Source organism: Candoia aspera, chromosome 1 (genome assembly GCF_035149785.1).
Source record: "Candoia aspera isolate rCanAsp1 chromosome 1, rCanAsp1.hap2, whole genome shotgun sequence".
In the NCBI taxonomy this organism is placed as follows: domain Eukaryota; kingdom Metazoa; phylum Chordata; class Lepidosauria; order Squamata; family Boidae; genus Candoia; species Candoia aspera.
Window position 1 is genome coordinate 303,798,065 of NC_086153.1, and position 101,449 is coordinate 303,899,513.

At 40.0% G+C, this 101,449-nt stretch overlaps 1 protein-coding gene across 1 annotated transcript; it reads right to left on the reverse strand.

Moving 5' to 3' along the window:
• Window positions 1-2,351: 2,351 nt before the first annotated feature.
• KCNK10 (potassium two pore domain channel subfamily K member 10) lies at window positions 2,352-69,439 on the reverse strand. The gene is made up of 7 exons (XM_063290194.1): window positions 68,282-69,439; window positions 36,282-36,619; window positions 22,967-23,084; window positions 16,069-16,229; window positions 15,476-15,662; window positions 5,156-5,295; window positions 2,352-3,001 (listed from the first exon to the last, which is right to left on the reverse strand). Exons 1-7 carry the CDS (start codon window positions 68,331-68,333, stop codon window positions 2,357-2,359), a joined length of 1,641 nt encoding a protein of 546 aa, XP_063146264.1. The 5' UTR covers window positions 68,334-69,439; the 3' UTR covers window positions 2,352-2,356.
• Between the last annotated feature and the right edge of the window lie 32,010 nt (window positions 69,440-101,449).

Consider the following 101,449-nt stretch of genomic DNA (forward strand, 5'->3'; position numbering starts at 1 on the left):
AAGATTTATACAAAGCCAATTTGAAATTATGTGTAGTGTGGCTCTGGGGTAATTTAAAAGCATTTCTTCCTCCTTTAGCAGCAATTCTGGTTTTCTTACAGTTCTCTTCTTAGCTCCAAGTGTTCTTTCTCAATGTGAGCCAAGATGCAGGCACAGCATGAGCATTCTTTGGAGGAATTGATGGTGGAAGCTCTGTTCCATTATTTATTAATTGCAGATTTTCTTAACCTGGAACCCTCATGGAACACAATGTCCAACACCCACATACCAGAAGTTCATTCTAGCTTGAGACGATGGGACTTTTATTTCAACCTATCAGATGGGCAATACATTAAAGTAGAATCTGTCACATCTTTTCCCTAAGGTGATCAAAATGGTACATATGTGTCTCTCTCAATCTAATTTTTTTCTGATAATCATTGTGCAACCTTGGAAATCGAGAATTATATTCCCAAAGCAATCAGAAAGCTCTGTAGCTGAACAAGGATCTGATCCAAGATCTACATCTTCATGGTTTTATGGATTAGACATGAGCAGCAAAGAAAGAAGGAGTTAAGGATTTCTTTAACTGTAATCTGGTGCAAACAACTGAGATGCATGAAACGATGGCATTACCAATATACTCTCCATAAATTATGTTTGGCTGATCATATGAAAGCAGGGAAATTAAAAAGTGCAGAAATGGCTTTGGCATCCTTTAAAAACATTACAAATAGTATTTGGGGAACTCTATAGTATTTACAGATGTTCTCTGAATGGTATCTGAAGGATGCTATTATATGTCAATCTGCATGTGTATTCCAAGCAAATTTCCATTCAAACCCTCATGAAGAGCTCATTTCTTTTTGTCTTTCCTCATCCCACATACAGACATACACAGAAAGAGTGAGAGATCCAAGCATTGTAGGTAATTCTAACTAATCAACTCTCTCCTATCATCTTCATTTAACATCTGTTTTGAAATCTGAAACTATTTGTGCTTTCCATATTTATTCATGGAAAGGACAACAAACATGTAAGCAATAGTGTTCTTCTTGTTTGCTCTAACACCAAAAGTGAATTTGCTTAATTTTTGTGGAAAGAAGAAAGGAACGAAAACTAAATCAAATGAAAAAAAAAAGCTTGAACTTTAAAGGAAGGTATTTGAAAAATAGGTGATTAAAGACTTCACAATATGAAGTTATTAATCGCACTTAAAGCTCTAAGCACTTAAAATAGTTAATCAAATATTACCACCACCATAGAATTTTGGACAGCTGTCTGTCTCTTACCTTAAGCTTAGCCACCAATAGGGACACAAAGCCCTGAGGCTTGGAAGTTGCCCCGCCCTTTACTATACATCATATATGCACATGTCTGTCTTAATGAATTTCTGCTACCGAGAATAGCAAACTGTTGACATCATGCAAAGGTTTCACTTTCTATTTTTAGTGTATTACAGTGTTAAACCTGAAGCCCCTTCAGGGATAGAAAGTATGATCGCATTTTCTTTTTAAAAGTTCACTGCTTATTGACCCAAGCATAAGATTACATTTTCCTTCCTAAATCACTGGTTGTTCAAATTTTGAGGGTTTTTTTTCCCCAGCATAGTATTAGTTTACAAGATGAATTTCTTCCAAAGGCAGCAGTTTTTCTTCACTTTTCCCTTTACAATTTTTCATTTTTCATGAGAAATATTCACAATGAGCTGTTTTTATGAGTTTTCTTTTCTTGTTTCTGAAAAAGGCTTTCTGCTGTCTTTACTGATATCTCCCCAGCATCCAGATGCCTTTCTTGTGCATAAAAACATTTTACTTTGGGGAGCAGGGATCACTGAAGGCTCATTGATTTGTCAAAACTTCAAATGAGGGAACACTCATATTTGGATCCTATGCCAAAACAAAAACACTGCCTTAAAGTTGACAGTTCAGCCTCTTATTTTACTTTTCAATGAAAAGTATTCAACAGTGAGAGAAGGAACTTGCGATCCACTGGAAAGACTCATGCCAGCTCTATTTCCTGCTTTCCCCAAAAGATCTTCTAACGTGTCTGCCTTTGCTCTCACACATTCCTACCATGCTGTTCACCTTTCCAGCTGCATTACCATCATCCTTTTGAATTCCCCCCCTTGTAAGCATATGTGGGCTGACGCTATCAATATTCCACCTTCAGATGCCATTCTCCAGGGTCTAATCTGTGTTTTCTTTTGGCAGAGCAAGCTTCGGTCATTATGGCACAGTGAAATATTCTAGGATGCTATGTAATTCAGACTGAACTTGGTCTGTATAAGGCACGTGTCTTGATACATATATCTATATATCATGTACATATATAAAAGACTAACACTGGCTCATCAGAGTCAAAGAATGGTCTACATTTAATTTCTGTCTTCAAGTAATGATTTATTTTCATGTTCCCTTTCTTTGGTTTCAGTGGGGAGCATGCCATTCTCCAGGTCCATGTGTTGTTCAATACAGTTGGTAAGAATGGCAGTACTAGAATGCGCCGAGTGACACACCTTCTCCAAGTCCTCCTCCTCCTCCTCCTCCTCCTCCTCCTTCTTCTCCTCCTCATCCAAGGAGTAGTGCCGCAAGGTCTCATATATTTTTCGCACATCTTCCGGGATACTTTTTTTCAGGTCTTTGTTTTTCCTTTTGGTCAGCTTGGATGAAGAACCAAACTTGTTGATGATGTTGTCCTCAGAAGCCCCCTGCCCATGTTTGCTCAATTGCTCTGACCCTTTAAGGCGCAGGTTGTTAGGCTTGTTGTTGATGCTTTCCTGAGAAGAAGCCTTGAAATGGCTGTTGCCCAAGGCAGCAAAGACACAGCGTTTCTCTGGAGAGAGCATATCCAGGGAGTGGGCTCTCTGGTCCAGGCCTAGACGCCTGCGCTCCATGCTCCGAATGGTGGCTGCCCTCTGAAGTTTGTCATGGATCTCCACACTCAGCCGCCGCCGTGTTTCCCTGAACTCTGCAGTCACGTTGGCTTTCCACTCCGCCGCATGGGCTTTTATTTCACCAACCTGTCACAGAAAACCAAAGTCAAGAAAAATAGCAGAATAAATTCAAAAACACAATTAATTAAACAGCTGTTTATGGAGAGCATCCCCCCCCCTGAGATTTGGATGGCCCCAACCCTGTTGACCTTCTGAAGGGCCTTGAGAACCTGGGTCTTTCCCCAGGCCTTGGGCCTTGAGAAGTGTCAGGTAAACCTTGTCTGTATTGCTTGGGACCATAATTGTGTTGGCCTCGTTTGTATTATATTCTTTGCTGCTTTTAGTCCTGTTGGTTATTTTTCCTTTTTTTCTGTTTTAATCCTATATTAGCTGCTCAGAGACAGTTTGAAAGTTGGGCAGCCATATAAACTGATTAAGTAAATAAGGAAACAATTGCTCCCCCAATTGCAGATTGAATCAAGAAAACAATTAGCAGAGTCAGGAATTCATTTAATTTCTAAGGTGGCCTATTTTTATGTGTTTGTTATTCAGTTTTCTGAATAATGTGTTTCTGTCTGTATAAACACTCATTTCCTATCTAATATTTCTATATTGCATTCATAGCATGTAAAATAATAGGGGGAAAATGAAAAACAAAACTAAGAGCACCCAAACAAAACTAAAAACCTCCTTATATCTCCCCACCTAAACTGTATTTAATATTAAGTGTGTGTGTGTGTGTGTATGCCTATTAAGAATGAATATATCTCAACTACGAATAGGGAGACTCAGGTTCTAATCCTCCCTTAGTGACAGAAGCTGACTTTGGGCCAGTCACTCTCTCTCAGCCCTAGACTGGGATGTCAACAAACATCTAGCCACAAGGCTGCAGTAGACCTGTATGGTAGATTATAGCACATAATCATCAATGAAGAAGCCTTCTTCCTGCAGTGGGTTGATTTGGGCCGATACTATTCATTTACACACACGCGTGTATGTATTCCTTTTTTAAAAATTATGATTCAATTAAACCTAGACCATACCGAATCATATCGTCCATCTTGGCTCTCCTTGGTACAGAGCTGATTCAAAGTCTAAGAATTAACTAATTTTGTTAAGCCAATTTGGAGTTTGGGACACCAGCATTTTCCATGAGTACATAATCACTTTTTCACAACAGTCCATGCTCAATATATGCTAAGTTCTTTAGACTGTAAAAATTCAGAATTATAGGGTATAATTTAACAAAACATTAACATTTTTAATCTTTAACTGCCTTAGAAGAACTTGGTTCACCATAGTAATATTGCCTAGCCATAAAGAATTCCAAGCAGATATACCCATAACATATGTACCAAAGTCCCTTCAATTTTATTACATCATTAACATAGAAAGAATCCAAGCCAACTTTTTTACAAAGATGGTCTCCAAGAGACCATAAAGAGAATTTTTGCTGAGTTTTAGATCATAACAAACACATCTAACACCTCTTAAAACCTGAAGCCATTGATCAGGCAATATAGAATCATCCAACTTTCTATTCCAAAATTCTTGTATATTCTCCAAATTTAGTTTTCCTTTTATTTTTTTACATTAGTAATATAAAATTATGGGTTTTGATCCAACAAAGATCATCTTTTACACAAGTAATTCTTCTGAAGCTTCAGAATCTGCAAGGGCATCAGGGCCAAACAATGAATATAACTAGTGTTTTAATTCTAAGCATTGCCACTCAGCCTTTCTAGGTGAATTGCAGTCCTTTTGTAATATCTCAAAAATTTTAAAGATATCATTACTTAATAGTTGGTTGAGAGTTATAATATCCTTATAGGCTCATGGTTGGTTGGTTGGTTCTTTAAAATATTATCAGCTTTCTAAAATAAGAATTACTCCATGGTGCCAATTTCTCATGAGATGAAAAATCAATTTGAATTTTTCTACCTAATAAATGCCAGTTTCTGAGTGCAGCCTTTAGCATGCCATTCCAAATTAGATGCGACCCTCAGCTCATAATCTACTTCTTTATAAAGTAGTAGTACACATCTAATTGTTTTTAATGTTGTTTTTAAATCTCTTGGTACTGTCTCTGTTTTATTCTCTTCTTTCAGCTACAGGATATTTTTTCTTCAAATTTGTTATGAGCTATATTGAGTACTGGTTTGGCAGGGTAAAATGCAAATGGAAGGCAGCCTTAACGTGATATGAAAAATCCTGCAATATAAGCTACTTGCCAACAGTTACCTCCTCTTTAGTCTTCTTTGAAAGAACCCGCAGCCAATCTCCAATCATACTGAGGACAGCAGCAAAATATGCAAGGCCCACAAGGATCCAGAACCATACCAAGGGTTTATACCACTCCCGGTAAGGGATTTCTGCATTTCCTCCTAAGGTGGTAAGATGGTGATGACAATAATGATGACAATAGCAACAATCACAATAGCACAATTAGAAATATAGATGCAACATATATCTCAGGCTGAAACTACACTTCATCATTTTCATGTTCTCCACATAAACATGAACACTATTTTCAATATTTGAGCAAGACTATTGGCTAACTTGCCTCAGTATGCATATTCACAATGATATGTTTATATTGACCTGTCATGTACGTAGAGATATTTAGCATATAAAATTTGCATAGCTCCCATCTGGTTGATATTCCAGAAGTCTTTTAGAACTTGACTGTCCTTCCAGACCTTGGAATAGGTGCTTGTGGAGCTCCTGTCGGTTGTGTTTTATGGTATATGAAGTGCAGTCTGTCTGGGCGCATATGATTTTTTAATTGTTTTCTGTTTTTTAAGTGGAAGCTGCCCAGGTGGCCTCTAAATCTATTTCTTAAATGATGATGATGATGATGATGATGATGATGGTGATGATGCAGTTTTGAACTTGCATACTGTTGCATGTATGTGGGGGAGCAATTCTATGGCAGAACCATCACCACATTCAGAACTTCGTCAAGAAAAAGATTGATGCGTGGAACTTCTCCATGCTTCACAGAAACATAGTATATGCTTTAATTTTACAAACCCACAGCTGGCTTCTAATGACACTTCCTCTGATCAATTGTAGCATTGTCTGTTTTGTCATATTTTGCTTTGTTTGTTATAGTTGTTATTATTATTGGAGCACTTAATCAGGGTCCCCAAACTTTTGAAACTGGTAGTGTCATGAGTAAGGATGGCGAGCAGGGGGCTCCCTTCCAGACTGTTAAGCGCATGCATAGCACTGAGGAATTGGTGAGCCATTCCAAGAGGCACAGATTGGGACCGCCTTAACCTGCGGGGTTTATATGGCTGGGTTTTCCCACGTTTGTTCAGTTTGTTAGGAGTACTGTTATGTATTAGCAATAAAACATTAGAGACCAGTTCCATGTCTCAGAGTGTTTCCTGGGAGTCAGGACAGGTAGCATGTTCATAATTTTAAGTACTTGTTGTGAGTGTTCTTGTACACTGACTGCCTTGTAGGGGCTTGTCCATTCACAACTGTGATAATTTTTGAAGATAGGAGGCAGATGCTATTAAATCCATTACATTCTATTAAATCATTACAGAACAATGATTTAATGGAATGTAACCTGCCATCCCGACGCTACTCTACAAAGTGCTCCCTGCTACCCCTGCTTCCTTCTGTCCTGTTTCTGTGCAGGTGGCATGCTTCCAAACTAAGCTCTGGCCAGCAGTTCCCAAATTTCAATTTTCTGTGATGCCCATTTGGACCCCAGATACATTTTTAGATGTTGGAAGCTGGCATTTTTTATTGCTTCATGTCAACTTTTCATTTTCTAAAAATAAAATAGGAGTTTCTTTAAATATAAAAGTCAAGCAGGATAGGAAGTCTGGCAAGCTCCAAGAGAAGTATCAACAGACATACTGGTGCAATGGGTGCCACTGAGCATCCAAGACAGGAGACTGGGTTGGCACAAAAACAGAAAGGCATTTCTGTTCAAAACGAAAGAGAAAATCAAGGCTCTGATCCATTGACTACATTATATAAGAAACTTTCCGCTCCACTCCTTATCAGCTATGTACAGTATATCTCCACCCTTTTACAAATCCCAAATCTATTCTACAGGTTCTCCTATCTTCAAAAATTAATAGAGGTTATGATCTCAATTATGACCAAGATTATGTTCAGGGGTGTTATCTAGCCAGTTCAGTCCAGTTCATGTGGACTACTTGTTAAAACTTCTCACACAGGGAAAGCTGTACTGTGGGCTTAGCTAAGCTCAGCATTCACATTTTTCCTGCTCTGCCTGGACAAACCAACAGCTGTCTTGTCCGGGCAAAATGGGAGGAAAGCCCACAGAACAGTTTGACAGGGATTGGGCTTTGCGTGCAGAGGCAAAGCCAGAGCTCTGACAGGGCTGCACTTATTCTATTGTTTGTTGGTTTGTCCATCCAATTCATATGGCCACCCACCTCAGTGACTGTTCCTCTCCAAACTGATAGCTGGATTGCCAAGGCAGAGCCAGAAAAACATGAATTTTTTGCTTAGCTATAGTGAAGCATTTAACCTCTACAGATTCCTTTTTAATAAAATGATGTGCATAATTGTCATCTATGAATTTTCTCCCAGTATATATGTGTTCACATACCTATTTAGTTGCAGCATTCTGGGTACAAAATAAAATTACTTGAACCCAGTTCTGTGCAGAAATATGACCAGTAAGTTTATGACTGCAGCTGATGCCTTTTAAATTGTACAGGTTTCTAAATTGTTCCAGTTATCTAACTATGAAGTATGTCAAGCCACATACAGGAGGAGTATCAAACTATTTATCAGTTTGCTTGTTTTATAGAGTCCAATCACAGCCAACTCTGAGTAGTGTACAATTCTCTCTCTGCGACTGAAATTAAGACAAGGCAAAGACAAGAGCTATTTCTCCTTATGTCTTTAAACCTCTGGGTAAAGCAACCAACTTTTTAAAATCTTTTACTATCAAAAAATAATTTATGGAAGATTTTTTTTCTGTCACTCTTACATTCCAAAACTACTGCATCTCTCTGGGTTTCAAGTTGTATTATTTAATGCAGAAAGAAAGGTCAATCCCATTTCAAATTTTAGGGGGTCATAGCCCTGGAAAGCTTGACCAAAACACCTGTCTTGGTGTTGTAATTCCTCATGAAGTTTGTGTTTGTTCAGCCAAATTACACTCTACATATTTGGCAAGTTCTTTTTTAACCACTTTTAAATAATTCTTGTATTTCAGTACAGCATGAAACTTTCCAAACAGCTCAGCTTAAAAGCCTATGGCAAGAAGAACTGCAAAGAAGAAAACAGCAATGTGAATCATGAAGAAAATACAGTCACAAAAAATGATGAGGTAGCCTGTGTTAGTTCCTGTTCAGCATTTTGTGAGATAGCATGATTGACCACAGGAACCAGAACGGTGTAAATATTTCAATAACTAATATTCTTGTCTAGAAATATGTAATGGTTTATTATGCTGCAAAGCGTTTGCAAAAATAGATTCTAATCTTTGCCCAGAAAGAGAAGAACATACAAAATGGTCAATAGAATGGAAAAAATACAGTTGAAACAAAGGTAGTAAAACAGGCAGTGTTGTAAAAAATAAAATTAAGGAGTGTGATGATAGACACAATCTCCATAAATCTGTGTGGTTATTGGAATTTGCTAAATTAAATGAGCTTTCCAAAGCTGTTAGGTATCTACCCATTCCACTAGGAAGATAGGGCGGGCACGCTCCAGGTCCTGTCCCTTAAGCATCACCATCTAGCGGCACCTAGGAAGTGTGCCTTTTTTTTAAATCATTATCATTATTAGATTTTTTATCCCGCCTTTATTGTTTTTATAAACAACTCAAGGTGGGGAACATACCTAATACTCCTTCCTCCTCCTATTTTCCCCACAACAGCAACCCTGTGAGGTGAGCTGGGCTGAGAGAGAGTGCCTGGCCAAAGGTCACCCAGCTGGTTTTTCATGCCTAAGGTGGGACTAAAACTCTCAGTCTCCTGGATTCTAGCCTGGTGCCTTAACCACTAGACCAGCTTTTCCATAGCAGCCCCTGCCCTATGAAGCACACTTCCACCTAGGATCCAGCAGGCCCCCATTCTTTTAGCCCTCCAGAAAGCCATAAAGGGCTGGCTTTTTCCCCCAGATCCTGGGATAAGGTAAGGTTGGAGCATGAGGACTGTGTAGATCAGTGTTTCTCAAACTTGGCAACTTTAAGAGGTATGGACTTCAGTTCTGGTTTTCTTGTTTTTATGGTTTTTGGTTTTATGATTGTTGTGAGCCACCCAGGGTTGTGTTCTACAAGATGGGCATATCACTCTTTAAAGAAATAAATAATGAATGAATGAATGAATCATCACAATCAGTTGTTGACTATTTTCTGTAACACTCCTGATTATGATAAAGCTTTTTGCTCATGAATACATACTCAGATGCAAGTTTTCAGTTATGAATATTTTCATTTTATTTATAGCCTAAATGTTAAGGTTCATTAACCTGCAATATAAATTCCCCCTTTTCTGTGATAATTTTTATTTTTGATATAAGACAAGCTAGCTATCAGCACAATATTTTGCAGAATGCGTTCTCTCTAAAGCCATGTCCAAATAAATGCTATTGCAGTAGAGTCCTATATATGTTTAAGAACAGGAAGTTTTACTCACAAGTAAGGTGTGCATTATAGTGTTGCATTTATTCATCAGGGAGCAAATCCCTTTCAACTCAGTGGGCCTAACTGCTACACAGACATATATATAACTGTACTGTTCATGTCATTTATTTAAATACGGCTGCACAGAGAACTCATTTTTTAATTTCTGTAATGTTGTTCAGTCTTCCCTCTTCCACTTCCCTGACCTTGTGCACTTTTATAGCCTGTCAGTAATCTGAAACATTGCAATGAATCTTTAAGGTGCATTCTAAGCAGCTTGTATATGGGCAAGCTTATAATGATTGAAGATTCATATACAAATCAAAGCACAGAAATGTTGGCAAAGACTCAGATATTGCTTCTGATTTCAATTATCTTTCAACAGATGTATTGTTATGGCTTTACAGCTGTCAAGGTATAATAAAGGGCAAGCAGCTATGTCCTTGTTTCTATGAATTGGTGATGTTCTTCTGATCACATATCACAGGTCCCAGGGGGGAATCATTATAAACAGGTAGCAGTGATCTGTTGCACGGAATAAGCAGGCACTATAAAATAAATGCTGCTACTTTCCAGCTAAACCAGTGAAATATTTTTGTATTTGACTCTCATTTTTCTTCCCTGCTCTGCACAAATTAACAGGACAAATTCCTTTCCAGACTGATAAATATAAATAAGTTGACTCAGGTATAATTTTGCAAATGTCAATGATCTACTGCAGAAATGCACAACCCAAGGCTCAAAGGCTACGTCCAATCCCTGAAAGCTTTAGATGAGATCCTTCAAAAGCTGTTATACTGTACTTATGAGTAAGACAGAAGGGGAAAACCATAAAATACATGTCTGGAAAACAATCATATTAACTAGTTATTTTAATTACACTTAAATGTAAATGAAATGAAATCAAATTTAGTTTTTGTTCTGCCCTGTCCCATTGTGCCATTAAGATAGCCAATATTTCACATTTTATAAACAGTGTTTTTAAAGGAAAGGTGGAACTATCTTCGTTATTTTCTGAATCATTAATTTAATTATTTATATCATCAGTAATTAGATTATTTTGCCATCAGCCGATATTATTCTTTTTCTGAGACAGCAGGGTAATTTCCACTAATTTCAGATCACCATAAATACATGGGTATCACATCAATTCTATGTCTCCTTTAGAATCCTACAAATGAGATGTATAAAGATATTCTGCAATTGATTTATATCTTCAGATGTTTGTTCCTTCACTTGCTCTGAAACCCTAATCCTATATATGTTTACGAGGTAGTAGCATTTATTGCATACCTGACTTTTTTGGATATTTGCTTAGAACAGTAGATGGAGCTTTCTTCCTGGTTTTCTAAATATAAATGTATAGCATCTTGTTGGGGAAGTGGAAAGAAGCACCTTCAAAGTCCATAGCTTTAAAGAGAAACATTGCAACTGAAAAATAATTCTACTAATGAGCTTGCTTATTTTATGGTTTTTGCAGTTGATTGCCTTCACTCCTGTCACATTTAGCCCAAACATTCACTTAAATTCATTGCCTTGACTGGCCTTAGTAGACAAGGAGAAAGGAAATGCCTACAAATCTCTCATGTGGAATCGTTCATCTAATAAGTTCTAGAGATCATAAAGAGATATATTTGTGAGCAGCACAAAAAAAAATGTGATCAATTTGATAAATCAGCATGGAGTTGTCAGAAACAAATCTTGCCAGATCAATCTTTTCTCAGTTTTTGATTGGGTTTCTGGGACAGGACACTCCTTAAATGAAGAGGAATAGCTGTTGTCATCCATGAGTCGCTGCTGGCATCAACAGGTACTATCCACAGAAACCAGATGAGGGACCTTGTTGATGCAGCTGGGCCAAAGAGGCCAGTACCTGAAGGATCCTGCTAGTTTCCAGAGTTTGGGGAGTTTCCCAAGGATCTTGTTTGCAGTTCATCCAAGATTTTGATCATACACTGGAATAAAGGGGCATCCAGAATAAAGGTGCTGGATTTGATTGTACTGGAGTGGCGTTTGCTGTCTGCATACTCACTGATGCTCCATGGTTTACTGAATTCAGGGAGATGAAGTGGCAGAGGAGACACCCAGAGCATTGCTGATCAGCTCGAGTCTAATCAGACACTGGTACAAGTTCACATTCCAGCCTACTCAGTGGTGATTCAAACAGTAAAAAGGAGTTATTTTGCCAGTCTTTTGTGTCTGCTGAATGCCACCCAATGGCCTTTTTAAGGCAACCTGCTCCCTTCTAGGGAAGGAAGTTGGCTAAAACCATATGAGGGCCACTGTGAAGAATCTCATCATCCCTGCTCAGAGGTGGCTCACAATTTGCAGGTTCTCTAGATTCATAGCTGCTACTTGCTGAGCAGGTAGCAGCTGTGACTAGAAGGCCTTTTGCTCAGCTACAACTGCAACCATTCCTAGATTGTAAAGACTTGCTCACAGTCATTCATGCTGTAGTCACCTCCATCTGGAGTATTCTAACATCCTCTCCTCAAGGCTGCCCTTGAAGAACACTTAGAAGTTACAGTTGGTACAGAACGTGGCAGGCCAGGCAACGTTATTTATGAGCCAATCTGAATCTGTAGTTACAGGAATGGCTAAATCTCTATGTGAACTTATTATTTCTTGAAGGTCTAGGTTCTTTGATCATTGAGGACAATTATAAATCAACCTAGTAAAGAACATCCCTACAAAACCTGCAACAGGGTTCTGATTATGGCCTATGATGAAGCACTTACTGCACCCAAGCAACGTGCTAGAGATTTGGAAACCTAAATATATCAATCTGCCCAACCCAGGAATGTGTTCCTGAATAATCAAGTCCCCTTTTTCAGGCCATCAAGGTACTTAAACCACATAACTGTCTCGAAACCGCAAAGAGCACCAACATTAGCATATTTTATTGTCCTCCCAACAGCTGTCCTTAAGGGCAAATATTAAAAAAAAAATCCCTGACAAGCTAAAATTGTGTCCTTGTGGAGAAGGATCTTTGGAACCCATCATATCCTGTTATATTGTGCCTTCTATGAGGACACAAGGGCCTGTTTTAACTCCCTACTGGCAAAGTAACCAGATAATTATGATTTATTTTATGTACATTACCTTTATCAGACTGGTATGATTTTGTTTCCCTTAATATGTCTGTATTTGGTTATACTGTCTGTAAAACTAGATACACCCTGGCTGCCTCAGTGACCCAGTTATAATTTTATGGTGATTTTATTTTATTTGAAATAGAAACTGTGTAATTATTTTAATTATTATTTTGTTAACTTGCAGAATTCTGGTCAGTGACCGTTAAAGACTACTACTGCTTCTGAAGTCTCTGATATAAGAGTGGAAGAAGGAGGGAAGAAAAAAGAATAGTGATGTCTTCCCTTCCCTTATTCTGCCATTCATTCTACTCCTTGAATTTTTCATACAGACTTAAGCAGACCTGGATTAATGCTGACACTCTATGGGGTGTCCTGAATGATAGACTTAGTCCAATATTTCATCTGATAGTCCTTCTTTATACTAGTCAATCAAGCCTCTTTCATTTCAACCACATCCTGAGCTACAAGTAAGAATCAGTTGCATACACTTGTGTAAAATACTTATCCTGTCAGAGGTGATAGATCACCTATTGAACAGGATCACAGAACATAGTCCTCAGGATTATCACAAAATTGTATAGCTATCCAAGTCCAAACTGTTGTGCTATATTTGAAGAGGGACTGCCCATCTTGCAACTTCTTCAATTATCAGGTCAGTTATAACCCTATACAAGAACAATCAATGGGAATCTTTAGGTCTTAGCTCACACTGAGTGAGGATGGTTGTGCATCTGTCCAGATTCCTATCTTATGTTTCAAACAGGGCAGCAGGTGATTGATATCAAACATCAATAGCGACAAGGTCTTGGGTGAGGATTTGTATGGGACCACCAGTTATGTTAGCCTACCTGTTGGGCTAGCTGATCTGTGCTAACTAATCAGACATTGGCTTTCCAGGCAGAACACAAGATTAATCTCCTTATTGCAGACAGGAGTGAAGCCATATACACAGAGATGTGCTCCTTGCAGTACACAGAAATCAACCCCTTTATATAGCTGTATACTCCAGAGTTTATGTTCTCCTGCCTTTCCTAGTCCATGGAAATTGGCCTTTATTTTGACGGCCTTGGAAGGCACCTGTTCTCTAGCATGAGACCTCCTGGTTCCTGTCTTACCAGCCTTATTTCTTACAGCAGATATGGACATTTGCTTCTTGAAAAGTCTTAATAATTGGAATCTCACTCATAACAAGTAGTCTAGCCAATGTTTAGTGGCATTTCACTGGCAAAAATGGGATAACTTGCATGTGTACAGTGCCCCCAGTACAGTGGTCAAATGTCCAAGGGTATTTGTTAACCTTTCTTAATATTTCCCACCTTCAATGCTGGGAGAATAACAGAAAGGACAGTTTTCAAGCTTTGTGGCACTCATGGGCAACCCAGCGAAAGAAATAGAAACTAAATGGCAATAGAAATAAGAGGAGACACCAAAAACAACAAGAGTATCAGAAGAACCTCTGTTTCATATCACAACTGAATCACATCACCATTTTGTCCAATATGTTGTTTTCAGTACTGAAGCCTGCAAGGGCACAAATGTTCGGACAAACTCTTTGGCTTGAAACGGAGATGAGCACTGCCCCCTAGAGTTGGACACGACTGGACTTAATGTCAAGGGAAACCTTTACCTTTACCTATGAGTTGTTCTACTCATACTTGTGTTCATTCTTCCACTTCTGAATGTATTTTTTTCTGAAATAATATTTCAACTGTTCTTTGAAAACCTGTTACTATTAGAGCATAACATGCATCAAGCTTTCACTCATAAATGTTAAGCTGACCATAGTAGAAAATCTTTTTCAACTAGAACTTTAACAGCATGCTGTATGCCATAGCAAAACAATGACTACCACAGGTAATTTGCCTATCATGAAGTTGATGCCAGGTTGGGTATGACTTGTCAAAAAAGACCTACTTATCAAAAGACATATAGATGAAACTGCCCCATATAACCTCCAGGATGCTTTCTACTGACTTGGCTTATCTTTATCATTGCCCCTCACCCCCTTCCCCCGTGGCTCCCACAGCTTCCCAAATTCAATTAAAAATTAAAAACAGCAAATCTTGGACCCAATTTCATGTGATTATGGTGATCTTACATGGGAATGCCAAAAGCTCATGAGAATGCTGAATCTTGCACAAGGATTTACTACAGTTTTGTAGTTCTTGTGACAACTGAGTGAGATCGCTGAAATCTCATAAGGTTTAGTGATCTTCCATGTTTTGGAACATTTTATGTAGGTCTCTGGGCATTGTGTAAAATTATCTGATAGTGCTTGAGATCTGAATAGATGGCCAATTTCTGACCTAACCCACCATACCCTCACTCAGATGTGTCAAAATTGAACTCCATTGGCAGACTATCTCATAGCTCTGACATGGATTGACACCCATGCAAAAAGAACATTATGTGAGCACAGCTCTTTTACAGTATTTCTGTGGAAGCCATTTTTGAATACTCTGCCCTCTTAACTAACTCATATTATAAATTATACTTGTCAAGCACAACAAAAGGTTTGAAGTTAATCTATTTGGAAGTATCATTTGCTCTGTAACTTTCCAACTTGGTCTGTTTTCCACTTTCTCAGAATGGATCATCTAGCATTTGCTATCAGTTTGCTCAGGCAAGATTAGTCCTACTCTACTATAGGGCCACTGCCACCAACAACTTGGTGGGAAGGATCTCCAAAAGAGGGAAGATTCCGCTGTTAGAAGAAAGAAGGAAATATTAAGTTACTTAACATGCTACTTGTAAACCAAGCTGGTAAGGTTTTTTCTTGATAAACGGAATGTACAGTAGTTCGCTACAATAAATAAATAAATTGGTGGGATGTCTCACCTGCCACGAAATCCCCAAAGCCAACTGTGGTCAGAGTGACAACAACAAAATAAAAAGAGTCCAGGGCTGACCATTCTTCAATATATTTGAAACTGACAGCTGGAATGGTGACAAAAACAATGCATCCAGCCAGGATGAAAAGAATGGTAGAGATCACCCGAATCTTTGTCTGACTCACTTGTTTCTTCTGCAAAAGAAAATGATAATCATTTGTGGTTTTCAGTACACTGTCTCCAGAAATTGAAACAAAATAAATTGCTGCCTGGCAATATTAAATTAAAAATCATCCATTCATTATGAATTACAGTTGGACTGTAAACATGAAAAATACACAATACAGGTATTAGTCTTATATCAAATCACAAATATTGGCCCCTTATACATTATTTCCCCCACTGTCCAGCTTCCTACTGGCAAAGTTCATAATACTCCTTCTGGGGGAAGACTGAGTGGCTACTAATGTTGAGTTTTACAAAAATGTGACAATTGCTGTTTAAATAGGAATAGAAGCAGAAATAGAAAAATAAAGAATGGGAATGGGAATGGAAATGGAAATGGAAATGGAAATGGAAATGGTAGTGGTTCAGTCTTACTCGAAAGACCTTTTCGACTCGTGCAATGCCCTTCCCAAAGATGGTTCCAAGCTGGTCACCTATTCCAGCTAGCAGAAAGCCAAAAAGTGGGATCCCAAAGATGGCATACAAAATACAGAAAATTTTTCCACCTTCTGTGCTTGGGGCAATATTTCCATAACCTGTTGAGAAAAAAGAGGAAGTTTGTTGTGAGCAATCACTTCTGAGGATTCAAGGAGGAGAAAGGAATGAAGCTCTTTTCCATTTGCCAAAGACCCACATTTTCTTAAAGCAGGGTGGGCACCCTATAATCTGCATATGCCCCCATCCCCTTTTCTGAAGACTCCCATGCCACTCCCTTTGAACATGCTGCCGTAATTCAGCAGCAGATTGCCTAAACACGATGGCACAACATCTTGCTGAGTTCTAACAGAAAACCAAATACATAAAATGTGCTAATACAAAATGTCTGGAGACCCTCAGTGTACCATATAACACTATAATCAAATGTTTTTTTTCAAATTTGGCAACTTTAAGATGTGTGGACTTCAACTCCCAGAATTCCCTAGCTGGTTGAAGTCCACACAACTTAAAGTTTGAAAAACACTGCTCTAACCCTACAACCAACATGTGCCATTAAAAACAGGGGGGCGGGGAAGTGATTTTGTAATGCACTGCTGTCCACTTCTATGATTTCATAATACACTGCTCGGGCCACCATTTTTTTAAAGTAAAACCTCATGAAACTAGCCTAACTCTGTCTTAGGACACTATGAAATGGAAATTTAAGCATCTCCTTGCCTTGTGATACTAGGAACCAAGATTAAACATGCAATGAGGATTGTCTATCAACTGTTTCATATTTTCCCCTTACTAAGTATTCCCCTTATTCAGCCCAGGAATTCAACTTTTTAGAATTATGAGTGTGTGTGTTTTATTCATTTATTTATTGCCACTATCTTAAGCAAAATATATTGCCAGCATGATTTTAAACCTTGTATCTTCTTTCATTTCATTTTCATATATTTTCAGTTTATCTTTACTGAGAAGCTTTTAAACACATTTACATTGCACAATGTACCTATACAAACCACAAGACTAAATGAAGGAAAAAAGGGAGTAGAGATTGAATCCCTGCTGACCAAATAAAACAGATAGGGGTTGTATGTTCCTGGAATACAGATACCTGTATCTGTGGTTAATGAGCTACATGGCAAGACTTCTAGCACTTCATAATGATATACTTATAATGATATAAATGTTTAATATCACTTGGAACTTCAACAGAAATGGAACTGGGTTTGCTATAAAGTATCAGTAATGACTGGTAGCTTTTTAAAATTCATATTCAAAAAACAAAACCAAAGCAAATCATTCATAGCAAACTGTACGCTAAACAGGTGGTACAACTAAAACTGTTAACACTGAGACAGTACATGTTTTTAAATTCAAGATCTGGATTTAATATGCTTGGTTGTACCCTTAAAAAAAAGTATAAGCTTGCACCTAAAATATATATTGCAAGTTGTAAAGAGTCCCCTATTATAAAAGGTCAGTTGCCTACATCTGGTTTGGGAATATAAGGGAACTTTAACATGCAAATGTTTTAACAATACCCAGAAATGATTTTGCAGCTGTAACATCCAGCCCTCATTATTCTCTGGGAGAAAAGGTATTGTAGCATTTTTTTAAAGTGGGAGTAATGGTGATGTGCATAAAAATTAGACTTACTGTATCTGGATTTCAAAAATTCTAGATAACCAGGAGATGGTAGCAAGTAATACAAAAAAGTGACTCTTTTCTCCCACCTATGGTCAACTAGATGTTTGAAACCCAGGTACAGTATGCCTAACAAAGCTCAACATCTGTCTTCTGCACACAAATAACATACCAGAACAATTAAGAATGGCTCACTTCTATACTACATGTCACTCAACAAGGCAAACTCAGACACTGACAGTTTTTAAGGGGAAAATAATTAACATTAAGATAGCAATTAGAAGCAGTTTCAGTGTTTATAAATATTTTGATGCAATCACCAGTCAGGAGGGATTTTAGAACTATGTTAGTTATTTCTTGAGATAATATAATAAACCTAGTCCTATCCATTTACTTTAATTAATTAATTAATTAATTATAACTCTGGTGATAATTGTGAATTCTATGTTTATTTACTGATATTTAATTCTTTATCCACATTGTCTCTATCTTCTTTTTTTCCTTCTTTTATATAGCCATTTATTCAGTTTCTTAAAAGTTTTAAGAAATACATTATTAATTTATGAGAGAGAGAGGGAGATAAAGAAGGAAGGAAGGAAGGAAGGAAGGAAGGAAGGAAGGAAGGAAGGAGAGGGAGGGAGGGAGGGAGGGAGGGAGGGAGGGAGGAATACCAAAACAACAGTATTAACAATTGGAACCTTTTATTGCAGCACACTGCCATTGTTCTGCAACACAATGGCTGTAAAGCAGCAATTAGCATGTTGTGCAGGGATATCACCCATACCTGAAGAATACTGACCTGTGTGGCAGTCCTACATTTGGGGATGGCTGAGGCATCTCTTAGCTTAACTGGGGTCCAAGGAACGCTCCAGTGAATTGAACTGGGCAAACGGGAGCGGGCCCACTCCCAACATTAGTGAATCCATCCCTTCAGCACTTTTGTTCAGCCCCCACTTTTTTCCCTTTCAATCTGAGCCTGTCTAATGGTGATTTTTCCTTTTTATATGAAGTTTATTATTATTAACCCCTTACAGTTATAGTTAGTCTACTTAAGTGTTACCCAATCTTATTCTTAAATAAAAATCATGTTTAAATCTAACTTAAATACTCAGTCACATAATTGAGACTACCATCCAATGCATGCTAACACAGCTGCATAACTATTTTAAATTAAAATCAGCACTCATCACAGCCTAGTGAAATTTCCATCTTTTTTTTTTTATAGTTCAGCTTATATGAATCTTTGACAAAGTCTTGCACCATTTAATCTTTTTAGGACGTATTTATATGCAATGCTAATGGACTTTGGAATTTCTCCCCACCCCACCCCAACACACACAATCTGGGGCTCTCTTCTCTTACCGAAGAAAGACCCAAATCTGCAGCCATGACAGACAGGACTGATGGTTGCATGCTGCACAGATAATTCAGCAAGCTTTGCTTCAATAAGGATTGAAGTCATTAATTTATAAATTCTTCTATAACTAAAGAAGTATGTGAATAACTTTGCTGCTATGCTGGGTACAGCTGGTTGATCACTGTGGGGAACCAGATGTTCAGCTTGATAGACCTTTGCTCCAACCCAGCTGAGTGCTTCTTACACTTACTTGTTTAGTAAGCCTGCAGCTCCAAATCTGGGATGTTAATTCATCCTGAAATCTGTCGGTTAGGCAAACGCCTCCCCTGCATTTGAAATGCAGTCCTCGTTCACTGGCAGATCCGCCTTTGCCTTTGCATGCTACTTACTTGAAAGAAGGGTGTGCCTGCATGTACTTTTTTTTAAGAGATGAATTTTCTTCTACCACTTAAGTGTAGCTATTTTGAAATTTCAAATCTGCCAGTGAACAAGGCTCTAATTCAAGTGAGAGCCTGAAGCCATCTTGTCTGACAGATCTGATATTCCAGAACATCACATTCCTGATATTCCAGACCTGATATTCCGGAATATCAGATTTTACACAGAGATGAAGCTGAATTCATATATTGCACTAAGCAGGGATTTGTCAAATAAGTCATAGTAGCCAAGATCATTCACAATGTTAAGTTTTGAACCACGGTTTCAAAATTATGATCATATCAAGGCAAAACCAACAGACCACATTCCTGGCTTAACAGAAGGATGAATAACAGGAAGCATGACAGTGACATGGCAACATCACTGGCAGAGGTCTATTTGTGGGAGGGACTGAGGGAGGGTTAACCAAAACAGTCAGCCCTACAAGAGCTACTTCAGGGGTTAGTTTTACAAAGAATAGTGAAAAATCTTCCTGCTCTTTATATACCTGGTTGGCCATATCACCAGTTCAAATATAAATGCTTGCTGCAAGCTAGCTGGAATGGGTGAGATAGCTGCAGACAGAAAAGCCTGGCAAACATGTATTTCTAACAGGTAAATAATATACAAAATGTGAATGCCTCCTAAGTCACAGTGTTAATTAAATAAAAGAGGCAATAGTATGAAATGTTGGGTGCCTAAGAAAAAAATATTTGTACACTATAAGGTAACTAAAAAAAAAGATGTGGCAGATTTTCCGTATCTTTTCTATATCTTAAAAGTCCAAGCCATCCATATATTCCTTCATAAACAGATACATCGCTTTATTTTTTTTTTATCTCAAACTTGATATTGATTTTTATATGAGGTATGTTGCATATAAGATATTCAAAGGTTGCCAATAATGCTAGAAATATAGAAGTATAATGATTTTAATATTAGTTAATTTTATTGTTAATAACTAGATTGCATATTTTGGTTAAAGAGGACCTTGCTGAGTAGAAAGTAGTTGGTGTTCATCACCACCTTTGTTTTTTGTTTTATTGCACTAAGCACCACACTTCTGGGAGAACTGCAATGGATTCCTGCCCATCCTATGGCAACAAACCAATTCTGTTCCAGCTGCAGCTGTTTGCAGGGGTGGTGACCATTTAAGCAATCTACCATTGGTGCTTGGCTGCCACTGGCAAACTGACACCAAGAGTGACCCCAAAGGTCCCTGGAAGTTGCTCCTTTGGGGAGTGAAAAGGTCAATAGTCCACCCCTTTTGGTTCTTGAACCTAATGGGTAGATTATTTGGAAGAATGGTGGGCCATCAACAGGTTTGATTAGTTTCTCTAGGTTGAAGCTGTCTGACCCTGGTCCCCACTGAATCATGCAGGACTTTTTTCAGGTAATGGCCAGTTCCTCAATAGCCTATTGTGATAAGTTTGCAATGCATTTTAAAAGTAATGTTGTTTACATCCACTCCAAATTAAACAACCACAACATTGTAGATTCTAGAGAGTTATTGGGGGTACTGTCTGATCAAATTCTAGCAGGGTGGATCCTGGGAACATGTCCACCACCTTGAAGGAAGTGGTGGTGTGCCCTCTGTTGAAAAGGCCCTCCTAGACTCTTTTGGACAAACATTGCAGAGTTGCACACTTTCTTGGGCAAAATGCTCCATAGGGTGATTGCTATCCAGCTACAACTCTTCCAGGAAACAGTTGATCATTTAAACCCATTTCATTCTCTCTCCAGGCCTGGATATAGCACAGAAGAAGTCTTAGTTGTTTTGATTAATGACATTTACTGGGTGAGACACTTAGGGAATGCTACCTGGCTGATTTTCCTGGATCTTTGAGTAGCTTTTAACGCCATTGATCATGGGATATATTGCTGGACAAGCTCAGTAAGTTGGGGATTCAAGGCACAGTTATGGCAATTCCAGTCCTACCAGAGAGAGACAGTTTGGCCCCATCATGCTTGAATTTATTTATTTTATTTATATGGCTGCCCATCTTGTGAATGTGACTCTCCGTAGCTGTTTTAACATGTAAAACAATATTAGCAAAGAATAAGGAACCAGTTGTAGTGAAAAAGTGTTCTTCTTTCCCCTGGTGGAAGTACACTGATAACACTTAACTCTTTCTCTCCTTCAAGCTTGAATCAGGAGGGGTTATGGAGATGTTTGGCTGTTGCTTGGAGGCTGTGATGGATTCCTAAAGAGGGCCAAGAAGTGAAGCTGAATCCAGATAAAACAGAAGTACTTTGGTTATTGTTTCTCAGGCCTAAGAATTAGAAAAGTGACCTGTATAGAATGAGGTAGCACTTCCTCCAAAGGAAAAAGCTTGGAGTTCTCTGGTTATTCTAGTACAATAAGCCTCAGTGACAAGGAAGACCTGTGATCTGCTTCAACTGGTGTACTAGCTATGACGCTAAACCAGCGTTTCTCAACCTTGCAACTTGAAGATGTGTGGACTTCAACTCCCAGAATTCCCCAGACAGCAAGGCTGACTAGGGAATTCTAAGAGTTGAAGTCCCACACATCTTCAAGCTGCCAAGGTTGAGAAACACTGCCCTAAACCAAGATAGTCTTCAGTGATCCATACCCTAATAACCCATCAAATGGATTATTATAGAGCGTTCTGTGTGGGACAACCCTTGAACATTGGTCCAGAAACTGCAACTGGTGAGGAACATAGAAGAAAACAGTTATCGAATGAGATGGCTAAATTGCATCACACAACATCAGCCCTGCCGTATCTCAAATGAACAACAGTTCTGTTCTATTTCCAGAACAATCACTTCTCAGTCTTAGATAGTATGGGCTGAATTATAAGAGCCAGTTCATCGGAAAATGCTAGCATTTTTTTCAGTTTAATAAGCAGAGCAAATAGAAGTCAGCTTTTCCTTTCTATGAAGATGGTGCTTTTTACTATTTCCAAAGGTGAAGGGCGATATGGATGTGTGTGCACACTTATGCACACAGCAGAATGAAGGCTTGCAGTAACCTCTGCTGACCGTTTTGATTCTATTTGAAGAAATACAGCAAAGGTAACAACTAAAGTAGCTGACATTCAAATAAACCTGCTTTAAATCTGGCTTTTTTTCATTGTTGGCAGAGTCACTCCCATTATTCTGTCAAGCCATGTGTTGTGTCATGCCATGTCCTTGGGAATCTTCTTTCTTTGCCCACTTTGGCCACAGGCTATTATTCAATGTTGGTTGACACATCTGTTAGAATATTCTATAGCTTTATTCTCTGATGAATTCATCTTATTTGGGGTGGTGCCTTTTATTAATTTATTTAGGCTCAAGGGTTCAGAGCCCCTCTGAAAGTAGTAGTTGATAGGATACATAGAGCCCTCTTTCCCCACATCTGGTCATTCCAAGACAGAACCATTCAGAAATATAAATTTATATAAATGCATAAATAGGTACCTATAGTGGTAATGACGGTTCCTGCGAAGAAAAAGGCACTTCCAAGGTCCCAGTGGCTGCTGCTATTAGAAGAATCTCCAACAGGGTTGACGCCTGCATTGGTAGCATTAATAACCCGCTACAAAGAAATTAAAAGCAAAATGAGAGCATAATAGATTGAGCTGAACAAAATATCTTGTCTTCCAAATCCAAGACTGACAGTGCTTACTGCCAATGCCGCTCTCTAAGGTTTCAGGCAGTGAAAAGAATTACCCATTGTCTACTACCTGACTCTCTAATACAAGATGCCTGGGAATTAATCTCTTAATTTCTACATGCAAAGCTGTGTTCTTCTATCACTGAGTTAAGGCTCCTCCCAAGGTCCATCAGAGTTGGATGGCTGTAATACTTTTAAAAAATAATATAATAAAATAATAAAATAAAATAGTCTCCTTCACACATCATGGCTACTCTGCAGTACATTGATTTACATGGATTCATCTCAGAGAGATGCAAGATGCTGCATTTTGCAGGATACAGCAATTTGCAGGCCACAGGAAAATAACTTAACCTGTGTAAGTATTTTAAGGTGTGCACTACCCTGTTTAAATAATCTTCTTAGGCCATTGTTCCTATTCAAGCCTTCTCCAATATGGCGACCTTCACCTTTGTTAGGATTATAAACCCTAGTATTCCTAGCTGGCTCTGAACTGACAGACCATGCTGGAAGGAATTTGGGAATTTGTAATTCCTGTGCTCCTGGAAGGCATCAATTTGGGGAAGATTCTTTGAGCTGCTTGCCTGTTATTTATTAATTACAACATAATAAAAGAAAGGCTTAAAGGTAGCTCAAAATCAAATAGGAAAGTAAATGAAGCATCAAAAATAAATACTTCGTTTTCCACAAACATCAAAATTAACAGCCTGGCTTTTAATTAATACATGCAGAATTCTATAACACTTATTCCATCCATTTTTCAACAGTTCAATAATTTCCTATGGGCTAGAAAAAATTATTAGATTCTTTAAGCTTTAGTAAGCTATCATACAAATAATAACATAAATAATAAATAATAAATAAATATAAATATAAATATAATTTTTTTGCATCACAGAGAAGGCCATCAAAGAATGAGCAAACCATTGCACAGCCATGGAGAAGCTTCTCTTTGGTTTTCCAACCAAGCATAAATCAAGTATTGATAGGACAAGGAGGAGACCCTGTCCAGCAGATTTCTGGAAGTTTCAGTAAAGCTTATCTAGGAGAACTAAGCATTCAGTGGCATATCCTGTATCTCAGAGGTAGTCAATCTTTTGGTGGCCATACTGAATGGTTTACTGGAAGGATGACAGCTGAGTAAGGTGATAAAGATGCAAGTATGAATGGGGCCATGCCATGCATCTAAGTGGGACTGTGCGTCTTCTCTCTCACAATGCATCCCCCAGAGAACTCTGTGGCCCCTACCTGGCCTTAAACAGTCCTTAAACCATGGCTTTCCCTGCAGGCCTTAGGCTAGGTGGGTGGCAGGCCTCTTATGGGTTAGTTTGGATGTTTTATTGTTCTTTCTCTTTGGTCATTATTTTTGGATGATTTTTATTATTGTAAGCCAGCTGAAGTTGTATAGAGTGAGGTGGCTTTATAAAACTGACAACCAACCAGTGATATTCTAAAGTTTCTTTCTAGATTTTTGTGGGACAGCTTATATTTTTCTTTCATTTTCATGTTTACAATTCTGTTTCATCTCTTATCCCATGACAGGAAATCAAAATTTGGCCATGAAGTCTAAGAGAGCTGTAGGCCTCCCTACTTTGTTGGAGAAGCTATCAAAGAGCAGGCCGTTGTTGGAAGAGATTCTGTTTGAAGGGCTCCAATTCTAGAAGGGCTTGGATGGGAAGTTTAGAAAGGGAATCATGAATCCATCCATCAAAAGCAGACTGAGCAGACATATATTTTCTCCAACTACTCTTCCCCATTATGATTTCTGTTCTGTTTCTATTTAAATTATAGTAATTATGTTTAAATTTGTATCTGTTGCTATAAACAAATACATGGGCAATTTATAGAAAGCATTATCTACCTTTGTCCTCTTTATTTGGGCAAGAAGGAGAAGGTGCGCCTCTAAGTTGAGGTAAGGCGCTTACTGGTCTCAGATAAAAGGGAATTACAACTCACACCATTCTTCACCTTTAGTTCTGCTCATTGAGGCTGCTGAGATTTGTAGTTCAGCAACACCTCAGGGCCATGGAGTGATTATCATTACTTTAAATACTCAGCCTCATATTTGGATCATTTAATTTTTCTGAAGTCTAGAGAATTTAAGTGAAATGGGGCAGGAAAATGGGCATCCACAGGGCCTGGGGTGGGTGATGCCACATGCATCATGACATCATGGTATAAGTGACACAAATTATGTAATTTGCATCAGTTGCATCATATGTCATGCTGCATGATGAACGTGATATCAATGGCTTGCACTAGATACCTCTGGAGAGGAAAAGATGGGATGGAAACCATGACAACAGCAGAGCTGATTTGTAGAATTCCAAGATGCATTACCCCTATGTTTTTAGTTCAATATTAAAGAAAACATTTGTTTATTTACCCAGCAGACCATACATCAACTGAATTGACAACTAGATGAGCCAAAGAAAATCATGACATGCTCTCAACTAGACCTCTGTCTTATGCTAAGAGACATATTCTACCTCTTCCAGAAGCAACATACTGGCATGACACACAATGATATAAATGCATCCACAGCTAACAAGTTTGCTCAGCCAAAGGTGCACAGTGCACTTCTGGGAATGCATTACCAGCTGGAAGTATCCCTCAGTAACAGGTTCCGAGGGCTTTTCTCTGATGATTTTATCTATGCATCTTTGATGGCATTTTGTTCTGTTTATGGACTTAGATGAGTTTCATTTCTCCCTCTCAGGACCAATTCCCTTATAATTTAAAACCAGGTACAAAAGAATCTCTTTAATCAAGGGTTAAAAAAATACAAACTCCCATTTAAAAACATGAGCATCAAAATTGGAGAAAACCTAATATTTTGCCTGATTAAAAACAACTGAGATTTAATTAGTAGCACCAAAAAAAAAAAATGGGGGGACAGAAAACTGCTGTATTCCAAGCCAGATCTTTGGCCCATCTCGCTTAGTGTTGCCTATACACTAAGGAATGGAGAGCTGTATCCTGTCCAGAAGCAGGCTGAATGACATTACAGACAGGACATTAAGAAAGGGAACCCCTCTCTCATGTACCATTTGAGAGTCAATTTCTGACTATGGTAGTATATAAATATAATAAACAAACAATCCCTCTGTTGAGATGCAAGCTAGGAGTGATTACTCCAGCCTTCATTTGTGTGAAGAAGAGTGGTCATCCTTCCGCAGAGAGGGAGGAAAGGATCCATCAGTTCTCTCCTTCCTCTGCAAAGACCTTTCTCCATGCTTAAGGAGAACAGGAATGAGATTCTCTTCATTCTTTAACTCAGAACAACAGAATGGACAAAGGTAGGTGTAAAGGCAATAAGGTCCCAATCGTCTGTACATACATGACCTTCCTCTCAACCAGTTCATTCTTCCTTCTTATATCTGTTTTCCAACTGGATCCTCATTCCTTCTCTCTATACAATAAAACCACCTCAATATTATTCTTTGTACTGGTCGTTCACTTTTGTAGTCAGTTCTTTTATTCATCACCCATTCATATTTGACTCTAGCTCTTTTTTTAAAACCAATGTTATGTTCCTTCTAACATAATTAACTCTCACTTCTATATAATAGTGGGCAGAGGCATGCTTTTATGCATGGCTATTTTTGCTTCTTTTGACAAACATTCATTCCACACAACATATCACACATTACCTTTCTACCAGCATTTGCACCAACTGCACTAAGATACACAGATTAATTCTGGTCTAACCTTTTACCATTTCCAGTATATACAATACACAATTGTTTGCTCCATTTTCTTTCTCAAATGTAGCTACTTAGATACCTTAATTTTCACTCCTCAGTTCATCATGTGATCTAACATTCACTGTAAATCATTCAATTTCAGTACACAACATAGCTTCATGAAAATACATGTGCACTTATATCCCCAATCAACACACGTCTACCATCACTACAAGCATTCTTATACTTTTATCCATAACTACAATAAAAAATGACACATTCTTGTCTTACTCCTTGTTCAGCATTGAACCATTTACTATGCATTCAGCATAGACATGCAAAACATTCCATAATTCAAATCTATTTGCTCATCATACAATTCTTCTAAATTGACAAGTGTACAATAAGCTTTCTTTCTCATGTTCATACATTTCTCAGTAACTTGAAGAACAAAAAATCTGCACTTTCCAAATTTTGCTCACTGCCACCTCTCATATCCTTTCAATCAGAATTCTGCCAAACAACTTTCTCAGTATACTTAACAAATTAATATAATTTTGCATTCACTCTTGCTCCCTTTCCATGTGTATAGGAAGACAATCTAGATAATCTAGAGACTACCTTGCAAGTCAACATATTGTTGGCTGCTTCCCAACAAGTATATGCAATATTCTAATATGTATTCAGGAATCTGGGTTTCCAGAGAGATTTTTTTTTCCATTTGAATGTGGAAATGGAACAGATTAAGTCTTGTACTGTGTGCATGTCAGTTATATATTCTCTCTGGTGATAACTTGAACTTCCAAATTGACATTTTTCAGGCAGATCAGAGCATTTCCCCTAGTTACTCTTGCTTACCCAAAAGGAGTCTCCACAATCTCAAAATGGAGGGTTCAACAGGACAATTGAAAACCCACCTCTTTTTAACATGCATAACATGCATCATGTGCCCCCCAGAAAAGAGGCAGAGCTTCAAGCATGCACTTGTGCCCCCCATTTTGACATCGTCAACCACGCCTCTGGATGCCCCTGCTGTCCAGGCTTTTCTCCTTTGAGACTCTGATTTATAAGTCATTTTCTTCTACATGGTCCTCAGTAATCTAGAAGACTAAGATTCTCAAAAGCATTTTTCCAAGCAAATGAAACAAAGCATGAAGAGTGCATGATCTGCTTAAGGTCTTCTTTCTTCCAATAGAAGAGAGTATCTGTAGCTCAGGGTTGAACTGTGGAGTCCTTGGTGCTCTCTGAGCTTGGATGTTTGCTTGCAGATGCTTCATTACCCGATTAGGTAACATCATCAGTGTGAGTGAGCGTAGTCAGGTAATGAAATGTGTAGTCAGGTAATGAAATGTCTGCAAGCAAACAACCAAGCTCAGAGAGCACCAAGGACTCCATAGTCTTCTTTCTTTTCTTTTCTTTTCTTTTCTTTTCTTTTCTTTTCTATGTAGGATGTTGATGTTGCTTCAATGCAGAATTCCAGGCCATCCAGTTCCCCTCCTTTGGAAAATAAATACAATGCAAAAGTCCTCATTTTAATTGCCATTTTGTACTCAGCAATCACCTTTTTCATTACCCACACACACACACACACACACACTGGAGACTCACTTTGTACAAGCATGTTTATAAAAGTGAAAATAACAAACCAGACCTGTAAAAACCTGGGACAACAGTTGTCAGATGACATATTCAACGAAGAAAATTATCTTCCTTTGTGACCAATTAATTGCCACATTACTTCTGTTGGTGTGAAAACAAGTAAACAAGTAGTGACCTATTAAAGCTGTGTACAGTTTAATAACATACTGCACTTCGTTATCATCAAGTGACATTTATGAGAGTATTTGACTGGCTGGTATAAAAATTTCGTTAATAAATACATAATAGAAAATGCTTTAGATCTTCTTTGGAAGGACTCCTGTAGATGCTTCCAACATCTGAATTAAGACAAGAGGCCACCAGAGAGAAGGCCTTTTTAGCTGTAGTCTAGGAAACTTCCTCCCTAAAGTTTACCTGGCACATATACTAATAGCTCTGAAGGATCCAGGTAAAGAGGCTTTTGTTTTCCCTGGTTTTTAAGTATCTGATATAATTTTATTTCTTCTATTATAAGGTTTAGTGTTTCAAAAATCAGTACAATTACAGCTATCAAAATAGTCTTAAGAAGAAAAAGAGCTAGCATGCTTTTGAAACACAGCATAGTACAAACCAGCAGAAGCATCACATGATCTATCAAGTAATCCCAATCAATAAGCTATCAGATCTATTTTGAACCAACAGAAGTTCCTCCGTTGTCTTCAAATGTAGTTCCACATGCAACGTATTTCAGTAATCTAGGCAAGAGTTTATGATTGGCATTACCTCATCCCTGCCCAGACAGAGCTGCAACATATAGTTAGGCACATAAAATACATTTTATTTTAGAAATTTATAAGGCTGCCCAACTCCACAATGACTCAGAAGAACATTTCTGTGAATTAAACAAGCTGTCCCTAAAAACGCACTGAAATTTGTAACAACTGTATCAAGAGTTACACCATTAATCCATCAATTCTCTTTCAAAATGCTTGTGCAACAGACCTTTCAGGTTGTGCCCTTAACATTTACTTTCCTACTACATTAGTAATACAATTTATTTTATATCTTGTTTTTTCTTTTGCTGAGGAGCTGACATAAAACCCATCTTGAGTTCCTGGGCCAGCAACTCTGTGCTTTTAGTTGTTCTTGCTAAATGTTTTTTGTATTCATTTCACAAATGGATTTTCATGCATGAAATGAACAAGGAGTCCAGCTAGCAATTGCAGTGCCCTGCTAGGATGAATTGGCAACTGCACACATGTCTTGCACAGCAAAGATAACCTAATCCCACCAGAAAAGATAGCACATTGGTAGATTTATTAAGGGCTCCTAATAAGTGCATGCTTCTGGCAGGTTATTAGCAACAGACCATCAAAACTACAAATTGGCCTTGGGAAGTAAATAAACTAAGGGAATCAAAAGATTGGTCCAGGCAAATGTAATCTTTGGATAGCTATTGTTCCATCCCATGTTACTGACAGGAAGCTGTTGATGCAGCACATCAAAACTTCAAATAATACTAAAACATATGCATATGGATGAAACGTTTACATTTTTATAAACTGAAGCATTGAAGTTTTCAGATACTGGAGAAAATCATGGAATTCAAGCCTGTCCTGTGTAGAATTTCACTGTTACCTGCTATGAATGGTTAAAATATGCAAACAGCTCAACAAGTGTAGGGAAGACTTGCTAATTAGTAAAAGCCCAGCATTACCACAAATTAGAATTTATTCTGAGCACATATTTCTCAATACAAATGACAGAACAAATCCGTGCTGGAATATTTTCTTTCTTGGTGGGAAGTTCTTGGTTCATCTTTACCGTACCAAAGAGGACTATGCTAAAATCTGACCTGCTACATATTGGAACTGTTCAATGTATGTTCATTTGTAGATTCAAAGAACTTTTATACTGCCATTCTGAGGACCATTAAACAAGTAGAACTGAACACTGCAAGCAAAATTCAGAGTGTTAGGAAACTCTTGCTTAAATGGAGCAATGAATGCATGATCTAGGGCATCATCGTTTGAGGAAAACCTTCTGTTTCTTGACTTAATTCTTCTAAACCTTAGTTCTTCTTAGGCAGACAGCACCTGGTGCAATGGAGATTGTTGCTGTGTCCATTGCATGGAGACCCTAATTTTAAAAATCCACATTGATATAAATAGCAAAGTGATTAATTCTTTATAACACTGTTCTTTCCACTCAGTTCACCCAAAAGCCCAGTTTTGGGGATAGTTTATATGTGGAATCTCTGTCTCTGGAAGATACACTTACCCATTTTTAGCACCTCATCTCCAACCATTCCCCTCTCTAGTTGTCTATAATCCATTCCAGAACTGTACACTTTCTGGCTGCCAGCCATTTTATGTGATAAGCAGCCAAACCTATTTTACTTTTCAGAAACAATTCCCATGAGGGCCCATAAAAAGCCTAAGGACAAAAGTGAATTCCTCTGAGCCAAAGCTTGTTAGAATACCTGGCTCCTATAATGAAACAGCCTGCCTTGTCATTAGCAAAAGACCATTCTTTGACAGACTGAGGTGAAAGGACAGGACAAAATGCCCCATGCTTGGCAAAAAGCAGAATCACAATATACAGCTCAGGCTACAATAATGGATGGGGGAATACCAGGAATAATTATCCAAAACAGTTATCCCTTAGCTGGATATGTTCAAGCTGAGCCTGGCTAGACATTTGTTGTGGCTTTAATTGGATTCCTACTGTATGACTGAGCTGTTATGCTCAGGAAAAATGTCTTGGGTATCTACATTAAGGATACATCCTTCCCTGGCTCATCATGTTTAGTCAGTTTCTATCTCCTGAGTTGGTATAAGCAGGCAATTCTCTTGGGAGATGACTGATAACCACAGGGACATCAATATAAGGCAATAGTTTAGTAGCAGTAGTAGCAGCACCAGTAGTATTTTCTAGCCTAGAAACTCCCAATCGCTATATAAGAAATACTTTCAAATTACCGTATCTCCAAGACTTCCTGGAGATGTCCAGTTTATAGCCTCTTTTGGTCAGGAATAGAAAATGAGCTAAAATATTCAGGGTGTCTTATTTGCTTTTAATGGGGCTTTTAATGGGGCTGGAACAGTCTCCGGGCAGTCTCGCCTTACCACATCCCCCAAACTCCTCCTTCTTTCTGTGCCTTTCTATGCCTTTGTGACATCCTCCACTCTCCCAATTCTCTATTATTTTATCTCTTTCCATGCTTCAGTTATTTTTGTTACTCTCCATCTTCTCTTTCGTTCAGGGGATAAAATGAAGGGAGATGTCCACGTAAGCCTTCTTAAGCTCTAAGAGAAAGGCAAAATATGACCACACAAATAGATTCCCACATACATTACTAATGCACACACATGCATTAGATCAGGGTTCCTCAACCTTGGCAACTCTAAGCTGTGTGGACTTCAGCTCCCAGAATTCCCTAGTCAGCAAAGCTTTGCTGACTAGGGAATTCTGGGAGCTGAAGTCCTCACAGCTTAGAGTTGCCAAGGTTGAGGAACCCTGCGTTAGATCACACAACCCATTCCCCTCCCCGTAGGGGAGAGATGGGCGGTGAATAAATTTATTAAATAAGTAAGTAAGTAAGTAAGTAAGTAAAATGTATGTTCCTCCTTTGCCTGGAAAGAAAAATTAAGCATACATATCATTTTCAAACTGAATGTACAACAGACTTACGTAAAAAATTTTATAGATTGCCTTTAACAGAAAAAGATAAAACATGTATTTCAGGCAGCTGCAATGTACATTACTCAGTATGATGTCATTTTTCATGCTTTCTTTCCTAATATAAGCATCAATAGAGGTAACTAAAATGCTGACACATAATAACCACACTTATAGTAAGCCATTGTAAGGGTTACATCATCTTTCTTCCTCTTTTGACAGGAAACTCAGGTCTGAGATTCTCGATTTCTCTCAGAAGACCATATGCTACTCAGAGGACCAATTAAATAACAATCCTGACTGCAGCATTGTTTAGTACAGAGTATTGGGAACAACAAATAAACAAATCAACACTGGGAGAATTTCTTCTTCACAATTTAAAATAGTGTGAACTGCATATGTAGTGGAGCATTATTTAAGGTGGGATGGGTGATAAATTATAGCAATCTTTTCTACTGATTTACTTTAAAAGGTTCCTAGTTCTGATCCTTTATTGTAAAAGGATTCTAGAGTGATTGCTGCATGTAAGAAAAATCTACATAAAACTAGTATTTCTACTATGTTGTTAGATGCAACTTATATGTCTGTCTTATATTACCTTTTTTCACTAAAACAACTACAATTTAGGAAAGTTAATATTAAACAACATCAGGTGCTTGAAAGGAAGAATCAAATTGTGACCCCACACAGAAAGCATTTCTGTCTTGTCTGAATTCAGCTTCAATTTATTGTCTCTCACCCAATTTATGATCTCCTGAAGGCAGAGGTGCCACAGAGTCACATATATGAGATGGGCAGCTATATAAATAAAATTATTATTATTATTATTTAACTGGTGAGATTTCAGCCATGTGTCTTTGTGCACATGCATGCGGGTAGGTGCGTGTGTGTATATAGCAGTATCCTTGGGGTGGGAGTGAAAAAGTCAAGATGGCAGTCACAACTATATGGTCAAAGCCTTGTTCTTTGTGCACATGAACTGATGTCAGATGCGCATACAAAGGGGTAAGGTTTCAATTGCATGGTTGCAACTGCCATCCTTTTTTTTTAACCACCCTATGTGTATATCAAAAAATGGAGGTTCTGTGGGAAACATTTACGAGAGCTGAGACACAGTACTGCCAAAACCTGCAGATGTTCTGTACTGTTTGGATTACTGTTCCATGTGCAGATCGGCATTTTCTAAAGCCTTATTCTTTGCATAAACTCCCAACATCTTACAAATACTTTCTCAAACTCACTGCCCAGCCAACAGAGAAGATGGGAGGAGGAAAGTGATGAAAAACAGTCCCGGAAGGAATAGCAAGTAAAATATCAATGATTCTTTTAGTTTCCTCTTTTAAAAAGCACAGTGATTTTTGATTGCCCCAACATTAACCCAGAATTACAAAGTCGTTTATAAAATATATTCAAGGTACATAATGTTTTTCATCCTTCTTTCCTCTGGATTAGTATAATATTCATTTTAATTAATATGTTTTGTTTTCATCAACATGTATTTGAGAGGGTTTGTGTGTGTGAGTGTGAGTGTGTGTTGTCAGTTGTACTGGCCTAATGAGCAGTAACTGCAATCAACATTTGCTGTTTTAAAGAGCAACATACTAGGAATGAAAGTGTCAGGTTAAAAGTGCCAAGTCAAGTTCTTTGTTTACTAACAGCACACACACAGTATGATTAGCCAGAGGAAAGCATTTGTCCTCCTCACCACCCCATTAATAATAAGGGGAAAAGCTCACTGTAAGGTATAGAGTAAAAGCAGATAATTATACTCTGGCCCTCTGCCTGGCGTCACAAGGAAAGTCCAGAAATTAAAGTCACCATAGCAAGATGATGAAATATATCTTATAATGATCTGCATGCCACTGCCAGATCGTAACTGCCTTAGATTGCTTCTTGTGTGCTGAATTCAGATCAAGAGATTAAGCTGTAAGTTTTCATCAGCTGAGCCTCCGTAGACTTTTTAATCCCTTTTTAAGAGTTGCCTAAAAAGTTGGCTGCAAAGGGACGACTCATGTATTTCTTGACACATTAAGCTGGTTATATTCAGAGTGGATCCTGTGATCTATTTGCTTCAGAGCCTCAGAAGCGTAAGTATTCTTTTGTTTATTAGTAATATACAGCCATTCTGTAACCCTTTTCCTTTTCTTTTTCCTTTTAGCTTCAAATTTACATCCATGAAAGTCAGCTAGCTCATAGAGCTGTATGCATAAAATAGTTATTTACTTATATTTTTGTGAGAAAAGTCCCTCACTGAATATATTTGACAAAGTCTTGAGAAGCAGCAAAAAGTTTTATTAACATTCTTGCATGGACGGATGCCCAGCCAAAATAGGCACACCCCTTTACCCAAAGCATGCAGTTTTATTCCCTATCCCGGCCGTTAGAAGCCCCCCTCCTGTTCCCCATTGGATAGGTACTTAGGAGTTAACAGCCTATCCGAAACACCTAAAATACTGTAGGAAGTCCCACCTCTGTTTATATCTCCCATTCCTCACTTTTTACCTCCCCCAGTCCCTTATTTACTTCTTCCCTTATAAGGCAGCTAACCCCCTTGGAGCAAGTAGGTCAGGGTCTTGTCTGACCACAAAGTTCACTAGAACTGGTTTTGAGCATATTTTCAGCATTGGTTAGGCAGCTTATTTCCTTTACACCTGCTAATATGGAGGCACAGTCTCCTGTTCCCCTAACCACACATCCCACATCCTCAATATACTGACAAGCAAGCCTAGTTCTGTGATTTACTAGAAAGCAAGCTTTGTTTGGCAATTTACTGAAAAGGCAAGTTCTCTTCTATTGGAGAAATAACTGTTGCAAAAACTACATCGTTATCCCCTTTTCCCACATTTTTTATCATATTTATATAGCCACCCATCTCACAGAATGTGACTCTGGGTGGCTTACATTTAGGCACTCCTAGTCAGATTATGTTTCAATGAATTCCTAAGTGAAACAAAGCTGACACAACCTGTACATGGTACAAAACTAAGCACAAACTATTTCTGCAAATTTGAATACATGCTATTTAGGTGCAGTTGTTTGCAGATTCAGAATTAGAAAACTACAAACATGACAGGTGCCGAAGTTTGGACACCTTCACAGTAACACCTCCTTTGTCAAAAATAACAATTTCCTAACATTTCCTGTAGCCAGCTAAGAGTCTTTCTGTTCTTGGTTCTGGATTTTTTTCCCCATCTGCAGAAATTTTCTAACCCAAAAATATTCTCAGACCTCCCTGCATGTCTGAGATCTCCCCACAGACTTTCAAGATATTTCACAGATATTCAAGTCTAGGGACTATGAAAACCATTCCAAAGTTTTTATTTTTCTTTTCTGTAAGCACTTAACTGTTAATCTGGAGGTATGTTTCATACTGGTGTCTTGCTGAAAAACAATTTGGCCAGAGGTGGCTAATTTATGCACACAGCTGCAACGCCAAAGGCTTGCGACGTTTTAGGAACCTCCCGACAAAGCAGTTCAACAGAGCAATCAGGCGGAGTCTTGAATAGCACTATAATTTCACCGTACTCGTCACAGTGTAGTCAGCATGTATGCAATTTCTAGTGTTCTCCTCCTCGGCCAGATCATTCAGGCTATTTCTTTTTAATTCAGCAGCTGTTTAGTTGCTCATTCCAAAAACTTGCTCTGTCTATCACTGCAGGAGAGAACAGGATTCTGCCAGTTGTAGGGAGAAGATCTACCCTGCATGCCTTTTTGCATCTCAGGACATCCTGATGCAGATCATTTTCCAAGCCATAATTGCTACTCTCAGAGTAAACAGAACAATACAATGTCTGCTGCAATTAGAATGGGAGCATGAGGCATACACAGTTAGTGCGTAAGAAGCAGAAAGTGACAACGAAACCTGTGGACTTAGCATCCAAGAGGATTTTCTGATTGCCTTTTCCACACCCTCTCTCTCTGCCAGCTCCATGTGCAGCTCGTAACACAGGGCTTCAATCTCAAATGGTTATGCACCCCTATTTAAACAACATTTACTGTAGACAACAGCACTTCTCTTAAAATCAAAAGCAGATATTTTTGAGCTCCTTCTCACATCAACAAAACAGAAGGGAGAGACGAACATACAGAATAGGAAACAATGTTCTGTTATACCTCACCTAGATTTATTAGAAGCAAATTTCCCAGCGTGTGGTATCTGATCTGGTGCTCTCACCTTAATCAGTGCCTCCAACTCCTGCTGGGATACACAGTTGTTCTCCTGGAGGAATTCTGCTTTATCATTGGCTATTCTGGTTTTCTGACTGCTTTCTTCTGGCTGTTCCAAAGCACGAAACACAAGACCCCCTGTGACCAGGTAGGCCACCACCACAAAGAAGATGGCTACCACTGTTTTCCACTTCATGACTGTCTGCAAACCCTGTGAGGGGGTTTCCATACTGGCAATCACAGTTGTCCGAGGAGAGGAAATCGAGAGTCGTCGTGCTGGCTGGGGTATATTAGCCTTATTGATCTCAGGCACACAGCCTGGGGGAACAGCTGCCGGCACAATCACTGAAATAGAAAACGAAACTGCTATGTTAAATCTGTGTATGGTATCCTAGCTTTTCCTTTTAGACATATAGGAATCTGCCTTACACCATCACAGTACTGGTTGATTGCCAACATTGGCTAGCAGCACTATCCAAATTTGGAGAAGTTTTCTAGCCTAACTAAAGACTGAACATGCTACTTTCTATATATAAATAATAAGTTCTGTCACAAAATTACAGCCTTTTTATATTTTCAGCTGTTGTTATGTACTCAGAGTTATTGCTAATGATAATAGTTTTTCCACAGTTTATGAAAACACTCCATTTTAATTCCCACACAATAAGGAGCAGACCAGGTGGCCTCGATACCTCCATAATAAATCCTTGGTGATGATAATGCATATAGTCTGGCATTTGAGAATTAATTAACATTTTGGGGAGAAAGAATAACTGGATGCAACTTTTTAAATTGGGAATTAGACTAGAGAAAATACACCCACACACAGATACTGTTTCTCTGATTGAAATTCCACCTCCTGGGAAGTAGCAATTAGTCCCGAAGAATGGGAGTGGCCATGGCTCAAACTGTTTTTCCCACAAATTAAGAGAAAATTTTCTAATTAATCGTTGGCTGAAAAATAATGCAAAGTGCCAATAAGGCCATGTGGTTTCTATCACAGACTTGGAATAAATGTCCTAGATCTGAAGCCAAAATTCTTAGAGCTGCTCTTCTTCTGCCCTCAAGAGCTACCATAGTACAATCGTTGCAAGAGTGAGCTATGAGTAAGCAAACTGTTTGCAAGCAGCTGCCTTCTCAACTTCAGCCTGCTCTCAAGTGAAAATACAGGAGCACTGATGTTTTAAGGACTCTGCAAAATGTAAATACTAGTACTATTGTAGTTGGTTCTTCAACTATAATTCAACAAGATATACAACAGCAGGGGTCTACAAACTATTTTGAATTTGAACTATTCTGAATTCTAAACATCCCATTTCAAGCTCAAAATACTTCCAAAATCATCCAAACAAACCACTCCACACAAATAACAGCTGTTATGGACTTTCCAATCTCAAAATGAGGTGTTTTGAATGTGAAATGGCATGAATTTGAAAGATTTGTATACCCCTAATTTAGATTTGTGAGGCGTAATATTTTGCCTCTGCTTATTGCCCTATTTTTCAGAAAGACTGAAAGAGCATGCACAGAAATATAGAGGGTAATGAAATGGGGATTAAGGAGCAACCTAGTTCTCTTACTGAATGGAGGGTCTGTTATTCTTTTCAAAGAGAAAATGGATTACATGAAAAATATCAATTTCAATAAAAATTAAATAATTTTTCTCAGTATGTTGGGGCAGAAACTATGATCACCTACAGTCTGAATAATGATATTCCTTCAGAACTAGGAATAAAATAGTGTCAAAATTCCAAGTTTAATTTTGTGTATGTTGGATCACATTTCTAATCCATTGCAGATTACAACTCCTTGACCTGAGATATCACCTCTCAGTAAGTCTTCCTCGGTTACTTGTAGTGAAGGAAGAAAAGTATTTGTTATCCTTGAACTGCATTTAAGTCTTTGTGCTTTATATCTTGAAAACAAATAGATGAAATCAGCTTTGGTAGTTATTTATATACCATATACAGTAGGTCTGTCTTCTTCAAAGAGTGATTGCTATTGTTTGTTGTTGTTTATTCGTTTAGTCGCTTCCGACTCTTCGTGACTTCATGGACCAGCCCACGCCAGAGCTTCCTGTCAGTCGTCAACACCCCCAGCTCCCCCAGGGATGAGTCCGTCACCTCTAGAATATCATCCATCCATCTTGCCCTTGGTCGGCCCCTCTTCCTTTTGCCTTCCACTCTCCCTAGCATCAGCATCTTCTCCAGGGTGTCCTGTCTTCTCATTATGTGGCCAAAGTATTTCAGTTTTGCCTTTCATATCATTCCCTCAAGTGAGCAGTCTGGCTTTATTTCCTGGAGGATGGACTGGTTTGATCTTCTTGCAGTCCAAGGCACTCTCAGAATTTTCCTCCAACACCACAGTTCAAAAGCATTGATCTTCCTTCTCTCAGCCTTCCTTATGGTCCAGCTCTCGCAGCCATATGTTACTACAGGGAATACCATTGCTTTAACGATGCGGGCCTTTGTTGTCAGTGTGATGTCTCTGCTCTTAACTATTTTATCGAGATTTGTCATTGCTCTTCTCCCAAGGATTAAGCGTCTTCTGATTTCCTGACTGCAGTCAGCATCTGCAGTAATCTTTGCACCTAGGAATACAAAGTCTTTCACTGCTTCTACATTTTCTCCCTCGATTTGCCAGTTATCAATCAAGCTGGTTGCCATAATCTTGGTTTTTTTGAGGTTTAGCTGCAAACCAGCTTTTGCACTTTCTTCTTTCACCTTCATCATAAGGCTCCTCAGTTCCTCTTCGCTTTCAGCCATCAAAGTGGTATCATCTGCATATCTGAGATTGTTAATGTTTCTTCCAGCAATTTTAACTCCAGCCTTGGATTCCTCAAGGCCAGCTTGTCGCATGATGTGTTCTGCATACAAGTTGAATAGGTAGGGTGAGAGTATACAGCCCTGCCGTACTCCTTTCCCAATCTTAAACCAGTCCGTTGTTCCGTGGTCTGTTCTTACTGTTGCTACTTGGTCGTTATACAGATTCTTCAGGAGGCAGACAAGATGACTTGGTATCCCCATACCACTAAGAACTTGCCACAATTTGTTATGGTCCACACAGTCAAAGGCTTTAGAATAGTCAAGAAAACAGAAATAGATGTTTTTCTGAAACTCCCTGGCTTTTTCCATTATCCAGCGGATATTGGCAATTTGGTCCCTAGTTCCTCTGCCTTTTCTAAACCCAGCTTGTACATCTGGCATTTCTCGTTCCATGAACTGCTGAAGTCTACCTTGCAGGATCTTGAGCATTACCTTACTGGCATGTGAAATTAGTGCCACTGTTCAATAGTTTGAACAGTCTTTAGTGTTTCCCTTTTTTGGTATGGGGATATAAGTTGATTTTTTCCAATCTGATGGCCATTCTTGTGTTTTCCAAATTTGCTGGCATATAGCATGCATTACCTTGACAGCATCATCTTGCAAGATTTTGAACAGTTCAGCTGGGATGCCGTCGTCTCCTGCTGCCTTGTTATTAGCAATGCTTCTTAAGGCTCATTCAACCTCACTCTTCAGGATGTCTGGCTCTAGCTCACTGACCACACCGTCAAAGCTATCCCCGATATTGTTATCCTTCCTATACAGGTCTTCTGTATATTCTTGCCACCTTTTCTTGATCTCTTCTTCTTCTGTTAGGTCCTTGCCATCTTTGTTTTTGATTATGCCCATTTTTGCCTGGAATTTACCTCCAATGTTTCTAATTTTCTGGAAGAAGTCTCTTGTCCTTCCTATTCTATTGTCTTCTTCCACTTCCATGCATTGCTTGTTTAAAAATAATTCCTTATCTCTTCTGGCTAACCTCTGGAATTTTGCATTTAATTGGGCATATCTCCCCCTATCACTGTTGCCTTTTGCTTTCCTTCTTTCTTGGGCTACTTCTAGTGTCTCAGCAGACAGCCCTTTTGCCTTCTTGGTTTTCTCTTTCTTTGGGATGTATTTTGTTGCCGCCTCCTGAACAATGCTGCGAACTTCTGTCCAGAGTTCTTCCGGGACCCTATCTACTAAGTCCAGTCCCTTAAATCGATTATTCACCTCCACTGCATATTCCTTAGGAATATTAGTGAGCTCATATCTAGCTGATCTGTGGGTCTTCCTGAATCTCTTTAGTCTGATCCTAAATTGTGCAAGAAGAAGTTCGTGATCTGAACTACAGTCAGCTCCAGGCCTTGTTTTTACCGACTGTACAGATGTCCGCCACCTTTGGCTGCAAAGGATGTAATCAATCTGATTTCGGTGTTGTCCATCTGGTGAAGTCCATGTATAAAGCCGTCTTTTTTTTTTTTTTGGACACATCATAGCAAAAACTGGCAATTTGAACATTACCATTTCATTAGTAACATAAGGAATTCTTTTCAGCCATAGAAGGCTGCAACCAACTGTAAGCAACATGTCGTCCCAACAAGAATGGAAGCAGAGAACAATAGTTGGAGGAATCGTCAAATATTAACCCTGCCTATAAAATATCCCTGTTGGAGGAAAATTCTGAGAGTGCCTTGGACTGCAAGAAGATCAAACCAGTCCATCCTCCAGGAAATAAAGCCAGACTGCTCACTTGAGGGAATGATATGAAAGGCAAAACTGAAATACTTTGGCCACATAATGAGAAGACAGGACACCCTGGAGAAGATGCTGATGCTGGGGAGAGTGGAGGGCAAAAGGAAGAGGGGCCAACCAAGGGCAAGGTGGATGGATGATATTCTAGAGGTGACAGACTCGTCCCTGGGGGAGCTGGGGGTGTTGACAACCGACAGGAAGCTCTGTCGTGGGCTGGTCCATGAAGTCACGAAGAGTCGGAAGCGACTAAACGAATAAACAACAACAATAAAATATCCCTCTTCAGATGGAAAGGTTTACATTTGCATACATAATAGATGGATGCACATGCAAAGCTGTCTACAGCAGGGCCCCTCAGTGGTGGACCTTTACCTTTGGTCTGTCCTCTCCAATGATACATACCTGCTGGCACAGGCTTGGTTGTTTTTCTGGCAGACAAGAATATTTTTATTTTCCCATGCATTTTAAGTGATGTACTAAAATTATGAGTATGTTAATAACATTTATACTGCAATTCCAACTTTTTATCCACATTTATTTTTGCTCACTCTGTTTTATATTATTTATTTTCTGTATCTAAAGTTTCTGTCATCATAAAATCACAGAATATAAGGGTTGGAAGGGGTCTAAGTTATCAACAGCCCTGTGCCCGTGTACAAATCCACCAGCACAGCATCCCTGAGAGATCTCCATCCAGCCTCTGTTTAAATGTTTAAAGCAGTGTTTCTCAACCTCAGCCTCAACCTCATGCTGGCTGGGGAATTCTGGGAGTTGGAGTCCACATGTCTTAAAGTTGCTGAGGTTGAGAAACACTGGTTTAAAGTCTCTGTATAATGATGACATTAAACTGTTGCTAATTTTGTAGGACAATATATACATTTCTAGAATAAATATAATCATGAATAACGAAAGAAATGCAAAGGACAGTATCTAAAATTTTACATGCAGTTCTTTTATTTATAAGAGTAGTAATACCTTTCCATTTAAAAAAAAGGCTGCCGATGGCAGCTAACAGTACAGCATTAAAGGAAAATAAACACTATTATTAGAGTTAGAAACCCATTAGTGTTTACTGGAAGAATTACTAATTATTTAAAATATTTAAATATAAAAATAAGATAGTGTTAGGAGTAATTGTTAGGGATAAAATCAAATAATTCATTAATTATATAGCTCCAGGTGGGAGGAATGAAAATAATAATATAACAAAACAACTAACGTGTATAATGTAGTGACAATTCGCACTTCAGGGTTTATTTTTAACCATGAAAAGCAGATTCAAAATTTGCTGAATAAATAAAAAATATATACAAATTAAAAGTAAACCAAAAAAAGCACACATCCATACTCCAACAGCCCAACTGATCAAGTTAAATAAATACCACTTGATTCCAGGATCAGTCATAAGGAGGAAAACAATTTCATCCAAAAGTAGAAGGTCAACAAAGCAGGAGGTGAAACAAATCTTGTAGGAGTCTGGGAGCTTAAGTGCTTAAACAATGCCACACGTCCTGTCAAATATGACATTCCAGAAATTTAGCTGGAATTCTGTTTCATTAGTGTGCTTTAAACTTTTGGTTGGAAAAATATTTATATTAAACAAAAAATTGTCCCAAGGAAATGTGAAAAGAATCCCTCTCCAGCTAGAAATGAATAGTAACTATAGCAAGCTTGAGTGGGAAGACTTGGTTCATTTTATAAGACAGGGCCACAACTCAATTACAATGAACCAAATTTCATCCAAAGGTTTCTAAATTCTGCCCTTGGCATCTTCAGGTCGGGCTCTAAAAAGAATTTTGCCAGTCAGTGTCAACAATATTGAACTAGATGGCTCAACAGTTTCACTCAGTCTAAACTCTAAAGCAACTTCCTAGGCAGTAATATCAAGTAGCAGAATGTTCTCCACTGGAGATTCGCTATCAGATATGCTTGGATAGATTTACAAGTAACCAAGTATCCAACTTAGTTAGAGGTATTGGGAGCGGGATAACCATCATAAATAGCAGGTTCAGCCTCCACTCTGCTTATCATAAGATCTACATGCAGTTCACATGGGCACAGCTTCATGCCCAAAGAGCTTTCTGAATATGTTATATGCAGATATATTTTTTTCCTCTGTATTATTCTCTTATGGTCTGTCTTTCTTTCCTTCTTTCTTTCGCTTAAGAAAATGCAAGGGTGATGAAGCCTCCAGAGCACGTTTGCCTTCACGGAAAATTGCTACCACTTACAGCAGTTGTCTTCAATCTGGGCTCTCTAGACTGACTGGTATGATCCCAAGAAATGATTTATTTATTTATTTATTTATTTATTTATTTACTTAAAGTTATTGGCTGCCTAAGTCCAGTAGACTCTTATTTAAGGAGCTTCCAAGGGGTGATACCTAGACATCCATGTGACTTTTTCCTCTTCTAATTCAGATTATGCATAGCCCTAATTGGCACGCAGGACTTGTGCTTTCAACCTGTCTCTGAGTCCAAAAAATAGATTTTTATCAACCTGATTTCCTGGAAAAAGTCTCTTTTTCTTTTTCTGATCTGCTTTTCCAGTACAGCTTTCCCCTACTTTGAGTGTGTTTGTTAACTCATCATGAAGTAGGTTTTAAACACTCTCATTAAACATGGTAACAAATCTCAGTTTACGCAACACACAGTTTAAATTGGTAGATCATCATGCCTCAAAGGGGACTTTGCCAGGTGTTGTGCCACAGATGATGTCACTAGGGAGAGGTGAGTTCCTGTTTGTTTGGAGAGGATACTGTATTGAAACACTCAGGAGCTAGTAGCAAGCTATTTTAAATTTCAGCTTCTATAGCCTTATCAGTTTAGTTCATTTTAGTTTTGGTGTTTAGGAATCACTTCCCCGCATAAAGTTAAAGTAGGTAAAATAATGCAGTCATGAAAATAATCATACCTTAAAACAATAAAAATGCACAAGCTGCTACTAAAGGCAGAGATATTAAAACTAAGACACCAGCAGTGATTAAAAATCACTTAAGTACTGGTCCCAGTGAAAAGCAGTAAAATATAACTGAAGCTTAAGCAAATACAAATCAGGCCAATTCTTTAGATGGGGCACCTTTACAAAAGCCATGTAATACAAGAGTGAGTTACTATGACAAATGTGGAACAGAATCACAGAATTGTGCAGCAGGACAATTGAACCCAAGCCCCGGTTCAGTGCAGGAATCTAAACATCAGGTGGCTGCCCAGCTTCTGTTTGAAAATGTCAGCAGTCTCTGAGAACAGAAGGGAGTCAAAATCAGCAAGATGGTGGATGTAGTTTTACGATGCCAGCCTGCCCCTTTTGTATGTGCATCAATGTATGCATATACAGAGGAGGTGGGGCTTGCATCACGACACTCCTTCCACCATCTTGCCCATTTTGACCCCACCCTGCAGATGTATCCAGAGAAGGGGGAACTTACCAGCTCTGTCACTGGTTCCAAATTATTACTACTGTTAGTAAATGTTTCTTGGCATACAATTGGAATCGGCCTTCCTGTAACTTGAGACCATTCTTCCATGTCTTCTAGGATGATACCAAACAGGTTTTGACTTTCTTCTAAGTGACATCCCCTCAGACACCTCAAAAGAGGTCTTAAATTTTCCTTCATTGTTTCCTCTCAAAGTTAAAAATCTCATTTCTTCAGTCTCTCCTTTTAAGACCAAGTTTCCAGCCCCCTGATCACCTGAACTTAACTTAAATGTGCAATGCCCCAAACCAGACATAGTAACTGGAACTACCACAGTCCTCAAGGTGAGGTCTGATCAATGCAGGCTATAGTGGAACTATTATTTTCCATATATTGGAAACTATACATCTATTGCTGGAGCCCAAAATTACATTTCCCTTTTTAGCTGGAACTGATGTTACTGATACATATTCAGCTTGTGACCAACTACAATTTCAAATTCCTTTTCACACATATTTTTATCAGACCTAATATTCCCTATCTTATATCTGGGTATTTTATTTTTCTTGTGTATACAGTATATCTCTGTAAAATTTAATTCTGTTCTTTTCAGCTGATTTTTCTAACCAATCATTATGAGTTTTACTTCTAGATTATTTACCATTCTGTTCAATTTTGTCACACCTGAAAATCTGATACACATTCCCTCCACTGCTTTATCTAAGTAATTAATGAAAATATTGAAAAATATTTAAGAACTTGGGGCCCAGGACCGCACCATGTGGCATTCCACCTAATACCCCACACCAGTTTACTAGGAACCACAGATAAGTATTCTTGGTGAGCCTCATAACAAGGCTTCAGGGCCACATACAGTCCTGGTACTGCACACTGCCTGCTTTTGCTATAGGGGGGCATCGTTATTCTTCCAAATAAAGTTGATGCTGGAGACTAGTGCTTGGTTTACTAACTTCTCATTTAAAACTAAAATGAAACAAGGAGCTATGGTGTTCACACACACCATATTGGAGACCTTGGGATTAACTGTAAAAAGCATTTGTCTAAAACAGGTATTCTAATCCAACTTTATTCCAGAAAAGGTATTAAGATCCCCACCCCCATGGACAAAAGTTAAGGTAGGAGCATTGCAGGAAACATTGTAGAAAGGATCAGGTAGTCTACACGTACTTCCATTCTAATTCAATTTCTGCCATTCTTTTAAAAAGATAATTTAATTTGAAAGAAAGCTCTGAATATGAAATATTCCAAATCAAACCTCCCGTAAGAACAGATTTCAACAAGGCATGCACTGTGAGTGCACCCCACATCTCTGTTGTTCTGAATAAGAAGGCATCACGGCAGCACTTTGCTTTTAGTACACCACAGCAACTGCTGCCTTTTATTGCTCAACCAATGATTAAAAATATATTCGGGAATTCTTTTCACGGTTCTGTTGCTTCTTGAAAAGAATGTGGTGATTGGCCACAGTAACGAACAATAAAACATCACAATTGGATACTCTCATTTAATGAGGACAAGTTATTTACTCCTAATACTCTGGACATACAATCACAACGTGTTTAACTATGCATTTTGCATTCCTGGCAGTTTGCTCTCTGCTCCCAAGCTGGGAACCTGGTGCACCTCTGAGAAGTAGTGTCAGTAATTGTTACTTATAGTTGTAAAATATTTAACAGATATGTTAATCAGCCTAGCATAACTATCCAGGAAAAAAGTACTCGTTGAAGAGACAAATGTGCAAACTGTCCACCTGCATACTTTAGTCTGAACTAGCAACTGAGAGTAGCCCTGATTTTGTATATTAGTCCATATATAGGTAGTAAGCCACAAGAGCTTTATGTTTTCATATTTCCTTAGATTTGATTAAGTTAGACCAGTGTACTCCAGGATGTGTTGTTACTAGTTCCCAGAATTCATAATTAGCACATCCATATCAACTGGAATTGATATGGGAGGCGCTCCCAATGAATCTGGAGGGCACCAGATTGTGGGAGATTATCCTAGTGAATAAAGCTTTCTCAAGTATTGGCATGATTCTGCTCACCCAGACTGGCCATTGTAAAGGCTTTGTAAGCAGGCTGAGATATTGCTGGAACTACTATGCCTCTTCTGGCTGTGATTTTTTTTTACCTACAGAGACCTGATATAGGTTGACATGATGGTTCTCTCTAACTTGAGAATTGCTGATTCCTGCCTCACCAGCTTTATTCCTAAAACAATCTATCCCACTGGGTTGCTGTATGGACCAAATAAAAAGAAACTCCATATACACTATCTGGAACTCTCAGGAGAATGTTGGGATAGAAATGTAATACATAAAATAAAAAATGAACCATACCACCGAAAACGTAAAGGGGTGCAATTTGGTTAGCTTAGCTTTTTAATTGATGCTGAAAAAGAAAGGTGCTAATGTTCAGGAAATGCCCTTTTGCCTTAACTCCATTTCCACTCTTTCATTATATTTGCAAATTGATAGTTAATGGTCCAATTAAGGTGCCCACTACAGAATCATATATACTTTTTTTAAAAAATACTGAATTGTGGCAATAGGAGATGTCACAAGTTATCTCATGTAGAATTTCCTGACTCTAGAATAATTGCACTGCAGACCAAGGTATACCTGAAGGCAGTGGGGGGGGGGAACCTTCTCCTTGTGCCATGATGAGATCATTTGCACTTTAATAGGCACATAACAGTGAGAAGATGCAGTTCATCTAGATAGACTAAAAGAACAGCTGCTGCATTTCCCTAAAGTGGATTCTCTAATGCAGTGTTAGCGCTGCTAAGTTCAGTAATCTGCCAGCACTCTGCAACAAATACTGCTATTAGTACCAATCAATTTGGTTACTTTCTCTCTGAAAATAACCAGTCCTGCACCCCAAATGTACAAATTGCGTTTTATTACTAGTCCATCTGGACAAGGAATTGAAGTCCCCAGTGACAGAAAACTCGGATTTTAAATGCCAGAGTCCTCTACATACTTTCTGCCACAAGCACCTTGTACAAAATGATCAGGAGTCATTTGTTTTTTCCAGGCAGCACTGAAACTGGGACTTGAGACTTCAGCTTAGTGGATCTGAGCCCTGTTAAACACAATTCTTGTTATTTTGCATGGAAGCAAACTTAACCAGCTTATAGCTTGAAACAATAGCTTTTCAGAGCCCAGAAACCATCCACAAATCATGGAACTGTATGTCAACACATACACTGGATTTATGCATCTTGCTAACCATGGTTGATTAATCATGGTTTGTCAAATAAACCATAATTGGCTGAATTTGTCCATCACACTATGTCATACTCAAATACACCAGGCACAGGATACTGTACAAGAGAACTTTATCTGAATGAGATGGCAGCAACCAACGATCTTCACAGTGTTACTGTCTCTTTCTTTCTCTGTCACATGTTCGCTTAGCAACCATTTTGCTTCCAATTTAAGGAATGGATTGTGGTCTCTAAACAAGGAGAGGGTACAAAATATCTATTGAAAGCAGGGGAAGGCAGAAGAGAAACTTCTCCAGGGAGATTTGAATACCAATAATTCAAGATAACAATTCAAGTTTTATGACACAGCCTCCTTTCTTTATCCATGCATTTAGCTTTTTTTTTTTTTCTCCAACACACTCAGTGACTCTACGGCTGTCTAACTATTTCCTAATAATTTTATCCTTTCAATACTATCATTTTCACTTCCCGAAAGACAGTATCACGTAAGGTCTGGATAGACTCATGTAAAAAAGAATATTTTTGTTCTATGAATCTCTTCTTTGGGGTCAAGAGATCCATGTGGAAATAAAGCTTAAATGTCACTTCAGCCAAGAGTTATTTCAAAAGAGTACTCTAAACTGTCACATTAAAACAATCCTTCAGTGTATATTATCTAGTGTCTGATAACATACTTTTGGTTAGTTTTTGGAAAACTGGCATAGCTATCACTGAAACCCCAGTAATTAGTATTTCTTAGACTAAACCAGGCCCTAACTAGCTTGAAGTAAAATATAAAGAGTAAATAAAAACCCATATTTTGCAGATGTTTTGTTCACTGCTTTTGTGGAAAACAGTAGTCCAACAATAACGTTACATGAGGAAACTGCACATCAGAGAGAAACACAGGCTGATTCATAACCACACATTTGTCTAAAGTGTGAAGTATCATGCATAAGAAGATAAGCATTACTGACAGAACTTTCAGGCCACTCAGTTTGGGTCAAAATCATCACCAGTCTCAATGGAGATACTCAAATTAGAAGAGCCCAAATAATATATGTGCATGTTCCAGCCTTTAGTCTTCTAAATCAAGTTTAGGTTTTAGGCCTATGCTGCTCTTACTCAGCAGAACAGCTCCCAGTTATTTGAGAATCTAAGAACAGCAAGAATTCCAAAAAAACACCTCTTCCATCTGTCAGTTGCCAAAAGCAGCTACTCGAATGTCTCTGTAAATGCACAAACAGGACATGAAGCTGATACCCCCTCCAATGCACAGCAGCTGGTACTCAGTAGGCCTAAAGGTGCATCGAATGAAGTGATTATACCAAATAATCATTAAATTCTGACTCCATGTCATCCATACACAATATATGTTATTTAGTTATTTAGTTATTTATATTTCAAATTTCTGTCACTGCCCATCTCCCCCCAAAGGGGGACTCTGGGTGGTTTACAACAGAATAAACAAATTAAAACCATAAAACCTAATTTACAATGCAAACTATCATATCTATCTATTTATAATTGTGGCAAATAACATCCATTGTGGCAAAAAGCTCTATTTCAATAGGGAGAGCACTACAGTGCCAACCACCCCCAGGAAAAGCTGTTGCCCTTCCCATCCCTAGCAAGGCAGCAGAACCAGGTTTTCAAATTCTTCCGGAAGGCCAGGAGCAAAGGTACCTGCCTCACCTTGGGTGGCAGAATAAACTTATAAACATATGTGCTTAATATGGACTATACTTGTCCATTAGAGGCAAGTTGTTTCCTTGTCAACAGTGGTTCTATCAACATTCATGACTGATCAATCAGTTGGTTGGATCTGTATGCACTATATAGAATAAAAGAGGATATATACTTTTTAAAAGCAATATAGCTTGGTGCTATTAATAACAGTACTATGAAAACACAGTTCTGGAGATAGAATTCCCAAAATATATTTCTAAAGAGCAAGTTAGCAGACTTTTTAATATAACGACAAATCAACAATAAGGAGATGCACAAATTTAGAATCACAGCAAAGTCGTAGCAGCCTTCCTGAAACTAAGCAGAACAGGTTGAATAAGGTTCAAGAAAGGCGACTGTATACAGCAGAGTTTCTCAACCAGGGTTCCATGGGACCCTAGGGTCTCATGAGAGGTCACTCGGGGTTCCCAGGGGTTCCCAGGGAGATCACAATTTATTTTAAAAATTATTTCAAATTTGGGCAACTTCGCATAAGAGGTAAGTTTCATTATTTTTAGTTTAAGAACTCTGTTAATGCTTATACTGTATACAGGCCTACACATGAGACGAATATAATAATTTTGTAACTTGTGACCTATATTTAAGCCTGTATGTGGAGGGGTTCCCCAAGGCCTGAAAAATATTTCAAGGGTTCGTCCAAGGTCAAAAGGCTGAGAAAGGCTGATATACAGTACTGAATGTCATGATGGAAGAAACCAGGATATTAATGGATTCCATATATACTGTAAATGCATGTAAGTTTTCAGCAAAGTTATCATTGTTTGCTCTTCTGAGAACATTAACTAATTGTCAGCTCCTTGCTTTTTAATCAGTTTTTTTAGGAAAAAAAGAAAACATTCCATCTCTTTCTCATCTATTTTTGATACACGCTACTCTGTACTGATCAGACCTGGCCTCAAAAACTATGTCAAATTCTGGGCACTACGTTTTTAAGAAAGTTTAGCATAAATTGAAACAGCTTCAGAGAAGATCAGCATGGATAATCAAAGAACTGAAAATTAAGCCCTACAAGGAGAGAGATTTAGCCTTGAGAAAAAGTGACCTAAGAGAATTTAATAGCACACTTTAAATAATTGAAAAAGTGCCATACAAAAAAAAGACAATGACCTGTTCTCTCTCACCCCAATATAGACAAAAAATAATTGTTTTAAGTAACAGAGAGACAGATTCTAGTTGAATGTTAGCGAAACCTTTGTAAGAACAAATTGGAACCAGTTACCAATGGATGTTCTTTACTGGACATCTTCCAGGCCAGAGAGGACAGCTATCTGTCAAAGATGCTTTAATTTGGATTCAAATGCACTGAACAGGGAATTGGACTTAATGGCTTAACTACCCATTTCTATAATTCCTTCTAGCTCTGCCTATAAAAGCTTGATATTGGTCAACAATAGGCAATACACTCCTGCAATCCAGAAATAGTATTTTGATAATGGGTGACATAATGACTTCCATAAATTTTGCTAGTTGAAAGCACTCAGATTAAGAGCCTTCCACAAACTTGTCATAGTCAAATGTGTAACAATGAGTTGCCAAGGACAACTTCCTTCCTTCCTTCACTTTATATGGCCACCCACTTGCCAAACAACTCTGGGTGGCTAACAGAGTTAAAATTTTATAATATAAATGCAACAATAAAAAATAAAGTACACCACATTGGGAATAAAACATGATATTCACATTCAAATTCACACAAACACACACATACACACCAGGTCTTCAAGGCTTTTTAAAGGCTGGTGGCAGGCTCGGGACCAGCCAAATCTTGAGGGGGGGTGGGGAATAGAGCACACACTGCAATAGAGAAGGCATGTTTTGGAGTCCCATCAGATGACACTGTTGAATTGATGGAACCTGGAGCATGTCAACCACCTCAGATCTTGTAGGGTGGACAGAGTTAACTGGAGAGAGACAATCTCTCAAACATCCTTACTGCAAGTGATATAAGGAATATAAATCTTGCCCAGGTGGGCTTTTTACAAGTATCACTCAAGAGAGCAACAACTGCTGAGAAAGCTACAAGGCAGACTTTACAAAATAGCACAAATTGCTACCAAATGTCTCCATTCTGAAAGTCTGAGGCATGAACTGCTTCTCTTTCTCCCTTTTCTTACACTGTACACTTTACTGAGCTGGCAGATCCTGCCACCCTAGAGAAAGACTACAGCACCCTGGAGAGCACTTTCTGAAAGTCTAAAGTGCTGCTGGGTGAGCACAGGAACCATACTGCACAGAACCCAGAAAAATGATGGCCATCCACATTATGGGAAGTTGCTGTTCTCCAGATTCTCAGGCTGTTGCAATACCCTTCTATGAGTGGCTATAGGCCAACTGCATGTTACATTAAATGCACAGTAGCATTTGGGTTAGAGTCTTTATATATATCTTGGTCTGTCAGGAGGGGGAAGGAGGTACAATCCAGGTTACAGCTGCTAATCCAGACCAAGATTTACAATCTTGAGAAAAACCACCATATGCCAGTGACTGCAATGGTCTTATTAGGCACCAATGGGAAAGTAAATGTATTTTTGAAGGGAACCAAAATAGGGAAGTTTAACTTCTTTCTTACACTGCAATTCCAATCTGTGGTGGCACTGCGGGTTAAACCGCTGGGCTGCCGATCGGAAGGTCGGCGGTTCGAAACCGCGCAGCGGGGTGAGCTCCCGTTGCTCATCCCAGCTCCTGCTCACCTAGCAGTTCGAAAACATGCAAATGTGAGTAGATCAATAGGTACCGCTTCGGCGGGAAGGTAACGGCGTTCCGAGTCGTCGTGCTGGCCACATGACCCGGAAGTGTCTATGACAACGCCGGCTCCAAGGCTTAGAAACGGAGATGAGCACCGCCCCCTAGAGTCGGACACGACTGGACTTTACGTCAAGGGAAACCTTTACCTTTACCTTTAACCCTAACCTCATGTCCTGAAACGTATTTTTGCACACACTTTGACTTCTATGGCTTGAGATAATGTTCTTAAAATGTTCATTTTAGCTCAACATAATCTTTGTGGACCAATTAACTTTTGCAAGCCTCCAAGCAGAGTTTCTTCTAAAGCAATTAATGGTATCTGCTTGTGGTCTTTGCAGCTTCAAAATCTTCTCATCGCTTGCCATCCCAGATATGATGCCTCTAATCCTGGTGGTAAAGTACAGCCATAAAGACTGAAATGAAAGGAATCCTTTGCACATGTTAAAAAATGTTAGCCATGTATGGCATCTTTTACCCCAGTGATTGTTTGTTTTTAATTCTAAAGTATTATTGGTTTCTTTGCAACTTAAATTGGTCTAATTTTTGAGAGGTTTTTTTCTTTTTGGAGATTCCTGTTCAGTATGTAGTCTCAACAGGTGGCTGTACTGTCATGTTCACATTCTAATGTCTGGTTAACATTGTAACGGTTCACATGTCATTCTCTGTTCCGTATCCCTTCACCCGGGGTTTTTCCATTCTGTTGCCCTCCCTTGTTTTGAGGGCTTGGAATGCATGTTTGGGTTTGCGCTCCTGTTCAAGGTTACTTTCCCAGGCGCGTCTAACGGCATTCAGCACCTGGGAGGGGGAGCGTCCTGACGGGCGACGGGGCGGGACCTGCCCACAAGCAAGGCTTTTAAGTTTGTATTTGGCGCGCTTTTGCTCATTCTCAGCTTTCTCTGTATTTGCATACTATTCCTTTAATAAATCAGTTATCTTTAAGCCCGAGCTTGTGAGACTGAGTATTTGGGTTTAGGCAATCGTTACATAAAGCTGAGAATCATTTTTTCCATTTTCCGCTGGCCCCATCCAATCCTTGGATAAGAGGGAACGCTAGCGATGACAGAACCTCAACTTCGCGTAAGTGAGGGAGGCGAAGAAGAGCGGGAGGTGGTCAAAAGCCGACCAGCGCTAACCTCGAGAGCGCAAAGAGCAGCACGTCGGGAGTTGCGAGATACCCAATTGGACGAGCTGTTGACATCCATACAGGAGAGTCTCAGGAGTGAACAGAGATCTGTTATGGAAAGAACCACGGGGAGGGGGTCTCCCCAATTGGCCTGGGAGCACGAAGTCCCTCTGTCACCGAAGGTGGTGATAACCAACCAACCCCAGGAGGAGCCGGTCACTCCGGCCCGTATGAGGGCATTGGAAGATAAAATGGATTTAATAGTAACGATCCTCAAGGATCTACCCAGAGAGGATCAGCCCAGAGAGGCAGAGCCCACCCCGGAGGATTGGGAGGAAGAGCCGTCACAGTACCCCAGGCACAGCACCCTGTCGACCCGGGGGAGAAGTAAGACTCGATCAGCCCATCAAAGGGGAGAGCGAGAGGCAAGACCTCCTAGGGATCGACCACTTGTGGGGGCTCGGCGTACGCTGTCATTCGCGGCACCGCCACAGCCAGCTGAGCCGGCAAGAACCTTCCCACCATTTGGAGTGAAGTTTGATGGGGATCCCGCAACGCTCTCCTTCTTTATTACGAATGCCAAGCATTATATGGAAGATTGGGGTCGGAACTTTCGGTCTGAACACGGCAAGGTCAATTTCATTGCCAACAAGCTGAGAGGAAGGGCAGCGGATTGGTATGTGCAACTATGCCAAGCTGAGGCAACTGAGTTAGAGGACTTCGATGAATTTTTGTGGGCACTAAAAGAGCATTTCGAAGACCCCCTAGCTCAAGAAACGGCTAAAAATGACCTGCGGAAACTTTATCAAGGGTCCCTCTCAGTTGCCAAATATGCGTTGGAGTTTAAAGCCTTGGCAGGAAAAGTGGAAGACTGGTCTGAGCCAACAATCATCGAATTGTTCAAGCAGGGGCTTGAACCCGAAATCCTTCGATGGGCTCTGGGCAGAGATGATCCCAAAACGCTATATGGGTGGATTCAGTTGGCGGGAAGCGCAGAAAATGCCCTACGAACCTATGCCCATACCAAAGAGCTTAGACAAACACGTCTCGCTAGAGGAGCGCGCGCATCTGGACTTGCCAGCCGCCCCAAACCGAAAACCTGGGAAGAAGAGAGGGAGCAACGGTTCTCCAAGGGTCAGTGCCTCCGATGTGGAAAAGAAGGGCATCGAGCCACGTCGTGCCCGAGACGTCGTCCAGAGGAACGACAGACGAAACCCGCGATTAAGACGCCTGCTCCTGCTCCACCGCGAAAACTGAAGGCAGCCCTCGCGGAACTGGACCCCCCCGACCTACCCTTCGGAGAAGAGGAGGAAGAGTTGCAATTCGAGCAGCCGGCGGGAAAAGCCTACCACCTGCCCTGAAGGGCGCCCTAGGGCAGGTGGAAGAAACCGGGCGTAACCATGATTCGGTGAGTGGAAACTTTCCCACACTGACTGTTAAACTTAAGCTGGGCTCACAAACCAAGACGGTGGAAGTGTGGGCCATGCTAGACTCGGGTTGCTCCCGTTCTCTAATGCACCCTGATGTCGTAGCGGCTCTAGAACTGCCCACGTTCCCTTTGCCAAGACCCATGATTTTCACCCAGTTGGATGGAACTATGGCGGGAGGGAAAGCAGTTAATCTTTCCACGGGACTGGTCGCCTTGCAGATGGGCTCCCATCAGGAAAAGCTGCCATTTGTGGTAGCTCCAGTGGGGGGTCCTCTGGTAATTTTGGGGATGCCTTGGTTTGTGCAACAAAACCCTTTCATCAACTGGCTGCATAGAACTGTGACGTTTGCGGATGGATTTTACAAAGTGCCCGAAAAGGACCTATTGGAGGACATGGAGGGTGGAGGGGTAGCGTATACCACTGTACAAACGCTTCAACCTCTTGAGGGGCTACCCAATCAGTACCAAGATTTTGCTGAAGTATTTGGGGAAAAGGAAGCAGATCGCTTGCCACCCCATCGAAAAACGGACTGTGCCATTGAGTTTTTACCAAATGTAAAATTGCCTCACCCAAAAATATACCCCATGTCTCCCAAAGAGCTTACCACGCTAAGGGAGTTCATTGACAAAAATCTGGCTAGGGGTTTCATTGAGCCTGCTAATTCCCCGGTAGGAGCTCCTGTCCTATTCCGGCCAAAAAAGGATGGGTCATTAAGGCTTTGTACCGATTTCCGCGGGCTCAATGCGGTCTCAATATTAAATAAATATCCTTTGCCCCTGATCAAAGATATGTTATCACATCTGGCCAGAGGTAAAATTTTCTCAAAACTGGATTTGAGAGAAGCTTACTTTCGCATTCGCATAAGAGAGGGGGATGAGTGGAAAACAGCGTTCAACTGTCCTCTTGGGGCTTTCCAATATAAAGTTTTACCATTCGGTTTATCTGGGGCACCCGGGGTTTTTATGCAGTTAATCAATGAGGTCTTGCATGACCACCTATTTAAGGGAGTACTAGTATATTTGGATGATGTATTGATTTATACTGAAACCATGTCAGAACATATCCTTTTGGTGCGTCAGGTACTGGCTAAATTGGAAAAAGCAGAGTTGTACGCAAAACTGTCAAAATGTGCGTTTCATCAATCGCAAATTGATTACCTAGGCTACCGAATTTCAGCTCAGGGCATTGAAATGGACCCTGCAAAAGTAGAGGCTATTGTAGCATGGGAGCCTCCCCGTACCAGGAGACAATTACAAAGTTTCCTTGGATTCTCTAATTTCTATCGGGCATTCGCCCAAAATTTTGCAGAAATCGCCCTCCCCCTTACTGAACTGTTAAAAACTAAAGGACAGGGGGATACGCGACGTTCGAAGAACCCAGGCGCGCTCCTTAAATGGACTCCAGCCTGTCAGCAAGCGTTCCAAACGCTCAAACAACTTTTTACCACCGAACCAATCTTACAGCATCCAAACCCCTCTCAACCCTTCGTTGTACAAGTCGATGCTTCGGATTTTTCCATAGGAGCAATTTTGTTACAATCTGACCAATCGGGTGCTTTAAAACCCTGTGCCTACCTCTCTCGCAAATTCACTGAAACAGAGAGACGTTGGCACGTTTGGGAAAAGGAGGCTTTTGCTGTAAAAACGGCTTTAGAGACGTGGCGACACCTACTGGAAGGTACTTCCAACCCTTTTGAAGTCTGGACTGACCATAAAAACCTGGAAGCTCTAAGCACCAGCCGAAAACTCAGTCCCAAACAGCTGCGCTGGGCTGAGTTCTTCAGCCGCTTTGACTTCACTCTTAAATTTATACCAGGCAAGAAAAACTTTTTGGCTGATGCACTCTCGCGCAGACCCCAAGATGATGGCCCAGGGCCAACGGTCCAAGGCACCGTCTGGACCGACAAACAATTAAGTCTGGCAGCAGTGACTCGCAGCCAGACTCGAGCACAACCCACTCCGCCTCCAGTCGCTCCGCCTTCCAGCAGCTCACCTCCCTTGTCAATTCCCTCCGATTTGCAACAACAGTTGCTCTCCCACCTTAAAACGGATACTTGGTTGCAAGCCAACCGACACATGTTAGCTTTCACCGATGATCTTGCCTGGCGCAACGATCGTCTCTATGTACCCGCAGCTATGCGGAAAACCATACTACAACGTTGCCACGATGACAAGCTAGCTGGGCATTTCGGCTACGTGAAAACTTTGCACCTCGTTCGCCGACAATTCTGGTGGCCAACTTTACTCAAGGACTTAAAAGAATATGTCACTGCGTGCCCTGTATGTGCGGCGATAAAGCGCAAACCGGGCAAACCCCAGGGTCTCCTTCAACCCGTAGCCACTCCGTCGGTCCCTTGGCAGGATATCTCCATGGATTTTATCGTTGATCTACCCCCTAGTCAACGCAAAACTGTCATTTGGGTCGTCAAAGACTTTTTCTCCAAACAAGCCCACTTTATCCCCTGCGCTTCTATCCCTACCGCGCAACAGCTGGCACGCCTCTTCCTCATCCACGTGTACCGTCTCCACGGTATCCCCGCCCGTTTGGTGAGTGACAGAGGCACACAATTTACGTCACAATTTTGGCGCGCATTTTTAAAACTTCTGGGTACGCAACAATCACTTTCTACTGCTTGGCATCCGGAAACGGACGGATCTACAGAGGCTGTTAATTCTACCTTAGAACAATACCTCAGAGCTTTTGTTAACTACCAACAAGACAACTGGGTAGATCTACTCCCATTTGCTGAGGTCGCCTACAACAATTCCATTCATCAAACCACTGGTCAAGTTCCCTTTAAAACAGTTTTTGGACGCGAATTTGTTCCCATTCCTGAACTTCCTCATCCTCAACCGCTCCCAGCCACCCTCGCTGGATGGGCGGACTCTCTCAAGGACTCATGGTCTAATATTCTACTTGCCCTTCAACATGCCCAAGCTGCCTATAAACGCCATGCTGATGCAAAGCGTTCCCCAGAACCATCCTTTGCAGTCGGGGATAAAGTCTACTTATCAACTAAGTTTATCAAGTCCCCACAACCCTCTAAGAAACTTGGTCCTAAATTTGTCGGTCCTTTTTCAATTGTTGCGCAGCTCAACCCTGTTACGTTTAAACTCGATTTACCTCACAACCTTAAACGTTTACATCCTGTTTTCCATTGCAGCTTACTCAAACCCTGCCTGTCATCGGACCGTTGGCATCCACAACCCACTCCTCCACCTCCTCTCATGATCGACAACCAGCAACACTTCGAGGTGGCATCTATTCTCGATTCCAGACGCCAGCGCTCTACTCTACAATACCTCGTCCGCTGGAAACATTTCCCTCATCCTCAATGGGTTGCTGCTCCAGACGTGCATTCTCCTCGTCTCGTAGCCCAATTTCACTCTGCCTATCCTGACAAACCGGCTCCCTAATGTCTTTTGGGGGGGCAATATGTCATGTTCACATTCTAATGTCTGGTTAACATTGTAACGGTTCACATGTCATTCTCTGTTCCGTATCCCTTCACCCGGGGTTTTTCCATTCTGTTGCCCTCCCTTGTTTTGAGGGCTTGGAATGCATGTTTGGGTTTGCGCTCCTGTTCAAGGTTACTTTCCCAGGCGCGTCTAACGGCATTCAGCACCTGGGAGGGGGAGCGTCCTGACGGGCGACGGGGCGGGACCTGCCCACAAGCAAGGCTTTTAAGTTTGTATTTGGCGCGCTTTTGCTCATTCTCAGCTTTCTCTGTATTTGCATACTATTCCTTTAATAAATCAGTTATCTTTAAGCCCGAGCTTGTGAGACTGAGTATTTGGGTTTAGGCAATCGTTACATGTACCTAGCCAATCTTGGCTGATCTTGAAAGACACTAAGCAGCATCAGACCTGGTTAATACTTGCATGGGAAACCATCAAGAAATCCCCCAGCTAAAGACTTGACCAGGATGTTGAAGAAACAACCCCAAAGAAAGCAGTGACACTTCCATTCTGTGACCAAGAAGACAACATGGATGGGTCCATGTAATCATGAAGAGTTGAGCCTGACTTGGAGAAGACTTTAATTAAGGATGAAAAAATATTTGTATAAGCTCTTTAAACCAATAACAAAGAACTAGCTTTGACAACACAGTAGGTAGTATTAGCTGGAAGCAATTGAAAACAACATTTGGTCCACTGCTGATATCATCAAATTATACTAATTTAAAAGCGATTATTCCACTGTCTCCCTGATATCAGCTTAATCTAGGAAATACACTGAGAATTTAGCATTCTGAGTAACTCTGTGATTTACATGACTATTTCCTCTTCCATGCATGCAATTTACAGTACATGTTACTCAATTATTTTTGCAATCTTTGGCCCATGGAAGCTGATCCATTTTTCCCACCTATTCAGTGAGCTGGTAGATAACAAATTACAAGATTCCTACTGCCAATAACACTAGAATACCAACAATTTTCAGCAGAATCACTGGGAAACACCAGAGTCCAAGAGACTCTGCTCAAAATTGCTGTGGGGAAACCAACAATCATTAAAGAGATTCTCTGGGAAGAAGCTTCATTTGTTTCTTCTTTCCTCTCAATGACCCTGTTCAAGAACACTAAGAGGGAGGTAGAGATGAGAAGAGGAATTAAGGGGGGTGAACTTGTAGGAGGAAAGCTATGTTAGTCTATGGTAGCAAAAAATCAGAAAGAGTCTGGTAGCACTTTTTCCAACTACCAGTTTTATTAAAAAGCATCAGCCTTTGTGAGCTACAGTTCAAAAACGTGCTACCAGACTCCTGTTGGGCAATCAAGTACATGTGCATGTATACACAATATCTGACCCAGCAAGCTAGGTGGCTCTCAGGGCCAACAAGGTTGCCATCTTTTGAAATGCTTAATAGTATGGTGCATATATACATAAAGATTGCATGCTGGTAACAAATAAAATAAGGCTCCCCCCAAAAGTACTGTTTTCTCACACAGATGGAAAAGGTAACACATTGTGCTAGTTAGGGAACTAGAAACACATGAAATATCCTTTGAGGACATTTTCATGTGTATCAGAAAAGGTTCAAAACAAGAAGAGAGACAGAGAGCAAGCGAGTGCCAGGTTCGTGTAGTGGTTAAGGTGCTAGTCTGGAACCTGGGAGCCCATGAGTTTTAGCCCTCCTTAGGCATGAAAAGTAGCTAGGTGGCTTTGGGCCAGTCACTCTCTCCCAGCCATCACACAAGGTGGTTGTTGTGGGGAAAATAAAGGCAAGAGCATTGTGTGCACCACCTTGAGTTGTACAACAAAAGGCAGGATATAAATATCATCATCATCATCTTGAGACCAATTTCATTTGCCTAGCCAGTTTACTTAATAGAGCTGTGTAGCACTACAGAATAAATTCAAAAAAAGCGCTTCAAGCTGCATACTCTCTGGAAAAGGCATGGCTGCATTAAAGATTGCAGAAAGAGGATACATTCATGCTCTTGTGCATTTAGGGAGCTCAATCCAAAGCAACGTACAGCCTACTAGTTAAGCATAATGTTCAAACAGCCACATTTTAGATGAAACAATGCATTGCATTTTGTATCCTTTTTCCCTTTCTGAAATTTCAAAATGGGTATTTGCATTTTGAATTGCAGAATTATATGATAAAGACACATATCAAGCTTTGATATTCCAACATCCAAATTAGATATTTGGGTGTCGGGTATCATACAAGATGATGATGATGATGATGATGATGATGATGATGATGATGATGATGATGCATATAATGTTATATGTTTCCAGTATCTTCAGAAACTGGCAAGACCTGACTTATGTTCAAACACAAACCACAGACTTGCACGCTGTACATGAATGCTAAATACCCTTGCAACATCTCAATCTTCAGAAATATACCGGGTCCCAAGGAAAGAATTTTTTTTCTTTCTATTTGGGGAGACTTTTCAGTAGAGCCTTTTGTTCTTTTCCTGTATTGATGCTGGTGTCATAGTTTCTGCCAGTTCACATCCACAGAGCAACAATGCTAAATAAGCTGAGCTGCAACATCTTGAAATCTGAATAAAGTAGGGACTGCTATAGATGTTGAGCTGCTTGCCAAGTAGATCTACCAATTTTTCTACATCAGCACAAGCCATCAGAGAACATATTTTGCAGCCATCCAGTGAATCCAGTTCCTCTGCTCCATGCAAGAGAACAAACAGTTCAGCACGTACAACCAGCTTCCGTGGGATTTTAGTTTCAAGAACAGGAACTTTGTGCAACTACTTGTTCATACTGTGGGCTGCAGATGCCAGCCATTGCAGTACGAATACCTCACAACATTTTATAAGCTGATTAAATGCATCCACCTTAGCAATGACAATAAAATGTTGCTGACTCAAACAATAAGTGAATGAAATCAGTAGCTTTCTTTTCCTTTCTAATTGCTTTTTAAAAAAACAATCTATAACAGCTTTCCCCAAGATAGCTTTTTCCAGAAAGATTGTGACTACCCTTAGCACTGGCTATACTGATTTGGAATTTGGGATGTTTTAGACTCAGCTTAGCTGGAGGGCATCAGTTGGGGAAAGCAAGTTTGGAAAGATGGTGCAATTGTTTCTGAATCCTTCTTACAAATTAATCTAAAGAGAGATGTATGAGCCCTCCTCACATGAAACATATTGTAGCTCCATTCTGTTATTTTTACTGGAATAACATTGGGAGCCTTCAAGGAATGTTAGGGGGAAATTAGTAAATAGCACTTTTAAGAAGTATTTCAGATATCTCTTTATAAGAATTGCACAGTTTTCCGCTTACCTTCCCAGAAGAGAAGAAGTCTGAGTCAGTTCTTCTGGGATATGAGCTCTACAGCTCCAATAAATCACAGTGTTTTATACCGATGGCATAGAAGGTTCCTGTGGGATGGCATCACTATAGTAGTGCCACTTGTTGCTTCATGACAACACTTTTTTTTTTATTCCAAGATTCCCTCCTCCAAACTTCGCTTTTATCCAAATGTAGAAAAAGGGTTGACAGAACAGAATAATGTCCAGCCCTGTGACTATTAAATGGGCAACTTGATAGAGTTATTCACTACTCTTGTATGGAAAGAAATTTCAAGGCGAGGGAATGATGAGCGATTACTCTGCAGTTGCTTCATTTAAAAGAGGGCAACAGCCAAAACACCAGATTGATTTATTGATTTCAAGAAATTGTTCCATTCTATACAAACCCAGACTTCTGAATATTCTGGGATTTATGCATATCATTAAATCCTTAGCCTCACTGCTACAGAAGAGGCACAAGGGCAAAACATGTCCCCAGTTGCAGAAAATAAATAATAGAAGATTTTATAGAAGGCCATAATATCTATGGCAGTTAGACTAGTTGCTGCTTTACTCTGATTACGAAGGAGTCTTGCTTAGCATCCACCACCAATTCTATACTTCAATTTCCATCCCCAAAATGGAACTGCTGACCAAGGATCAGTGTAATTCTTTGTAATCATTAGGTTAATTGCATGGTTATTGTGACATGATTAATCTGTAATTTCTCTCATTTATTTCTGCGACTTGAGGCCTCATGAGTAAAAAAAGAAACATAAAAAAAATTGGCATGCTCCTTTTGGCATGGCAACAAATATGTGAGATCTGGTCCTTTGCTGTGTTATAATCTCCCTTAAGAGCAACATAGGCATCGTGAGTCATGATGTGAAAAAAAGTGAAGAAATCTAACTTTGAGCTCACCAGCAGTCCCACTGACCATGCTGGGGTCCTGGGCATTTGTTCAGGTTGCCCTGATTTTTATGCTGGGCCTTATCAAAGGCAAAGTGCTCATAATGAACACTCTACGGTACAATCCTCAGGCCAAACTGATGTGCTCAGAGTAATGCTGAAGGCCTACTAGGTTGCTTGCTGTTGCTCACAACCAGGCATATCTGATTTCTGTTGGGACCTGTTCAAGTTGTAGCCTTAGAGTTATAAAACTAAATTAAGAACAATATTACATGGCACACGACAGTGAATATAGTGCAGAAGAATATATGCATACCCTGTAAAAGAAAGTGAGTATATGATAGGGTATCTTCCAATTCATAATAATGCAGTTCTCGTTCAAGTGTGTACCTCCTTGTCCACTTTCTTGCCCTTCTTTGCAGAAAAAAGTAATCTGTATAGATTTCAGATACTATATGGGATTGGTTAAAAATCAGTGACCAGCATGGATCACTCACATCCAAATGTGGTAGCCATATAAAGGGAGGTATTTATCATTTCAACAACAGTTGAGGATTAACTTAACTACCATCAATTCTTCCGAGTTTTTCTCTGTCAGGTAGTCTCACTATCAACTACAACTTATGTTTCTCTCTATCTTAGCTCTATGTCAAATGTAATAATTCTGCAGTTTGACTAAAGTTCACAATTTTCTTACTATTCCTGATGCTATGGAATCTTATTTTTTTCTTAGTGACACTTAAACCTGAACTACTTGTTATTAAAGCCAAAGTAGGCAACATATGATTCTCCGATTGTTCTTGGGTGGTAATACCCAGTGTCCCTCATCATTGGTTAAGCTGGCTAAGACTGATGGAACTGTACTCAATCAACATCTGGAAGGCCATAATTGTTAATCCCAGAGTCACTGAGCTTTGGGTAGCATACAAGTTTAAATTATTATTGTTAGTTGCACAGTCAGCCAGATGTTTAGACTTGATTTGATTTGTTATTATTATTATTATTATGGCAATAGATTATTTACAGTTTTCTCTTTCACCTGTAACATTAGCAGACATCTGCAAGCAGAAAAGGAATAACTATCTCTTTGTAGGTAAATTCTCCATAAGCGTCCCAAGCCATATTTACAATGTCCTGGAGAGCATCCAATTGAGAATCAACGATTACTGAAACAATATGCAGTTCTATTACTGCAACATCAGAAGTACAGCTCTAGTGCACTCAGCACTATGAATAATGGCATGATGTTTAAAAACCAGGTTCTCCATAGCGCCGAATGACCTAGCAATAACACTGCTTCCCAAACCATGCTGCGGTTAGATATTTTCACCATACCCCAGATGAGTCCATTGTGTCCACCGCGCAGCTCCCATAGCTGGTGCACAAGTCTGTATCTTATCCACTCAGGAGCTGTTCAAATCCTGTCCATCAGATGTGTATCAGCTTGTAACTGATCACCACTGCAGCCCTCCTCTTTTTCTCAAATCTTCCTTATTGGTTATCCTATCAACTTTTTTATTTTTATCTAGTGTGGGCATCCTGTTCAAGTTTTTGGTAAGCTTCCTAGGATGTAAGGAGAGGTTAATGACAATAGGTAAGTTCTGAGGTGATTTCCTAGCAAATGCAACTATAACTTGAGAGTGTCAATTAATTATGGTGGCAAAAGAGAAAATATCACTAACACTATAGCCACATTCCTGCCATATAAGGGCATGATTCTACCAAGAAAGGAGGGATTGGAGGCTAGTGAATGTAGTGTGGCTCCCTGATTCACATAACTTCTCTTTACCGTACTTCACTGGACCAGCTGCAGTATCTTTATCATCTCAAAGTCTTCATATCATGTAATTCTATGGCATCTTCAGGCAGGATTAGAAAATCTCCTGCCTGAAATTCAGGAGTGAGGCTTCATGGGCCAATGATCTGATCCAGTATAAGGCAGTTTCTTTTGTTCTGATATATGCAGCTGATGGTATCACTGATTTCAGTAGAATGTAAGAGTATGTTGGGCTTACTCTCTATATAAAATCTATCATAGACTAGTTTTCTGTGAAGAAGTTAATGCTGTCTAGATAAATGTGTGTCCAGTCCTGTAGTAAGGCTTCCCAAAAACAAAAGGAAATATTTAATAATGAACTATTGTACTTGGTGAATGGGTAGACAGGTGCTTCAATCTCAAAAACTTCTTTTTAAGGCTGAAGACTCATTCTCCCCACCAAAGACAGGCCCAAATAACTGGTGTTACCATAGCAACCATACATATCTTATATTCTCAGGGTATACAACCATAACCTTTTACAGAAATCTAAAACGTCAAACCAGGGATGAAGAATTCTAAAATTAATTAGAAAAAAAATTGTCTGCATTTCTGTCACTTCATCTAAGGATTTTTCCTCCATTACCTTGTCTTTCTTTTACAGCACATGTAACATCCTTGTCTATTCATGTCAATTGTGTAAAAGTGTAACTGTCATGAGCTAACATTTTATATGTCGTGCTTGGAGGGCCATTCCCAATATTACACTGAGACAAAGTCAGATTTGCTACTGAATATATGCTCATTCTGGAACTCAACAAAAATTGCGTGGTTACATTTAATGAATATCAAATTTACCCTTACATATGTCCCTGGGCAAAAAAAAATCTATTAATTATTTGATATGATAACATCTCTCTCAATTACTGAGCATAAAAGCTTAACATATCTTAAATGCTTTGTGTAATTATTGAACTATGATTTGCCATATTAAAATAGTAATCAGAGTCCATCCAGTGAGTTAGACACATCTAGCTGCATCTTGCAGAAATTTCATAACACACATATTCAGAAAACTAATGTAACTGAGTCTGTAAAACAATCAGCATTCAAAGTTGTTCATCATATCAGAAATGAAATGTGGTTTGCATTGTTCCATCCATCCAGGGGCACCAAATCAGATTAACAGATGATAATTATACTTAACATTATCCCAACATATCTGATATGATTTATTATCCCATAACTGTGAATATCTAAATGCACGAAACATAGACAAATAAAACAATTTGGCACATTCTTTGAATCAGAGACTCAATAGTCTTTCTTTAAGAAAACTCATGTAATAGCTCACATTCAAACGATTTGTGAAGTTTGAGATTTTGAGTACACATTAATTAGAGCACAAAATTATTACTCCAATTATGAAACCATTTTCAAAATTAAATGTATGCTATTGTCAATATATCATATTAAAATACATGGGGTTGGACCCAAATATACTCATACATGGAACAAACCCACTATTTAATTAGGACTTAAGTCATATTGATTTCAAGTTGAAACCTCAGAGTAGAAACTTCTGAGCTGGCTAGTAATCCAAGCATCTTCATTTTTAAACATTCAAAATAATTTTGTATGAAATGTTTTAACTTTTTTCTCATCTCATGGGTTAAATCCAGCATTCTTTTACAAATGGAACATTTACTTCCTTTTGACAAGAGACTGAGATCCAACAGAAGCTGCCATTGAAAATGGGAAGTGCCCTCTCCTGATCCCTGGCAGTTTTGATAAATTTCCCCAGTTGTCTAGAACAGTTTTCCAGAGGCTGCAGAGAAAAGGAGGAATTAGCAAGAATTGTTTCTGCTATTCCACCAAAGATTCCCTGTGAACAAAATATTCTCTTAGTTATATAACAGATGTTTCATTCGTGCAGTAAAAAAATAAAATCAGATCTCTTCCTTGAACTCAAGCTACAATCTGGTGCCCATGAGGGTTTGGCCCCAGCATCTGCCAGTATAAGAAGCAAGGTCCAAAGCATTTTTGTGAGATAGACATGTTAGTCTGAACTGACCCATTCTTTTATCTCAGAACATTTGGTCTCCTAGGAATCCCCACCACAGAAGGCAATGGGCATAACTCAATGCTATTTATTTTATTTTTATTTTTTTTATTTTTATCCTGCCTTTATTATTTTTATAAATAACTCAAGGCAGCAAACATACCTAATACTCCTTCCTCCTCCTATTTTCCCCACAAAAACCACCCTGTGAGGTGGGTTGGGCTGAGAGAGAGTGACTGGCCCAAGGTCACCCAGCCAGTTTTCATGCCTAAGGAGGGACTAGAACTCACAGACTCCTGGTTTCTAAAAGGTAGCACCATGAATGGTTTTCAAGACAAAGAACTACTCCTTACATTTTTTTTTTCATAATGTTATTTAAGGTACAGTCTGACAGATATGGCTGAGATCACTGGTGACAACTGGCTACAGATCTATATAATTGGTTCTGTTCTCATATGACAGACATTTAAATCTTACAGAAAAGCTGTCAGGTGAACTGACAGAAAAGTGGTGAACATACCACTGCTCCTACATTGAAAGGGAACCTAAAGTTGTTCCGGTTTTGTGTTAGCAGAAGAGCTTCATTTAGGTGGCCTGCTTTTTTTCTTTTCTTTTTCTGGTTGGAATTACTTCGTAACTAAATATATGATATCAGCATAAATATGGGAATTGACTCAGCAGCACATTAGGGAAATAATCACATCATAGAAATAATTACTTACTAACTGAACTTTGTAATGCAGCTGGAGTCCACCACTTGTTGATCTTGAGAAACCCTACTATTCAAAACAGATTAATTGGGCTTTGGCTGCACAGAGGACATCACTACCACCATCAATGTTTAGGGATTATTTATTTCATTTTATTTATTTTGCAACAACAAAATTTAGCAAATAAAAGCACAAATTCCCCAGTCTCCATTTTCCCCCAATAAAGATGTTAGAACCAGCATCAGTTTCATCATCTCTTGAGGTGAAAATAAGTTACTATGAAACATAGAATCAAGAGCACTTCCTTTGTCCATTTCAAATTCAAGTATCTGGGATATTTTTATAATTCAGTTCTTGTGCTATTAAATCCCTTGCTATGTCTGAAGACAACACAAAATTGGGTATTTTGTCCATTTCAGAGCACTGACAGGTTAAACAAAGAGTGAAAAAGGAATGGTAAAAGAGGGAGCCAAACCCAGTCCTTCAGAAAACATATAAATCTGTCAGTCTTCCTGGGACTGCAAAAATATTAGCATCTGCTGTTGCTGTTTATAGGTTAAAAGCCTAGATGTTCAGCCTAGTCTGAATCATGAAGTGATCCTTACACATCCACAGAGATAATCTCTACCACTTCCCCCAAAAAACGAGAACCAAAATATACATTTAAGCTAAAAGCTAGCATTTATGTAAGTGTGCATGCACAGGCATGCGAACTCATGTGTTTTTAACAACTCCAACTGTTTTGCAGAACCGAACACAGGAGAGATGCACACATCAGCCCCCTCCTATGCATTCCCCCTCTCCTGTCTTTCTACAACCTCGCCTCCTCTTAAGCCCAGAGTTAAGCCACTCACCCACCGAGCTTGGAGTGCTACTCCATTGTTAATAGGTAAGAAAAACATCTGAATGTCTAGCCTCCCCTAAGCATTGTTTTTAACCAGGGCACCCCAATGGGAGTCCACTGCAGTAAGATTTCATCCCAGCTAGCTGCCAAGAGACATTTGACATTGAGGAGGCAGGAGTGGATCTTCTCTCCGTGTCTCTACTGCTCTGTTTACTGGAGACAAAGATCACCAGAAGTGACAAAGGAAGCCAGCATCCAGATAAAAGAATCTCCCTCCCACAAGACCTATTATCCCAAGACAGGTCTGTATCAGAAAGACTAAAAATAGTGTGTGGGGGGAGAAGTGAAGTGATGTCACATTTTTGTTCTCTGTTTTGGTTTGCTTTTTTTCAGTTAGACAAGTTTCTCCTTCCTCACCTCCCCACCCCTCACCCTGCAGTCCCCAAGGCTGTAGTAACACTGACCATCTTCTAAGGCAAGAAAGTCAACAGGGAGAGAAGAGCAGAGCTGCAATTAACAACAAAGCTTCCCCCCCTCCCGCCATCCCTGCCAAATCTCAGCCAAATCCTCTTCTTTCTCTCAAGCATCAGATGGGTGGGATAGTAACAAGCACAAATACACTTGCGAAAGCGGACAGCGGGAAACATTGCACTTATGTCCTTATTTATTTATTTATTTATTTATTTACTGAAAAAGTGAAAAAGCAACACCAACCTTGAGGATCCCAGTTCACCTGTTTTCTTGGAGTCTCGATTGGAAATTTCATTGCTTCCTTTGCACAAGGAGAAGGGAAGGATTAAATGAATTCCTTTTTTTTTTTTTCTGCCTCAGTGCTGCAATCAACAAACAAATTAATTTCGGGTCAGAGGGAAGACGGCGCCTTTCAAGAGAGGAAGGGGAGAATAAACTAGTGGTTGCCAGGCAAAGATAAAATACACGTGAAAACGGGGAAGGGAAGAAGGGAGTGTAGTTCTGAAGAGCAAGTGGGAACGGTGGCAAATGCCAAAGTGAGCTTTGGAATAATTGAGAAGGGCAAAAATAGCCCGGGAGAGAAAGAGGGCAGTCTGATTCAAGGCGCTTCCTGGTTTTATATGGGCTCCAAGAGCAGTTGCTGGGTCCCCCTGTCCTTTTGCAGATGCTCCTCGGTTGCCCACTGCAGCATTACACATTGGGCTGGCGGTGCACACGTGAACGCGTCGCTCAGCCAGATGCAGAGCTGAGAGTGCCAGGGAATCGCGCCAGTCAGCCACTCAGGCAAGCCTCGCCTGCCAGCCAGGCTGCTGTGGGCTGCTAATACATCTGGGGAGTGCATTGAACAAGCTCATCTCCGCCCCACCGTAAGGCAACCCCGCAGTCGTCGGAGTGGACCAAGAGCCTTGCTCGAGACCTACGCCTGGCGCGCGAGAAGGGGAGAGAACAGGCAGAGCTTGGAACGGGGAAAAAGAAAAGTCATCCGCTCGCTGGAGGGAGTTGCAGCCTCGTGGCTTGTGGGAGGGCGCGGGAGATCATCCTATCTGAATGCAGAGGCGGCTGCAAGCGGCGGCGGCGGCGGCGGCGGGCATAGGCGCAAGCTAGGCGGCGGAGGAGAGACGGACTCGCCGCCCCGGCTTTCGTCCAGCTGCTCTCAGAGTTCCGCGCGAACACCTGGCTTGGCAGAGACCGGAGGCTGCAAAGGAGGGCCAGAGCGTCAGTGGCCTTGGAAGCAAAAGGGGAAGGGGGTGGCGCTCCGATTGCATTATTGGAGTGGGGGCGCTGATGGTGGCTGGCTACTTACTGGCTCCCTTTCTCGCCTGGAGGAGGAGATTGCATTGCAGTGTTGTTAGGTGGAGTTTTGCAGCGGAGACGCGCTTGGCTGGGCAGGAGAAGCGGTCGTAGCAGCGGTACTGCTAGGCGGGGGGGCGGGGAGGCAGACCTCAGCGCTCGGAGGGATCTCCTGCACAAATAATAATAATAATAATAATAATAACAACAACAACAATAATAATCGTTAATTCTGCCTTTTTCCTCCCGCACTGGGACTGGCTTCCGGTCAAAGACAGATCGGCACCAAGGGATCCCAAGGGTGGATCAGCTGGTACTAGAGTCACAACAGTCTTCTGGGGCTACATTTGCCAGACAGAAAAGTGAGACAGTCTTGAGTTCCTTTGAGACTTGAGCTAGTTGTGTACTTGCTTAGTCCTGTCAGCAATTTATGTCGTTTTCCTTCTTTGCACAGACTGAATATGCACATGTAAACTGGGAACCACAAAAGCAAATCGTGTGAGTGTTCGAAGTATACAAGTGGGAACTGCAATAAAATGTTGCTGTGCAGCATTCTTTTATGACTGGTTGGCTGCTCTCTTGATTACCCCATTGTATTCTCCATTCACCCATGTTTTCCATTTCTCCCTCCATCAGCATTTGTTAGGCATAGTCCTCATTGGACTGCCTTTTAGGAGACAGGACAGAGATCCTACCTGAAGAGGATTTTCCCCTATTTTTTAACGTTTGCCTTGTACCTTTGCAAATATTCCATGAACCATGCTGATATTTCCTTCTTGTAATGGATGGGGTTGTTTTAGTTATGTAAGAAGAAGCACTCAGGAGAATTGATTTATATAAACAGAGTACTACTTGTTCAGTGCTATCTGGATAGCTGGTTCATGCATAAGAAAGGGACAAAATAAATTGCATATACTGTATATGCTAAGTAAGTCCAGGAAGAGGTCATAAAAATATACCTTTATATTTTCACCTTATTCATAAACCATTGTTGCCTACATTGAATGTTTTAATGACAGCTGAGGTGTTCATCCTGAATATAAATTACTATTTGGTAAACCACGGTGCAATTCATATTAGAAATATTTGTGATATGCAGAATTTTCAGTGAAATATTTGGATCACAAAATGACCTTTGTCTAGTGCAGCCTAACCAGGATAGATGGTGATGGTGTAGACCCCTATTTTGAATGCGTTGGGTAACTAATTAGCTAATTCTCCTTTGCCTTATTTCTGCAAGTTTCTTTGGTTTCTATCTGTTTTCCTTCAGTGTGTTTTAACTAATTAGTGTACTAAGATGTTTTATATGATGTGTGAGCATGTTAAAATAAAAGCTTATATCCTTTGAATCATTGTATGAGTTGATGTTTTCTAGAGTTAATAGCAGTTATTCCACACTTACTGTAAGTGTAATAGAGTACCTAGACTGTTCTGTACATATTGATCTTTGCTAAAAGATCTCTACATTCTTACACGTGTCTTAGCAAATATGCACATATGAATTTAGGTATGCATATAGAGAGGCACATATACCAATAGAAGGACACAAGGATGGAAGTACAAGCAAAAATCTTTTAATGTATCAGCTTGTTGATGTTAATTAATTAACCAAGTTATAAGTATAAATCCCAGAGTGTATGGCTGATGTTTCATTTGAATCAGACACTTGACAGTTCAGACTTAGGACTAGGCATGATATGGAATGACCAGTTCACGAAGCCTTCGGATTTCAGCCTCTGCACTGAAGCGTTATTTCAAACCAGGGGATGCTATCTTTAAAGGCAAAGGACACAAGAAGAAACAATCCCCCCCCTCAGTTTATATTACCCAGAAGTTTTTGGAATCTTCCCAAATTTTGTATACTGGTAAGATGATGATGGTGATGGTGATGATGGATGATAGCACCATTTAAATTGGCATGGTGTTGATTTTGCGAAGTGAAAAGACACTCCTGGAATTACAGTTGTATTGTAGAAAGACCCATACAAGTTTATCAATATGTGTTTCTCCCCTCTAATTCTGGCCTCCACATTAGGCCTGTTTGGTATACAATTCGAAAAGGAGTTGCTGGGTGCAGACACTGAATTGCCATGCTGGCAGTAATGTAGGGAGCAATGACGTATGGAAGGAATGACCTATGAGTGTGTCCTGTAAGACTTGAATATAACATTACGGTTCCAGGGCAAAGAGTGTTTTCTTCTGAATAGAGAAAAATGCCACTGAAATCTAAAGAGGCTCTTGACTTTGCAGTCACACAAGTTCAGTAAACTGGAATGGAAAACGTATTTATATTAGACTTTGCAGTCATAGTGCAATAACTTTGACTGCAGCTGGAAAAGTTAGGAGAGTTCAAGCTTATCCTTTCCTAAAACTAAACTGAGGGTATAATATTCCAAACCTAGGCCCATTTAGCAATGGCTCCTCAAAAGATTTCTTATAAATCATCATCTCTGATTGCACAATATTCATGGAAGTTATCATACTGATATTTCTAGAGGGTCATTTCTTGTAGCAGCATTCTGCTTGAGCAGTAGAGCAGCTTTTCATGGGAAGCAAGTCCAAAATACATCATGCAAAGTGGTCTCTACATTACTGCCAGCAAGACAATTCAGGCATACAGACCTAGAAATAAAATAGGAACATGGGAAGCCATCATACAGGGAGTCAGATCCAATTCAGGTTTACTCCTTAGGCACATAATCTGTGGCCCTAGGGCTGAATATGGTCCCCAGAACCCTCGGGTATGTCCTTCAGAGAGTTCCAAAACTTGTTAGTAAATTGTAATTTTCAATAGTAAAGAAGAAGTATACATGACTAAATCAAATCAATTTTAATTTTAATTTTATTTAAATGTAGATATAGAATTGATAGAATCTCTTTCAAGTTGAGTTCAGCTCCTGTTAATGTGATAGACATTCGCTTCATGAGCTTCTTCTGGACTTTTTTTTTCAACTTCCCAGTCTAGTCTATAATTCTGGCCTTTCCTGGTAGTATCCCTTCCAAGTAAAAACCAGGTCTAATCCTGTTTAACTTTTTGAGATCAGCTGGGTACTTCTGTGTGCTGGAGCAAATAATGTGTGTATTCTCATTTTATATAATGAAATCAAATTTAGATTTTATCACCTTTTGGAGTGCAGCCCCCAGCACACAACTCACCTTGCCCAAGCTGGCTGCTGCTTTCCAGGGTTTCAGACAAAAATGTATTTGTCTGAATGTATTTGCAGATGCCAAATACAGAATTTGGCACTATCTGTAAAAGAAAAACACATGTTCTATCACTAAGTTATGATGCTTTCTCCAATGAGAGACATTTTTATGGCATTCTAGCCTTCTTCAGATGTTCTGAAACTGACATACAAACCTATGTGAATATGCATGAGTGTATGTGCTCTGCACATGAGCTTCTTGAAGCCCCTTCCCAGTGCCCTCTTCATTTTTAGGGCAATTTCTGAAGTAGGAAGTCTTCTCTCTACAGCAGTGTTTCTCAACCTCATCAACTTGAAGATGTACAGACTTCAACTCCCAGAATTCTGTGAATTGAAGTCCACGCATCTTCAAGTTGCCAAGGTTGAGGAACACTGCTCTACAGAGTTTCTTCATATGAACTCAGAATCGATGGCCGGTTCAGAGCCTAAGTTGTTTCTATTGGTGTCAACTGCTGTAGAGGAAAAATAAACTTGGAAAAAGAAGGGAGGGAGGGAGGGAGGGAAGGGAAGGGAAGGGAGAGGAGAGGAGAGGAGAGGAGAGGAGAGAAGAGGAGAGGAGATACCACATGGAGCCTGCCCTTCCCTCTGGCATGTGCAGAGCCATTACCACCAATTGCCCCAAATTTTCAAGAAAAGGGGAAAGAGGGAGGGAAAACTTCAGCTCTAACTTCCATCTCAGAATCAGATTCTGGGAACTGTAATCCCAAGGCTCTAAACTGTGGAAGACTGTCTTGTTATGTGAAACAACAAAACCCAAATATTCAGAAAACCAACTGTATATGTTGTGACTAAGCCATAAGAGAAGTATGCCAATGCATCTGTAATAATGCTCTTGGAGGTGAAGGTGCATTTTCCCCCTACAGAAAAAAACTATAGACAGCCTGCATCTCTATATATGTGTATACACACACACACACACACACACACACCTCAGCTAGCTATAGTTCCCCAAATTAGATGGATAGATAGGGTAGGTAGATAGATCGGGATAAAAATATTTTTTTAAAGTATTAATTTTTATTTATTACTGTATATCCTTTTTTTTTTCTTGGAGCTTAAGGCAGCATACATGGGATGGCTCTCCTAATTCTAATCTTACAACTGAAATTCGTTGGGAGGAAAGAAATTAACTGGCTGAAAGTCACCTAGTGAGCTTCATGGTCAAGTGAGGTTTTGAATCTGGGTTTCTCTGATCCAAGTTCAGCAACTTAACCACTATACTACACTACAGTGTAAATTTCCAGCCATTAATCAAGTGCATATTTAATACTGCCACAATTTTCTCAACAGATAGGAGGCAATTAGTTTTCACTAAATATGCAGACATGAGATTCAGAATTACTCCTTGACTGATACATTCAACAATGAAATTGTACACTTGCTACAAATTTGGTTATAGAGAATTTTACAATTAATATTACTTAAGTTAACCAGAAATCATTTATTCATATTATTCAAAGCTCCAGAAGAATAATGCTTGTAGCTGTCCGAGGTACTGAAACAATCCAATAGCTTGTATTTATTTATTGTGGACAGCTTTCATAATGCAAATTAACTAGGAAAAAAGCCACAAGATTCTCTACAGAATAAGATCTGGGTGGAGTACCTTTTCACCAAGCATAAAGCCAATATATACCTAGTGATAAATACTCAGGTAATTATGAATTATTATATTATCAAGAATATTGAAAAGTTTACCTTCTGAAATGTATCAGTAAAGTTAAAGTTTAATATTCGTGAAGTGCCCACACATGCAAACAGCCATAATATTGCTGCAGTTAATTAAATTGTATATTAGTAGAAGCAGAGCTTGGAGGAAGCAGAGTGTGTGCATCACTCACCCTCATAATACATTTTATTTTCATTTTATTAGTGGAAATTAAAATGCCTATGATCTGGTGCATCCCACTACTGAAGTAAGAACATAATAAGAATTTTTCAGAATCACTTTCAAGATCTGTCTGTTCTAGATCTTGCTATGCAGCATGTCAACCAAATACCAGCAGTCAGACCTTCTATCATGGTTTTCTCCATCTTAGCAAGTGGTATTTAGTTGAGTATCTGCTTCTGAACCCATTTCATTATGAATAATAACAACCAGATAAACTATATTTTATGAATCTGTCTAATCTTATTTTAAGGCCATCTAAATTTCTGGCCACAAACATATCTCATGGCAATAAATACTATAAAACTGTTTGTTCAATATATGATGAAATCCCAAGAAGGAACATTACATCAATTTGATTATTTATTCTCCTCACAGTTGGCTGATTGTGCAAACAAATCATTTGACATTTTCACCACAAACCAAAGAAGAAACTTTGCAAGATTTTGCACATCACATCTGGCAATATGACAAGATATGTGATCAGAAAGTGCATTAGAATGTATTTGCATTTTAGAGACATTTCTGATGGATGAAAGTTGGAGTCCAAACCTTGGAAAGCAACATTTTACCCAACTCTGTTTTAATGAATCAACTAGATTTGTGTAGTTCTTTTATGTTACTGACAAAAGAGAGAAAACGTGGCACTAAATATATTAAATTTTCCTCCCAAAGCCCAGACCAGACCAGTATAAAACCTGGCAGCACCAATGATAGAAGAAGTGCTGGTGGTATTTACTTTCTGAGTGGAATAGTAATTGCATCTGAAGAATGTAAATGGAATTGTAGGACTTTGTACCTTGTTTATTACTGCAAATGAAAGCAGCTGTCATGCTTACGTAAACATTGCAAGCAGTGACCAGCTGATAAGTCACCCAACAAAATTCTGATACAAATTGCTAGGGAAGATGTACCATAAGTTAGTAAACAGAAATAATTTATCAGGGGATCATCTAGAAAATATAGAACAATGCCATCATCCCCAACATGATATCCACCAAATGAGTGGGAATACAGCTGCCACAGTTCTCAGCCAAGGAAGTACAGTCCTGATGTATTTAAAGATATTCTAGGACATCTTGAAAGACTGCATGTAACAAATCAGCAGGTTCTGATGGCATCCACTTAAGTCCTTAAAGAACTCAAATGTGACATTCCTGACCCTCTAGCAAAACTACTGAATTTGTCACTTAGAGGACTGGAAGGTAGCCAGTGTGACACCATTTTTTTAAACAAAGAATGGGGAGATAACAGGAAACTATCAGCCAGTAAGCTTTATGTTGGTTCTTGGGAAATTTGTAAACATTAATGGAAGAAAAATGACTAAGGACATAGAAGAACAGGCCTTGTTGAATAAAAATCAGCATGGATTGCTCAAAAATAAATCCTGCTTCACCAGCATTTTAGTTTTTTTTAGTAGCAATAAGCATGTAAATGGCTGTACATTCATGTAGAGGCTTCAACATGCAATAGTACTTTCAGCTTCTGCTCCCAATATACATGCATCCTTGTTTATTTGATTATAATGAAAGAATGTAACACTAAGTAATGAAAGGCAATTTATAATTTATTTAAATTGTACAAAACCAGCTTTTCACCTTGCAGAGCTTTATTTGTAGAAATAGCTATCATCACATCTCTCTTAAAACACAATTGGCACTCTTCTTTGTATTGTCATTCCACTATCACCAGTAGGAAACAGGTGTGGGGAAAATGATTTCTGGGTCAGTGTGTGTGTGTATACCTGCATGTCCATGCACATGTTTTTTTTATATATAATTTTTTATTAAAAGTTTTACAAAGCACATAAAAACTAACACAAATGAATAAAGAATAGAAGAAGGGAAGGGAAGGGAAGGGAGGAGAAAGAAAAATTAAAAAGAAAAAATAGAAAGAAGCTTCCAGTTTCCTTTGCAGGAAATATAAGTACAATTACAAAATTATCTCTTACTCTATGATTACCAAAAAACACTCATTTTTTTCTATTATCCAGTCTTTTTTTCCTAATCAACAAAACCACATTAGCCCATTTTATCATACATTCTTTCCCTTGTTCTTCTTCTGTCTCATACTTCAGCAAAAGTTTATACATTTTAGCAATAACATGTTCATCATTAGTATATAATTCTATTTCAAACCCAGTCATACCTTGTTCAAAACCAAAAATCTTTTATCCACTTTAAAACTTTGTTAATAAGAAAACCATTGACAAGAATATCCCTCTGTTATCAAATCTTCCCTAGATTTCATTTTACAATCCTCTTGAGAAAATTCTAGTACATCTCTGAAGGTTAACCATTTATGTTTATTTATCATTTCTCATCTGTAAAATGCTTCTTGCCCTGAAAGCCTTAAAGATGTTTTTGGGTAAAACCTGAGTTTATATTTATTCCATACTCTAAGAATAGCTTGTCTAAGATAATGATTTTTAAAGTCTACATTCACTTTAGTTTTATAATACCATAGATATCCATGCCACCCAAACCTCAAATCATGACCTTCTAAATCCAGTAACCTCATGTCCATGCACATGTAACAGACTGCTCACCACTCCTAAAGCCCAGCCAAATCATGGTGAGCTTTGCTGGGCTTTTCATCACAGGAGACCATTCTTAATTGCAATCCCTTCCCACTGGGAATCAGTAAAGAGAACATAACTATGCCAGTAAATTGGCTGGGATAGCCTAAGATTCCAGTTCTGGTTTGCTTAAGGTGCTGGACAACTTTCTCTGAGCACAAAAGATATACAGTTGATAGAATCATCAGGAATCAGGTTCAAAATGCAGGCACTTTTTATGAGAATGCAAGGGCTTTGCAGCCAGTCAATCCAAATCCACCTCTACCGTTGCCTTGACTCAGAATGTCCCATTTGAAGCTTACCAAAACTGAAAGCACTGATCGCAGTGATTTACACCTAGACAGCATTATGTGGGCACAGGAAGACTTCCTGGGGCATATGGTTTCCAGCCACTTCATGCAAAGGGCTTTAAAATAATAAGGTTTTAAAAATCATAGAATCATCAGGTTCCACTTCTTCATAAACATGTGAATTATAAGCCATTTTCCTGTATCTCTCTTTTAAAATAGAAAACTGTATTTACTCTTGTCTTATCAAGGTGTTTTTCCCAACAGATGTCTTTCTTAGTTCCTGTCATACTGTGCTGAAATTTTGTCTGCATATTCAGGATAGCACTGGAATATGTTAATGCAGTTACAGCAAGTATAACATACTGATAAATGCCCCCTTGCCCAATCTGGTATCCTCATATATGTTGGAACTACAATTCTCAGGAATTCCTACCAGCATGACACACCCTGGCTGAGAATTCTGAGAGCTGCATTCCCAATAAATCTGGAGGATGTCACTTTGGGTTGGTTACAGTGGGCTCGATAAAGCTAGCTCAGTATATCAAGTTAGGGCTAGACTAAATTAGATTGTTGGATTAGGTGACTCAGGCTCTAGTCCCATCCAACCATGAAAGTCACTGGGCAATTTTGACAGTCATCACCTCTTGTATCCTTCCTTACTATAGGAGGGAACACAATATGTGCTGCCTTCTTAGGGGAAAATTAGGTACAATTGCAAGACAGGCAGGCAAGCTGTTGGGTTATATTATCTTTCAAACCTCATTATCAGTTCACCCTCATGCACTCCCTGAGGTCCAAAGAAGCACTTGGTAAAACTAGACTAAATTTAAATCTACCTTTCCCAATTTAGAACCCTTCCTTCTAGATAGTTAGGACTGTAACTTCATGCAATATCTAGCTGCATAGGCAATGGACCATATGGCTGGGAATTCTGGGAGCTGTAATCACCCAACAAATATGGTGGCACCAGGTTTTGGGACTGGTATATATTCTAGGAAAAATACATCATAACTTGCTATCTAGTTTTTGTTTTATCATTATCATTAATCAGGGGTAAGTACTAGAAATCACTGTCTCCTGTTGTTAGTTTCCTAGTCATGAGCAAGAGGAGGAAAACCAGCTGTTGCAAACATTAGGCTCATAACAGTGTGTCTACTGCAGTTTTACAGCTGCAAATGCTACCATGGGACCTGACTCTTATGGGTTTTTTTTTCCTATTTATGTTGTTGTTTATTCGTTTAGTCGCTTCCGACTCTTCGTGACTTCATGGACCAGCCCACGCCAGAGCTTCCTGTCGGTCGTCAACACCCCCAGCTCCCCCAGGGACAAGTCCGTCACCTCTAGAATATCATCCATCCATCTTGCCCTTGGTCGGCCCCTCTTCCTTTTGCCCTCCACTCTCCCCAACATCAGCATCTTCTCCAGGGTGTCCTGTCTTCTCATGATGTGGCCAAAGTATTTCAGTTTGGCCTTTAATATCATTCCCTCAAGTGAGCAGTCTGGCTTGATTTCCTGGAGGATGGACTGGTTGGATCTTCTTGCAGTCCAAGGCACTCTCAGAATTTTCCTCCAACACCACAGTTCAAAAGCATCGATCTTCCTTCGCTCAGCCTTCCTTATGGTCCAGCTCTCGCAGCCATATGTTACCACAGGGAACACCATTGCTTTAACTATGCGGGCCTTTGTTGTCAGTGTGATGTCTCTGCTCTTAACTATTTTATCGAGATTTGTCATTGCTCTTCTTCCAAGGATTAAGCGTCTTCTGATTTCCTGACTGCAGTCAGCATCTGCAGTAATCTTTGCACCTAGAAATAAAAAGTCTTTCACTGCTTCTACATTTTCTCCCTCTATTTGCCAGTTATCAATCAAGCTGGTTGCCATAATCTTGGTTTTTTTGAGGTTTAGCTGCAAACCAGCTTTTGCACTTTCTTCTTTCACCTTCATCATAAGGCTCCTCAGTTCCTCTTCACTTTCAGCCATCAAAGTGGTATCATCTGCATATCTGAGATTGTTAATGTTTCTTCCAGAGATTTTAACTCCAGCCTTGGATTCCTCAAGGCCAGCTTGTCGCATGATGTGTTCTGCATACAAGTTGAATAGGTAGGGTGAGAGTATACAGCCCTGCCGTACTCCTTTCCCAATCTTAAACCAGTCTGTTGTTCCGTGGTCTGTTCTTACTGTTGCTACTTGGTCATTATACAGATTCTTCAGGAGGCAGACAAGATGACTTGGTATCCCCATACCTCTAAGAACTTGCCACAATTTGTTATGGTCCACACAGTCAAAGGCTTTAGAATAGTCAAGAAAACAGAAATAGATGTTTTTCTGAAACTCCCTGGCTTTTTCCATTATCCAGCGGATATTGGCAATTTGGTCTCTAGTTCCTCTGCCTTTTCTAAACCCAGCTTGTACGTCTGGCAATTCTCGCTCCATGAACTGCTGAAGTCTACCTTGCAGGATCTTGAGCATTACCTTACTGGCATGTGAAATGAGTGCCACTGTTCGATAGTTTGAACATTCTTTAGTGTTTCCCTTTTTTGGTATGGGGATATAAGTTGATTTTTTCCAGTCTGATGGCCATTCTTGTGTTTTCCAAATTTGCTGGCATATAGCATGCATTACCTTGACAGCATCATCTTGCAAGATTTTGAACAGTTCAGCTGGGATGCCGTCGTCTCCTGTTGCCTTGTTATTAGCAATGCTTCTTAAGGCCCATTCAACCTCACTCTTCAGGATGTCTGGCTCTAGCTCACTGACCACACTGTCAAAGCTATCCCCGATATTGTTATCCTTCCTATACAGGTCTTCTGTATATTCTTGCCACCTTTTCTTGATCTCTTCGTCTTCTGTTAGGTCCTTGCCATCTTTGTTTTTGATCATACCCATTTTTGCCTGGAATTTACCTCCAATGTTTCTAATTTTCTGGAAGAGGTCTCTTGTCCTTCCTATTCTATTGTCTTCTTCCACTTCCGCGCATTGCTTGTTTAAAAATAATTCCTTATCTCTTCTGGCTAACCTCTGGAATTTTGCATTTAATTGGGCATATCTCCCCCTATCACTGTTGCCTTTTGCTTTCCTTCTTTCTTGGGCTACTTCTAGTGTCTCAGCAGACAGCCATTTTGCCTTCTTGGTTTTCTCTTTCTTTGGGATGTATTTTGTTGCCGCCTCCTGAACAATGCTGCCAACTTCTGTCCAGAGTTCTTCCGGGACCCTATCTACTAAGTCCAGTCCCTTAAATCTATTCTTCACCTCCACTGCATATTCCTTAGGAATATTAGTGAGCTCATATCTAGCTGATCTGTGGGTCTTCCCTAATCTCTTTAGTCTGATCCTAAATTGTGCAAGAAGAAGTTCGTGATCTGAACTACAGTCAGCTCCAGGCCTTGTTTTTACCGACTGTACAGATGTCCGCCACCTTTGGCTGCAAAGGATGTAATCAATCTGATTTCGGTGTTGTCCATCTGGTGAAGTCCATGTATAAAGCCGTCTCTTAGGTTGTTGGAAGAGAGTGTTTGTTATGCAGAGTGAATTGTCTTGGCAAAATTCTATCAGCCTATGTCCTGGTTCGTTTTGTTCTCCCAGGCCATACTTACCTGTAATTCCAGGTGTCATTTGACTGCCCACCTTAGCATTCCAGTCTCCTGTGATGAAAATAACATCTCTTTTAGGCGTGTTGTCCAGTAGGTGCTGCAGATCCTCATAGAACTGCTCTACTTCAGCTTCTTCAGCATTTGTGGTTGGGGCGTATATTTGGATCACTGTGATGTTAGATGGCTTGCCCTGAATTCGAATTGAGATCATTCTGTCGTTTTTTGGGTTGTATCCAAGCACTGCTTTAGCCACTGTACTATTAATTATGAAGGCTACTCCATTTCTTCTGTGGTCCTCTTGTCCGCAGTAGTAGATCTGGTGGTCATTTGATGTGAAGTGGCCCATTCCAGTCCATTTCAGTTCACTGACGCCCAGAATGTCTATCTTTAATCTTGACATCTCACCAATAACCACATCCAATTTGCCCTGGCTCATAGATCTTACATTCCAGGTTCCGATGGTGTGTTGATCCTTAGAACATCGGATTCGCCGTTCACCACCAGCACCGTCGGCCGCTAGCCGTCCTTCCGGCTTTGAGCTAGCTGCGTCATCACGTCTGGGGCTAGTTGAGCTCATCCTCTGTTCCTCCCCAGTAGCATTTTGACCATCTTCCGACCTGGGGGTCTCATCTTCCGATGGTATACCGACATATCTCTGGTTGTACTGATCCATTTAGTTTTCACGGCAAGAATACTGAGGTGGGTTGCCATTACCTTCCCCAGGGATCGCATTTAGTCTGACCTCTCTGTCATAACCTTCCCGTCTTGGGTGGCCCTTCACGGTTTAGCTCATGGCATCATTGAGGTGCTCAAGCTCCAGCACCACGACAAGGTAACGATCCTTTGCTGAAGTTCCTATTTATAATAACCTGCTATATATTGACACTCAAGAACATCAGTTTTTTAATAGTGCAAGCAACCCCAAATTCACCAAAATACTTCCTAACAGCTATATTTCTGTTATGCTGAGTGAACTTGTAAATTGTCACTAACCCTAGAACTACAGCAGTCAAATTATTTACAGATTTAATTGGGGGCTTTGGCGATCAAATATCCATACAGATGGAAGATTTCACAGAACATGGATTTTAATCTTTGTTTCAATATGACCATTACTTCAAAAAGACTGAAGCAAGTTTCTAGCCCACATACAGTAATAGTAGAGAAAGTCCTGAAGTTACAACAGATCTGCCTAAATTAAGGGATGGAAATTGCACTCAGACAATCTAACAACTATTTCTCAATCTCACCTGAATCAATATATTCCTGCCCCTGCAAAACCTACCATCTTCAGACAAGTATTCCTTTAAAAAAAATCCAACTTTAGACCCCAGCCCTGAACAAAACACTGAAAAAATAAAGCAGACCAACCCTAAAACTCCAACTCGATCAGAAGTGATCTTATTGTGATGGGTACCACACTTGTAATTTATATTTTCTGGTGGTCAAGGCTCACAGGGGGCAGAGCAGTGACACACTGATATCTTCAGAGGATGGGGCTAGAATTTTCAGTTTGCCATTATAGGATGGGAAATACTACTTGTGTAGAGGCTAATCTACCTATTTCTCTATTGTACTTTGTTTCCTACAAAAAAAAGTTTGATGGTACCATACAAGGACTTTGGGTCTACATGAGTCAGGATCTTCATAGCTTCTGCATAGAAGAGGGGTATCACCTTCACCTTCATGTTTATGAGCTTCCTGAAAACACCTACATTTGGCTACAGTGGAACACCGAAAGAGGACAGCAGGCACTGAAATAAACAAGGGAGATAGGGAGGAACACATTTTGGAAGATGTATTCCTTTTTCAAGGCATCTCTGGAATGTTCATGAATACAGGCATATACACCTGTATTTGGTCCCTGTGGAACAGAAAATGCTGGATGAGATCTTATTCTTTAGAAGTCTTCTTAATGCTCTTTTTCAGTTCAGTCCCATCTCTTCACAAGATAAATGCTGAGCAAAAGGACTGTAGAATAAAAAAGCCTAAATAAACAGATTGACTTTTTTATATAGACTGGCTGAAAGTTTGAGACCAACAGATCAGGGATGCAGTATCCTGGCATAATTTCCATACTCTATGGTATGTAACTGTTATTAAATATTAATAAATTCATTCTATCCTAAGCTTTCAGGACCTCTATCTACTTTTGTCAATGATGTTCATGTCCATAAAAACTTATGTCAAAATGAATATGCTAGTCTTTAATGCTCATGGATGCTTTGGTGTGTTTGTTGCAATAATGACTTCCTCTGGAGATTTTCCACAGAGTAATTGCCTGTTCTTTAAATTATGTCCTTTAATAACATAACTTATCCTAAAGTCTGCTTGGGTGATACTTCAGGAAGTTAGATCTTTTTATGATGCATCTACATGCCATTTGCCCACATAGTACCTTAAAGCATTTATTTATCTAGGTCCTATTTGAATTTGCAACAAAGTTGTTGTTGTTTATTCATTTAGTCGCTTCCGACTCTTCGTGACTTCATGGACCAGCCCACGCCAGAGCTTTCTGTCGGTCGTCAACACCTCCAGCAACCCCAGGGACGAGTCCGTCACCTCTAGAATATCATCCATCCATCTTGTCCTTGGTCGGCCCCTCTTCCTTTTGCCTTCCACTCTCCCTAGCATCAGCATCTTCTCCAGGGTGTCCTGTCTTCTCATTATGTGGCCAAAGTATTTCAGTTTTGCCTTTAATATCATTCCCTCAATTGAGCAGTCTGGCTTTATTTCCTGGAGTATGGACTGGTTTGATCTTCTTGTAGTCCAAGGCACTCTCAGAATTTTCCTCCAACACCACAGTTGGAGCAAAGGATCATTACCTTGTCGTGGTGCTGGAGCTTGAGCACCTCAATGATGCCATGAGCTATACCGTGAAGGGCCACCCAAGACGGGAAGGTCATGACAGAGAGGTCAGACTAAATGAGATCCCTGGGGAAGGTAATGGCAACCCACCCCAGTATTCTTGCTGTGAAAACTAAATGGATCAGTACAATCAGAGATATGTCGGTATACCATCGGAAGATGAGACCCCCAGGTCGGAAGATGGTCAAAATGCTACTGGGGAGGAACAGAGGATGAGCTCAACTAGCCCCAGACGTGATGACGCAGCTAGCTCAAAGCCGAAAGGACGGCTAGCGGCTGACGGTGCTGGTGGTGAACAGTGAATCCGATGTTCTAAGGATCAACACACCATTGGAAACTGGAATGTAAGATCTATGAGCCAGAGCAAATTGGATGTGGTTATTGGTGAGATGTCAGGATTAAAGATAGACATTTTGGGCATCAGTGAACTGAAATGGACTGGAATGGGCCACTTCACATCAGATGACCACCAGATCTACTACTGTGGACAAGAGGACCACAAAAGAAATGGAGTAGCCTTCGTAATTAATAGTAAAGTGGGTAAAGCAGTGCTTGGATACAATCCAAAAAACGATAGAATCATCTCAATTTGAATTCAGGGCAAGCCATCTAACATCACAGTGATCCAAATATATGCCCCAATCACAGATGCTGAAGAAGCTGAAGTAGAGCAGTTCTATGAGGATCTGCAGCACCTACTGGACAACACACCTAAAAGAGATGTTATTTTCATCACAGGAGACTGGAATGCTAAGGTAGGCAGTCAGATGACACCTGGAATTACAGGTAAGCATGGCCTGGGAGAACAAAACGAACCAGGACATAGGCTGATAGAATTTTGCCAAGACAACTCACTCTGCATAACAAACACTCTCTTCCAACAGCCTAAGAGAAGGCTTTATGCATGGACTTCACCAGATGGACAACACCGAAATCAGATTGATTACATCCTTTGCAGCCAAAGGTGGCGGACATCTATACAGTCGGTAAAAACAAGACCTGGAGCTGACTGTGGTTCAGATCACGAACTTCTTCTTGCACAATTTAGGATCAGACTAAAGAGATTAGGGAAGACCCACAGATCAACTAGATATGAGCTCACTAATTTGTTGTTGTTTATTCGTTTAGTCGCTTCCAACTCTTCATGACTTCATGGACCAGCCCACGCCAGAGCTTCCTGTCAGTCATCAACACCCCCAGCTCCCCCAGGGACAAGTCCGTCACCTCTAGAATATGAGCTCACTAATATCCCTAAGGAATATGCAGTGGAGGTGAAGAATAGATTTAAGGGACTGGACTTAGTAGATAGGGTCCCGGAAGAACTCTGGACAGAAGTTCGCAACATTGTTCAGGAGGAAGCAACAAAATAAATCCCAAAGAAAGAGAAAATCAAGAAGGCAAAATGGCTGTCTGCCGAGACACTAGAAGTAGCCCAAGAAAGAAGGAAAGCAAAAGGCAGCAGTGATAGGGGGAGATATGCCCAATTAAATGCAAAATTCCAGAGGTTAGCCAGAAGAGATAAGGAATTATTTTTAACCAAGCAATGCGCAGAAGTGGAAGAAGACAATAGAATAGGAAGGAAAGAGACCTCTTCCAGAAAATTAGAAACATCGGAGGTAAATTCCAGGCAAAAATGGGTATGATCAAAAACAAAGATGGCAAGGACCTAACAGAAGACGAAGAGATCAAGAAAAGGTGGCAAGAATATACGGAAGACCTGTACAGGAAGGATAACAATATCGGGGATAGCTTTGACGGTGTGGTCAGTGAGCTAGAGCCAGACATCCTGAAGAGTGAGGTTGAGTGGGCCTTAAGAAGCATTGCTAATAACAAGGCAGCAGGAGACGACGGCATCCCAGCTGAACTGTTCAAAATCTTGCAAGATGATGCTGTCAAGGTAATGCATGCTATATGCCAGCAAATTTGGAAAACAAGAATGGCCATCAGACTGGAAAAAATCAACTTATATCCCCATACCAAAAAAGGGAAACACTAAAGAATGTTCAAACTATCGAACAGTGGCACTCCTTTCACATGCCAGTAAGGTAATGCCCAAGATCCTGCAAGGTAGACTTCAGCAATTCATGGAGCGAGAATTGCCAGATGCACAAGCTGGGTTTAGAAAAGGCAGAGGAACTAGAGACCAAATTGCCAATATCCGCTGGATAATGGAAAAAGCCAGGGAGTTTCAGAAAAACATCTATATCTGTTTTCTTGACTATTCTAAAGCCTTTGACTGTGTGGACCATAACAAATTGTGGCAAGTTCTTAGTGGTATGGGGATACCAAGTCATCTTGTATGCCTCCTGAAGAATCTGTATAACGACCAAGCAGCAACAGTAAGAACAGACCACGGAACAACGGACTGGTTTAAGATTGGGAAAGGAGTACGGCAGGGCTGTATACTCTCACCCTACCTATTCAGCTTGTACACAGAACACATCATGCAACATGCTGGGCTTGAGGAATCCAAGGCTGGAGTTAAAATCGCTGGAAGAAACATTAACAATCTCAGATATGCAGATGATACCACTTTGATGGCTGAAAGCGAAGAGGAACTGAGGAGCCTTATGATGAAGGTGAAAGAAGAAAGTGCAAAAGCTGGCTTGCAGCTAAACCTCAAAAAAACCAAGATTATGGCAACCAGCTTGATTGACAACTGGCAAATAGAGGGAGAAAATGTAGAAGCAGTGAAAGACTTTTTATTTCTAGGTGCAAAGATTACTGCAGATGCTGACTGCAGTTAGGAAATCAGAAGACGCTTAATCCTTGGGAGAAGAGCAATGACAAATCTCGATAAAATAGTTAAGAGCAGAGACATCACACTGACAACAAAGGTCCGCATAGTTAAAGCAATGGTGTTCCCCGTAGTAACATATGGCTGTGAGAGCTGGACCATAAGGAAGGCTGAGAGAAGGAAGATTGATGCTTTGGAACTGTGGTGTTGTAACAAAGAGTATCCTGTAAACTAGACTTTCAAGTAGAAAAAGTACAGACTGAATCTTAGCAATGTTTCCCAAGCCATTGGTCTTAGGAGGGTTTTTCCCTCCTCTCTCAGGATCTTTTTCCCCAGTGGGCACAATCACTAGAGAAAATAACAGTACATAATACAATTGTACAGGTTAATCAAAGCTTGAATACAGCAATTTTTTTGTTATAGGATGAGAGCTCTGTTAGTCTGGCCAAAACTCAGAGGGAATCTGGTAGCACCTTTTCAGACTCACAAATTGTCACAGCCAGAAGAGTCTGGGACAAAGGAGCCTGCTCCAGGAGCGCCAGTTGGATCTCACCTGAGGAAACTCTGACCACTCAGTCACCTGAGGTTGATCCACCAGGAGCAGCTGCCTCCATTCTCAGTGGATGAGGAACTGGAGCTGGAAAGACTGCCCAGCCCCAGAGCGGGCCATGTGCAATGGAGAGCAGAGCAGTGGCATTCAGAACATCTGAACACACCAGGAGCATTCCCAGCTTTGACTGGATTCACTGGCATGGACTCTATTTAGGAGCAACCACTAACCTGGCTCCCTTCATTGGGAACGGCTGCTCTGTTTACCAGAACCCCTGCTGTCCTAAACTCTTGCCCATGGAAAATCTGGTCTTTTGGAACCTGGTCATCAGAGCTGATGACTACCAACACTATTGACCCCTGAACTGTGCCCTAACAAAGCTTCTGCCCACTACTTGGATTTGCTTATTGGGAACTTGCCTGTAAGTTTTCTAAGAGATTTGTGACTGTATGCTTGAGACTGTATGTGCGTCTACGTACATGCCTTGGCTACTGTTGCTGTAATTGCTGAACCAGAGGAAAGCCTTTGAACTCTTATTCTTTGAGTGTGTGTGTGAGATGGGCCTGGCACAGGACACAAATTTTGTTAAGAGGCATAAGCTTTTGTGAGCTACAGCCCCCTTCATCAAATGCAGAGTGGCTAGACTGATGTAGGATTTAAATCATGGTGTGTTGGCAAGGGGAGAGGGAGGGGAAGATAGGTTGGTTAGGCTGATTCAGGTTACATGTGAGACAGATTACAAGTACCTTATCAATTAATAATTATAATGGGTTAAAAAAAACATTGTTTGTTGAGACCACCTGAGATTGCCTGAAAGCTTTTGATATACTGTATGTATCAGCAATATGTATATCAGCAATTTCTCAGTTGATGGTGCTTTTAAAGTCCCTTTTCCAAAACAGTCACTTTGAGGTCTGCCATAGAGTGTCCTTCTCAGAGAAAACCTATCTATGTGATCGCTAAGACTCGATATTGACTCGATGGCACATAATAAATCAATCATTAGAATGTCCTGCGAGGTTGAAATTCTCTGATATTACTTTGTCCTTGTTTCAAGGCCTAATGTCAAACTTGTGTCCACTAATTATTTTGTGCAGTTTGTCTGGCTTGTCCTACATCGAATCCAAAGGGTTATTGTCCTAACAGTCAGGAACCACGCTGACATGAGGAATAGGTCTCTAGTGTTTATTACTGCTACCTTAGACAGAAAATCCTAACAAACTGAAGAGGCGTGGGAAAACCCAGACAGATAAACCCTAAAAGTCAAGGCGGGTCTGTTCTGTGTCTCTTTGAATGGCTGCTCAACTCCTCACTACTATGCATGCATTTTCCCCGCTGGATAGGGGCCCCCTCCTACTCACCATCAGTGCTCATGACAGTTATTGTTGGAAAATGGCCCATATCACATTGGAGGAAGAATATGTAAAGATGCCTCTAAGCTTTCGCATGTACTTATTGGGACCTGTAGTGGTGCTGTTGGTGTAGATGTGGGGGCAAAATAGAGATGTTGATTTGTTGCAAAGTCTGATTCCCATGTTAACATCATTGCCCTGTTGTTTCTTGAGAGAATCTGCTTAAGGTTGGGTGGTTGTCTGTATGTAAGTACTGTATAGGCCTACCACCCAGTATCTGAGAAAGTGCAGTGTCATTGTCAGGTATGGCCTGTAACTTATTAAGAATGCATTTGAGAGCTGTGAGATGTGACAACCAGTTGTGTTCTGTTATTCTGCTTTTGGGATCTTTTAATAGGTCCTCCTTGGGAATTGATTTGTTTCAGCTGATTTGTCAATTGATCTTGTTGGGTGGGTAGTTCAGTCTCCTGAATGCCTAAGTTTAATTCCATCAGTTGACCATCTCTGTCAAGTGGGTTAGAACAAATGCAGTTGCAGCATAGAACCTGGCTGTAGGAACCTACAGATCTTCATACATATCTACTTACTTCTAGCTTCCACCTAGACACACTACCAAATCTAACATCTATAGCCAGGCATTCATGGAAGTTCCTGTCCTGATACTTGGTACTTTTATTCATGAATCATACTTAAATACTCTCCTGGTCTTTGGCACATGGTTGTTTTAGTCAGTCTTAGCATGCTATTGCACTTTCATATCTCTGTACATTCAGATGGATTGTAAGGTACTTCATTATACAGAGTATTCATCACATTGTTCATATCCATATCCATATCCATATCCATATGCTCACTATAAAAGATTATTTGCTAGGCAAGCCTGCAAAGGCTACATTCCATTCAATCATGGATTCTCTCTGGTTCAACTAACCTTTGGTTTCTCTATGTCCAAAGTACCTAGAATATTACAAAATGTGCTGTATGTACATCTACATTTTGACCTCTCTGTTTACAGGTTTCCCCCTGTCTTTGAAGAAGAATGCTTAGATATATCAAAACATACTACAATTAAGACTGTGTTCACTTGCAGTGAGAAATCAGAGGAATTTATTTTTAAATTCAAGTGCATGCAGATAGATCACACCATAAATCTACTGATCTTGTCGTGCCACAAAGGTCTCTATTTTTACAAATCCAGGCTATTACTATGTGATTTAAAACATTAAAACATGCAACCATTCCTTGGGGGCATACATTTTCTTAATGGTTAATTAGCAAATAAGCTTTTGTATATGGAACATAAGGCTGGAATCATATTGCAGAAGACAAACTCAGAATTTTTGGCTTGGATGACTAAAATCAGATTCACAACTTCTTGATTTGTTCTGTTAATGCTGCTAATTAGTATTGAGGTTCTTTAATGCCTGGCATTTCAAATCAAAATAAAATATAGCTGCAATTTCTCATGTCCTTAATTCCACTCTGAAAAGCTTATATGAAATCGCAAAAGAAAATGGAAAAATGGTGTACTTCAAAGGGAAATCCAGAGGTGAATAGAGGTTTTTACATGCCAATCACTGAAGTATCTATCTATCTCCATTCAATCATGCCTCATTCTCGGAGACTGCTTGCAGTTTTCTTGGCAAGGATTTTCAGAAGTGGTTTGCCATTGCCTTCTTCCTAGGATCAAAAGAGAGCAACAGCCCAAGGTCACCCAGCTGGCTTTGTGCCTAAGGCGGGAATAGAAATCATGGTCTCCTGGTTCCTAGCTTGATGCCTTAACCACTACACCAAACTGGCTCATATTAAATTACTGCCATTTTAATTCCACTTACAGATTCTGGGACATCAGATTCTTCCAAATAATTTTTAAATCTGATTATCTCCATATATTAGAAAAGTTAAGTCAATTTTCTGGTAAATAATTGGCTTCCTTGATCTTGTGTATTATTTGTAGGAATGCATATGCAACATAAAATATACAATTCAATTAATTTGTACAATAAAGATTCCAGTACAGTATTCGTGGTAGGATTATAATGAGTTAATTGACTAGCTTTTGAGCAAATAAAATGGCTAACACATTCAAATGTCCATTTCTTCCATAAGTTAACTACGATTAATCTAAAAGCCATTCTGTGCATGTATGCATTGACTTTAAAGGGGGTCTAAAAGGTAAAGAACCTATTCAAGCTGCTGTCATTCTGCTGAAAAGCAGTAAGTGTGAGTGGGCCAGAATTCTAGAACAAGAACAATTCTAATGAATGGTGGCTATTGGCAGAAGGGAAAGAAGTAGAAGTTAGTACATTCCTTAGGTACAGGGGATGTGTTGCCTGGTAACCAGGGAATAGTTGGAATACTCTTGAAATGCTTAGTATGCTCAGTCAGGGACTTTTTTAAAAAAATGTATTGTGTGAATGAAACCAAGCCTCTGTTCATTTGCGCAATATCCGTCACATTGCTTTCTAACATTCCTAGAATTTGGTCTTAGTAAATTAAAAAGTAAAAAGACAAAGCCATTATCAGAATTACAGAGCCAGTAAAACAACTTGAGTTCTACAGAATTCTTCATTTATTTTAGCTCTCCATTCATAATATGCAAAGTAACTGCTCCAGGCAAAATGTTGGCATAACTGCTACCTAGCAGAAGAATTCTAACTTGAAGATTGTCTGATGGGTGGAAGAGGGTTAGGATGTAGCAATATCCATTTACAGGCAGACAGATCAACAGAACTGTGCCACTATTCTAACAAAAATCCACCATCACTTTGCCAGTGGAATTGACAAAAATAGGGTGGGGACATGGTGGGGTCATGAGTGGTGTAAATGCTTGCTATCCAGTATCAATTTCACCCCATGGTACACCTATGATGAAGTTGAAACTTTACACCAAGTCAAGGCTGGTATATTTGCTGCCTCACTGAGATCAATGGGAAGTGATAATCCTTAGGGAAAATTTGTTTCTGCCACCCACCATATTTGGAATTTATCAGTTAGATTAATAACTGGCCTTTCCTTCAGAAGCATAGAGTGATATACATAGCACTCCCTTTCCAATTTTATTCTCCAAAAACCCTGGGAGGAAAGTTGGGCTGATTGAGCCCAAAGTCACCCAATGAGCTTCTATAACAGGATGGACTTGAACTGGGCCTCCCTGGTTGTAATTCAACTGTCAGCACCTGTTCATTCAAGCATTCACACAATAACAGTCAGGAGGCTGGGATCCTTCAACTGTTTTAATGAAGCGAAATGAATAGTACAGAGATAAAGCTGCAAATGGAGAGTTCCCGCTCAAACCTAGATTTTAAAACTACATTCCCCTAACTGGTTCCCTTTCCCACGAAAGTATGTCATCCCCCTTCCATCCCGGTGGTGTTCCTGGTGTATCTCAAGCCATTGTCCTTGATATCTACCATCATGAAAGTGTAGCCATAATAATACACTTCACACTCCAACTTCACACCCCCTCCCATCTGGTGACAAAGAGTCTACGCCATTGATGGCAGATGCTCCGATCAGGGGTTCTGTGAATCCTTTGATCGGAGGGATCTGACATACCGCCCCCCCAAGAATATTAAAGAGAAAACAATATGAAGCAGTAACAATAGAATTGAAGTGGGGCTGTTTTAAAACAAGGTTAGTAAGGTGATGGTTTAGAAGGATATTTTAAATGAAATTTTCTTGTTAAAGGGGGAGCATTAACATGACATGCATTAACCCACTCAGATCAGGAAAATGTTTCCATTGAATTAAATATTGCCAAGTTTTGTGGTGAAAACGAGAGTCCAGAATGTCTTTAACTTCAAAATGTTGATGGCCATCAACTATGATGGGTGGAGGGGTTGCTGCAGGCTGGTGCCACTTAGAAAGTTCCGGGGCTGGTTTAAGCAAGCTGCAGTGAAAGACAGGATTAAGTCGTTTAAGAGAGGGAGGCAATTGCAATTGCAGTTACAGGATTAATGACTTTAGTGATGGGAAAAGGTCCAACAAATTTAGGAGACAGTTTCTTTGAAGGTTGCTGGGATCGCAGGAATTTGGTGGAAAGGCGAACAGAGTCTCCCACTCTCATTTTCCACTATGGCCATCTATGATGGTCAGCAAATTTTTTGTGGGTTTCCTGGGCATGATCTAAAGCCTGTCGAATTACAGGCCAGTCTGTGGCAACTTGAGTAGCCCAATCAGCCACTGAACTGTCAGGTAAAGATTGTAGTTGAAGCTCTGGGATGGGAACGAAGTCTTGGCCACAGACAATGTGAAAGGGGGAAATCCAGTGCTCTGATGTACTTCATTGTTGTATGCAACTTCAGTGAAAGGGAGGAGGTCCACCCAATCATCCTGCTGAAAGCTGATGTAACAGCGTAAAAACTGCTCTAGGAGAGATTGAGCTCGTTCAGTCCCCCCGTCCATCTGAGGATGGTTCGACAAGCTGAGGGATTGGCAGACCCCAATTAATTTTAAAAATGCGCACCAAAATTTAGAAGTAAATTGGACGCCTCTATCAGAGATTACACGTGGGACATCCGTGGATCCTATAGATGTGAGTGAGAAATAACTTTGCCAGTTGTTGGGCAGTAGGAATTTTGGCACAAGGTATAAAGTGAGCTTGTTTAGAGAATAAATCAATTACAGTCCAAATGACAGTTTTATTTTTGCTTTCAGGCAAGTCAACAATAAAATCCATGGCGATTTCCTTCCATGGTGCTTTGGGGGAGGCAATGGGTTGAAAAAGTCCTTGCAGCTTCCCCCCCTTCTTTTTTGCTTGTGCACAGACATGGCATGAGGTGACACAGGAATGCAAGTCAGCGCGAAGGGAGGGCTGCCAAAATTGGTGCCTTACCAAGTGGAGAGTTTTTGTAAAGGCAAAATGTCCTGCAGATTTAACATCATGGGAACGGTGCAAAACTATTTTGCACAGAGACTCAGGCACATAGATTTTGTTGTTACAATACCAGACGTTGTCAATTTCAGTTAATTGGGCTTTGTTACATTGTAGCCAGAGATCATTAGGAAGAGCCTGAAGCAGTTCCTCTTTTAGGTGTGCTTGTACTTTCATTTTCCCGGCTACCGCTTGTTTGCGCGTTACGCAAGCCATGCCAAGTTGCTTTTGAGAAAATACTGTATCCACAATTTCAGTTTGGGCAGTATTATATTGTGGAAGGCGGGAAAGTGCATCGGCTAGAAAGTTGCGCTTCCCTGGGAGGAAATTAAGTGTAAAATTAAATCAGCTAAAGAATTGAGCCCAGCGGATTTGTTTTCTGTTAAGTTTTCTTGGCATTTGCAAGGCTTGGAGGTTTTTGTGATCAGTCCAAACCTCAAAGGGATGTTGAGAGCCTTCCAGCAAATACCACCAATGTGTCAGAGCAGTTTTAACAGCAAAAGCCTCTTTTTCCCAAATGGGCCAATTGCGCTCAGAGTCTGTAAATTTACAGGAGAGGTAAGCACACAGGCGTGGGAATCCCCTGTTGTCTTTTTGAACCAAAACTGCTCCTATGGCTGAGTCAGAGGCATCAGCTTGCACAATAAAGGGGCGGCTTGGGTCTGGGTGAGCCAAAATAGGTTCCCTGGTGAACAATAGTTTCAGTTGATTGAATGCAGCGTGACAGTTTTCATTCCAAGCTAGCTTAGCTCCCGGAGAAGCGACTTCTCTCGTCTCCTCCCTCCCTCTGGTTTTGAGCAAGTCTGTGAGGGGTAAAGCAATTTGCGCAAATTGGGGGATAAATTGCCTATAAAAATTGGCGAAACCCAAAAAACTTTGAAGTTGTCTTCTGGTGTGAGGGGGTTCCCACCCCATTATATCCTGAACTTTGGCAGGGTCCATTTCGATGCCATTTGATGAGATACGGTACCCCAAATAATCTAGCTGAGACTTGTGAAATTCACACTTGGAAAGCTTAGTGTAGAGCTGAGCTTTTCTTAGTTTTTTCAGCACTTGTTTAACAAGGGGAATACGGTCCTTCAAGCTGTTAGAATAGATTAAAATGTCGTCCAAGTAAACCAGAACCCCCTTGTATAAATGCTCATGTAGGACCTCACTGATGTATTGTATAAACACTCCAGGGGCCCCAGCTAACCCAAACAGGAGAACTTTGTACTGGTACGAACCCAGAGGGCAATTAAAAGCAGTTTTCCATTCATCCCCCTCCTGGATTCGAATCCTGAAGTACGCTTCTCTGAGGCTGAGCTTGGTGAACACCTTTCCTTTCGATAGGTGTGCCAGCATGTCCTTCATTCAGGGGAGAGGGTACTGATTGTTTACTGAGATGGCATTTATTCTGCAGTAATTGGTACAGAGTCTACGAGAGCCATCTTTTTTTGCCTGGAAAAGCACTGGGGCAGCTAAGGGAGAGTTAGCTGGCTCAATAAAACCTCTAGCCAGGCTTTTGTCTATGAATTCCCTGAGAACCTTTTTCTCAGTTTCTGTCATAGCATACATCTTAGGCTTGGGCAGTTTGGCTTTCAGGTCAATTTCAATGGCGCAGCCAGTTTTCCTGTGAGGCGGCAGTTGGTCAGATTCCTTTTCTTTGAATATGTCCATAAAATCTGAGTATTCAGCTGGAATGTCTGCTTCTGTAGGTGGCTTTTCTCTCATGAAATCTCGCAGGCTGTTTAGCTCTGGGGCCATGGCATCGTGCAGCTGCACATACCAATCTGCTATGGTTCCGTGGAGCCTTGTGCCTGCCTGGCTCACCTTCTTGTACTCAGTGGGGAAGCAGGACCCATATTCCTTCATGTAGATGGACACATTGGTCAAGAAAAACACTAACTGTTGTGGATCGCCATTGGATTTAACTTGTATCTCTTTCGGGGTCACCACCAGTGCTGCTTCGCTGGTCACAGCTCTCCCCCACTCATCTTGGCTCTCTGGGTGGCCTCCACTCCACTGGCACCTCACTGGGGAGTCGAAGTCTCAGGTTGGGGTTAGGGTGTGGCATCTTCCCCGCGAGTCTGGCAATGCCACTCTGTGTCATGTTCATCGTTCCAATGTTCTGAATACATCGTAACGTTTCGCATGTCACTTTCCTGATCCGTGTTTGCTGGGTGGAGATTTCCAGCCGTGCCAGGCTGTAATCTCCTTACTGTAACTGTGGAATGTATGTTTGGGTTATGGAATGTGTTCAAGGTTACTTTCTCAGGCTGATGTGGGCAACGGTTGCTAACACCTGGGAGGGGGTGGTTGCTAAGTGGGAGTGAGGGCGGGACCAGGTTTGAAGCGAGGGTTTTTAGTTTGTATTTGGCGCGCTTTTGCTCATTCTCAGCTTTCTTTGTATTTGCACACTATTCTTTCAATAAATCAGTTATCCTTAAGCACCTGCTTGTGAGACTGAATCTGTCAGAATAGGCAACCATTACACTCTGGAGAGCTGGGTCGAAATCTCCACCAGGGGATATGCCACAGTTTCAAGGGTTTTTGACACCTGTTGCAGCACCACTTCCATAGCAGACATCCTCGCCTCCAACCCCCGCATTGCTTGCAGTGTCCCATTGTTGTCTGTCACCGTCCTGTGGCACCCTGGGCTCAACACACTTACTTGTGCCTCCAATGGTAGAGGGGCCCTTCCCTCTTGTTCCTTGGCACCGGATTGTGAAGGTCCCATCTGTGGTTCTTCTAATATTATATCTGGAGTCTGAGGCTCTCTCACAAAATCGAGGGTGAGAAGCACACTTTCCAACTCTGTAGTATTGAGCCAGGGTTCTGTCTCACACTCACTCTCCCTGCTCCCAGAGCTCTCCTCCGATTCAACCTTCTCTTCTTCCTCCTTGGCATACAGCACTGTCTTCTCTGATGACAGCAGGGGCGATGGCTGCTTCACTCAGGATTTTCCATGTTTCAGCATGATTCGTTAACTCTCAACTGAGTTACTTTCTCAGGAAGAGTTTTCGAACACAAGAGATTCGCAGCTTAATATCAGCACCTGTTCATTCGAGCATTCACACAATAACAGTCAGGAGGCTGGGATCCTTTAACTGTTTTAATGAAGCAAAATGAATAGTACAGAGGTAAAGCTGCAAATGGAGAGTTCCCGCTCAAACCTAGATTTTAAAACTACATTCCCCTAACTGGTTCCCTTTCCCGTGAAAGTATGTCACCCCCCCCCCTTCCATCCTGGTGGTGTTCCTGGTGTATCTCAAGCCATTGTCCTTGATGTGTACCATCATGAAAGTGTAGCCATAATAATACACTTCACACTCCAACTTCACACCCCCTCCCATCTGGCGACAAAGAGTCTATACCATTGATGGCAGATGCTCCGATAAGGGGTTCTGTGAATCCTTTGATCGGAGGGATCTGACATCAACATCTTAACACTGCAGCACAAAACAAAATATAATTCAGCACCCAGTCACAGCATCCTCCCATCAATATATGAATTTCAGGCAAGTCAAACAATTTACTGCATGTTATAGGGCTGTATCTCTCTGTGGTCCCCATCAGACATTTACAGTACATTACTAACACGTTTCTATTTAGAACCCTATGAAGTACCCTGCCCCTGAACTCCAGAGACCAACACCCTTGACTAAATTCTATTCCATTCCAATGGGAGGCTCCATTAGAGATTCACTCATACGTTCAGAGAAGTACTGTAAGGGGGAGGGCAGGTACATAGAGCATACTATTCAGCCCTCTCTCCTTAAAACGTGTGATAACTTTGTACTGCTGGCACTGTGCTGTTCTAACACCCTTACTAAGTATATGCACTTTTGTCAATTGCAACCCTGAATTTAAGTCACACCACCTCCCAAAAAGGTTAGGCAGAAAAATCTGATCTGCTTCCACTATCATATTCTCAATTAATTTAAGATGCTTCAATTTTAAAGGTAAATTATTGGGGGGGGGGGACCTAGTCTTCCTTTAGTATAAGTTCCACAACTTACACTTTCCTAATATATTTCAAAAATGCTATGTGAAGAGAAAATCAGATGAGACTTATGAGCTTAGTACAGCTCAGGTAAGGACTTGTTTCACTGCTTGCTTGAACTTTAGAACAGGGTAATTTTTTTAAAGAAAAGAACTATGTCACAATAAGCAATAACTATTTACTTTCAGAGTTTTTTATCTATTATTTTGGTAACTTACCAGAATCCCTTACATTTCACTGTATTCCAATAGCTGCTATTTAGAAAATGAATACCTGTTCAAGGTCTGCAGTGATTATTGGAGTGGTTCTGTTCAGCAGTAAACATATGTATGAAGACCTCAGATAATTAACAGTGGGCAGAGCATGGAGGAAAACACTTCTTCCCCTACTTTTCAGCAATGCCCTTCCCTAGTATAGTTCATTTGAATCCGCAAGCAAAGGAATTTAGCAACAATCACAAAGACTATTATTTCTTCATTAGATTTATAGCCTGCCTTTCTTTCAGGAGTTTAAAATGGTATGTAATAATCTACTATAAATAAAATATGGAGGAAGATTACACAGAGAAATGAAGAAACATTTGAGAGTTATAGAGACAAACCTGGAGGAAAAAAGATATATATATTTAACAAACAAGCAAACAGTAATAGACACAAAGCAGTAAAACCAGACCCCTCTGTTACTATAAGGTCTACAAGCAATCAAGCTTTTCTTTCTAAAACACACGAGTTAGCAGGACTGGCCTTTCTATTAAGCAGAGTGAGTCAAATCTGATGGCAGATACAGAATACAGTACCAGTGGAGTCCTTGGTGCTCTCTGAGCTTGGTTGTTTGCTTGCAGACATTTCATTACCTAACTAAGTAATGTGATCAGTGCTAGTGAGTGTGGGGTTTGCTCCATTTTTATACAGTACCTTGTCCTGCCAGTGTTGGTGGGGGTGTGGTTTTCTCCTTGGTAGTTCCTTGATTAGGCTATTGTTTTCTGCTTGTTTGTTTGGTGTTAATCCCTGCTTACCTGGGTGTTGGCTGCTGGAGAGGATGTGTTCTGGTCTTTTTGTTCTCTTCTTAGCTTTTTATTGTCTCTTTTGAATGCTGTGTAAATGTGTTTTATCTCTATGTGTCTATTGATGGCTGATTTGCCTGAATGCCAAGCTTCCAGGAATTCCCTAGCATTTTTGGATTTAGCTTGGTCTAGGATGCTCAGTTTCCCAGTTGAAACCATGGTTGAGCCTGTCCATGTGTTGTGAGATTAAGGAATTTTCATCATGTCTTCTGATCGCTAGTTGGTATTCATGGATGCACTCTGCTAGTCTTCTTCCTGTCTGTCCTAAATAGTGGTTGTCACAGTCCTTACCCTGTATGTTATAGATGACTCCTGTTTTTTCTTCTTGGGCTACTGGGTCTTTTGGTTTACTTAAGATGTTTTGGAGAGCTTTAGTTTGATTGTGTGCTATGGTGATGCCATGCAGTTGTAACAGTCTGTCGGTTGTTTATGAGATGTTTTTGATGTATGGTAGCGTTATCCTTTTCATAGCTTGTGTTTGTTGTGCTGTAGTGGTTGAGTGATCAGGCACTTTTTGATAAAGTTGCATGGGTATCCATTTTGTTGGAAGGTGTTGTATGAGTGGTACATTTCCTTTTTCTGGTGTTCTGGGTTGCTGCAGCGCATTTGTATTCGTTCTTACACAGCCCCTCTAGTGGGAGATTGGGCTGTTACTTTGGTAAAGGAGCACTTGGTTAGTGTGGGTTGTTTTTATATAGACTTATGTTTCTAATTTACCATTATTTCCCCTGGTGATAAGGATATCCAGGAAGGGTAGCATGTTTTTGTTTACTTCTTCCCTTGTGAATTTTATTTCCTTGAAGATGTTGTTGATTGCTTCATGTGTCTTATCCAGCTGTTCCTTTTTTATTATGACAAAGGTGTTGTCTACACACCAGATCCATGCTTTTGGTGGTATGTGTGGGAGCGCTATAATTTTTAGACACTGCATTACAGTCTCTGTAATATATAGTAGCAGTCAGAGCCTTTGACCATTTCTCACTGTTGGAGTCAGAGGAGTATTGCTGTATGGCTATCCTTCACCCTCTAAACTAGTTTGCCATCCCAAAATGCAGTGAAGGAAACTGTTCTGTCAGCAGGATTGATGCAAAATCTAACTGCTGATGCAGTTTATTTCTGTATATCAAATGGGAGGGCAATGCACTATTTTGTTCCTGGCCACAGGACTTGACAATTAAACTCTTCCTCTTGTAGTATTTTAATCCTACACTAATTCTGTATTTTTATGGAAAAATGAAATAAATTCAACATACTTCAGCTACATTAAAATAATAGCCTTTGTTAATATACACGAACATTTTTGTTCAATTGATTTTAATATAATGAACCAAATTAAATTATTTCTAGAATTTATCTTTACATGCGTGCTCCAGTGTTGCTCAAATGGACCATCTGGACTTGGGTAGGGGAGCAACAGACTTGAGAAATTATTAAATTATTACATTTTAGGATTTCTAAAGAAAATAAGGTCATCACACATACTATTTAGGAACAATCTAGTACAGAATTAGCATGTTTAAGGTCACTGAAGTGCTCAAAGCTGAATTACAGACTATTTTTAAAAATCCAGTAACATGCTCAAATGGCTTAAAAGCACAAGTGTAATACAAAACTTTATAATAAGAATAGCATTATGAATTAAAAGTGCTATTGTTTGTTAATTCTTTTAAAAACTTAATCATGGTTGACTTAAATGGTTCTACTTTCAAAGTAGGTAAGACTTTCAGCTTGAATATCCAGAGATATTCAGCATATCCATTATTTCCTATTTAATATTTTTGGTGCATAGCTGCTTAAATAAGCATCAGATTGGGCTAGTTTACCATTCAGACAGTTGAACAGAAAGCACATTCATGCTGTTTTTCAATTAAAGTTAGATTCTTCAGGCACAGGACCTGTTTTGCATATATATTATTTTACCAGAATTTGAGATATTGTAGTCTATGTCAGCACTTTAATATTTCTTTAGAGTTTGTTTATCCTTGGAATGAAAATATTCCATTTAATAGGCTGTTACTTGGAAATCACTTCAAATGGAGTAGTGAATGAGGAGAGCAAAAGTGGACTTCATTCATGTGTAAAACTTGATTTGTTTCTGAGTACTCCTCTCATCTATTGTTAGAAAATTATGATCTTAAGAGGGCATGATCTGAAAGCACATAATGCAGTGATATTCAGTGTTTCTAAGGGAGAGTCTCTGGAAACTGCTTTGAGCTGCATGATGGAAGAAAGGCTGGGAGGGATATAATGAACAAAGCAAATAAACAATGAGCTCCATTAAGATTCAAGATTTCAAACTTTACGAAATCACAAGAGTCATAAATTATCTTTTCCACCAAGCTGTTAACTATTAATAGATTTTAATGATATGAATTTTAATAGATTTTAAACTGTGTTTGGTATTTTGGATTTTGTTTTGTTGTTGTAAGCTAACTTGAATATTTATATAAGCAGAAAATAAAATTGTTAATAAATCTCCCTGCTTTATCAATGTATGGATACAGCAGGGGCACCTTATGATACTTCAGGGATAAAAATGATTGCATTCACTAAATTAAATGTTCACTTAAAGAGCTATGTCCTTTACTGAAGCTGGAATTCATTGAAGCTGGAATTCCAATTGTAATTTGGGACAAGCTTTGCTTACGTCCCATTTTCACATTGCATGCAGTGATGGGACTGACAGTCTTTTCTGTGGTAATTTCCTACCTACTTGGATTGTGCAAATGCAGTATGAACAGACATTGCCATAGTGTCTCCCATACCACAGAAATGGGTTAGGAGATAGCAGCTGGAAGCCATAAAATCGTAACTCTCCTCCCACCCCACCCAGAAAAGAAAAATAGGGATCTCTAAGATCCAGAACTGCATTAACAGACGTTTATTTTTTATGGCGCAGAAAGGGATTTTGGCTTTCCCATGATTTACCTGTACAAATTTGATCTGCCTCAATATTAGGCAACACTATTGTCTTCTAAGAACAATTGTAAGCAAGTTTTTTTTTTTAAAAGCAATGCCAACTATAGCCAATGAATCTTACCAGGCAAATGCACATAGGGTTACCAGACATCAGGCCAAAGGAATGCGTGTCCTCCTTTTTGTCCTCATGTCCTCTGTCTGGCAGGCATAGCCTTAAAA

Bases quoted from the DNA above. Each gene is read 5' to 3' on its own strand.
- KCNK10 (XM_063290194.1), bottom strand. From the start codon at position 68,333: ATGAAATTTCCAATCGAGACTCCAAGAAAACAGGTGAACTGGGATCCT. The intron at 16,230-22,966 runs GTACCTATTTAT...TTTTCTCAACAG, and splicing joins AACCGTCATTACCACTATAG to GTTATGGAAATATTGCCCCA. The intron at 3,002-5,155 runs GTAACTGTTGGC...TTTCTGTGACAG, and splicing joins CAAAGAAGACTAAAGAGGAG to GTTGGTGAAATAAAAGCCCA.